The sequence below is a fragment of the Chanos chanos genome, chromosome 5, assembly GCF_902362185.1.
Source record: "Chanos chanos chromosome 5, fChaCha1.1, whole genome shotgun sequence".
Taxonomy (NCBI): Eukaryota; Metazoa; Chordata; class Actinopteri; order Gonorynchiformes; family Chanidae; genus Chanos; species Chanos chanos.
The window spans coordinates 32806666-32945814 of record NC_044499.1 but is presented as its reverse complement, the minus strand read 5'-3'; the positions used below and the strand labels follow the sequence as shown (position 1 = coordinate 32945814).

The 139149-nt window shown below is 39.4% G+C and overlaps 1 protein-coding gene across 1 annotated transcript; it reads left to right on the top strand.

Moving 5' to 3' along the window:
- Positions 1–20882: 20882 nt before the first annotated feature.
- tcerg1l (transcription elongation regulator 1 like) lies at positions 20883–82668 on the top strand. Its single transcript, XM_030775924.1, has 13 exons — positions 20883–21143; positions 24204–24350; positions 24751–24925; positions 36474–36650; positions 67907–68029; positions 70998–71080; positions 72273–72364; positions 78090–78241; positions 79151–79229; positions 80170–80308; positions 80564–80653; positions 80846–80964; positions 82512–82668. The coding sequence occupies exons 1-13, from the start codon at positions 20883–20885 to the stop codon at positions 82666–82668; spliced, it is 1794 nt and encodes a 597-aa protein (XP_030631784.1).
- The last annotated feature ends 56481 nt before the right edge of the window (positions 82669–139149 follow it).

Here is a 139149-nt window from a genome sequence, read left to right as displayed (position 1 = left end):
CAAATGCAAATGGAAATTGTCTGTCCTGCTGTGCACCTGGTAAAACGCAGGAATGTCTATGACATGAAGACATTTTTCTGTTTGTTTTTAAAGATACAAGACCTTGAAAAACACCGTGACTTGATGTCATCTTACTTTGCAAAGTATTTCAGAACATTCTTTTTTTTTTGAGTCAAAAATAACATGTGAACATGAGTTAGAGCAGTCATTCTTGTTTATGTTTGATTGCAGGTTGCCATTTTAGATGTTGTTTTCAGTATATATGATTCGGATTTTTGTTACTTACAGTAGCATGCAAAGGCATAACGTTAAAGATGCATGGTCAGTACTTAGTAACACCCCCTTTGGCGATTATCACAGCTTGTAAACGCTTTTTGTAGCCAGCTAAGAGTCTTTCTCTTCTTGTTTGGGCACCCATTCTTCCTTGCAAAAGGCTTCTAGTTCTGTGAGATTCTTAGGCCGTCTTGACTGCACTGCTCTTTTGAGCTCTATCCACAGATTATCAGTAACATTTCGGTTGGGGAACTGTGAGGGCCATGGCAAAACCTTCAGTCTGCGCATCTTCAGGTAGTCCATTGTGGATTTTGAGGTGTGTTTAGGATTATTATCCTGTTGCAGAAGCCATCCTCTTTTCATCTTCAGCTTTTTACAGACAGTGGGATGTGTGCTCATAGAATTTGCTGGTATTTAATTGAATCCATTCTTCCCTCTACCAGTGAAATGTTCCCCGTGCCACTGGCTGCAACACAAGCCCAAAGCGTGATCGATCCATCCCCGCGCTGAACAGTTGGAGAGGTGTTCTTTTCATAAAATACTGCACTATCCTTTTCTCCAAACATACCTTTGCACATAACGGCCAAAAAGTTTGATTTCACCTTCATCAGTCCACAGGGCTTGTTTCCAAAATGCATCAGGCTTGTTTAGATGTTCCTTTGCGAACTTCTGAAGCTGAATTTGGTGGTGAGGGCGCAGGAAGTTTTCTTCTGATGACTCTTCCATGAAGGTCATATTTGTGCAGATGTCACTACACAGTAGAACTGTGCACCACCACACCAGAGTCTGCTAAATCTTCCTGAGGGTCTTTTGCATTCAGATAGGGGTTTTCAGGTGGTTTCAGATAGGGGTTTTCAGGGGGTTTCAGATGGGGGTGCTCCTTTCCTTTTTTCACTCTAAAAATGTTCTCTTCTTCTATTCTATGTATGTTCTCTTCATCTATACTTAACTATTCACAGTCACAGAAATTTTGACCAGGAGTGCCCAAACCAGCTGTTCCCATCTCTCACGTCTTTTTATGACTGCAGGAGTTTGGGAAGGCAGTCTGTTAACTTTTTATAAATTCTGTTCAGCCCTGTTTTCCTAATAATAATAATAATAATAATAATAATAATAATATAAAATTGATATATTGAGTCACTGTTAGTTACATTTGATACAACTACACAGTTCTTACACTTGCTAGGATATCATCACAAACGAGTCATAAATACTACACTTGCATATTAATAAGGGCAGCAAACTGATATTTTGTTTGTTTGAATCTTTTGTAAATATTTATATGCTCTGGACATAACATAACATAACATAGCATACAACAGCAGCATAGCAGCTAACATTCTGAGAGTTCACCATTTTGTGACTTAAAACAATAAAGCTCTGCTAAATTCAGTAGCTTTAGGTTTTCTCCTCAGCTAAGGAGGTTCTTTTTTTTCTCAACGCCCTCAAGAGACAGCAAGATGCTTGTGGTTGATGGACAATATCTTTGAATCTTTCATATCTTTTACAGACAAAGAGACATCAGGAAACATCTCTCTCACATCCTCAGTAAGGAGCAGTACCAGAGGGGCACTAAGTATTTGACTAATGTGAAATTTAATGAGAGATGACACAAAGAAAAAAAAGAGCTTTAATAAGGGAAAAAAAAACTCCACTTCACATTTCTGCAATCTTCCTGCTGTCCAGTTTGTCATTAATTAACTATATATGTCTTTTTATATGTTGGTGATGACAATCCAACACACGCTCTGCCACCCACAGACTAATCAACCTATCCACGTGTCCACCCACACAACAAACTTCGGCAAAACCTCGCATGTATGCGAACTTCTCCCAAAAGTGTATAAATTACAGAAAAGTTAGCTATCAATGAAATGAAAGGTATTGAATGCTGACTTTTCAGTGTCCCTGTCCATTTTCTCTGTGAGTACCTCTTTCTGCCACTCCAGCAGAGGTTCCAGGTCAACAAAGATCCTTGACAATTGTAGCTGATTGCTTTCATTTAGAGAATGTGTCCTTACTGTGGAAAAAGTACAATTCATCCATATACAGTCACTGCTAGTCCATCAATTCATCCACAATCCCTGAATCAATGAGAGATGTGAATATGGTATACATAAATAACATTGATAAAAAGGAGGAAGATCTGTGATATGTGCTATTGGTAGCTGGTATGATCTAAAAGGTCAGTCTGTAAATATAGCCTTACTGCTGAGTATAATTACACTTTACAGTACTGATGGGGACATATTTCACGCGCGATTGTCTCCTGGCTCCTCATTAATCAAGCGTCACTTGCAGATTGTTTCTAACAGAGAGTTTCAGACGCCGGTGTAAAATAGGCCAGCCATCGTTCCTTTTGGGATACTTTTGCATCAAAGCACTTTAAAATTCCTCAGCTGAATTCACCATCAGATTCAAACCAATCATTTTGACTGATAGAGCTCTGAACTGAAGGTGAATGTTGCTAATAATGTGTGTGTCCAGAGACGCTCTTTACAGGGATGAGCTGACATTACAGCAGGAAGCCAGCGTAGCACTGACGAAGAAGATGTGGAAACATTTCAGACTCTGTTTCTTGTTTGTTTTGCATTAAATGCATTTCTAAAATAGCCTAGTCTTATTGTGGTGTTTCAGACTTTAAGTGTGGATGGATGAGTGTGTTCAGAGTAACATCTATATTAATATATTTCTGCATGTGGGTGTGCTAAATCGTTAATATGTAGCACAAATATTTACTGTCTGTGTACAAAATGTTCTCCTGAGAGTTTTATTATCATTAGAGTGATATACAATGATACGATCTTTGATCTCAAATGGAGAACTAGATTACATCAGCTTTCTTCTGTAACAGTGGAAGGCACACCAGATGACCTAAAACAAAAAAAAAAAAACAAAGAGAGAGAGAGAGAGAGAGAGAGAGGGAGAGAGAGAGAGACTGAATTGTTGCTTCTTGCTAGGCTTTTGGTACTTGCTAGGCTTTCAGTAAAATACAGTTAATTGTTTAAGAAGACTCATAAAATGTAATTACGTTTTGATCAATCGTAGCTTTTCTGACACAAGATGACCCTGGACTGTGTTTGCTCTGCTCAGTTTCAAATCTGAAATGATGGCTGCTTGGATGCACATCAAAAGATAATGTCAAAACTGTCAGCTTATTGGCTTCTGCAACTGGTACAGCCAAAAATGCTTTCTTACCCAAGACCAGGGCCTTCAGCGGCAGGAGAGTAAACAGGTTGATTGTATTTGCGGATTACGTTTTAATCTTATACCTAATCCGGTGTGTCAGCATGACTTCCAAGACAATCTGCTTCATAAAATTTGCTCTTGCTTTGCTCACTCTGAACAAACACTAATGAAAACACAACTCTGTGATACACACACACACACACATAAACACACACACACACGCACGCACACAGAGAGAGAGAGAGAGAGAGAGAGAGAGAGAGAGAGAGAGAGAGAGATATTAGAATTTGCCCAATTTAGAATAAATTAGACTTCTACAATCTTTCCTTTGAATTCAGTGAAGAATTCAAAGAACATTTTCAGTTGTTTTCCATTGATACATAATGTTACAATAAGTAAACTTTTTACTTTCCTATGTTCACACAAAATTATTTCTGTATGTGTTTTCCAGATTGTCCAAAACTGGATGACCAACTATGTAAATGATATACATAGCTGTTTAAGCACTGGTGAAAAAAAAAAGTTTGTGAATAATAATAATAATAATAATAATAATAATAATAATAATAATAATAATAATAATAATACAAGTTTATTTTGAGCTCGGTATCACTATTTGTAGTCTTAAAGAGCTTTACATGTCCATAACAAAATTAAATCAAAATTATATTATCCATAAGTTAGAGAAAATAGATAAGCCTTTAGTTTGGTTTTACAGTTATGAAGAGAATTTGCCTCACTAATTTCTGTAGGTAGACTATTCCAGAGGAAGGGATAGATGTCACAGTTTAAATCAACTTAAATCAATCAATGATTTATAACATAGTGTTAGATATTATCTTGAAAATATTTAACACTATGTTATTAGACAAGAGTCAAACCATTGTCTCCGTCCTCGCAGTCACTCCATCAGCATTCAGCATGACTGGACTGTTGATCACCGGTCTTCACTCTCAGTATCATCAGTTCCATTTGTTTTCTGTTAGTTACCTCATTAGTCTCTGTGTATATAGACCCCTTGTGTTTTCCTTGTTTAGTTTGTGAAGTCTAAATCTACTAATTCCTTTAGTATCTAAGCCATCCTTCATGTTCAGTTTGTGTTCAGAACCTTTGTGGACTTCTTCACATTTGTCTTTGTTTTTGCAGTCACCTTTGTTGTTTGTTAATAAAACCCTCGCGCATGAATCCTGTCTCCCGGAGAAGAAGCAACAGAAATGGCTTTTGTTCATTGTGTTATGCTATTTGAATATAGCTTTAAAACAGTACTCTTAAAAAATGATTTCTCCCTTATGACAATACCACAGGAGACCCATCTTCAATGCTTTACGGTCAGAGTTTTGTCTTTGAAACAACGAGAGAAGTCAAACCACAAACCCATGCTGCCCCAATTTTTCACACTTTGTTGAAGTTGACTAATGACAACAGAAAGTCAGGAAAAAAAAAAAAAAAACCTTGCCACAGTCTGTCTCCTCTTCCTGTCTGGCTGAAGTCATGCCAGAGCCAGCGGGCCCTAGCAGTCAAAAGGCGAGAATTAGATCAGGGTGGCCTTATCGTTAGCAGCCAGAGTCCTGGACTTGGAGATGAAGGATATGTGGTTACTTGGTGAGACCATCCTTGGATGTCGTTACTTAGAGATTTGTGGAGGGGGGTGGGTAGGTGGGGGTGGGGGGTGTAGTCAGACTTGTGGCTGTCACTTCAGCAGCTTTAGAAAGTAGAAGAGATAGGAGTGAGACGGCAATGTGCATTAGCAGTGTGAGTTAGACTGCAGAGCTCAGCATAGCCTTCGGTCACTTCAGTGGTCATAGTTTGACAAAGAAAAAAAAAACAAGAGAGAAAAAAAGTAAGCAAAAATTCCAACTTCAGACATAACACATACACTGTTTAAAGGGCAAATAACCAATAGAGTAAATTGCTTATAGAATGAATAGTATTAGAGCTACCTGCCTTACTCTAGCATGGCCTCAGTAAGGTTATAGAGTTAGCCTCAACTAAGTATATGCGCTCTATCTCTCTTTCTGTCTCTCTCTCTCTCTCTCTCTCTCTCTCTCTGATTGCTTGTTTTTTCTCTCTGGGTAGTTCCTGACGTCCTAACAGGGGCAGTTGCTTGAGGGCCAGGCCTGCTGACCAGCATGATCTAAACATTATCCCCTAGGGAGAAGGGCACCTGGCTCGGGAGACGAACTCCATTACCACATTAACTTTTTACACATGAAGACATTCTCACCATAGAGAAACACTTCACCTATCCATACCTGCTGCTGTCATTTAGAATTTGTATCCAAATTCAATCCAAACACGACATTTTAAAAGCATATGTTGAGAGACTGGGAAAGATCACGTTTGCAAAATGACAGGACATTGTAAATGGGTGCTGAAATATTTTTCTTAAAAATAAAATGAAAGGTGATTATTTGCATGTAAATGTGAATGAGTGTACTGTTGAATTACTCAACATGTTATATAGGCTATGCATTGTTGTTCCACTGTGTCTTTCTGACTCACTCCTGCTGAAGGTGAAAATAAATGTCAGTGCCCTAAATGGGCTGAGTAAGTTGGATAACAGAGACCTCTTGGTCGAGGATGGTGCTATTTTTGTGCACAAAAATGTTATCAGTGACACAACGAGTGACAAGCCGAGCATGGCACTACTCTGCATTCAGACATCATGGACTTAAATATTCAACCCCCCCCCCCCCCCGGAAATATATATTTCAGTCACTGAAATTGATCTAGAAATTCTTATGAGATGTAGTGACACAAAAATCGATACATCCTCTGAGTGCGAGCTGCCTTTCCAGTCAGCAGATTGGCTCATAACACACAACATCTTGGCGTTCGCTTTTGATGTGTTTTCTGTTCTTTCATAGTAGCTTTATCAGAATCTTAAGTTGGTGGAACCAGCAGGATTCACTTAACCCAGTGAATGATTCGGGGGGGAAAAGCTCACCAAAGGCTATTTACACTTTAAACTGAGCAGTGTACTTTATCTATAGAGAATTTCAAACGTTTTTACCAAAAAAAAAAAAAAAAAAAAAAAAAACCTGCCAGTTGCATATCAGAAAATTGCCCCAGATTCTTTAGTTTTCAATTGAATCCCGTACCAAGGGGTGCTGGGGGAGAAGCCTGCTGAACCAACTGTTTTTTTCTCCCACCAGATCTCATCTAAATTTAACATTATAACAGATCAAGATATGAAAGACAAGATTCGCTAAAGATGACAGATGCTGACTTTGGAATTGTCAAGATAAAAGAAAGATGATTTTCTGAATGATTCCACATAAGTTTAAAGTAGAAAGGAAAAATGAAAGTGCTGTGAAACAGGCCGTAAGTCTTTACAACAGAATCATTCAGCTGAGCCAGGGGGGTGGAGTGGAAAGGCTATAACATAAAAGAAGCACTTATTTGCATAGCACAGACATGCACCAGATCCTTTTTGTAAGTATGGGTACAATACAATGTTTAATTATATCTTACCCAGATTGCCTGAGCATTTGTCACCAAAACCACAGCTAAAGCAACCACTAAAAATGAAACACATTTAGCAACAAGACATAGGGGTTAACAAAATAATGTGAAAATAACATCATAGAGTATATGAATCCTTATGGTCTGTTGAGGTATTGTGGTGCCATTCGCCCTCAGAGCTGCCTCAGCATTGTAATGCTTGTTTTTTGGGGGGATATTGGACAGTCCTTCAAGGAGGAATGATCTCATTTCTTTAAGAAATGAATGGGAAATCCTCTTCACATTTTATCTTCCACAACTTTCCAAAACAATTGAATGATGTTTCGACCTGGTGTATGGCAAGGCCATAGAAACTCTTTTACTCAATCGTGGTGTTCAGGTAACCACTCTAAAATACATTTAACAATATACATGTTATGCTGCAATCCTGGAATATGGAAACATCTCGAAAAACACAGCGTTTGCAGCACGGAGTGCTCCTGCTCACCTTGAGTGATTTTGTATTCCATGGCTGTTCCTCTACCGTACCGTACCCATAATCGGACCCCGTAGTTCCCTCGAGAGAAGTGCCTTTGCCAGAACAGACTCACCATTACATTTCATTGGGAGCAGGCAGGATGGATTGAAGGATTCCTTTGGCTTTTTCTAAAGATATAAACCCATGCAAATGCATCAAGAGGAGCAGAGCAAAGGAATTCCAAGTTTTGTAGCTTGTTACACTGAATTATGTATTATTAGATATCTGGTTTGCGGTAATCCCAAATGGCAACCTCATTTTGTACGTTTGTTTCGTGAGGTTTGAGACACACAGATTTTCAGACTGGGCAGTGGATGTATAGAGTCACTTCAGTGGTGAGTTTTGAGGCTGTTCCTTTTGTTCTGTCTGTCCACGCCTGTCACTGGGCTGTGATTTGTTACCACTGTTTCTCTTTTTTGACAGTTTTTTTCCGCCCTTTGTTTGGCATATGCTGTCATGATTTTTGACACTGCTCCGCTCGATACATTAAACAATTTTGCTGTTTCTATGACTGACAGGCTGGTGAAATGTTGAGTGCTTTCAAAAGAAGTTAGTCCTTTAGAGATGTGGTTATGTAACGTCACTTTCAAATTTGGTCATTAGCATCAAAATTGACATAAAATACACGCAGAGTCCTTTTAAACTGCGATTTAGTTAGTCTTTTTTTTTCTTTAGCTTCCAATATTTTGACAACCCTTTGTATGTGTGCAGAGAGTTGCTCAATGAAAAAGTTTAAATACATGGTACAAAGCAAATTATGCCATTAAAACACTATCATGTAATATATGAAATATATATACCCACATGCACAGGTCACAACAAAATGCTGCTGTAAATACTATCAGACTGGAGGTTGACATGCAACCTTGAGTGGATGGAATCTTTTACTATGGATCACTTGTTTTGCATTAATTATGAAAATGGAGGGAAAAGATTTCATCATTGTAAACACAGCTGTACTCACATTAGCTGAACTGAGAGCTGCAGAAAATTGTATTCACTAATGTAAACCACTTGGTCAAAAGCTTTTTCTTTTAATATTAATTTTTTTTTTCATTATTATTTATTTATTTTTTGCAGTGCTGTTGAAAAACACAGACAGACTGGACAATCATAAATCAAGTACAGCGGGGGTCCATGCATAGAGTGAGTTACAGAAACTGCAAAAATAAGGAGCGTGTGTGTGTTTGTGTGTGTGTGTGTGTGTGTGTGTGTGTGTGAGAGAGAGAGAGAGAGAGAGAGAGAGAGACAAGAAAGGTTAAAAAGACAAAACATTACCAGAAAGCTTCATTTCCATCACACTGGGCACAAACACATTTTTAACACATAACCAAAAATTAAGCAACATCATCAAACATTTCCCATAATGCAATATGAATTCCAACAAGGTTCCTTGGGATCAGCATTAGATTAGCTGAGTTCTTATCAAAATGTCCACCTTTTCACCAAATCCAAAAAGTCAATTTGGTCTGTCCAAAATGAAAATTCAGCAAAATAACACTGTTTTTCTCCAGACTTGTGCCTCAAAAATGAATAAATCATGAGATTCCCCAAGGCAGTCACGCTATTGTACTGCAACATAAAACAAATGTTGTAATCTGAAGTATTGGACAAAGGAAATGAAAAAGTGTTTGTGCTGGCGAACACACTAAACAAACTTAACTTACTTTAGGATCCAGGTGTTCTTTGAGTCTGTTTGTAGCCACTACAATAAGTGAAGGTCACCTGTCTTTTCAACAGAAAGACAGAGACAAAAAAGAAAAAAAAGGAGACAGAGAAAAGAAAAGAACAACAAAAAAAAAAAACCTCAGTGAGTCCATTGTGCAATGTATGTATGAGCATGTACGTGTACATACTTCTTCATACAGGACATTTTTTCCTCCTCTTTGTCTGCCCGTGTTTAAACCAGTCACAGTTCTTAGCTCTTGTATAATCCCATGTATGTGAAATTATGTGTTATTTGAGTAGTTTTGTTGTCGTATTTTCACATGTGCTGTGAGAGTCATTTTTCTAGGAGCATATGTCGGCAACTGAAAGAGAATGTTTTCGCTTAACTGGTTTTCCAGTTGATATTTGTCAGTGTTTTCTTGGAGAGTTTTGTCATATAGGTCTATTGTCTTTGCTGTTTCCCAAAGTAGTTACTTGACAGTTGTATTTTGTGAGAAAGCAAAGATAAATGACCTCCTACTTCACCAAAAACATCACTTTTTCAGTCCTTTAGTTTTAAGGCTTTTGAATTGGTGTTACTCTGGAAAAAAAGTTCCTAAGCTGTAATGTCTACGTCATCAAACTTTGTTTGTTTTGGTCAGGTGTGAGAGAGTAAAACGACTTTTAAGCAGACTGAGATAGATAGATAGATAGATAGATAGATAGATAGATAGATAGATAGATAGATAGATAGATAGATAGATAGATAGATAGATAGATAGAAAGATGGAGAGAGGGAGAGAGAGAGAGAGAGAGAGAGAGAGAGAGAGAGAGAGAGAGACCTGACTGTTATCACCAGCCTTCAGCAGCATGATGCTAAATGAACTTCTTCCTCTTATGAAGAACACTTTCAATCAAAGGCCCAATTACATGCCTTTTTGGCTGATTTCACTTATCATGTGGCATCCAGTTGAAATATTCCAGAAAAATCCCAGCCCAGTAAAAGCTTGCCGAATCGGCTAATGTTCCGTCAATATTTGGGGAGGAACTGTGCGCAGCATAATTGCTCTGTGGTAATGAATCTCTTTAGGTGCGTTTAAGTCATCTGTAAACAAACACCGGAGATGATTAAACTGTGTTTGTGCCATATTGTCCACTGTTTCAATTTGTTTTTATATGGACAGGTTCAAAGAATATTATTTTTGGTCCTATCATCTGTTGTCTCATACATTTCAGAGATTCTTAATTAATCCCTCATACTAAAGCGCAATGTTATCCATCATAGCACTGGCAAATATGAAAAAAGCAGTATATCCTTTTCCAATGCTGTGTTCTGTATACCAATATATCATGAACCAATATTTATTTATTTATCAGCCCGTTTGATTATTTGTTTATTATAATTACAATAGCAAGCCACAGTGTGTTTTGAAAGAGCAGTTTGCCTGCATACTTAGAGTTTTACAGTGGCAAGCTATTTTCTCAGATATTTTTGATATTGTATATGAAAAATCTGTAGGTTTTTTTTTCTTAATCACTATGACACTAATAATGACTTATTTAACACACACACACACACACTTATATACAGTATATATATATATATATATATATGTGTGTATGTATGTATGTATGTATGTATGTATGTATGTGTGTGTGTGTGTATGTGTATATATATATATATATATATATATATATATATATATATATATGTATGTATGTATGTATGTATGTATGTATGTATGTGTATATATATATATATTCTTGCATTTACTCTGTATTCTGGTTTAATACTAGACTCAGCGGTGGGCACTTATGCAACAGACAGCTCCTTAATGGCTGCATGCTTGGTTTGTTTTCTGTCTGTTGTGAAAGTTGCTTTGGACAAAAGAGTCCGCAAAGTGAATGAATGTAAATGTAACATGTCGCTGGTTAAAAGTTGTGCTAGCATCCTTTGTCAAGCATGCAGCATTCCAAAATCTAGTGCAATTAAACATAGAGCTACTGTTTTAGTGCAGCAAGTGACTCATGAGATGAGGAGGGTCACGTGGTTTAGCATAGTCAGTGTTTGACAACAGCCAGGGAAACCATACCGAGGCACTTTGAGATCTCTGTCTGGAAGTCCAGATGGATTGTGCCACCCACAGTTCCCCTGCTGCTCCACTGATGGGCCCACTGCGTGACACGGGAAAGCCTGGGGCTATGTCCAGTCTCTAAAGCAGCAGGAGCGCGGAAGCAGTTAAACCAGCCCCGCTGATATATGGCTTACAGAAAACCTACTGAACATTCGGTATTGCACAAAAACTCAACACTGCATTCTGTTGTACCGTCAGAGTCAGAAGTTTCGCTCGGTGTGAAATCATAAAATGGAAACATCTTAAAACGGAATTTGAAATCAATTCTAGAAAAAAAAAAGAAAAGAAAAGAAAAGAAAAAGAGAAAGTGTCCCCTGTGACTCGTTCTCTTTTCACAGTTTTCAATGTCGTTTAATGGCATGAATGGTTAGGCAGGAGTAAGATGATTCCCTCTGGCAATTATTAAGTTATTATGCCTCTCATATCACCAGATCAAATTTACAACTACTGAGAAACCCAGTCCAGTAAACAGTACCTGAGAGAGAAGGGAGATCATACTGGAAATGAAACTGAGGAAAGAGACTACACAATGTACTTAGAATGATGCATTTCAGGTACGTAAAGATAGTGCAGTATTCCATTTGCATAGAATGCACTCTGCAAAGCTTTACAGCACACACACACACACACACACACACGCACACGCACACGCACACGCACACGCACACGCACACACACACACACTCACACATACACACACACACACACACACACACACACACACACACACACACACATGCATATACTCACACACACACACACTCACTCACAAAAAGTGATTCAATTTCATTGTAAGTAGTCAGGGCCACACAGCGCTGCCACCTCGCCGCTAGAAAGTCCCGGGTTTGATTCCCGGCTGGAGTCCTTTCTGTGTGGAGTTCGCATGTTCTCCCTGTGTATGTGTGGGTTTCTGTCCAGTTTCCTCCCACTGTCCAAAGACATGAAGGTCAGGCAAATTGGAGACACTAAATTGCCCTAGATGTGTGAGTGTGTTTGTCTGTGTGTCTGTTCTGCAATGGACTGGTGATCTGTCCAGGGTATTTCCCTGTCTTTCACCCAATGAACTGGGATAGGCTCCAGCACCCGTGACCCTAATAAGGATAAGCAGCTTTGAAAATGAATGAATGAATGTAATTAGTCAAGTACTCTTCCTTTGTCCTTTCAGCCATCAGGGGTACAGATGGCTAAGTGTGGAGGTTTATATCAAATAACATCTTATGTAAATTCATCTTGTCTCTTTTCACGTTGATTCTGACCTAATTTCTAGCCAACCTCTTTCTGTGAGGATTTGAATAGACTTCAACCCATTATTGATTGGACTAAAGTGCTTGAGAACATTACCTGAGAGAACCAGACAGAGCAGCTGATGCCTGACAACACCAAGAGAGGGCTCAGATTCTCTGAAAAGCACAAAGCAAAGCCAAAAAGCAATAGATATTAACTTGATAATCCACAGTACAGGCCTCTGAGGCCATGTGATCTTTTCAGATTACGTCACACTGCTGTAATAAAATCAAAATAACAAATATACAGGATTATTATTATTATTAGTAGTAGTAGTAGTTGTAGTAGTAGTAGTAGTAGTAGTATTACAATACCAAGATTAATTGTAGTTGCATAATGATGATGACAGTGATGATGATGATGTATTGAGTGCTGATATCGTTACATCCATGCTATTTAGACAAAACTCATCTCTGTTGTGTCTTTTCATAGAGGCGAGGCAACAGTTCATTTCATTATTTAACTGGAGTGATTGAAATGATGTTGGAGGAGACTGTGGACCGCAGGCTCTGAGAATGGTCCTTATTGATCACTATCACCATGTTCTTTCTCATCCCTGACTCAGCTGATTAAACATCATCTGAACAAGATGCAAATAGACTCTCGTGTCTCTCTCTCACCTCTGCACTGCAGAAAGAGAGAGAGAAAAAAAACAATATGTGAGTGATTCAAAATCATCAGTGTTTTGCCTAAAAGAAGATGGGGCAGCGGAACGAGGTAGAATTGGATTGTATTATTTTAGAAGCATTTTTATGGCACTGAAATTGAATTTGCTTCCCATAAGTGGTTTCCAAACACAAGATGCAGGCAGTCATCAAGAGAATATATTGCTGTTATTATCTTCTGAAACAGGCACAGCTAATGGAAACGTGGAGTCGTTGCATTGGTTTGGAGGAGGAGGCGTATCAGAGCACACACAGCAGGGCCAATTATCTAATTACACATTCAAGCTTTCTTTCACTGACATGCAAGCAGCTTCAATCAGTTTCTATCCACAGTCTCCCCTGTCTTTACCATGATGCGGTCAAGTTTTCCAGAACAAGACAGGGTAAATTACAAATAACAGCAGTCTGGGGTTGATAATCAGAGTTGCTAAATAAAAAGGATAAACATGACTGAGAGAAATTCCAAGATTTAAAAAAACAAAAATAAAAACAAACAAAAAAAAAACTTTTTCTAACTGGCTGCTTATGCTTCCAAACAGGGTATTATTACATTATGTTTCTTCACTCCTGTGGTAACCATACATGCAGCACCACATGCATAACATTAAAGTGGTGGATCATACCATCATGTGCGGGCTATACCATTGAAACCCCTTAGAGGGTGTGTAGGTACTATACGTATTGAATTGTTATCTGATCACAGAGAGGCAACATTATCAGGCATTTTCTTGTATTCATTGTCATAACTGGTTCATTCATCCCTATAAGAGCAAATACACTTATTAACTTGTTTTCAGAAATCGTTGTGAATTTTTATGCTGATTGTGCTAAACTTTTACTTTATTTTCACTTATTAGAACATAAACTATGGATTCAAAATGATATTTCCACTCTATTATGTGCACTAAAGCTGGTTCTAACACCATTGTACAGTGGCATGTGTATGAGAGGGTTTTGCAGTCTGTTCTTAAGAGCAATGCGTTTCAGAGATTTCCCTCTCAGATAGGTAGTAGATTAATGAGACATGTGTCTTCTGATATTGAGCTTGACAGACCCTAAGCGACAGGTGAACTACTGATTATATCTGCGACTTTGTGACATTTAAGTGAGCTGGACCCACTGCCAATCCGATAAGAGACAGAAAGGAAGAGAGGAGAGTGTGTGTGTGTGTGTGTGTGTGTGTGTGAGAGAGAGAGAGAGAGAGAGAGAGAGAGAGAGAACTAATGTGACAGAGTCGACAGGGCTGCATGGGTAATTGCCACAGAAATGGTCTAAGTGGCTGCGGTTATGGTACAGCACACTAATACCATGTCAAGTGAGGGGAGACCAAGGCATATGCCACATTATGAGAAGTAATAATGATCTCCTTATTTGTTCAAGACTGAAATGCCAGTTAAAATAACTATGCTTGTGACACTAAAACTGAGCAGTCTGACCTGAAGGGCTTACAAGAGCTTAAGTGTCTGGGTAATATATACTGACACTGCGGTAATACCTGAAATTTGAAAATGATTAAATTGAATGTAAATACACTTCTTACAGCAGGTTTGTTTGTAAACTATGCTGGTTAGTAATGAATTCTGCTCTGTGTGCTATGTTGAATGTAATAATGTGTTACTGTTTTTGTAAAAAGTCTTATATAAATGATCTTGGCCTGTACACAGCAGGCAGAGTGTGTGTGTGTGTGTGTGTGTGTGTGTGTGTGTGTGTGTGTGTGTGTGTGTATGTGTGAGTGTGTGTGTGTGTGTGTGTGTGTGTGTGTGTGTGAGTGTGTGTGTGAGTGTGTGTGTGTGTGTGTGTGTGTGTGTATGTATGTATGTGTGTGTGTATGATGGTGTTGTGCCCTTCATTTGCCCTGCGACACCCCAGTTTCACTCTTTTTAACTTATGACTCCTCTAATGAAAGCCAATCATTTCCTCCTTACTTTCATCTGGGGAGAAAATAAGAGCTGATCTGTTTTAATAGGTGTAATTAGCAAAAAAAAAACATCCAATTTTTTAGAAGAGTAGAAAGACCAATTTGGAATTTGGAACATTGGATGATAAAAAAAAAATAGATATGTAGACAGATAGATAGATAGATAGATAGATAGATAGATAGATAGATAGATAGATAGATAGATACATACATACATACCAGTAATGTACTATTGTAGCTTAACTCACCTGAATCAAACTGTGTTGTGTTTGCTTTGAGGACAAAAGCATCACAAGTTCCTGCCACAGTTTTCTGGTGAGCCTGTGGATCTCACACTGAGCCTAAATGCTTGAGTGTAGTAGGGAGGATATCATCACTGTAGAGGGCCTCCAACAGTTAGTAAATTCACAGTGAGGTTTTGTTACAAATGTGTGCCTGGGCCTGCTGTGTGAGTGTGGAAACTAAATCCAGGTTCTAACTACTGTTGCAAGTAATCCCTGTTTATTAGATTAGTTTTATGGTGACTTTGCAGGGAGTCTAATGTGCTTTGTGCTGTAGTTTATATGTCTGAATCTCCAACTATCAGAGCATTCTCATACTAACCCTGGAAAGTGTGCTGTGTGCAGTAGTGTGTATGAAGTAGTTGATTGGTCTTGGTGTTTTGGGAATATTCCACTTTGATCTTTCTCTCTCTCTCTCTCTCTCTCTCTCTCTCTCTCTCTCTCTCTCTCTCTCTCTCTCTCTTCTTTGTTTTAGTGGCTGTATTTCAAGCGTGTTTATTGTAGTCTATCAACCATAAAGACTGTGTTCAGTGAATGAGTTCTCTGCTCTCTCTTTTTCCCTCTCTCTCTGCGTTACTGGTGGTGGACATAACTTAGAGATTGTTTGTGGTTGGCCAGACCAGTTCATGCTTTTTAGAGCTGGTACATCTTTTCTTTTCTTTTTGTTTACTTTTAGATTTGTGGAAACTCCTCCACACTCATACTCTAATCATGTATCTATGTCCAAACTGAATGTCCCCATGCTGTGTTATGTCATGTCTACCTGTGTTTTGTCTAGGTAAACACAGCATGGGCTTTTGAATGTAATGGTCTGCTATTGTATAGAGCGGTCCAAGGACCACCTTGTGTTCTCTGTGTTCTCTCTGGTAACAACAGGGTATGTACACAAACGTTCTCTGAGAAAAAGTCAAGTGTTCAATTTGAGAGTCTTTTTCCTGCAAAGCATGATTCAGTTACAATGTGCACATGGCTAGTGATCTCATAGTGTGAATTGTTTTTCTCGTATAATGTTTCACTGACCTTCCATCACACACACACACACACACACACACACACACACACACACACACACACACACACACGCATGCACACGCATATGCACATGCACATGCACACACAGATATTCATTAACAACTCTGGCACAGGGTTTTACCAAACTGATTTGATTAAGAATGTTGTGATCTGAATTTTGTTCCTCAAAAATAAACAAATTTGTTATGCTCATAAGCCTATTTCGTTAATGTGTTAAATACATTCACTCTGCAGGGGAACTTGACCTTGGACCATACCACTGGGGATCTCCTCTCCTTATGTTTGGCTGAGGCACATTACAAAGGCTAATTGTAGTTGTCAAGCACAAGACACAACCTAAGTTATAGAAAAGCAAACTGCCAGAGACACTCCCCAAACACAACAGTACTGCAAATTTGAGCAGGTCACCTCAGGGCATGTTTAACGACTGCAGAGTGTTTCTGTTGCAAAAATTAAAAAAGGCCAGAGACAGTGCTACAGTGCTTTCTCCTACACCTATGATTTTTCTTCACGGCCGCAGTCACTGTGTCAGCAATGAACATGTGATAATGTGAGTTTTAGCAGAGGATAAACAAAACGGATAGTTAACAATGCAACAACAATGTGTATGGACAAAATACGATAACAAAGGCTTAAACACAGGGTGAGGGATTATCTTCCAAGTTTTGTATTATAAGAATGGTGACACTGTGACTGAATGACAGCATAATGACTTCAGAGAACCTGTGAATTTGTGGTGATGACTTCAATGTCATTTTTTAATACCACAGAGAACTGAGGAGACACTCTACACTGGATATACTTAAGTAGAGAGGAGAGGGGTATTCCATGACTGACAGCTGGGATAAAGAAAATAAATGCAAAAAAAATTAGGTGAATGATTTTTTTTCCAGGTCTTTCTGACAGAAAACAGCGGACGGGCTGTCAGTAGGAGACAGGATAAGCCAAACAGTGCCTCCCTAAAGGAGAATCATGAGGACTACCGTCTGCATGCCATACTTAACTGCTGCTCAGCCACCTGCACTCAGCTCACAACTAGACCAGAGAAATGTATGCCTTCTACAGAAATGCTTTGTTTATTAATGCATTTATATTAAACACTGGAATTGTGCTATAATATTTTCTGTTTTTGTTTTTTTTTTTGTTTTTTTTTACTTTTCAGTTAAAAGTGTTTGTTGAGACAGGCAATAACCCTTGTAAATAAAATCTACAAACAACTGTGCAAGATGTTAAACTGATAAACAAAAAGAAAAAGAACAACATGATGATTTATAACAATCCACTAGCAAACTCTCATTTGCGGCTTTTGACTTCATCTTTAACCATACTAATAAATGAACCAATATTTGTGACTTGGTATTCGGTTCTAATTGCATTGCCAAAGGCGGGCGTTAAATGGCTTGAAAGGTCCTTGTGTAAGTCCAGTGGTAACTGTTCTTATTCTACCCAGAGATCAATCTTAAAATCATCACCTACTGTCCAGTCTACACACTTTTAATCTCACAAAAGGCACACAGATATTATAAATGATGGCATTTGTCTCTTAAAACCAAACATATTCTACTCAGGAGTAGTTATGCACTTTTCTAACAGGAATGGTTGTCCAGTGACCTTGTCGTTATAGTAACTATGGTACTGAATAAGCTACTATTGCTGTCCATGTCCATGAAGAGGTGTTTAGGGAGTCCACTGTGTTTTGGACACCCTCCTGAACCATTACATTCTGTGTTTTGGACACCCTCCTGAACCATTACATTCTTCATATTTTCTTCTAGAGCAGTAAGCGTTGGAGATGTTAGTTCACATTTCACATTAATTTATATCTTATGAAGAAGTATGATATGTTCTTTAATTATCTCTGCTTGCTGCTTTTTCCAATCCAGTACTGCAAGCATTTGCCTCAAAATGACCTCCTTGTGCTCCTCAGGCAGTTTCTGCTTGACCGTTGTGCAGAAACATCGTGCATTTTAATCACCGATGAGGAGAAATACATTCAGGTTCATATTTTCACAGTCAGGAACTCTCCCATTTAGAAATGTAGAGGAGCATCGTATAATACCGCTCACAGAACCAAGGCCTATTTACTGAAACATAACTGTGCAAAAGCTCTGATTTTAAGGTACCAATCATGAGAGAGAGGCTGGATTGGTATTCTGTAGAAAGCTTCAGGTGTTTCATTTCACTCTAGCCAATTTGGGCAATACTCTCTAATTATAGTTACAGATCCATTTTTAAGAAGATGTGTAAGCACAACAGAATGTCTGGGGGAATGCAACCAAATAGTTCATCTGCATTTGTAACAAAGGGAAATGGTACCGGTGGAGTGGACACATACCATTCCCATCTGACAATACCTTTATTATCTGCTTATGCTTGTCAACCCATCACAGACTTTCTAGCAAAGAAATGTGGAACTTTTCTGAAGTGTCCTAGTTAGACACTGATTTGGCATACTTCCTAATATTATAACTCTATTATTTATGGGTCCCCATGACTTTCAAGAAGATTCTGTCAGTGTGAAGCGGAAACCTTACATAAAGTAGAAAATTAATTGAAAAGTTTAAATCACCCAAAGTACACCCAGGCATGCTAAAAAATACATAAATAAGCTTATGCATCTCAGTGCAAATATTTTCAGTAATGCAGTAGTGGCTGTGTGTGACAGTGTAATTGGGGTCATCTTACATTTAAACCAGCAAGATGTAGTTCACTCATAGAAGTTTTTTATGCTTTGTGCTTTCAGGGTTTCACAAAACAGTTATATTTGTATTCTCCAGAGGCTTATGGCATGTTCAAGAAACTTTGGAGAGCCTCGTTGGCGTGTATGACAGTTCAAACGTACCCCCTGGCGGTAAAGCAAGTCAGGCGCGCGCATACAAATAATAACTTCCAGTCTAGCGAGATGCGGGGCACACCTTACAGGTATCAGCAAAATTCACGTGGACAGGCGAGTGGGACATAAATAATAGGAAATCAAAGTTATCTTAACATACTCCACACGCCTCTAATCGAGAGAGAGAGAGAGAGAGAGAGAGAGAGAGAGAGAGAGAGAGAGAGAGAGAGAGAGGCGTCACTGAAACTATCCGATGACATGACGATTCTCCTTGAAGGAACCCCTTTCCCCTGCTCAAATCCATGAAATCTGTACGTGGGTGCATTGGGAACCAACCCCTTTGCGCGCGGAGATAGGCTAGTCACACAGTGAGTTATTACTCAGAATAGCAACGTCCTGGTCCGGGGTAGGACCGAGAACGTTGCGCACACTTTGATGTCAATGGAAAACCCTTCTTAATAAACTTAAAAAAAAAACTATGGCGTCGAGCGTTGTTTTGGAGTAAATACTCCTAAACTGGAAGAAGAGGGGATGGTATAGGCTACAAGCGATGTTTGTGAAATCTGCGTGTTCTGCCCAGCCGTTTTACAGGAGTGTCGTTCGCTAGAAGGACGGATGCTGACACTGGCTTGAAGATAATCTGTATGGCAGCGAACACGTTTGCGAGATCCCCATAGCACGTTTTAACAACCTTTGGTCTTAAAAAAGGAAGTCATCGGTTTTTTGACTATGCATATGGAAAGTGTAAGCCATCTGTCTGTCGCTGGAAGCGCTGCGAAGTCTTAGCTTTTCATACACTTCACTGTTTTTACAGCATATTTTTGTACAATACAGTACGTGTTGGACATTCTTTTAAGACACAGAGGAAAATTTATACGAGGATAATGAACAATTAATGATGAGTTTGTAACACAGAATATTTACAAAGTCTTTTTAAAGGTGAGTGTCATAAAATAGCCTACATATTTCCTCTTACACTTTTTGCGTAAAGTTTTTGCAGCACTCATATAAAAATATGGGTGTATTCACAGAGGGTATTTCACATTTCATTATAACTTCTATCCATCTGTTAAATTTGATCACTAGCTTGTCTAGTAGCAGCACTGTGTTTTGACAGCATGCGTATGCTGCAGAATGAGCAAGGAGCGTTATTTATTAATATTTAACTGAGGCAAATATGATTTGGGTGTGTTTTAACACGAACTCTTAAAGCGTAACAAGGATTCTAATTACTTTATACTATATTTGGACGTTATACAAACATATCCCTCGACTGAATTATTCCTAGCGTTTGAATGGCACAGTAAGAAGCCCATTGTTTCGTATATCACGCCTGATACGTGGTTTCGCACAGTATATCAGACGTGATGTTGATGGATGCGTGTGAATGTGAAATTATTCAGTCGCAATGCTAGTTGCGTCTCCTCTTCAGTATATGGGTAACATCAGAGACATAGATTTTGTTTCAGTAGTGAACACTACTAAGGTCTTGTGTTTATTACTTTCGTTCTTGTCTTTTTCATAATGGTGCGCGCGGTACGGGTAACTGTTTGACTGCACGTCTCATGCTTTTCAACTTGTTTGCTGATATCCCCACTAAGGGTACCTCCCACAGACACAGTCGGGTGTAAGATGTAAGAGGAATGCTCCCTGTTCAGCGTGTAAAGGGTCAGCCGCAGTTGTGGCAAATGAGCGGGGAGCCACCTCCGTGGGTGTGGATGATCCCAGCCTCCTCCGGGCTCTGCCGGGTGGGCTCCCCAGCGCCTCCTCCTCTCCTCATCTCCTCACGACCACCTCCCCTGCTTCAAGCTGTCTCGAGCTGGCAACTGTCCTGCGATCCCTTTCTGCCGTTGATGCGCGCGGCAGAACCCGCAATCAATCAGTTTCCCGTGCCAAATGTGCAGGTACCTACAAACTGTACTAATCAAATGTTGCTGTAAGCCATATGCTCAAAAGTTTATAGCAGTTCTAGAATCAATTTATTAATCATTATGCAAGGAGGGGAAAGTTCCACAGAATGTGGTGATAGAATAAAGGAGTATACACTCTCGGAAGGGCTCTGGTCTAGAGCATGCAAATGTTCCCTTATTCAGGAAAGTATGCATGCTACAAAACCTATCTATCTATCTATCTATCTATCTATCTATCTATCTATCTATCTATCTATCTATCTATCTATCTATCTATCTGTCTGTCTGTTTGTCTGTATCAGAGTCTGTGTAAAGCTCATACCTTCACAATTTTGTCTTTCATTACTTTCATTGACTCGTGGCAACTTAGGGCATTTCAGTCCCTGACCCCAGGAGAATAAACAGGCGCTGTAGCACATAATTGTTTCTGTTGTTTTTGTCAGATATAACATATTGCTCATAACCTTGAAGTTGAAGAATTGATTTAGAGGGTCTGTGGAAATACCAGACTCAGTGTTTTCTCTGTGTAATTTGTGATGCTCATTTACGTCCACTAGGTGTGCTCTACTCAGCAGGAATCAACACGCATTCCCACAGCACACCTAAATGCTGCATGACATTTAATCTGAGTCCAGAGAAGAAGGGGCTTAATCACGACAGTTCATCCGCATTGGCAATGATGTAGACCTTGACTCTTCAGATCATTAGACATCACTCGGAGTGCTTGGGTATGATTGGGGATTAGAGAATGAGAGAGAATTAGAGGACAGAGCATATTGTTTAAGGGAAGATATCTGCATTGTAAAGTGCTCTCAGAAGCTGTGCTTTAGATTGACTGGAGAGGTTTAAAGGGGATGACTCAGCTGTTCTGATTGGGCCATGAAGTGAAGCCTTTGTCAGAGAGAGAGAGAGAGAGAGTTTGTGTGTTTCAGGCTGGAACTGGAGCAAGGCTTCTGGGGAGTCCTGCTGATCCTGTAAGCGTAAATTCTTTAAGTATTTGTGGAGAACAGTACAGGAAGACTGTGCTGAAAATAACACAGAGCTCTACGGAATGCACTGAGTCGATGCATTTCTTATGTTTTGAAATGATTTAAAATTATTTATTAGCAAAGAGACTGTTCTTTGACTGAAGGTTTTTTCTTTTAGTTGTCTATAGCTGTATTACTGTAATGAGCCAGTATCTCTCTCTCCTGCAACAAGTAGTTAAGCAGTCAGTCCCCAAATGAACGAAGAAAGTGTTATCTTTATTGACTGACTTACAGGCACAGATTGGCCACAAAACCTCAGACAAATATGAAAGCAAAAAGATCATGACCGTAAAAAAAAAAAAAAAATTCAATTACTTAATCTTCAGTAAGTTGATATTAATCTACCAATGCTAGGACAGAGACTACTCCATTTTGTTCTGCCCAACAGTAAAGCTTAAAATGATATGTGAACTTCCTGTCAGTGTGGTACAATGTGGATGTTTATAGTTTGCATGTACAGGCAGTGCAACCTGCAAATAAACAAACAAAATTACAGTAACAGAAAGCAGAACAGGTCTCTGAGAGCACAGCGACTTGTGTCATGTCACCAGTTGTAGTTATGTTGTGAGTAGGAATGGTACAGGACCTCTTTAACATTCTTTAAAATGCAGTATTTAGAAGTCTACTGAAAGCAGACATGAGTCCAGGCCTTGTTTATTAGTCGGTAATCATCTCATCATCTGAGTTAGCTAAACAGCTAAACTCTGGGTGATGTGAAGAACCATAGGGTTCAGCAGGAGAAAAGAATAACAGTACCACAGCTTCATCTGCATGAACCAGCATCTTCACTAGAACCAGAACCAGAGACTGCACAGTGTGTGTGTGTGTGTGTGTGTATGCACACACGCATAACTATATAGAACTATCGAAGTACTTTACTGTCAGTGAAACTGTGCAGTATTTGACCCTCTTGATTAAACTGGCATTGTGCAGTTAAACTGAGGTCTGAATAGAGAAATCAAACATCAAACATCTTCATAAACAATAAGCAGGGCAAAAGAATCATGTAAGGTTTATGAAAAATCACACGTGGTTTCATTTAGCGGAGATTATATAGAGATCCCTACAAGTAGACAGTGACTGGGGAATGGGCACTCTCTCTCTCTCTCTCTCTCTCTCTCTCTCTCTCTCGGACTGTGTACTTGTACACAGTAAAAAGCGAATGAAATGTATTTCCATGAATAGCATCAATCTTATTCATGTACAAGAACATAATTTTCTGATTTCTCTGACATTGCGTCACATATGGTAATTATCTGTTTATCTCATATTTTATCCCCTGGCTCATCAGCCCTGAGTTTTCTGCAAGCGATTCTTTGAAATATCATTTAAAAGAAGATTAAAACAAACAAACAATAAATGTGAGGAGTAATACTGCAAAATGATTAACCTGATTTTTATTTTTTATATTATTATTATCAAGAGACATCTAATCATGCTAGGCAGGATCTGATTAATAGAAAACCAAAAAAAACCCCAAAAATGATTCATGACCTGATTATAGCTATTCTAAGAAAGGCTTTGAAGTGATTGGCGGTGTGATATTATTAATGCAATGATAAAATGATTAGTGTTTAGATTACAATTATGTTAGGATAGGGAAAGATTATAGTTTATCTGACTGTTTCCTTCCTAAATTAAACCACCAAAAAAAAACCAAACAAACATAAAAATACCGAGAGATACAATAATCCTGGTGAGTAAACATAGTAGTACTAAAGTGTTTAGTGATTCACGGGTTGTCTCATGAAAGAAATCATCTTATCCGTTTACAATATCATCCTATATTGTCAAACGTGTTGTTAATCTTCTGTTACCTGATCAGTACTACAGAAAAGAATGCAATTCTATGGGACTCCAGGACCACAACTGAAAATACTCTTCTGCCATTGTTTCTTTCTCTCTTGTGTCTGATAATTGTCTCCCCTCAAACAGAAAATACAGAGCCATACGGTTGTTTGGAGTCTGATTTCTTTTTGAAGCTGCTGAATATGTGTAATGACTTTGTCACACGAATGCCTTTCAGTGGGACCTACCCTCCAGACCCCACGTGTTGGGATTTCAGCCCTCTACCAGTGTGGAGCTGGTCCCAGTATTTCCTCAAGTGTACCGCACTGTGCTGCCTCCACATTTTGGCAAAGGATGGGTGGAGAAACGAGTCCCCGACTACAAGGTACAGCCTCCGCGTTACACTCTGAGTATTCCCATCTGAGCAAGACGTTTTAGAGAAACACTCCCCCTGGAAATATAACACAAGTTCAGCCTCAGGTCTGTAGGCTGTTTAGTTAGCTGTAAAATAGATGAATGTAAATGGATATGTTATTAAGCAACGAACACATTTCATAACACTGAAATCTAAGGGTTACAAAACTCGTCTGTTATGCGCATTCATGTAAGATCAGTGATATAATGGAATTTCATTCCCAAGATTTAAGAAAAAAATAACTAAAACAAACACGGAAATCAAGAAGACAAAAAAGACTTAACCCCCTCCGTAATGAAGCATTTCAGTGTGCCTCCCACTTGGTGTTTGTGAATCTTTTACGGAGGAAGTGTGTGTTTCCGATTTATAGGTTTACCTAAACAACACTCTGGAGACCTCCTGGTTTGCTCCTGAGGACATAGGACTGTTCCAGAGGCAAGACAAACCTCTACTGATGACAAATCAAATGGCAATGAGCATATCTAGGCCAGCTACTGCCTCCAGAAATATGCACACTCTACTGGTGTCACCCAGGCGCATCTCAGGTTAGTGTTTGTGTGTGTATGCGTGTGTATGCGTGTGTGTGTGTGTTCAAATTTATTACCCTCCTCTGCCTATTTTACCAGCCTGGCTGCTCCTGCCCCTCCATTTATCAGGTGTTCCATTCCCTCTTGAATTCTCTCCAAGGCTCTTTAATAAGTTCCTCTCCCCTCCCTCGACTTTAATCCCCCTTCTTTCTCAGTGGATGAAAAGATAACATACACTGTCAACCCACATTTTCATGCCTGTCGTAAAAACCATAAGGGGCTGCCATGCCGTCTGTGTGTCTGCGTGTGGGAGTTAATGTATTTTGTTCAGAGCTTTTGAAATCAGATTTACATTGGACCAATTCTCAGGCATCATTTTATATTTGAAATAAAAAGTGGAGTATATAACTACTGGAGTATAGCAACATATTGTAAGCTTAGACCTTGTTTTTCATTTCTTGCTAGACATTTCCTTGGTAATTTCAGAAGTTTTGTGCTTTTGAAATAACTGGAGCTACAGCAAGGTGACACTCTGGTCACTGTAAAAAGAGTATCACTGTGCAATTGTTCCTTTGGGAATTTTTTTTTTTTGAAGACTGTGAAAAAACCAAGCTTAAGTCAAACAGAGTACATAAGAGGCACTGTTGAAATTTAATTCCATACGGAGATTTGGGGAGCGTGTCTCTCCCGGATTGGTTTGTTTTGCTGTTTGAGATGTGAATGTTTGGCAGAGTGTATGACACTCAGCAGACAGTGATTCATGGTTTTACAGATATAGGCATGTGATGAGTGAAGACATGTCTATGGAAAATTGAAAAGTTCAAATCCTCTGCGACTGTCTTTTGTTTCCCTATTGTTAAGGGGCCAATCATAGTATAATTCCTTAGTAAGATAGATGTGGGCAAAGAAAAGAGAGAGAGAGAGGGAGAAAGAGGGAGAATTAAACACAGACACACACACACACACATACACGCATATATATATATATATATATATATATATATATATATATATAAGGGTATTTATAAGGTCAAGGACAGATTGTGGATGTGCTGTGTTTAGAGTTACAACTTTGAGGCTCTTATGTCTATAGACTCTGAATAAAGAGCAGCTGAGATGTAATACCAACCCTCAAACACGATGAAAATGCTAGTATTACAAAAAAAAAAGCTTCTGCCTAATCTATTGTCTGCATCCATTGTTGTTTGTTAAGATCATTTCATTTATTTTTTTTTTTACTCTTACCTTTCATAGTTTCTGGTTATGTGGTCATGCCCTGAGGGTTATTCCATTTAGTTGGGGATTGAGCTGAATGAGTTTATATCAGTAATTTTATTGTTATATCCCATTTTCCCCTCTATGTGGGCAACTTTCCATTACCCTCCAGTGCTCTGATTTCAGTCTAATTGAAGGGATGGGAAATATACTGGCTGCATACGCCACTGTGGTTAACTGTGATTCTTTGAAACGGTGCATTTGTATTTAGGGGAAAAAAAAAAAGTGTAATTTTTCAACTTTCTTCATCTCTAAGTACTTTTAATTTCGGTGGTTCCACAGCGTGAAAAGAGGGCTTCCAGCCAGGCTCCTGTTCTGATGCTGTTCTGTCAGAGAACATTAGCGCAACGCTGAAAGAGTTCTCTCTCTGAGCACTTAGTCCTGACAGCCCAGGGTCTCCTGGTTATTGCTTCACACAAAGCCTGGCATGTCTTGCAGTTTGTGTCGTAATTAAACAATCAATTACCTGTCTGTGTGATTGAGTAGTTGTCTGCTGGTGGCCTGTGCTGTGTTTGGATTTTAGAGGCTTAAAGAACCCCATCCCCATATCCCTTCACTTTAATTAAATGACCACCATGTGTCCTTCTGCCCAACCGGAATTTTCCATCGCTGGATTCAGTGTTCATCAGAGTTAATGTGGCTTTATTGTGAGAGAGGCTGAAATAGCAGTTTAATACATCTTGACACATCTTTTGTCTGTCTGGCCATTATCATCAAGTTATAGCAAGATTTTGTTTTGGTTTAATAAACATGTCTGATTCTTCTCATTGTATTCCATCAGCAGATATATAAGCATGCACTTTTGATTTCATACTCTGGCAGACACACTGTGTGTGTGTGTGTGTGTGTGTGTTTGTACATATGTGTGTGTGTGTGTGTGTGTACATATGTGTGTGTGTGGTTTTCCTCCTAAGGTGTATTGTTTCGAATGGATGGGTCCAGGTAAACAGAGCTCAAGCTGTGTGAAGGAGAAACTTTATCCTCCAAACAAAATCATCCCAAAGGGTGATCCATTTGTCTCAGTGTGTGTGTGTGTGTGTGTGTGTGTGCGTGTGTGTGCGCGCGCGCACATGTGCGTGTGCGTGTGTGTACGTGTGAAACACGCATGCCATGCATTTTTTAACACAGAGCACACGTATACAAGGCAGAGGCTCTCACCAGTCAAACTGAATCACAGAAATGACTCCATCTGGAAACCTGACTGTGATCCTAATGGGTGATAATATTCATGTCAAAAGCAGAGAATGCACTTAGTGTAGTTGCTGTTGCTAGTAACCCATTTATCTGTCATGTATGTTCCCCTACCAATCTATATATATAATCATACCATGGTTCTCCAGTGGAAATGCAATGAGACGAATATCTGTATTTGGATAGAGATTTATTATTGATGTCATTATGCATTTTCATGACTATAAGGTCATGTAGAAGAGTAACGCTGGGTCTTTCAATATTTCATAACACGGAGACATTCTTCCAGCTAGTTGGTTCGCATAGAAAATGCATGCATACTGGTGAAAGGTATCACCAGGAGCTCACAGTTTCATACCAAATGGAAGAAAAAGTGGCTCAGCTGAACTCACTCTTTTAAGTCATTTGTATCCCATATTCAGATTTAAACACAAAGCTGATTTATATCAATAGCATCAGCTGAAGACAGCTGATTGGTTGATTTTGGTCAATGGCCTGTATTCAAAAAGTCAAATTTCCCATAGAAAGTATTGCTTTCTGCTCAGCATCTAATTTATTGTCATTTTGTGCCCATTTTGCTTATTCTCATTTTGTTTACTCTCATTTTGATTCTACTCTGTTTAACTTTTTTTTTTTTTTTGAGTGACGGCTAAAGCACGTTATACCATCCACCCTCACTTTCTTAATGCCTTCTCTATCTAATTCAAAGTAATTGAAACTCGCTTTTGCCTGTGAAGTTGCTTTCTTTTAATCCAAGTCAATCATACAGTAGAAGCACTGTCTGTGATTGCTTCCTGGGGCAAGAAATTGCTATAGTAAGTGCAGGTGAGCAGATATGGACAGCAAGTGCAGGTGAAGAGATACGGGCAGAATCCATTACAATTTCAAAACCGTAACAATTGCTCTCCTCAGCATGGTTCGCACTTGTTCAAATCAAGGAGGTCAGCAACAGTTTAAGAATTTCTGCTCCCAAAGGCAATGTACCTACTCAGGGACTTGTTGGAAGATTAAATTCTTGTTAAGTGTTTAATTGTACAGTGCACGAGAATAGCATATGTTCCTTGAGGTGTCATTTCTCTCTCTCCCTGTCTCTCTCTCTCTCTCCCTCTCTCTCTCTCTCTCTCTCTCTCTCTCTCTCTCTCTCTCTTTCTCTCTCTCTTTTTTCACTGTTCTAAGTGAAGTCTGTTTTTTTCTCAAGCTTCAGTGTGCTCAGCTGCTAACTTAGTAAATTTAAGAAGATGAGTTTTGCTTCAGTGAGTCTAAATTTAGAGACTGGTTATCACCTTGAGCAGGTGTTCTCCTCCAGGAAGGTTTTTCACATTTACATGGCTCTCAAACACCTCATGTGAATATGTTGTTAAAACACTTAGGCTTTTGAAAAGCACATCACATGCCATGAGTCCTTTATGCCCTAACACTGCATAAACTTCTCAAGGGCAGGGTGCTGAACATGTTTTCTGTGTCTGAACTGTTCAGTCATAAACTCTTATTGTCTGTGAACATTCTCACATTCTCTGTGGAACAGACAATGAAGTATAAAAAGAAGAATGGGTACTAAGCCTTGTTGTAGTCTAAAATGCCCATGAAATGTCCAACTAGACTATGTATAATTCGCTTTCTGAGTCATGGATGGAAATAGTTCTAGTCATAGCCTACTCTAGATTTAAATGATTTCCAGGTCAAAGATTAGTGTTACTCCAGGAGTAAAAGAGGGTTTACATGTAACGTCCCAGGGGGCAGGTTTAATGCTGTTTTTTCGAAGGAGAAATGGATTATATGGAATAGCTATGTCAATGAAGACCAACAAGCACCATCAGCCAGGAAAGTACTCATTGACAGAAGTGACCCAGACGTGATTTTGATGAATTAGTTTTCGAGATTGTTTTCAAAAGTGTAGAGTAAATGCAATGGAGATTATTTCACTTTTAGCGCCAACGCTTTCATCTTCGACCCAAAGGGGAATACTTACTTCACCTTGTCTCCAAGAGCTCATGACTTTAAGGTTTTGGCATGTTGTACTTTTCACCATGAAACTGGGGATTTGTGTATTGCCAGTGAACCAACAGTATGTGAAGTTGTTCATGATGCACAGGAGAACAGGAATTACAAGAGCTGGTTTTTCATTCGTTTCCAAGGTGTATGCACTCCACAGTTACAGTTAAAGTTTAAAGGTGCAATTCATAATTCCAGGTCTTCCCTAAACTCAGCTCTATATGCTCAGCTTGAAAGAGGAGAGCATGATGGAACTTCATTTATGACAGTAGGTATGCTCAGAAGAACTTTTTATTCACACCATACTTAGAACCTACAACAGCTGAGCAATGGTACCACACCCGGGCTGATATTGGCATCAGGGATCTGGTAGACCACATATATGGTGTTGGGAAGACTTGTTGTCAGTGCCCTCTGAAACACTGTTTTTGAACTGAAAAGATACTGTGCTGTCATCATTGTAAATGCTGCTCTTCACAACTATTTGAAGCAGCATGTATGTGCAGATACACCAATAAAAGAGAGCTTTCTAGATGTTCCCACGCCTGAAGCAAAGAACAACAGAGAATTTCTGGCATACCGTAATGCTTCTGCATAGCCTCATTTTTCTAAATGAAACTCAATGGCCAGCATCTCATGAATATGGAGTCTTTCATTGTGGTGGACCATAGCACAAGCACTTACTTCACAAGCTGTGGAACGAAACTATCTTGCAACTTTTCTGATCTGTCAAGGTTACTTTCACTTTGAAACAAGAACATTTAGTTCAGCATACAGCCAAATAAATACAGATGGGATGAGACAAGAAACTTTAGATGGTAACAGTGGAAAAGAGTTAGATAATACAGAAAAATAAATAGAAGTTTTACAGGAGAGAAAAACAAAAGCTAAGGAAAATATAGTCATATAACCAAGGTAGGTGTGCCTGATCTCTCATTTGAACTGTCTTGCTGGTCATCTCACATGTTCTCCAAAGGTTGTTGACTCTCCATTAGTCCTGTTAGTAAGTCATCTAGCTGGTGAGTGTCTTTATTCTTCTCCACCAGTTGTAAATTTGTTCCTCTAATTTTTGAGTTTTTCGAAGGCTTTTCTTCACGTTCTTACACAATACCTGCACTGAGTATTAAAAGTAATGTTAACCCAATGTTTTCAGAAAAGCATGAGGTAATAGTTTTATCTGAAGTTGCACTGCTCTTTTGGATGTTTGCTCACTGGCATAGAATTTATCGCAAATCAATGTCTAGGCTCATTTTGTTTTTGACTCCACTGCTGATGTATGCTCTTTATCGTCAGTGATGGTGTGCATTGAAACAGTTCACTTTGACAGAGTTTTCTCATGCTCAGTAAAGTTTTTGGGTTGTTGTCTTTTTTTTCCCACCCTTGTTTTGTCTGAATTTACGTCTCTATGGTTTTAATATGTAATCGTTTTACTGAATTCAGGACCCAGGAAACTGCCCTGATATGTAGGTTGATTCTGGGTAGGTTCTGGGTATTCAGATTAGCAGCAGGCAGAATAGGAAAAAAAACCCAAAACACTAACAACCAATCAACCAACCAACCACCTAATCAACCAACCTGCCAAAAAACCCCCTCCAGAACTAACCAACCAACTAACCAACTTACTTACATACTTACTAACTTCATAAATAAATAGTAAAATAATTAAGTTTAAGCACTGGACTGTTAATTCAACTTCTATCATCTGGACCTGTCCTTAACAGACAAGTTTGAATGCCCACACTGGAATTTGAGCAGCTAGACTTCCATTATGTTCCAGGCTAGCATACTGGACAGACACATTCCCTCCAGCAACTCATTTAAATTCCTGCTAATGAGAATATTTTCTACTCAACTGATTAACATAGATGACAACAACAGGTCATGGAGCACCCATGAGGCATGTTGCCTGTTGGCATTGTGGAGCGATGCCAGTGTCCAGGCAAAATGTGTGGAACAGTCCCTCTGAGGAGACAGATTTGAAAATAGAAAACAAGGACTATGGCTTCAGAGCTGGAGGAAAAGTTTATTTATAACAACTGAAGTGTATGAAGGTAACAGTTCTCTCCACAAAACAAACAAAACAAACAAACAAACAAACAAACAAACAAAAACCATTAGTGAATTTCCTGTGTAATTAAGGTGTTGTCCAAAAATGGCTGATGATACTTTGTAACCTGACTCGTGCGGTTTAAATTCAAGGTTATGGTGATTGCTCAGCATAAAACCGTAGCCTACGATACAGTTACACCTTAGTTTGTTTGTGGCCATGCATACCATTTAGCTGAGAGATTTCTAGTAATTTCTTTGTGTTGTTACCACATTTTACCTTGGTAGTGCAGGCCGCTGGTTTCGCACATATGCTATGCCCATAACATACATTCCTAAGGCAAGTTTCTGTATTACTGCCTGTCTGTCTATCACAGGCACAATACTCATTTGTTCTTTGTATTCCTCTGTTGTGGTGGGAAACCAAAGCTTATCAGGGAAGCTGATATTTACAGAGGCAATAAAACTAAGATATCCGTCCAGGGATTGTCTGTGTTCCCACATAAGACATTTTACAATCAATAAACAACAGTGAAAACTGAGCACAGGTCAGGGGTCAGCATGTCTCTCTGGTTTACATGAGTCACTTAGTCTGGAAAGCGACATTGATCAGATTTTAACACAAAGACAACACAGATCAAATTCCTTGGGGACAAACGCAGTACAATTGTTTAAGGAAAGGAGGTTTACTGTAAAACTAGGACCGATGTGTATAACAGGAACAACTTAGATTCTATAGAAATTAAAAAACTGATTCGTGTTTTTGTCTTTCAAGATGTGCAGACTGGGTTTTCCCTGCTTCACGTGGATATGATTCTGTATTTTCTCTTCCTACTCATCATCTTCTATAATTGTCTTGCGATTCTTTTCTTGTGCAACCTTACCAAAGTACACTGCATGCAAACAGCATAACTATGAGCTCACTGTATAATAGACAGCATCTTCTCTAAAAGCTCTTCTATGAATAGCAGTGTAATGTCATAAAGTATTCATGACCATAAACCGGATTTTTCTTTTTTTTTGGGGGGGGGGGGGGGGGGGGGGGGGGGGGGGGTGCTAGAATCTTCCTCATCCATCCAGTCCCTGCACTTCAAGGTTAGCAATAAATGAGCAAACAGCACCGTGAGCTTTGCAACGTTTTAGGAATTTCAACACGGAATGAACACAGCAAGATCCCCCCTTCTCCTCCAAAAAGTGAAAAAAACAAATAGATTAAATAAATAAATAAAATATATGATGAGCAAGTTGAATCAGGCATACCAGCATTTATGGGTTGATCTATGGTAGCCTGCACCAGAGACTGAAATTCTGCCTCTCTTGGGCCACTGCATTTCTAATAGGTGTTTGGAGGTCCTAAGGGGAATTTATAGTAGGTTCGGGGAGCTCTTGCAACCAAAAGCATTTATAATCAGCCTTCTAAATTGCCCTTTTATTATGCCGTTTGACTGCAGGTGTTTTTTGGTGAATTTGAGGTTATCTGGGGCTATTTGAAAATGAAAAGGAGCACATATTTTAACCCTCTATCTTGACACTCTGAAGAACTAACCCCGAAATCTCATTTTTCATGGCTGTGAATTTGAGCGGGGTCTTATTGATGGGGCCTAATGGAATGTGAAAAGTCACTCTGGCCTCCTTGTCAAGAGATTGCAGGCACTGGAGGATGGAGTTTAAAGTTGATTGGTCGATTTAGAGTGCAGTGGTGAGGTGTTTTGTGCGAGTGTAGTGTACCCTGTGTGCACCAGGATAACAGCGCCCAGAGAGACAAAATGATCTCTCACAGAATTGTTCATGTTCTCATTTTTTCACTAAAAAAAAATGGAAATATTCAAAATAGATACATTTCATTTTTGGTCAAAGTATTTTTTTTTTTAAATAATCACAAACTATCTGTGGTCTTATAGTCATGAAAGAAAGAAAGAAAGAAAGAAAGAAAGAAAGAAAGAAAGAAAGAAAGTTGATTGTTTCAGTTCTCAGGTCTGACAATAATCAGATACTTGAGAAAGTAGGGTATTTTCATTACATGCAGCACAATGGCATATTCAGCTTTCTAACATCACAAACATTCATAAATATTTCTGTTTACTTTGGCAGAGGTACAAGAAGTGTTTGTTGTGATCTCCCAAAAGTGTCTCACAGCATCTGAGGGAACACTTCCACACATATGCCAAGCGTTAGTTCAAACAGATTTCCAAATAGAAAAAAGAAATTGAGTTATAAACAATAAAATAAACTTATTAATGAATAAAATGAACTGAAAAAAGAGGAAACGCCAAGTATCTCAGCGTCTAATCATGTATGTCCGTTCATTGTAAATCATGGTACTTCCAGAACAAAACCTCATGTTTGGTCACTGGATTTCTCAGGAGGGGCCATGCGGATAGAAACAATTTGGAAGATTCTGGGTTTTGACAAGCCCCGAGCGGCTGGTCTAATCTTCTCTCGGTTTGTGACAGGACGTGTACCCTCGGGCCGGGCTTTTAGCTGGCACTCACTCACAGTCGTGTGGGAAAGCTCACTTTCACCACTGCCTGTCCTCATCTGTGACTCAGAGCAAACAATAGCCCTCAGCAATATTATCCTGCTTTAGTTTACAGTTTTTTTTTTTTTTAAATATCTTTTTTTTTTAATCCGTTGCCGTCTGAGTGGGACAGAAATGGAAAAATCAGCACAAACAGATCTCCCAAATGAGACTCTGAAATGAGCTGAAGTAGTCCTTTTTGTTATCTAATGTAAATAAAGGAAAAGAGTGAAAAACATTGTGTTCAGTCAGTTCTCTAGTGAAGTTTGCTGTGACAGAAAATGTTGCCAGTTGCGGACTGTGAGACGCTGCAATGAATGGTAATTAAAAAAAAAAAAAACAGTCACGCTTGCGATAACTTGCTGTTTCAGCACCACTGAAAAGATGGACAGCTCCTGACTGTTTGATGCTTTGCAGGCTGTGCATATATTTACAGTCTCTCCTCTGCCCCCTTCTCTTCAGCTCAGTTTATTCAAAACAAGAGCCCTCAGGGAAAGCAAAACTCCATAACTATGTCATACATGTGCCTACGTAAATATGACTTGAACGAAACAAACTGCAAATATTGCCTTTGGGTTTAAATGTAATTAATGAAGACATATTTGCTAAGGCTTGTACTGAAATAAGTTTTGGGGATGTTTTAAAAGCGCAGTACAGTAATTACCACCCTAGAGAGGATGTCCTCAGTGTTAAATCCATTTGAAACTGCTAGCGTTGGACTTTGTTTCCTTTTTTCTTTTTCTTTTCTCTACCTGTCAAATAATGTGCCACTAGGAAGATGAGAGAAATGGAGGGACTCGACAGTTTTTCTTCGCCAGTTACGTGTTTGAAGATTTACCTCAGTAGGTGCTCTGCTAGAAAGCATGTCTCTCTCTCTCCCTCTCTCTCCCTTACCCTCTCTTGCTTTCAGACAAAGCCCTGTTGGATGTTTAATTCAAGGTTTTCATTTCCAGAAGCGTCTGGGGGGCCTAGCTGAATAAGAAGTGGGGGTGTCACAGTGTTTGTGTGTTCCTCCTCGCGACCATCTCTTCATCTCTTTGTCTAGGTTTCTTTCTTTCTTTCTTTCTTTCTTTCATTTTTTTTAAACTCGATCCGGCTCAGGGTCAGAGACGTTTAATCTGAGTCGCTAGCCTTGTTTTTGTTGTCTCTGACAGATGATAGTTTTTGTTTTCTTTTGTTTTGGTTTTTTTTGGGGGGGTTTTATTGCCTGCTTGTGAAACATCTCCACAGATACTGTGGAGGAGATTCTGATGTGACACTGTATGAGATTTCCCCGGTGGCCTCATTTCAGACTCCTGTATGCTTGTGCATGTTAACTACAATCCTTCTGATCCTCCCACTCGGCTCCATTAGATAAAGTGCCATGCGTTTTAGCAGCGCTGGGTTAGGTTGAAGTGGCTGAGCCGTATGGTATTTGTTCCAAAAGTCTCTAAGACCTCTTCAGAACGCACTTCCCCAGCTCAGCAAAGCAAACGAGGAGGGCAGTTGTTCAGTGTGACGATTTGCATGTTTGATCTATTGAACCGCGCTTACAGTCACAGTGATTTCACTGGTTTATTTACATTTTGAAATGTCTCTCACAAACACTGTTTTCTGTCATTTACAGATGAAGCATACAGAGATGTTTTCTAACGTGTGTCTTTAGCCTAATTCTTAGACTCCATAATATGCACAGACCCAGTAACCTTTTGGAGTCATTATACATTTTAGTATTAACATTTGGAAAGGATTTCTAGTTTTTGGAGAGATTCCCACTGTTCACTTAAACACAGCATATAATCAGACTAAACCTGGATAAGCTGTAAATACGTTATCTTCCATTCACATCACAGCTAAATGATTTGACGGTATGCTAACGGGGACGTTCTTAAACAGCTGGGATATGTCCCTGGGAGTGTGTCTTGCATTTTGACACTCTTACTGCCACACATCTTTGCTTTAAAGTTTGATCTCTCCTCCACATAGTACGAGTAGCTGACAGGATCCAGAATCATTCCAATTTAATAAACCAGACCGAGCACTGCAGCAGTGCCGGCAAGTTAAAAAAGAAAAGACGAGATCTTATGAAAGCCTCCAGTTTAACCAGTGAACAAAGGAAAGCCTACGCAGCTTCCACCAGTGAAGGAAGAAGGGGAAAAAAAATCATCTGCACACTCATAGCTCAGTAGTGAAGTGAAAAGAAAGAGCGGTTTCATAAGAACTTTCTAACTCTACTCAGCCAACCTTGTCAGTTTGTCCTACATTGATTACTTCAGTCTGTAGAGCTGAAAGACAACTTTTTCATCTGTTACAGTTCATAGCCTGTGTGATATTCACCTTGTAACAGGATGAAGCGTCAGTCTATCATGTCATTAAGCTGATGGAGTCAGTGTAGCATCAGCACGTCTTGCTGGGTCTATCAGACCTGTCTGTTGCTTAAGAGACCTCTCAAGATGTTTGCATGTGGCAGAGAGAAGAAGCTCTTTCTGGTTAAAAAGGATAGCTGAAAGGTTTGAAACTAGTTATGCAGATGTTTTCTATCCTTTTTTTTTCTCTTTTTGACAGGATATCCACTGGCCATCAAACGAGTGGGCAGCAACAAAAGGATGGCTTTGGCCGCAGCTGCCATGATGGCGATGGAGTCGGACGTGAGCCAAGGCCCTTCCTCTTCCTCCGCCCACCCAATCCACCTGCTGTCGCTCTTGCCAATCAACTTGCCCTACCTGAGCACACCTAACCTAGGTAAGCATTCATTTCTTGCTTGTTGCCGTGGAGAAGAATGGACAGTGAAATATTGAATGAAACATTATGATGTATGATGTTTTTGTGAAAACGACCAAATCAGTTCCGTCTTTCCTGCAGACAAAAAAAAACCCTAGTTCCATTCCTTACTCACATTCCTTATCCTATGTAAAAAATAACTGTAATCTGTGAGCTCCTAGCTGAGATGAATGGGCCCCCTGCCACACACAGTCTCCTCTGACCCACTTGAAACAGTTTGGTACTTTAAATAGCAACGTTCTTCCACAAAGCTGCAGATGTTCTAATTGGTGGATTGTAATTGCAAATTCCTTTGGTTATGTAAATATCACATTAAACAGCTAATGTTTGTTTTGGGCTTGTCAGAAACTCTCCGAAACAGGCTGTGCAATATTCTTGCTCCCTTTCAACGTTGCACCCTAGGAAAAAAAAAAAAAAAGAAAAAAGAAAAAAAAGTAAAGTTTTTTTTTTTTTTTTTTCACAAGACCTGAACTTTGGGAGAGTCAGAGCCAAAGAATGGACCCAGAGTGTCAGGTATGGGTGCATTCAGTAAGAAACAGAACAGAAGCCTCATGGTTATTGATTCTCTCTTCCCCTGGCAATTAAATGTTGCTGGTTGAGCAGTCATCTTCTGCTGATCTTGCTTGAGTGTGCATGGCCTGCCCCAGCTGACGACCCCTCCCCTCCCAACCCCAGAGTGAGGGATAAGGGTAGGGAATTTCACTCTGCAGAAGAGGACAACTTTAATTCGGGGGTCACGGCGTAATGACTGAATTCAGGATGCTTGGTGCCTGCCAGTTCATTTGCAAGGATACACCTCCCAACTGCATCTCTCTCTCTCACTCTCACTCTCTCTTGTTCTCTCCTCTTGGCTTTCCTCATGCATATTGATTGGCTTGAGTTTCTCCCACCTGCTGGTTTTCAAGGAACACATGTTATAGTTTTTTAATGCAAGGTGAAAAATGTAATGTGTGTGTGTGTGTGTGTGTGTGCTTGCAGAGATCTTTGCGGTAACACCTCCCGCGGCTGTCTGGTGTGTTTGTCTGTAGGGATGTTGATTTCCTTTGCGTTGCTTGGTTAAGAATAGGCAGTCATTGAAACGGGCTTGATGTCTTTTGTCAAGCGGTTCTGCTCTGACCTCAAAGGGTAAAATAAAAGAACCAGTGGGTCACTGCACAAAACAGTTTTAATCTTGCTTTCCCCTTCACAAGTTCCTTGTTTTGTTTTCTGAGAACTTCATTTTTGGAACGATACTCCTGCCATGCTCCAGTGGCTGTATGTGTACATCGTTTGATGCTGTAATTTATGCTTGTTGTAGGCAGAGAGCTAATGTAGTTTTTCATGCGTACGTTACATCAAACAGCTTGGAAAGGCTTAGATGGGAGCTGCATTACAGCTCTTGGTAGTGCACTTGGTATAAAATGCACACGCACACACATACACGCATGTGCACGCGCGCACACACACACACACACACACACACGCACGCACACAAATGCACACTTACACAATCCCTTTAATAATAGCTTTAAAAGGCTTATCTGAATAATGAGCTAGCCCATTGACCAGCATTTGAATTTTTAAAGAGTCCAGACACTTATAGAAGAATTGTCTTGCTGATGTCATTTCCACATAATTAAATAAAAACTGGTACATTACTAGCTAAGCAATTCAGAGTCTTTTTCCATCACAAAAATTCTGTTTTCTTTGCAATTCTCTTTGATTTATTCCCACTTTCATGTATGAAACAGTGCTTTCCCTGGCATGGAATTTCACCAGACACAGTACCTCAGAAATTCAGAGTGGTAAAATCTTCATGATTCCGAGGTTTTGTCATAAAATCTGTAAACAAGCTTTCCCATGACTGGAACATCACTGAATGTCAGATAAACTTTTCACGTCTGAATCTGCTTCAAGTCCATGCCTATGTTTCAGCCACTGTACAAAACCTTCTAAAGGTGATGTCTGACAGGTTGGCCTTATTTTCTGGAATTTTCTGACAGTGTTGTCAGATGATCAAATGACTGCCACTTCCATTTCAGAAATGCCAGCTAAGTTAAAAGCCATCCTGTTCGTCCCAGTAAATAATTATAGAGGTATAAAAATTTGATGGACAATGTAGATAACATCTCATTTAACTATTTGTATATGATTTACTACTCATGTAAATTTCAAGTATGCTCAGTTCAATTAAGTCATTTCTCAGGCACTAAAACATATGAATAAATTGAATACTGCAGCGTTCCATGTTTCACTGGTAGAAAAGAGTTTTCAGGTGGCCCCAAAAGGTAACAGAACTACAGGAGGTCTGGATTGGTCAGTTGTAAGGGATACCGGGTGCTTAAAGGACATGGTGTTCCTAAGAGACCCATGTAGATTTGAATCTTTATGAAGTACACACAGCATCTGTAAGACACTCATGTTCCATTTATGAAAGCTTTATGAGATTTGGTCTAATTAGGGCCCGAGCACCGAAGGTGCAAAACCCTATTGTTTTCCTAAGGGTTATTATTATTATTATTATTATTATTGTTATTATTATTTTATTATTTTATTTATTTATTTATATTCTTCAAGGCTTGGCCATTTTTGAGGTGGTTTCCAGGGGCGAAAACTCATGAAATTCGGTACACACATCAGTGCTTGTGACAGTTATTCAGAGACGGAGGCTTGGCTCCGGGTGTGGCCTGGGGAGTCCATAGCGCCCCCATATGGCATTGAGTCTTGTACCTGGCATGTAGTTTCACCTACATGCACCAAATTTTGTAGGTACGTGGGTCTCCCCAAGATGAACAAATTTGCAATTACATTGTCTTAGCTATTCCCAACAGAAAGTGAGTTATTTTGGATTTTGTGCATTTTGACACATGTTACATTTTGACATACTCCTCCTAGACGGTTCATTGGAATCATGTCAGATTTGCTATGTATGATGTCAAGATGTTGCAGATTTTAAATTGCCAAGGGATTTTTGATATCTTGCCAGGTGTTGAAATGGTGAAATGGTGAATTTATATGTCTTGCCATGCATGGCTTGATATGGCTCAAACTTCACACGGTATTGGCTATGATGGCTATGATGACATCCGCATGCCCAGGGTGACACCCTGGTATAGCGCCACCATCTGGCAACAGAAAGAGTGTTTTTTCGGTCATCTTGGCTATCCAGTTCATTGGATTCATTTCAGATTTAGTGTACATGAAGTCACGGGTGTCCTGATTTTATACTGTGAAAAGATTTTTGATATGTTGAGCAGTGTAGCTATGGGTAAAGGATGAATTTGGGCACCCCGAGCAGATTTTTTGAGTTATTTCAGCAGTCTGATGAGTGACAAGATGTTTGACCTGTTTAACCAATCAAATGAATGAGTAGTAGCATGGGGGTTGGTCTACGGGTGCCTACGTCATGATGTGCCCGTTGCGATTCATTCAAACAAGTGTCATCGCCATGCTTGTTTATGTGTTTAGGGCACGTTAGCCATATTGCTAATTCACTGATGTCACGAGGCATTTTGCATGCGTAGTAAAAAACGAACTATTTTAATTTTGGTGTTGTGTTACTTTGGTGTTGAAATCAAGGATAATGGCAGACGAGCTATCCCGGTATGTAAATTTTGGATGAGTCGTAGGCAAACTCAGGCTCGACTCGTGGTATTGCGAACTCACCCGTGTCGGGAGGCATTTCGCATGTTTAGTAACAAACGAGCTCTGAATGGCCGTGAAGCAGACAGCATATTTTGTTACCCTGGTTAATTGTGGTGTTGTGTTAATTTGGTGATTGTCAGGGTTGATAGCTGACGAGCTATCTTGATACGAAAATATTGGACATGGCGCAGGGAAATTTCGCTCCAAGTCATGGAAAACATCGGGTACTTAATGAAACAGCTGAGGCTGTAACATTAGCTTACTATGGTATCTAAGAACAAACTACGCCTATGCTGTCAGCTAGCTTATGTTAAAGGCTGTTTTATACTTCCGCGTAGAGCCGACGCGGTTGTGAGCATTTATACTTCTCTGAAGTGTGTCTGCGTTGCTCTGTAATTACATCGCCAAAACGCTAGTTTGCAGTGGGATTTCCATGCCACCGTGTTGACTTTCTTCATGCATTACAAACGATTGTGAGAATAATGTTAAATAAAGCCACGTCCTCAGGCTGTTGTGATATGGATTGCTAAATTAGCCTCTATTCCAGTACATGACGATTTTAAGCAGTAGGAGTACGACGAGTCTGTTTACACTATGTACCCTATGCTTATGGCTGTCACTTTTATTTTTCAGAAGGCAAGTCACTGCGTTTACTAAGTATACGAAATGCCTGCCGACTTCAGTGAATTAGCAACACCGCTAATGTGTTCTAAACATACAAACAAACATAGCGGCGACCCTTGACCTCTAGAACAACCCCAATGCTACAACTCATTCATTTGATCCTGTCACTCGTCAGATTGGTGAAACAACCCGAAAGTCGTTCAGAGGTGCCCAAATTCATCCTTTACCCATGCCCACACTGTTCAACATATCAAAAATCCCATCACAGTATAAAATCAGGACACCCGTGACTTCATATACAACAAATCGGAAATGAATCTGATGAACCGTTCAGGAGCACCATCCGTGATGAAGCTGAGATCCGTGAAAAAATTCTGCATCATGCATGGAAATATAGAAAATTTGTGAGATGTGTATTTACACAGCACACAAAAAGGCTTGAGGTACTATTGCAGGTTACATGACCAGGTGTTGTGTAAAGATGTGTTAGTGTATGCAGTTATTGGACATAATGACATTTGTGTGTCAAAAGGTTCTCCTTTTTTGTCGTATTTAGAATCATGACACACGTGAACATTAATTTAACAATAAAATTTGTGTTTGTTTGCCAATACCTCAGCAAGACGGTTGGTCATGTTTTTGGTCATGTTGGTCGTGAATCGCCAGAGGTGCGAGGGCCTGTCATCGCCGCTTGCGGCTTTATGGATTATTGATTTCGTACAAAGATTCATTACACTGAAACAGTTTAATTAATTAAATGAATGATATCTTAATACAAGGATGTGCTTTATCACATCTATTTTTTTTCTGCATTGAATGCTTTAAAGTCAGAGTGGGGGTGGTGTGTGTGTGTACACATCTGCATCTCTTAGTAGTGGAAGCTTCAAGGATTTAAAATTTGGCATCCTAAGAGCATGCAATGGAGACAGCAGTTGCTAAGGTTATAAGAGGTCATCTCACTCACTCATTATCTAAGTGGCTTATCCTAATTAGTGTTGCGGGATTGCTGGAGCCTATCCCAGCACTCATAGGGTGAAAGGCAGCACTCTGGACAGGTCGTCAGTCCGTCGCAGGGCAGACACACACACACATTCATTCATGGTGTCTCCAATTCGCCTAACCTGCATGTCTTTGGACTGTGGGAGGAAACCCATGAAGACACAGGGAGAACATGCAAACTCCACACAGAAAGGATTCTCGCCGCCCGGCCGGGAACCCGAGACCTTCTTGCTGTGAGGCAACAACACTACCCACTGCACCACAGTGCTGCCCTAAAGAGGTCATGATTTGTGTAAAATAGTCTATTGGCTACAGAGATATTAATTTTGAATTCATTTAGCCTCGCAAAAATTAAACCCAAAACTTAAAGGAAGACAAGGAATCCATTTATGAAACATAGATTCACCGGCTGACGTGACATAAATATTAAAGTGAAGGAACATTTAGGTTTCTCTGGATTGAGGACTCCAGTCATGTTAATAAAGTCTTCCTAATTTTTCCAATCAGTGGCTTATTGCTGCTCAGGCGTAGGTCTGCAGAGGTGAGCGCACCCCATTTGAAGTTGTCATTCCATACGACTAATGCTAATCCCTCTCTTCCGCACCTCATCTGTCTTTTAGGGAGATTTCGGTCTATGGGTTCTTCGCACCTGTGACTTTTACATCAAACCAGTTTTGTCGTCATGTACCACACTCAAGCTTTCAGCTTCTGGAACCAATTTATCTAAGAAACTCCCCGATGCTCTTCCTTGGGAAAAAGGTCAACACAATTGGCGATGCACTGGTACCTGAGAGAAAAGAAATGATTGGCTGTGAGACATTTTGCCAGACTGCATAGTCACCCATGTCATTATTCTGAGCTAGACAGTTTTCAGCTGAGAATCCACCACAGAGACTCTTCATAGACCACAAAACCCTTCTGATGTGGTTTGTGTCTAATCTAGGGAGGATCCATTTCTGCAGAAATGGCTTAGCAGTGACATAAGTAGGGCAGCCCCATTAAGTATTTGACAGGGAGATTGTTCCTTAACAGTTGCAATGTTAGCAGCATAGAGGTAGAGGATACCGAGCAGTCCGAGCAGTCGTCTGTATGTTGTTTCTCTCCGAACAAAATTAATATTGGAACAGCATGATGTTTACCTTGATAAACAGATACCATAGTTCACAAAATGTTAGCTCTTTTGTTTAGCATTGCTAATATCCATAATCTTTTAGCTGTATGCCGGTAACCCATTGAAAACTCATAAAATCGTTGTTGCCAATGGCTGAGTAGTGCGTCAATGAGAACACAATTCACTATACTGAGGCAGGGTTAGCCACACATGCTAGTCTCCCCATTGCACTTCAGTGACTCAACATTTCTTCTTCTTCTTCTTCTTCTTTTTTATTAAACCTGATATAGTCTTTGTTTTTCATTTGGTAGAAACCTAGCTTTCACTTAAAACCACATGAGAAGAACAGAGGGGTACATCATGCATTGTATAATGGACTGGTGACAAAAGTCATTAGTGTGTCCTACTCTTGGGCAGCATTATGTAAAATGGAAAATGCGCAGTCACTGGAAAATTTTGACCATATTGTGGATATATTTATCTATTTTAATGTTGTTAATGTGTTTAATTTTTAAATATATGTAGCTTTTGAAAGTCTGTGAGGTTGTGTTGTACTTTCAGGGATAATAGACAACCATTCCACAGTCTCTTTGATACCCTTGAAAAAGCCCAATTAGATTGTCATTAAGAAGTCAGTGAAGCAAGAGGTGTGAGTTTTGGAAAAAAACAAAAAAAAAACAAAAAGAAAAAAAGAGCAGCCTGAACTCATCATTGAACGCACATTGAACACAACTTGAACACATCACTCTTTATTACTACAACTATGTGCAACCCATCACGGGGGGAGGGTGATAAGACATTCAAATAATGAGAGGGTCATCATGTTTATTAGACTAGTGAAGCTGAAGTGTACCTTAGCTGGTATTAATATCTGCACAGAGAAGAGTTGACAAGGCACTGGAATCCAGAACAGAGCCTTTGCTGAGCCACTGTAAAGCTTAAGGACTTTTCTTTTCTTTATCTACTTTTTTAGTCTTTTTTTGGTGGTATGATGACAAAAGTCATTTCAAATATTTCTTCAGTTTGTCTGCTGAGATATTCTACAGTCTGTGGGAATTCCAGTGAATAGTTTGAGTCAATATTCAACAGGTACTTGTACACTTGGAGCTCTTTCTGACAGGCTCTTCAAACTTGCCCTTGTGGAAAACCAATCTGGATCTGGAGTGAATTTCATCTGGTCCCATACACTCCCCACATCTTTAGATGTAGGCGACTCATCCTTTTGGATCACCGGGTGTTCAGGCAGCCATCTCTGTATTCTCAGTGCATACTCAGCATGCTGGTACCGACCCAGCATGCCAGCTGAGGCTTGTGTTGGCCTGAAACGGGGCCTGTAGATGAAACGCTGGCCTTCTTAGTGTTCCCTCTTTCTTAGTCACTCTCTTTTTTTTCCTCTCCATCTCATTCAGCATTAATATTCCCTTTCAAAATGTTTAATCAGCGCAGGAAATTAAAAAGAACCTGCTTAAAAAAAAACAAAACAAAAAAAAAAACTTGAGAACTTGAGATCTCCTGATGATTCTCTTGTGTACTGTTACAATAGACAGTAGTCTAAGTCTTATTGGCAGTGTTAGCATCCCCCATCTAGTGGTCTGTTTGTGGAGTCTTTTCAGTGAAGAGAGAGTCCACGTACCCTGAATGTTAGTTCCGACCAACCTTTGTACTAGTACAATCTAAAGAAAACGGTTTTATATATGTTACGGCTTTTTTAGGTGTGAACTATTCAAATTAGAATGGCTTAGTCTCTTGAAATTTATCATGTCACTCAGGGACTTAATGTATGATGGAATGTCATCCCGTGGTACGTTCTATGGATGGCTACTCCTGACTAATGAAGAACTGTAAGAGTTATTACTGCTGTAATATGCAACAATGGATCTTTGTGTCAGTGTGGACTGCACGATGATACATGGGCTACTGACACAGCTGTGTACATCATTTGATTCAAATATGATATCATTAAATATGTGTGCAGTATGAGTAAACACCCGTATGCTCTGATGGATGGACGCTAACGTGTTTTATCATGTATCATAAATACGCAATATGTTAAACTGATAGCTGCATGGTTTTTCCCTAGAGATGTTATAACACTGCCTTTTCATTCATCCAACTGTGGCGTTATTATCAGTTTGTGTCAGTGAGTTAAAAACTATAAGACAGAATGATGAGAGTGGTTTGGTTCTTGTTGATCCTAGAACACTCCGTGGCAGTTTTAACCTTCAGTTTTTCTTTTTTATTCACTCTCTCACTGTCTGAGGAGTTTGCTAGGAATAGAAACACTTATTCTGTGAGTGTGTGTGTGTTTTCTGACCTCCAGTCTCAGGTTTTCCATTTTTATTTGATTTGAATTGCTGACAATTTTTAACAAGCTCTTTTGCAGATGGAAACGGGAGGTCTCACACTTTATACATTATTCACAGTGGAGTCAACTACAAAGTACTCATTGGCAACAGACCTCCCAATGAAATCTATATTTTTGCCAGTTCCACTGTAAAGTTTTTGTCTCTTTTCTTACAAAGGATTTACATCCCTAATAAAAGGAAGCTGTGATTTTTTTTTTTTTTTTTTTCTGTGTCACCTCTGTTCCGTTTTTGTGTGAATTCTGCCACAACACTCCTGCTGAGGTCTTCTTGTAAGTTATTTAGTGGATTAGCTTTTTAGATAAGCTGCTATTGTGCAGCTACTCAGATACACGTCCCCTCTGTAATCTGTTGTGAGTTCAGAGATTGGGTTTGTGTTGTGTCTTGTCAGATCCAGCGCAGTGCATTTCTGTAGATGAACTTAGACTCACCCCTGTCCAAAGGCTTAAGAAAAGATGTCCCGATTTGTATCACCTCAGTGTTGTTTTCCCCATAGTTGTTCAGGCGTGTGACAGGTCTGGGCCTCATTCAAAACTTACTATCTTTAATGGTTTTGGCAAGGGTTTCATGGTTTTATTCCCACTGCAGGAACTGTTCTGTTTGCCATGTGGTTTTCTTGCATGCTGAGGAAACAAAGGAAGGAAGATTTGGTTTTGGTGATGAACAGTTGACCTCAGTGGCACAGGCTAAAGAAAGCAGCTAATCAGTTTTTAAAAATGATAGACTCTGATTGGTAGACTGGCTTCTTCGCCACCAAGTCCTTCCTCTGTTAGAGAAGCATGTTCACTTAGATTGGTGTTTTGCTTTATCTTTGTTGTGGTTTATGACACCCGGTCATTAGCTTTGTCATATTTGTGATTATGTGTATTAAAGATAAAACAGAGGATGTATATCACAAAACCTTGTGGTAGTTCAGTACACATAACCTCCATGGAATGTCAGTAGCCTTTTGGCATATCTTATATGTGGTGTCGGGTGTGTGGAGAGGTGGTCCTAGCTTTTTCACTGTGCTGCTGGTGTCCTTAAAGCTGGAGCGTTGTTTGTGTGGGCGATATAATCCGTATGATACTCCACTGCAGCTTCTTTCCCTTTCCCCAGATGTCTGCTCTCTGACTCTGTGAGCAGATTCCATCGATCTGATTAAAGTTATTATTACACTGCATCAGTGTTGGCTCTCTGATGAGCGATGAGATTGGGGATGGGAGTGGGTTTCGGAGAGCTTTGGGAAGATGCCCGTATCTGTGCATAACAAACAACCCCCTCCCTTCCTTTCCTCTCCTTCTGCTTTTAACTCAAACATGCATGTAATGGCCATTACAAGAATTCTGTTTTTTTCCCCTCTCATTTTTCTTCTTTCTCCTATTATTAAATCCTATTTCTTTTGACTTGTAGGCTCTCCCAGAGCGAGTTACAAAAATACACAAGCATCTCAGTATCCAATCAAATGTGAGGTTATTGGAAGAGTAATTTGGGGCAGTGGGAACAGAAGAGATTCCGACAGGCACACAGACATTCACACTTTGAAAAGCTGCTATAGATGCTTTATCTGCTGCAGTTTGATGGTGAGATACCTCTTTGCATCTCCGCTATGGTGTTTCATTATTTCTCAAATCAAATCTCACAGCTGGACTTATACATGAAAGACAACAGAGTTAATGAATTTAAAATGAAATGAATAATGCCGTTTTCTTTGTAGCATTGATAAGGAATTGTACAGGGAAACATTATCCAGGTTGCTAGGCAAATCAGTATCATGATTGAAGTTGTAGTTCTATCACAGTACAAATAAAAATGTAGATCTCTGTGCAGTATGTGGGTATATAAACATAGGTTTTTAAAGATGCATCCAATGGCTCTTTGAACCAGAGAGCAGTTACTCCAATTGTTGAGCTGAGTCCAATTTTCACCAAAGTAAGTAAAGTTGATAATTCTAATGAGAAGAAAATGGGCAGTAGTGCTGCAAAGAATTTGTTTGAGGGATAATTTAAGTCAAAATCAGGACTGTCTTGTAGGAATATGTGCTAGCTGTTCGACAGTTTGGACTTATGGACTCAACTTATTTTGCTGACTGAGAAATACTGCTTTGTTTTGATCACAAAATTTCCTGTGATTTGCTAGGTTGTGCCTCAGAAAATATATTATTTAATCAACTCTGATTATTTGATTTTTTTTTTTTTTCAACTCAAGACACTCAGTATAAATTTGTGAGCTGTGAGATGTTCAAATCAGGGCTTAATGAGCAGATTCTGTTTGCTGTCCTATATATATATATATATATATATATATAAATATGTGTGTTCTGTGAAACTGTTAATATTACAGTTAATTGTTACATGCACAGTTTCTGGCTACAGAGTGAAACCAAGAAGAATATCCTCTGTAATTGCTAGCAACAGTATTAAAGCATTTTTGCATATCTGTTCATCACCTTAGTCTTTGTTCAGTGAGAGGGTTCTGTAATTAGCTGTGGATTCATGACTCTGTTGTTTGTGTGTTCTGGGACTTTCTGCATGAATGAATGACACTGTCTCTGGTGTGTAATCTTTTGAAAAGAAGGCATTCATTTTACTAATGACTGAACGATCCAGTGGGAAACTGACACTCCTTTGTATCTCAAGAGTCAGAAATTGAGTTTAGACACAATCTTGTCACAAGTATAACTGTACAGTTGGATTGTATGGTCATGTTAGTGTAGAAAATACAATCTGTTGAGAATTCAAATGTATAAGTAGTAGGTCCAGGTATTTTACTTACACTAAAACATCCTTTGTCTATATTTGTTTAAAACTTAAAGATAACTGTCTATATTCCTGTTGAAAGATACCTGCTTTGTACCTCAGAGGAAAACACCAGAGCATGCCCAAGGCAGCTTTAGAAAAGCCACCTTCAGAGCCAAACAACTGTGCACTGGACTGCAGCGTTCTTTTCCTCCAGCCTAAATGGAGAAATGTCACTAACCATCATGTGCATCTTCATGGTTTTGTCCCTGGCTAGGCCCTCCCCAAACCCATACCTGCGGAGAAACTCAGTAAGCCCTATGCTCCCAAAACCTCGGCAGGAGGCTAGACAGAAAAGCCAGGCAAAGCCAAGAGGAGACGGCCGAAGGTTAACAATGGTGTGGTTTACTTTTGGCTCGACTTCCTGTCAGCCATTCATCGAGAGGTAATTGACTGTGAATTATTTAAAGGTCGGTTTAAAACCAGGACTGAAATGGATCATCGGGGGATATAACCCCTAGAGTTGTGGATTGTTGTACGTCTAAAAATTTACTGTGGTTTGTGACTCTTAGACAGGCTGAGCTGATTTGATTTGGGAGCTGTAATTTAGGGAAATCGCTCAGGATTTGAGAGAGCTTTAGCATTAGTATGTGGTATTGCATCATTAAATCAAAGCAGTGAGATTTAGGGGAATAGGCTGACCTGGTGCTGTGTCTGACAGCCACGGATGTTGCGTAGGAATGGGAATAAAACGGCCGTTGTATGGTGAGAATTTCCACAAGATAAACTCAGATTAAACTCATCGCCCTCAGCTGAAAGCTAGACAATCTGCCCGACTAAGCCCTGGCGTGTCAGACTATTGGATCATCACTTATTCTACATGCACTCCCTCTGTTTTATATTTCAGTAACTCACTCTGATCCTTGTACATATAATCTATCATTTATAAGGCATTTTAATGCGTTTATAAAAGACTGACTTCCTGTAGTTACTGACTGTTCAAAGTGGCTAATAAACAGCCAGAAACGGTACAATGCATTTTTAGAGGAATATAGGACTAACTGAGTACGATTAGTGACTGCAGATTTCTCTTGAAAAACATTTAAAACATAAGAAATATTATTTATCTATAAATATTTTTTGAGCTTTTAAATATATGTTTTAAAATTCAACCTTTTGAGGTGTAAGATATCTTTTTGATGCGTGGTAGCTATGTCATAGACTCTTGGTTCACGGCTCAAATGACGTAGCAGGGAAGAGGGAAAAAGTGTTTACACCATTGTTTGCAAACCCAAACCAGAGGCAGAGCTGTTTATGCTGTATCAGGAGAAGTGTGTCGTTGCATTTGGGATCCATAATTCATTTTATATGATGCGTTTTCCCCATTGCTCTCGAAGTCTTTCTCACTCAATAAGTTTTGCAGCGCATCAACCAAAAAAAAAAAAAAACAACTCTGTTCCTCAAAGTTCATATCAGCCCCCCCTAGACCCCTCCTCTAAATTATTCACCATACCTTTAAAATGTTTTCCAATGCACTTGACTGCAGCCGCTCTTATAATAGTGTTTCTCTCTCTCTCTCTCTCTCTCTCTCTCTCTCTTCTCTCTCTCTCTCACTCTTTTTCCTTTTTTTTTGTACATGAATGAAGCACCTACTACATCACGCCATGGTGAAAGCTAGTTGTGTTTGATTTCTGATAAATTTTTAATCACAAATAACCAAGGAAGTTTATCATCAGACTGGATGTCACTTAGTGGCAGACTGCATGAATCTGATGCTGCACACTTCTATTAAAAGGCTCATTGATCACTAGTCAAGGGCGATCATGGTGGAGGCATACAGAGCCGGAATGGAGAACTGAAGAAAACAAAGCTTACGCAGGCATGTGCTCTTTACTGTGTCGGCTTATGGCCTGTGTTATCTTTCCCTAACAGGAATGCGGCTAAATTGACCCAAGATGTCGCACTTCATGCGGTCTAATAGAGTGACCCAGCTGAATAGAGATTAGGAAATGATAGCATGGCATAGCACTTTTCTCGAGGGGTCTAAAGAGGAGCTCTTCAGTATGTGTAAATATGAAAGAGGGAGTCAGGTAGATGAGACAATAGGCTTATTTATTTTATTTGTATTTGTGTGTCTAAGTCGCTCTGCAGTTTTACTGGAGTGGATGAGCTGGAGTGAAGTGCTCTCAAACAAATCCTCTCTTCTTCTGTCCTGTTCTCTTTCACTCTCCCGTATTGAAATAGAAAGCCATGATTCTGCAGACTGCTTACATTCTCTCTCTCTCTCTCTCTCTCTCTCTCTCTCTCTCTCTCTCTCTCTCTCTCTCTCTCTCTCTCTCTCTCTCTCTCTCTCTCTCTTATACTCAATGGTGGGGCAGATTTCCTTCTGTCTTTAAGTAATAGTCTTTCTGGCAGGTAATTTGGGTTGAAGAAGTCATTCATCTATATCTCAGGTCTTTCTCCTGGCTGTCATTCAGTGGCGGTCTTTAGATAAGCTGATGATTGGTGCTGACGGGCAGTCCCACACTCCCCCACATAGGTTTATTCAGAGAGATTTCAGATAAACCGTTCCTCTCTCTCTCTCTCTCTCTGTGCAATAGAGGAGGACTCCTGTGGTTGGCTTTTTGAAGTCTTACGCAAGAATGGCACTTTGCTTTGAGCCGATCAGCTTTGCAGCTCAGGACGTGTGCCAAGAACACGTCAAATCCCACACAGAAAAAAACAGAGAAGGTTTTTGAGGTGAAAGACTGAAATACTCTGTCATTTAGTGTTGAACATAAGATTCTAGAAGATTCTATAATTTACACTCCAGCAATGTCATTATGATACTCTCTGATAAAAATCTCTTAAAAACCTGTTCACCAGTGAGTTTGGTCCTTCAGTACATTGTTTAGGAGATGGAGAGATAGACCCGAGGAATTCTCTTCAGTCGAGTACTCGCCACTTCAGTGGGGCTTCTATCTGAAAAAAAAAAAAAAAAACGTTATTGTTACAAAACACATATGTCTCCTATGAGAAGAAAAAATAGGCCATTCTGCATTGAGCCCACTGGATGTACGGCTATATGACTTTATCAGGGCACTTTCATCAAAGCCATCCAAAGATCTTTTCAAATGTAAATTTAAATGGATCTTCATACCACCCCTATCAGCCTCTCACAAAGGCTTACATAAAACATGTGACAGCAGAAAAAATATATTTCCTTTTAAAGATCTTCTGTACTGCTCTTTTGTAAGCTTTCACATATGAAGACGCCTTTGGCTACTCCAGGAGGACATGACCTGGCATCATTAGTCAGTTCTTTATACACAATGTGCTCTTCTCCTATCAGACGCCACTTCTGCAGAGGAAAGTAATGGACGTATTGGCATTCTTACTGTCTTCTCTCTCTCCAGTGCCTCTCCCCATAGATCACTTCTATATTGCCACCCCACCCCCACCACCCCATGAGAGCCACGGCAGAAAGTTGTTAGTCTTTAATTATTAACGAGCTCTTATTCCGCTCTCGCCTCGACACAGCTCTCCGCACGGACACTCTGAAGCCCTGAGAACTCTCTGGACGTCGCGTTTCCTGTTCTCTCTTTCTCTCTTCTTTCTTGCCCCGGCCCATCAAGGTGGCCTTGTTCACACTAAGGTCATTTTCATTTCAACTCCTTAAAAGAAAAAAAAAAAAAGCCATGTAATAAAATGTGGAGCAGTTCTGTTTGACTTTGACATAGTCCTGTAGGAAAGCCTGCTTTATCACAGTGAAGGGGGCTAACAAACCACAGTAGGTTCATGTAAGACTTCCTTTGACATTAAAGCTAGGAATGCTTAATCAATGCTTCCTTGATATCATAATTAATCATGTCATTAAGCACCGGTACACTATGTCTCTTTCTCGAGGGGTCCCGTTACATCTTGCCCATTTCAGCTGATACATGTACCAATGACTTAATTCAGTTTATTGCGTCCATGTGAGGGGGGTGAGGAGGCACGAACAATATAGAACTGCATGAAATGTTGTGGTATTTGTCCCTGCCCCAAGCTTTCACTCTTACTCATACTACAGCCTCTATCAGTGCTTTTGTTTTGCGTGTTTGCCTCTCTAAAACAGTTTCTACTCAGTAGCTATAATGTGTTGTATGTGTGAATGACTTACGTCACAGCTGGAGGGGAAAACTGTCCGATTTAATTTTTAGTTTAAAATTTAGATACAGGGGCAGCACGGTGGCACAGTGGGTACTGCTACCGCCTCACAGCGAGAAGGTCCTGGGTTTGATTTCTGGCCGGGCGGCTAAGGTCCTTTCTGTGTGGTTTCCTCCCACAGTCCAAAGACATCTAAGTCAGGAGAATTGGAGATACTAGATTGCCCCTAGATGTGAATGTGTTTGTCTGTATGTCTGTCCTGTGACGGACTGGCGACCTGTCCGTGGTGTTTCCCTGCCTTTCGCCCAATGAGTGCTGGAATAAGCTCCAGCACCCCCCACGACCCTAATTAGGATAAGCGGCTTAGAGAATGAATGAATGACTGTAGTTATGACAGTCGTTACAGATAAAGAGTTCAGTAGATGCTTTTTGTGTGTGTGTGGTTCCAGCCACTGTGAATGGTTTGACTTTTGTAAGTAACTTCTGAAGGTTTTGAAGATTCCTTGAGAAGATTTGTACATATTTGAACAGTGCTGTTCAAAAAATGGAAGAATATAGAGCTGCACTGAAAACCTGCAAAGTAAATGTGAAAAAAAGAAACGAATTCCTTAAAATCCTGTTTAGAGGTATTTTGATAGAGAGAATTTGTCCAGATCACACACACACACACACACACACACACACACACACACACACACACACACACACACACACACACTCACACACACACACACACACACACACACACACACACAGCTCTTCACCTTTTGTTAAGAGGCTAATGATAAACTTTGGCTGCCATTAAATGGATAACGAACAGCAAAATTTGCAATGATTGTGTTTATTCAACCGTACTCACACCCCAGAAAATATCATGTTTGGAAGGGTTTATTTATTTATTGAGAAACAATGTTAAGAAAAATAAGCAGTCAGATAATCAAAGATTCCTCTACTGCTTCTTCTTCTTCTTCTTCTTCTCCTTCCTCCTTTCTCTTTTTTTAAGTTTCTGAGCTCAGTTTCCTCTTAGTTCACAGTGATTAAATTTTATATCATATATGCAGTGAATCCAGATATTCACAAACCAAAATGGGATTTTATCCTTAATGTTGTCCTTTGAAAGCAGCTCCGAGATTGTTCTCTTCTATTTGGCCTGCAGTGATAAAATTATGTTAATTTGATTTAGTTCATTTATGATCTGTTGTGACCAATACAATATTTCATAGCAGAAAATATTATCCTGCTTGACATAATTGCATTCTTTCTCCAGATGAAATCCATCTGTAGGCACTATATGACTGGCTTTCATTTATTTATTTATTTTGCTTTACGTTTTATCACTAGTCAAAGATTGGACTTGGCAGGTTTGGGTAATGCAGAATCAAATCCTTATTACTCTATGATTATGATTAGGACATAAGAGTTAATTTCTTTGACTGCGTTTCTGCAAGACAGCACAAGAGAGATTAGGAAAGAGTTGTGTTATGCTGGTACGACTAGTGCAGGCACCCTACTGTTACTGTGGGAATGAAGGTTTTCATACTCCTCTGTGCTAGTGCTGTGGCTAGCCAGTGCATTCAGCACTCACAGAGCTTGGTTTGTCATTGTTCTCTGAGCCGCCTGAAAAACACTTTTGTTGTCATTCTCTTCTCTGTTTGTGCCTTTGTGCATTTTAAGTGGAATGAAATTATTTGGTGGGGTGTACTGCTTTCAGTTTGCATCTCTCCAGTTTGTAATTGTGTGTGTGTGTGTGTGTGTGTTCATGCATGCAACTCTCTGTTCATGCATATTGTTTCCATGACTGTGTCCGGAGGTTGCAATTTTAATGGTGATTAACATCACTAAGGTTTGAGAGATAAATTTTACAGTGTGGTATTGGCCTCTGACACGGTCACTGATGTTAATAGCCTTGCAGTGAATGGCTTGTTAAATTTTTTACTCTGGCTGATAGTCAGAAAGCAGCATTAGCCTGTCAGTCTGATGTAAAGTGTTTCAGCAGCCAATGAGTCACCCTATGTCCTGACATGTCACAAGTCTTCACAGCTTACTGTACATCTAATGGATCATTCTTTCACCATTACCACATGGATACAACATTGTGTCTCACTGAGAAGTGATGGTCTTACCACACACATGCACACGCACACACACACACAGGCACACACGCACACGCACACACACACACACACATATATATACGTGTGTGTGTGTATATACACACACACACATACACATACATACACACACACATATATTACATATATATATATATATATATATATGTATATATATATGTGTGTGTGTGTGTGTGTCTCTCTGTCTGTCTGTCTGTGTATGGATGAACATGTGTATTGACAGACACATATATAAACACACAGGTGCCAGAGAGCAATTTGTAACTAGGTAAAAGCTGGATATATTAGATTCCAAGTGTGACAAAAATAGACACTTAAGTGTTTACATAAGACACCATTTTGTAATATCACAGTTGTGTAGAGAGGTTGTTATTTCTCAAAGGCAGTTAGCATAGCTGAAAAGAAGTTAAAAGAAAAAAAATCGTCCACACCAGTAGAATTTAAATGACTGTGCTCCGAGCCACTTCAGTGTAATTCAGTGTCTTTGTTCAAATTAAAGCAAAGGTATCAAACTTATAAGCACTGTGTTTTTAACAAGGCACTGGAAGCAAATTACTCATTAATGCTCCTTGTCTGAAGAACAATAGTTATTCCACACAGCCATAAACAATCTGTCTTCTCCCCACGAGAGCTGTATGTGGGGAACAATGCTAATATTTGAAAAATTATATGTTTCAAGTAAGTGAAACAACTTACAGTTAGTTCTCCAAAAATGCCGCCATGGAAATAATGCACTGGCATCATTGCTTAGAAACTGAACTCATGGTAGAGTATAGATAGCTGACCAAACATGCACTTGGAATAAAATAGACATATTATTGGTTGTCTAACCTTTTCAGTCCTCTTTGTTCATTCCTCTTTGCTTAAGTTCAGTTCAGTGAAGCAACCCATTGTTCTGGTGTGTGCTTTAAGCAGCTGCCATAAAGGGTGACTAACAGATGCAAATATTTAATCACGTGACCTCTCACTCCAAACCTTTCTGTTCTTCTGTATTGATTGGGACTCATTGTAGAAATGCTAATCAACGTGACCCAGATCGGGGTGCCTGAAAAGATCCTGACTGTTTGTGTTTAATTAACAGTAACAGGAAAAGCCTCTTAGACGTCCTTCAAGGACCTTCCATTTTATTTTAATTTTAACAGAGGATGTCAACACACTGAGATCACAGGAGGAACCTCATACTTGAAGCCTTAATTAACCTCGTATGAAGTCAAGAAACTTACCTCTTTTGCCATTGAACACAATTTTTCTGAGAGCAGGAGTCAAAAATAACCCTGTTTGTGCGAGGATAATTTGAGATATTACAAAATGACTGTAACTCGAAACTTGTGAAATATGAGCAATTTATACTTCATCTCAGAGTCTTGGCTCACTGCTGAGAAAAATAAAAGCAGTGATTCAGTTGAGAAAGTTTATAGTGCTGTGTTTCACTCTGTGATCAATCCAAGTTAATTACTCAGAAATATGTGTTTTAGACAGAGATGAAATATGGGGCATATGTATCATTTAGATACTAATTATAATTGACTTTGCACCAGAATATGCTACTAAAAAAGAAAACAAACAAACAAAAAAAAACCCCAACTTGCTGAATGCCCCAATTTTTCCTGACTGTCATTTGGACATCATAAATTCACCCCAGTTCCACAAAAGAGGAAGAAGCAGTGATGGAAAGTGGAAACTGTGACGCAAATTTAATGAATGATTGCCTTGGCGCGGCAACACAGATGAGATGTTTTCCTTTTAGCCGGTGGGTGTTGCCGGGGATTACATCATAAAAGTGGCCCTATCACACAAGCTCTCCTTTGCCATTTACTTATTCATTCATCTCCAGGAATAAAAAAAAAAAATGACAGCAGCAACAGAATCTTCAAACTCTCCGTCTGCCTCAGTTCAGCACCACTGAATGGAGGTAAGCTGAATATGAGTCAGCGTTACTGATAGTGTAGTCAGTGCAGACTTCAAACTACAAAGTGATATTTGTCTGTCGCTTCCTTTGATATTGGATGGTAGAGAGATTCATCCTTCTTCTTTTAGTGATCCAATCCAGTGGCCCAGGAGACTTTTGTCTTTGACTTTTTTTCTACTGGGTCACTGGATTGGATTGCTAAAAATGTAAAGGAGCTTTAATTGATATTACATTATGATAAGAACACAGTAGGAATTGACATTTTAAACAAACTTATTCACATTTTCTACACATGCCAGCAGGAGCTGAAGCATAATGGAAATATTTTGAAAGTATTTGGTCACTGAATTGATTTGAATATGTATTTGATGGTTGGCTTAGACCCAAGGACTCTTCAGATTTTTTCAAAGGAACGTTCACAAAATTTCAGTCAAGAACCTGATTTACTAATTCTGTCTTAATGTATGTTTCCTCCCTTCCCTCTCTTCTGTACTCTCATTACTTGTGGGAAGTGTGTTTATACCCTACCTTTTAACTGACCTTTTAAAAGCAGTGATGTTCACCAGTGGAAAACCCACTGACATTAAGTGTAATTGACTTCCTCCCGACCTTTCTAATCTCTGTTGGACTAGCGTTCTGTTTTCCAGAAGGATTATGACGCCTTTTAAAGTCTCTCTATCTCATCTTTTAAATCATATTCATAACAAACCCGCGCATAGCCTACCACAGCATAGCAAGACATTATACATAGCCAACCAGCGTTATTAGAGAGATGACCTCCGTCAGCACTCAGATACAGCAGTTCACATGTGACACCATTTTTTTTTTTCAATTAACTTTCTTTTTCAGTTCATTGTGAGTTTGGAGGTTTGTGTTTGTCTGACAGTTGAAATATATCAACCTCAAAGCAGACTGTCTTCAGAGAGCCAGATTAAATCATTCATGAATTTTGATTAGTGGAACAACTTCTGATCTGTCAGTGAGTGTATCCCGACCACGCTTAAGAATTCTCTCTTCAAATCTTACATCTGTGTAATTATGTGGTATCGAGAATTGTTATTACAGTGAAATAGCACAGCGCTAACTCCAGAGATGCCCCTTAAGACATACCGTGTACACATATACTGTATCAGGAACACAGAGGTTCAAGATGAGAGAAGTCTGAAAATTTTAACCTCTTAAGTTCATATTTCACACCTTAAAAGTTTGTACATTCCCCAAAACACTTACTCATTAATTATATTTACATTCATTAACTGAAGTGATGCCTTACCTAGTGAACCATAATTTTCTTTGTTAATTATTAAAATCATTAGTACACTCACCCTTATCATTACATACAGTATAGCGCATTAACTTAATTAAAATGAGTTATTTTCTACTTTATTTTCTGTGCAATATTTTCATATTAATTTCTTATAAAAGAAAGTGTTATTGGAACATTTCATTTAATGTCAGTGTGGATACCATGTTTTAAAGCTAACATGAACTTCTTTCTCTAAATTAACAAACGTGCTATTAACAGTTTGTAATCAGGCATTATGTTTAATGGCTATTTTGAATCAATGCAGAAAAATAAAGTACACAAGCAATGCTATTCCTATAAGCAGAAATCTACAACTCACAGGATCAAAATCCATTGTATACCAGCAAAGACCTACTTGCTATTGTAGTAAAACTATGCCTGTGATTTTCTGCTTGTGTTCTCAGCTTTACAGGAGTTCTACAAGACCAGCAAAGCTTTACTGAAGCCAGTCAGTGGTATTGCATTGCATTAGTGAACCTGTCTACATGTTGACAAGAGACTACCTTCATGGTATATACTGACTGCACACTACACTAGCCCAGCTCCAGACCTCCAATTGTGTAACATCTTAGCGACCCATTTCTTTGGCTTGTTCCCATTACACATTCTGCTGCTGTCACCAGTCCGCGTGTCCCTGTTTACTCCTTAATTAATGTCAGCCAGCAGTGGCCCTATGTTTGGCAGCTCTTTAGAGGGATCAGGTAGAGGGGATTAATGCGGACAGACATGGCAACCCTGCAGTCAGAGGTCTGATAGGACTCCCCAAAACGCTCTGCTCAGGCGTGACTGCCCCTCAGGAAGCAAAGCATGGCAACACAGTCTGGATTCACAAGGCATAACTCTGCGGCAGCTGCTCAAAGCGCTTGCTTGTGTGTGAGTGTGAGAGAGAGAGAGAGTGAGTGTGTGGGTGTATGTGTGTGTATAAGGGAGAGGATGTATGTGTGTCTGTCTATATGTGTGTGAGTGAAAAAGAATGTGCTCGCAGTTTAATGATTGTTTATTTTTTAGGTGTGGGGGAAGGGAGGTGGAACACAATCAGAATGAATTGAAATTACACTGGAAAGAAAGAGAATGAGTGAGTGAGTTAGTGAGTGAGAGAGAGAGAGGGGGAGGGGCATTAGTATTGATCACTTTCTGCATCTTAAAATTGCTCTAAGTGCCAGAATGTCGTTGGTCAGGACATGTGAAATTGTCTTGTCTCTTTTGTGGTGACAACCATATCGTAAAACCTGCAATTCATATCTGAGGTTTTGAGAAGACCATCAACCTCTGACAGCATAAGAGAGGCAGATTTTGGTCCCATAGCAAATGTTTACGACCAACAATTTCACCAACATCTTTTATGTGACAGTGACACATACAGAATGGGGTCACATCAATATAATCACACTCTGCCTTCCAAAGCATCCACGACTGGACAGGGAACTTGTGTCCTGTTTACCCCCGAAAGAAACAAAAACACAAGCAGCAGTCAGTTCAGAAACACAGACATACTCTATCTGTTGCTATAGGTATCAAAGCTTGAAGAAGAATTAACATTTAATTTAAGCAATAATGTGTGTTCATTGTTGAGAAAGCCTGCCAAGTCCATAAACGACAGAGTAAAACTGCGGTTTAAGTGTTTGAGATCAGAGACAGCCAAGCGGTGCACTGTGCCACCCTGTAAGAGCCCTACTCGATAATTACACCTTGGAATTAAATAAAGAATTGGTCCATTCATCTTTCTCAAAAATCTCTTGCCTCTAAGCCCCTTTGGTTAGTGTTTTTTTTTTTTTTTTTTTTTTTTTTATCAGGGGAGCTCTTTCTGTTTTCGCACACACAAAAAAAGCATTCTCCCTTCATTAAAAAAAGAAAGAAAAAAAAAAAAAAGCAAGTTTCTGGAGACCAACGCCTGTCTGAGACGCTAAAAGACTGAGGGTTTTTTTTTTTTTTTTTTTGTGCCACAGATGCACTGCACGTCTCCGCCTCACTGATTCTGTGCGTTCCTCATCATTTGATGTGCCTGGGGACTCAGCTAGGTCACACTTTATTCCTTTGTTTCTTTGATGCTCAAAGTTTTGGCAGCCTGAAGTTTGATATGGAAAGTGGAGGGTGCAGTGCTGAGAGATGGTGGGGTCGTTAAAGCATACACCCGTGCCGTGCGGCGCACACAGACACACGCGCACATGCACACACACACACACACACACACACACACACACACACACAGACACACCTATAATCATGTGCGATAAAGCAGACTGCTCTGCCATTTTGAAGTCTCATTTGTATTAAGTTAGCAGAAGAGGAAGTCAGCACTACAGCACAGAAAAAAAAGAGACTGTGAGTGTCTGAAATGTGATTAATATCTAGATAAAAGTACATGAAAATCAAAGCAGAAACACCGTCTAAAAAATGCTAGAAAACACAAATTAATGCAAAATAAGAGTGCAGCTGTTGACGATCTCTGATCATTATTTTAGTGAGTTCTAATATTTCTACTGTAATACGTGGACTTTTTCTCTCTACAGCTGATTAAAATCCAACAGGTAGTCAGAGCAGCTTTGGCACAGCCCTAAGGCTCTCTGGGAAAATATGGGCCACAGAATTTTGTAAATGTACAAACTGAAAGACCTGTTGGAGATCTCTGTGGTGTAACTGTGAAGTCTGGGAGGGGCAAATGCTTTGGGAGTATTTCTCTCAATTCTCATAGATTAAACAGACTAAATTAAATATACTTAAAAAACCCGAACCTAATTACTGTCACACTATAGTAAAATATAGGCAGAAATTCTCTTTAGTGACCCTGGCTTCGATCCCTGGGCGGGGTCCTTTCTGTGTGGTATTTGCATGTTCTCTCTGTGTCCGTGTGGGTTTCCTTCTGGAGCTCTGGTTTCCTCCCATAGTCCAAAGAATTGGAGACGCTGCGAATTGGAGATACTAAGTTGCCCCTAGGTGTGAATGTGTGCGTGAATGTGTTTGTCTGTGTGTCTGCTCTGCGATGGACTGGCAACCTGTCCAGGGTGTTTCCCCCTGCCTTTCGTCCAATGAGCGCTGGGATAGGCTCTAGCACCCTGCAACCCTAATAAGGATAAGTGGCTTGGAGAATGAATGAATGAAAAGTTTTTGTGGATGTATAGTTTATACTGGAATTCACATGGCTGATTCTTTATTATTTGGACTGAAAGCTTTTTTTCTGCTTCACAAGAAACGCACATTTACGAGTTTCATTGTACTGTACTGGAAACAAATATAAATTAAAATAAATTAATAATAAATTATTCCTCTGCCTGGTTGTAGTGGTAGAGAAAAAGTGGTATTAACTGTGGGCGCTATGGAGGAACAAAAGCTAAATGCAGACCTCTCTCTCCTGCTGGGACTTAATTGATTTAGATTGAAATCATGGTAGAGAACCTGTTTCCTGATTGATTACCTTTTAATTGCAAACCTTGCTACTGGCTATTCCTACAATATTTTCTTTCTTCAAGGAAATCTGTTTAATAAAGCATTCAATAATTTCATTATTTCAAAAAAAAAAAAAAGTCTAGTTTCCATGACAAAGAAAAGAGCAGTGTAGAATTTGTGGACCAAAACCATTTTACAGTAGCCTGCACTGTTGCGAAGGAATCAATTTAGATTATAATCGTTAATATTTGGGAAAAGGTCTGGATAGCTTTAATTCATGTCTCTTTGGTGCAGTGGGACAGCTGGTACTCTTGCTTAATGTATTCAGTGGGCATTAATTCAGGGGCACATTAATTTGGCACTACAGCAGCAGACTTGTAGATGTGAGCAGTCGTACAGTAGTAGTAATACAGAACCTTTTACACTCAATGGAGCCAACAATCAAAAACCCACACCCAACTTTCTGTTGGTCAAGAGTGTACAAAGTGAGTACGACTCTTGACAAACGATCAGTTTCCTCCTTAACCTAATGACTTTTTCCTTTGAAGGATAAGAGACTCCATCTGTCATATTTAAGATGCGGGTATGTAAACTCAGAAATCAAAGACATGAAAGTATTACAATGAATTCCTGTGATCCCCTAGGAAACAGACTTACTGTCGTATGCAGAATGCATACATCTGTCAGAGGTTAACATGAATTTGTGACCGTGATGGCAAAGAGGGCCTGACACTTAGCTTGCATTACCATCAGGACAGGGGACGTTTAGAGAGCCTGGGAAGTATTGGGCTTCAGATCCAATCTGGCCTTGCATTTCCATAAGACCAATATCAGCTTTGTTTATTACGCAGCTAATCAGTGACAATATGTCCATTTCATTTTTAAATAAACAGTTTAGCTCGCACACATCAGCAATTAGTGTCTACAAGCAGAGAAAATTAATCTCTGTTACCATGGATCTCTCACTCTCAGAACATGTGCGATGGCCTAGAGACACCTGTCGCTTGGTGACATCTTTACTTTTTCATCAGTTTAGATAGCTGAAAATTAAAAAAAAATAAAATAAAGAATGTGCTTCAAAAAGAAGAAAAAAAAAGAAGAACAGAAAAAAGTAAACACTGCATTTCATGGAAAAAATCCCAGCTTTTATAGATTCTGTGTTTTCTATTAAACTTTCATCATAGCTGTAGCTCTTGTCAGTTTTGTTCACTGAGTTGATGTCTGATTGATTAGTTACGTTGTTTGGACAATTTCTCAAATTGATGTGAAAGACAAGCTGATGACTAATTTCCTCTCCAAGATTTGTTTTTAAGATAACATCAATGATGTTGTTAAACTTACGTTAGGAAATTAAGGCAAAGTTCCTCTGGTCTTGTAGAAGAAAAAAAAAAAATCCAACTTATGACACATTTCTCAGAAAAAAAAAAAAAAGTCTTCAAATTATATTAACCAGATGCCACCAGATGCATCAGGATAGCAACACATAGCACTACATTGCACTGTTGTGGAATTCTTTGCAAAGTCAAAATTAAACATTTTCACAGGATAAACTACAGTATCTTTGCTTTGGATAGAGATGGCAGAATGTCAACACCTCGGCTTCAAAAAATATTTGAAGATAAAAAATGCAATATGTCTGAGTGGAATCATCGCAGTAAAAAAAGAACACACTCTTTTATTATAAGAACACACTCTTTTAACAAAAGAGCACACTCTTTTTTTGTATTGCTTTCAGTGTTTGCCTTCAGAAGTTTCATGCTTCTCCCAAGGTAAAATCTTAAAGGTTACATTTTTGTCATCTGCCATCTCGTGCCCTGCGTGGTATCCACGGGAAGGCCAGTCCCATGCGCTAACTCCGCCTTATCTGAAGTCTTTATAACAATACGTTACAAATAATGGTCACTTGTCTCTCTTCACAAAGTTATGGCAGACAACAAAAGCGTTTTCAACCTTCCTCTGAATAATATCTGTCACTCTGAGGTCCCTCTGCTGTTAGTTTTGACACCCATCCAACTTAAGGGAGTAGTGGCTATAAAACGGGCATGGCCGGGGAGCCTCTGAAAGGACATTTGTCCTTTTCCCTGTCCTCCATACCCATCAGCACTCAGTGAAATGTCTCTCTCTCTCTCTCTCTCTCTCTCTCTCTCTGTGTGTGTGTGTGTTTGTGTGTCTTTAATTGATTGGTGGACAATGTTGACCTCTCCTTAACCTGCCATGTTACATGCACCAAAAGCACTTGTCATTGATACATTTGTCACTTAGGGCAAAGCAGTGTGAGTGAAACTACTGTCTCATGCACTCTCACTCAAACACGGTCACATTTTTTACCTTCTTTTAATCATTTTCTGCATGGCAGCTACAGATGTGAATTAGCTTGAAAGCTAAGTCTAGTGTCCTTAAAGAGCTGCTTGTTGTCTCTGTTCGAAAACGTCCAAGTGTACATAAATAATTAAGGGATTCTTCTTGTAAACATGAGTGATGTTTTATCCTAATGCTAATGATGTAGCAACGTATTTTAAATGAGCAGGGGAATGAGAGGGAAGTGAAACGCAGTTTGTTGCAGTAGCTTCTCATTCAGCTCTTGGGGAAGGGGGTGTTGTATTATTTAGAGTACATTAGCAGATGCTCCTGTGGCTGACAAATCCCTGGAGTCAACTCAACTCTTCATAGTGGACAGATTCAGTACAACTTTTTTTTGTTGAAGGTTAATGATGAAACAAATCTGAAAGCCAAACCACAGCACTTGTTGTTTCCAAAGGAAAACTTGCAGCAGCTAAACAGCAGGAGTCAGAATGTGTTTATATTTATGTGAGAGGAGATGAGTTTTAATGAGTCAGGCTCCCCGACACCTTTTACTTCCCAAGATTACTGCCAATGGATTGAAAGCGTGCTGCTCTGTGTTTTTGTGTTTGGGTGTGTGTTAATATATCTCTTTGTTTGTGTGAGTGTGTGTGTGTGTGTGTATGCACGTGTTTGGTTGTCTGCGTGTGTGTGTGTGTGTATGTGTTTAGGATACTGACTATGGGTGTGTGGCCATATTTTTTTGTAAATGTGTGTGTATTAGAGAAAGAGAGAGAGAGAGAGAGAGTGGTGTGTGTGTGTGTGTGTGTGTGTGTGTGTCTGTGCGCATGTGTGTGCGGCACGTGTGTGTGTGCGTGTGTGTGTGTCAGATTGAGTGTGAATGTGAGTGTGTCGGCACATTTCTTTGTAAGCGGGTGAGTGTGTGAGTGAGCGTGTGAGTGTGTGTGTGGTGGGCTGAAGTGTGTAAAGGTGATTGTGGGGTAAGCAGCTGGTTCATCAGTCATTCTCCCTCTGACCTCATCACTGAAAATATCCTGAAACCATCATGTCTTAAAGAGATGCTCACTCCGGGAACCCCCCCGCCCCCAAAAAAAAACACAACAACAACCAAAAAAAAACCCAGCAAAGATAGCAGAAGTTCAGCTACAAATCATAGCCCTCATCTGACGAGATGCTTTTAGTGCCTCATTCATGTCGTGCCTGCTGCACTTCTCTGATAATACTGTCAATCCATGTGTCAGTCCCCGAGGCCGTGCGTGTGTGTGTGTGTGTGTGTGTGTGTGTGTGTGTGTGTGTGTGTGTGTGCCTGTATGTTTGTATGTTAGATATACATTGCTATAGCAGCATAAACACGAACGACTAAAGTTGTTAAGTGTTGGCAGCAGATAGAAGCTTTAGAGGGAGGCGGAGATGTTTTGCTGTTTTAAAGGTAATATATTTGGCTGTTCATAAACACTGTGTGTTAATGAAGGAATTAGACAGCTAGAATCTGACATGAAGTAGTTGTTGGTGAGATTAGACTACAGCAATAAAGGCCAAAACCCACTGAACGCAGACTGGCAGGGCGGGTCAGTGTTTTTTTTTTGTTTGTTTGGTTTTTTTTTCTCTCTTTTTTTTTCAGAATTTCAATCATATGTACATGTACAGACCTCGGACCTAGAGAAAGTGGTTAGGCGGTCTCCTCTCACCGCTTTGATGCATGTCTAAGTTAGAACTTTATTCTATTTTCATGTTTGCCTACCAGTCATTTTATTCTGTTTTTCACGCTTGCCTCTAGTGGTCAACAACTCACTTTCATTTAAAATCTAGTCAGCTGGCTAGGCTGTGATTTTTGCAAACAAGGAAGGGGAACAGATGTTCTGCATGTTATCACTAAACCCCAGCCTGGACATCTAATTATGTGGACTACATTAACTGTCAATGTAAAAAATAATATAAACTGTCAATGTAAAAAAAAAAAAAAAAAAAAAAAAACAAGGGTAGAAAAAAATAGAGATGCCCAGGAAACATTCACCCATATGGAAGTTGTCAGTTCTCTTAGAGCATTAATTTACTATTCAATTTTTTGCTCAGATGATTCTTCTGGACACCTACCTCATCTGACTGCCCATACTCCCCTCCACACACACACACACCACCACCACCCGTCAGAATTTATTAGGTCTTAGCCTGTAAATTTAGAATGATATCCATTTGAATGGTGACAGACGAATGGGAATAATGATCTGAATATTGTGAAGTTAAGGTGGTGGGGTCTAGGATATTGTACTTTTTTTTTTGATAATTCATCTTCAACAGTTTTACAGCAAGTGGTACTTGACTAAAAAAAGCTCATAAGGCAGTTATATCAGCTGTGTTAAGGGAAAGAGTGGGAGAGATCAGTTATTTTGTAGATCCTCAGTATCTAAGTATAAATATGTAAGCACTATTTGTGTTGGAGAGAAGATGAACAGGCCCCTTGTGAAACTCACAGCTTATTTTATATCACCCTCCAAAATAAATATCACACCATGTCAACTTGAATGACAGTTCAGAGCCATCTTGCTCTCTCTCTCACTCTCTTTCTCTCACTCTCTTGCTCTCTCATCCCTCTCTCTGTGTTTGTTCTGTGGTGTGAACGGCTTATTCCTTGCCTCCGTGCTTTTCACACAACCCATTCTGTGTGAGTGTGAGAGCAAGCTACTCTCCAGTGATTGCTGCTCTCTCCAGGCCTCTACACCTCTAATCAGCTCTGTCTTTGGGCTGTGACTGTGTGAGAGAGAGCCTGTCAGCTCTATCACCTCTCCCCTTCACACCATCGCTTACTAATAATAGATTCATTTATCCAGATGTTGCACTGCTGTTGTACAATAAGGTTTATCAGATATCTAATCTATTAACAACTTGGTAACAATAAGTTAGATTAGTGCCAATGTGGTAGTCCTGCCTTTAAATCAGGTTATTCAGATACTACATCCATTCATAGAACACAATGTGCTTGGAACCGTTATAGCACTAACGCTATAAAGTGTTGCTAAGGGAAAGATGCTTGTGACATTTTTTTAAAATGCTCTTAGGGAGTGTTTAACCATTCGTACCGTGTTCCCAATGATATATAGTGGCTTTTAACTTTTGGATAAACATGGTGGTCCTATATAACTGGTTACCTTGGTAATGCAGGATGATAAATGGTTAGGTAAGAAGAACTTTTTCTTTGTGTTTATCGTTAATTTCTGTTTCCCTGCTTCTGGCCTTTACATGGACATTGTGTAGTGCAGTAGGTGGCCTCCTTAATTCAAATGGTTGTTTTGTGGCTCTTTTGTCATGTGTAAGTTTTTGAAACATTAAGACCACCAAACTAAAGACTGAAATACTAGAGCAGTTGAGTATGTGTTTCAATGAAGTCATGCACTGTTTATGAACATAAAAAGCCATGCTCGAGAGTTTTTGATGGAAATTGTTTGAAAAATGTCACTCTTGTTCTCAGCCAACAAGACTAATTTGATCAGAAAATCCACGCGGATTGAAACCGAGACAAGGAAAATAGGTTCTCTGGTTCTTTTCCTGATTGTTTGTTTGTTTTTGTTTTTGTTTTTTTGAACCTTAAATTTATCTTTAAAACCTGTTGTTGGCAATACATTACAAATACCCATCTGAGCTCTTTTTCTCAGAAGCCAAAGTTAGCAGACATATTCCAGCAGACAGGCAGCCAGACTCACAGAACCTGAGAAATATCCAGCCTTGAGCTAATGTCAGACATAATTAACCTTGCCAAACAAGTCTGGGCTATCAGAGACAAGTGAGACAAGCTGAGAAAAAATAAAAAAACATCCAGTTGATGAAAATGAGCTCTAACCATTGTCAACATAAACCAGGCTAAATTTGGGCCGAGGGACTCTTTCATCTATTCACTGATAATATGGTTCTCACGGTCAGACACTCTTAAGTTCTTCTTGTTTAAAGCCAATAATTAGAATGTAAACATTTAAAGGAGTCCAAAACATTTGCCTTGATGCTTCAAGCACGTCTTGTCTCATTATTGACCACTGGGAAAGTCATATTGGTCATGAAAATGTACAGCATCATGCATTGTTTTGTTGTTTTTAAGTCAGCTTTTAAGCTCTCAGTTTCTGACTATTACAATGATGAAAGCATTAATGTTGGGACAAGATTTTGTCCAGGAGCAAAACTTCAAACAGAACATCCATCTAACAGGTAGTAGCCTCCTCATCTATCATAAATCAAATTCATTCATTTTCTGTATTTTTATTTATTTGTTTTTCTTCTCAAAAAACTTCAAAGTATTACAATATCAGTTAAATCAGTTTAACTCTGGAATTAGCATGGATCTGTCGGCTAAAGGAACCAATGTTTTTATAGTTTGGTCATGTAGCTATAGCTCCATGAACCTGAATGCTAATTCCTAAAGACTAATGATGAAAGTGCTAACCTGTTCTGGTTTCCTTTCACTATGTCCTGTGGAAATCTCTCTCTCTCTCTCTCTCTCTCTCTCTCTCTCTCTCTCTCTCTCTTCTTCTCCTATCTATCTGTCGCTCTCTGCTTGTGTTTGATATGTTGAGTTTCTTTCATGCTGACACACTGACTGATCTTATGTTCTGTGTTGTGTGTTTGACGTGCAGGGGCCCGTTCTGCTTGGGAAGGTCTTCTAGAGCCAGTCGTTCCAGCACGCGGCAGGGTAACCACCCTCTCCACCCCGAGCGTGACCCTCATCACAAGCGACTGGAAAGATCAAACGCCAGCAGGTAAGTTTGGCCAATGAAAGATCTAAGAGTGCAAACTGTACTTTCTGCCAGTGATACTTTTTTTTATTTTTACTCAGTATAGTTACTCATTTACTGTTTCACAGACAGATTAAGTGCAGATGAATCACTACATATGCTAAGCAGACAACAACAGAAAAAAGCTTTAGGCTAACCAATCAATTCATTATCTGCGATAAACTATACACCACAATCTGTATGCTAGTCAAAGAAATGAAACATGAATTTGTGCTTAGATGCCCCAGTCAAGAGCTTTGTATGATATACACAATCTACACCTAATTGTCTAAATTCACATTGGCATTAACATAAAAAGCTATTTTTTTATTACTTGACCTTGATCCCAATGATACATATATGCACAGTTGTATAGTGCCTTTCCGCAAAAGCCTAGTCTAGTATTTTGTTGATTTTTCAAAGTTTAATGAGATACGGAGAGAGTCGTGCTCTGACACTGTTCATTACAATCCTTTTCTGTTTGGCTAATGATGCATTTGCAGGCTAGATAACTACGTTACTTGCTCATAATGACTCAGTCTTATTAAACATTATGTTTGCATTGACTCCACTGACTAATCACGGCTTCCGTTAATAAAAACAAAACTGAACCCATAAGAGTTGGACCGACTTAGGGCAGTACTGGCAAAGGAACGGAACACTGGGGGACTGACTGTGACTGGCGGTAAAATGCGGGCATTTACTTGTGTTTCTAGCATGTTCTGTCAGATCCCTCTAGAAACAGTATGCTTAAGTGTATCCGTGCATTGGTTTTCTCTGCCTGTCTGATTAGTGTAGTAAATGTTGGCAGTCCGTGCCCCATAGGCACTGCTTGAAGAGATGCTCACAGAGGAATTCATATATCCTCATTCAACTAGTCGCCTCCGGGCATGTTATACAGCTGGCACTAACTGACCAACCAAAGCTTATGGATAGCAAACACCCTCCCTCCCTACTCCCCCCCCACCCTCCACAGATATCTCTGGCTCCCAGAGATGTCACGGTTAGCATCGTACTTATGTTTAATCTATATCCTCTAATAGTACTTTGGAAGTCCTCAAGTTAGTATTGTAAATGTGTCCTTACTGTACAGTACACCTTTGAACCACATGTGGTTTAAAGCACAGTAATTTCATTAACATGCTCTGGCCCCTAAATAGACAGCTTGTTTTTCCTGCCATGTGTTCTGTACATTTAAAGCAGCTCCAAGTGTTTCTGTCATTCTCCATCATTCTTATCCTATAGACTGACTGAGAAAAACCTCTTCTGACTGAACACAATACATTGGCTATTACGTGGGCCTTTTTACACACCCACCATGGAAAACCTTTGAAGAGATGAATACTATCTATCAAACACAATGCCATAAGTATATATGTGTATTTGTGTGTGTGTGTGTGTGTTCATGGAAAAAGGAAGATTATGATGAAATACAATGTGAACTTGTCATAGGGAAATGCAACTGGGACCAGCTGCAGAATGCTCGTGAATGGCTGGGATTATGAGCGCTGCTGTACTATCATACATTATGGTTATTTTGCCTCTGCATTTTTTTTTAAAATGTAAGAATAAAAAAAAATCATGAAACCTTTCAGCACAACACCCGGAGCATCTCGCACATATTTAAAGCCATCATATTAAAGCCCTTTGAAAATGCCTCCTAGGGGCTGAATGTTTGCTTTATGTTGATTGACTTACTTCACAGTATAGCACAGAACCTGGTTTCATTGTGTATGTGGACAGATGAGAATGAACAAAGTCCACAGTAAATGCCAACTGATCATGAGGAGCCAAATGTTTTCAGAAATTCTGCTGCAGCAATGAATCACCTGTTCATTCATTCATTCATTCATTCATTCATTCATTCATTCATTCATTCATTCATATATTCATATGTCTCTCATTACACAATGCATAGGAGCCATCACATATTTAAATTTGGAGAGCTATTGCACTGCTTACTACATTGTTTTAATTCCTGATGTGTACCCTCTGCACTTCAGTCCCACAGAGATCATTCTCAAAACACTGACACACACCTGGGATTTTAAACCTGAAAGAATGACTTCTGCTTTTGTTCTCTTTGGTTACCACTTAAGAAGTTGTAATAAGAGCTTTCTCTCTCTCTCTCTCTCTCTCTCTTTCTGCCTGCCTGTCTTCCTTTTTTTATTAGATTAGATGCAGGACAAAAGACGAGAGTTTTTTATATGTTTTATTCAATCCCTTTTCAAACATGTCACAGCCTATTTTGTACCTAGCCATTGGAATGATTCAGAAATGCTGTCATGTCTTGCTCAGTTTTTCACTCTGTGCAATGAAACTGAATGTCCATGTCATGTATGAAGGTTTTCAGCTATTATTAGATGTCAAAATGTGCCCCTGTTCCATTGATTTGACTGACATCCACTTGGTGGTTGTTGCAATTGATTTGTCCGTTTTTCAATGTCATGTAAGCCTGTATACAGTTTCTCCTGCAAGCATTTCCATTAGCGGCTGGTAAACAATAATATTGTGAATTCTGGAGATATATTGATTTTCCAGATGCACTGAGTCAATATTCATCCAGCAATCAAGCATAAATAAATAAAAATAATTTGCCATACCTCATACATTAATAATAGACAAAGATGTAGATGAAGATGAAGATAATGTCCATTTTAGCACCAGGCTCCTGTCCCCTGTCTATAATAGAGATTTGATTGGATGGCTAAGTGGATGGTGAAGAGCTTAATTTAGCCTGAGATTAACCCACTTGACAACACTCGAATGATACTGTCAGTCATTCTGTTGAAAGTTCTAGTCAACACACAGCTGCTTTTTCTGGTGATTAAACATTATCATCCAATCACCTCCCGCTTCATGACTGCAGGGGAAGAGGCGATGAGTTTTAAAAGGAATTTCAAACTACTCTAAGACTAAACTTGAAGTGCATGTTTTATTCTGTTCACTACAGATAAAAAATTAGACATGAAGAAGCCTTCTTGCAGTGGAGCTTTGGTGCTACGTTCAGAACCAAATCCTGAAGAAAAAAATGAGGTTTGTAATCACAATTCAGCTAATTTTATTAACTCTGTCCAGCGATCATATTAACATAATCAGTGATATCAGTGTAATTAGCGTGTCATTCTCAGAACTATATTTCAATTCAAATGGACTCAGCATTTTGCTGGCTACATGAGAGGAGAAAAGGTTGATTTTATTGGGTCTAATTATGAAGTAACTGTTTGGTTCGGGAGCAGTGTCGATTTAGATAGCTGTTTCAGGGAAACCCCTTCATCCACATCAATTACTTTGGTGTTTTCCCCCATAAGTCATTTATCAGGCCAGAATAAGCAGATGAAGTATGCTGCATCTTTGCCCTTGAGACTTCGTGTAGAGAATCAGTGCCCTGCGTTGGTTGGTCATGCATTTCCTAGATAATTGGTTGATATCTGCAAGTGCACAGTTGTACAAGTCTAAGCCATTTATCATGCAATGATCTCTTTTTCCTCAGACTCTGTTGTTAGCTTAAAGCCGCTGTGAAGGTGAACTTAATTGAACTTGGTGTTTGTCAGATAGATTGGGGTGTATGATAAGAGTGGAGGTAGAGCATTCATTTCAGAAACCTAAGCCGAATTATCATGCAGAACAGCAGAGAGTACCATGCACGGTGCTAAAAACTCATCTAATAATAAGATAATATGTTTTTTTGTGTGTGTCTGTGTGTCGCCCAGTCATGCTATCTAGTTTGAACAGGATTTGTAATATGCTGGGTATTGGATTTGCTAGAGACTGATGCCTACAAATCAACTTTTTAAAATGAGATTTTGCTGCGGTTTTCTGAGAGGCGGATGGACGTTATAAATATGCTCATAGTGCACAAACCCAATTGGTATTCAGGAGTCAGAATGAGGATACACGAGAGTCAATATGAGATAAGTTGGCCTCCCCTAAACATCATCAATAATTTTAACCCTCAGCTTGATGCAGAGTTAAGAGGGAATGTTTATATGGTAACACCACTCCAAAAAAAAAAAAAAAAAAAAGATATGCATTTTAATGCACTGTCATGTTGAATTGCACATCTGACTTAATAAAACACACAAACAAATAGAGACTGTTTATCAACACTGTACCTTGTACATGTCTAAAGATATTACCAACAGCGCACAAGCTACTGTAATATTTCAAAATGACTGTTTTATGGAGTTGATAAAATGTGTATTGCCTGTGTTGTATCGTGCTGTAGGAGGAACCATTCAAGATCGGCATGGAGGGATCAGAGGGCACTCCCAAAGACAAACGACCAGTTGCCTCCACTCCTGTGCCTGGGTCACCATGGTAAACACTTACATATGCCCATCATTTTATTTGGAGCCAAAATCCATTCTCCATTCTTTTTTTACAGTTGCGCAGGGATTGATATTTAAGTACATAGATGTCACTCACTATATGTAAGGTTGGAATGAAAAGCTGGTTTGTCCTTGGTTAAAACTTATTTCAGCAATGTAAATTTTATATGTACACGCACGTATATATACACACACACACACACACACACACACACATATATGTAGTTTAGACCCTTGAGAATTGGCTCCAGCAGCTGTACTCTACTTTTTACAGCCCCTACATGATCAGATATGGAAAGTGATTGATGCTTGCTGTAGAGTCTCACTCTTTGAGCAAAGAACGAAGCTTACAGAGATGAAGTGCAGCACAATTCCAGGGCAAAACAAATCCAATGTCATCCAGACAAAACCTTGTGTGGCAACAATTGCTGTGTTATGCAAGCTGGCTATATTCACTGGCAATGCAGGGTGAACTGTTTTCCGACAGATGTGTTTTCTATTGCACTTGGTGTAATGGTTTATTGGTGGCAGCTTGTGTTGACTCAGAGATCTGAGTTGACTTGAAAAGATCTGCATTAAACATAGCCTTTATGTTTTTCACTCAGCAGAACATGTATCTGAAAAAGAGAGAGAAAGATGCTGTCTTTAACAAGACTATACACAGCACTTATACTGCGCTAGCCTGAAGCAATCTTCACCGTGTAACATGCTTGGTTGCTGAACCAACCTTTCGGGTTATTGTTTTATGAAGTATTCTTTCAGATACTTGGCAAATTGAATTTCCCTACAAACATCCATTTCAGAAACAAACAGGCCATCTGAGTGGTGTGTGCTATAAGTTTGTGTTGTGAATTACGGTATTTGAGGAATATGAAGTCTTTATTAAAACACTTCTAATACACTGCTTGGCTGCGGAGGCTTTTGAGCGGCTGTTAGGATCTAGGTGATGTGTGGGAAGTCAAAAAGAAATGTCGAATTTTTTTTGTCACAGCATCGTGGAGAAGTCATATCGCATTATTTCCTCGTGAATTAGTGAACGCTCCTCAGTGACTGCACTTTAACTTTCATGTCAAGAGGAAAATAGTTGTGCTTGTTGAACAGTTTTTGGTTGATGAGGAAATGTATTGTACAGGAAACTGTTCTTACAGTGTCCGCTAATGATGCAGAAAAAAACAGTATGTGTAATGGGAAACAGTCATTGAGTGTTGAAAAATGAAAAAAAAAGGCCTTGCTACAAGCAATCGTAATGGCTCTCTCTTGAAAATAAGAAGAAATAACTATACATCTGGAACCTGGTCTATGGCACCAGAGCAAATTGACTCACTATATAAGACATTGTGTAGGAAAAGTGGAAAAGCTGACAACTTGATTGTGCAGTCCAACACAGTGACACATTCACATTCAGTGTGTACTGTTTTTTTTTTCCCTCCAGAAAACATGAGACTACAAAATGAAATAAAAGAAAACAGAGCTACTTTTACTTGTTCACAATTTATAACGTAGGAAATAAAACAGTTCTTGCAAAGGAGAGTTTACCTGAAAAGTATGAGAAAAATCAAGTTGTCTTTTCTCTGAGTGACCTAAACTCTTTTCACTTCAGTAAGTTTAGAGCAGATGGAATCTAAAACGCCCTGGGCAGGCAGCCTATAACCGTACCTTCTACAGAGACGGTTTTCAGGCATGGACTTGTCGTCGTGCTCCTGCTTAGCTGTGGAGTCCAAACTGAACATAGCAATACAATCCCTTTTACAAACCCTGCCATTTCTGTCACAGACTGTGTACCATGACACAGCATTAAAATATGATCCATTAATTTTGTATAGCATTCAAGACTACATGAGGTGGTTAATTTTTTTTTTTAGCTTTTAACATTGACTTTTGCACATTATAATTCTGATCATAAGTTACAAAACCACTAGTGAGTGTAACACTCAGGCTCATTTTTGCCTGTTCTTTTACCTTGCTTAATACTTAGCCTTTAAACTTTTTAAAACAGATAAAAACTGATACTCTGTGCTTTCACATCCATATACAAATGACACTAAGTGCACCAGCTGAATAAACGTATTTTACGCATTTTACAATATGCTAAAATAGACTATGGCGGCCAAGATGGTGGGCCAGGGGCCAGCCACAGTACGAGCTCTGGCAATACACCGATTGTTTTTGTTTGCTCTTCTGTTTTTGCTGTTTGTCCAGTCAGTCCTTTGTGTGAATACATATGACTGAAATACATCACTGGAAATTGGGAGAATTACTTACGGTTTATACCTGTACAACCACCCCCTACCTGAAGAGATACGAACAAACACCACCTTACCTGGACGGGGGCAATGGAATTCCACCTGGACTAACTCCCAACAGGAGTCTGTATTCCACCTACGCAGGTAGTGGAGATCAGCGACAGGGTCATTAATCAGCTAGCGTGACATATTTCCAACCTGGAACAAGACCACCCCGACTGAAACATCATGGTGTTAGGAGATTTCAACTGGCTTGACTTATCTAAAGAACTCTGTAATTACAAACAACAAATTGACTGCCCCATGAGAGAGAATCAGATCTTGGACCACCGCTACAAGACAGGCTGTCTGAAATGGCATACTACATCTTGTATACTTGTATACTGATCCTGACGGAAAAGTAGTAAGTAGTATGCAGTACAAGAAAGATAAAAATTTTGCAGTACATGACGGTTACCCGGATGATGTACTACTCTGGTGAAAATTTCCAGTGTACTGCCAGAGCTCATTTCGTCAGGTACTGCATCCCATGATGCAACGCAGTGATTTCCAACTGCCAAAAATTTCAAAAAACATGGCAGACAGCGACAGTTGCAGCTCCAGCTTCATCTCAAGCTGCAGCTCTGAATAAAAATGTATCGGTTGCATATTTTGGTGTAATAAGTCTTCATATGCTTTCTTATAGGGATACTTCTGACAGATGTTTGTTGTAGTCATGTTTTATTTGTTTGTAACAGAACAAATAGCCCAACCGATAGCGAACGTGTAGTACACTACATGAAAGTTCTCATATTTGCATACTGTACTGTATTCTAGGGTGGGGAATAGTGTGCAGTACACAGTGTATACTGGGCCAGTATGCAGTGTGCAGTATGCAGTATTGCATTTCAGACACAGCCACAGTAACATCCACCTATCGTGCGTACACAAAAGCGCCCCTGGGAACATCCAAACACGCAATAATATACCTGGTTCCTACCTACAGACAAAAGGTACAGTCTCTCATACCCCAAACTAGAACTGTTAAAAATGAAAAAAGTGATGCAACTAAAGCACTAATATGCTGCTTTGAATGCACCGGCTAGAGCATTTTTAGTGAGTCATGTGAAACCCTGGACAAATACACAGACACAGTGACATCATACATAGACTTTTGCGAGAACATATGCATACCTTTTAAATCTGTGATATCATATGGCAACAATAACCCTTGGTTCTCATGTGATCTAATTGAATTGCAAAGAAGAGAAAACACTGCATTCAAAAGTGGGGATATAGAAAAATACAAGGCAGCAAAATATGAACTCAGATCTGCAGTAAGGAAAGCAAAAACATTTTATGCCAAAAAAGTGGAGGACAAATTTGTTACAAATAACCTCAAGGCAATATGGAAAACTCTTCAAGAGCTGACCAATTACAAAAAAAGTCACCAACCCCCACTGATGCAGACCCCGAACTACCAGACAGGTTGAATGCTTTTTTTGCCTAGTTTGAAAAGCCTACTACAAACACATGGCCATTCCCAACCTCTCACCTTCCACCACCATTCACGATTGAAACAAATGAGAAGGGTGTTTCGTAAGGTGGGCAAAAACAAAGCAGCAGGCCCAGACCATCTAACCCCAGCCTTACTAAGCCCCTGCTCAGACCAACTGGCCCCAGTCTTCGCGTACATCTATATACATTAACAACAAGAAAAGGCAATGAAATAAAGAAATTTCAGTATATTCAAAATCACTCAGCCAAGAAAAGGTCCCAACTCCCTTCAGAAACTCCACCATCATCCCCATTCCCAAAACAGCAAAAATATCTGACCTCAATGACTAGACTGTGGCCCTGACATCAGTGGCTATGAAGGCATTTGAGTGCCCCTGATGACCCACTGCAATTTGCATATCATCCAAACCGGTCCACAGACGACGCGGTCAACCTGGCACTGCACTTCACCCGCCAACTTCTGGAGTCCAAATATACCTATGAAATAATTCTGTTAATTGATTTCAGTTCTGATTTTGATACTATCACCCTCTCAAGCTGTTCAGGAAACTCTAGGACATGAACATTAACACCTTACTGCGCCTCTGGATCCTGGATTTTTTGAAGGACAGGAGCCAAGTTGTCAGACTCAACAACATCACTTCCCACCCCCTCACCACCAGCACGGAGGTGCTACAGGGATGCGTTCTGTCCCTGTTGCTCTTCTCCCTCTTCACTAGTGACTTTAAATCAACATCAAACTCCATCAGGACTCTGAAATATGCGGTTGACACCACAATCGTAGGACTGATCTCTAAAGACAATGACAACGCCTACAGGCTGGAGGTTGAGAAGTCAGTCAACTGGTGCAGGGAAAATGACCTGGTCCTGAACAAAAAAAAGACTACTGAAATGATCATCGTCTTCAGAACAAAATAATCAATAAAAGCCCCTATCCTCAACAGCAGCCAATCAATTACAATAACCGACTCCTTCAAGTTCCTTAGCACACACATCAGCAATAACCTGAAATGGGACCTCAACACCAACCATCTAATGTAAAAAGCCCAACAGAGACTCTACTTCCTGAGACAACTCAAAGAACACAGAGTCAGGCAGAGCCGACTGGTCCAATTTTACACAGCCATAATCCAGAGCATCTGGTCACTTTCGATTACTGTCTGGTATGGAAACACATCTAAGCGCACAATAAAGAAATGGACAGAATTTTCACCAGATCATAGGCTGCAAACTCCCCACACTGGACTCCCCACGCTGGACTAATCACACAACTCACCATCTCACCAGCAATCAAGATTACGGATGACTCTCTCCACCCAGCTCACCATCTTTTTTAGTGTCTCCCCTCTGGCAGAAGGTATAGCTCACTAGGAGGCAGGACAGAACGCCTTAACTGGAGCTTCTTCCCCCAAGCCATACAGTTGTTAAACACACAAAAGTCAGACTAATTATATGATATGTGGAGTTGTATGTTTTGTCTTTTTGCACTTATGTCCTTATGTTTGCACTTAACTTATACACTTATATGATGTCCTTATTTTTGCACTGGTGTTGTATGTGGTGTATTGTTACAGCCATTCCATCAATACTGAGATTAATTCCAGCAACCTAGCTGTGTAGTAAGAAAAAAAACTTTGAACTTTGAACTGTAACACATTGCTTCAGCAATACAAGTTACACTGTAAACAGGGCCATAACCCAACCAGCTGAGTGTTGTAAACGCTTCAGTGGGTGTTACAATTTCAGGTTTACTTTAAGTTAAAGTTAGGGTTAGAGTTGCTTTAAACTGACCAGTGGTGTTTGTGGGGGTGGTACCCACATAGCTTGGGTTATCGGGCTTGTTTATATTCCTGACATAAGTGAAAGCTGGTCATCCAACTTATGATTTTTAGCATTTTTAGTAATTACTAATGTCATTTACTGAACTCTTTGGATTCTTGTAAAGACTGACAGACTCTATCTGTAATTTCACAGGTGTGTGGTGTGGACAGGAGATGACAGGGTCTTTTTCTTCAATCCCACAATGCAGCTGTCTGTCTGGGAGAAACCAGTTGATTTAAAAGACCGTGGCGATCTCAACAGGATCATTGAAGATCCACCGCATAAACGTAAAAAGGATTCATTAAGTGAGTTAACGATGCTTCCATAGGAAATGATTAATGATGATGACCCTCTCGGATGCTTATGAGTTCCCATTTTTTATGCAATATTTTATCCATATTTTAGTTTATCAGCTAAAGTTGCAACTAGCCTATGTATTTATGTCATCTACTCCATTCTGCAAACTATTTCTCCCTGTTCAAGTTTTAATCGGATGAAAGGGGTCTAGGGATTTAATCCTTCAATTACCTTTTTTTTTTTTTTTTTAAAGAATCTCTAAATCAGTGAATGTATATGCCAAAAAACAATAACAGCAACAACAGCCGAAGATGCCATCAGGCTGTGAGCAGGTGTTCTCAGGCCTTAGCTAATAAGGACTTAGCCCTTGCCACTGCTTCTGCAAATATTGAATCAGTTGAGGCTCTCGTGTGGATGTCATTATATGCTTGACTACACTTCCCTGAAGGTTGCCCATCTCTATTGATTTAGCCTTATTGCAAGCAGAGGGAGATTAGGTATTGACGATTCTAACTATTTGAACTTCAGACAAAGCAGTATGGGTGAATTAGCTTCCTGTCTAAATATATAATAACCGGACATTAAGACGGATATGATCTGAGTTGCACTAAGTTATTGTAACTGCTTTGCTCAACCAGTGGTCTTATCTTAAAAAAATCTGTAAAATTTTTTGAGTAAAAGCACAAACCAAATTTGTTGAGTGATCAGATCCTTATATTCAGAATTATACATTATCCCTGATATCCTTTGTGCTAAATTGTGAAGTTCAGTTCCTTGATGATGAATGGCTGGTGTTTTTGTTTTGTTAAAGGAGAACGTTTGACAGAAAAGAGATTTGTAGATCTATAAGAAACACACTGAAATAAGTTTAATCACTGGTTCTGCACTGATCTGATGCTTGTCTATCTGTCCGGCAGAAGATGGTTTAAATTCACCCATGGCTGATGATGATGACGATGATGAAGATGAGCACAGTTCAAAAACTAAGCGGAACAAGTGAGTGGGTTGAGCCTGCATGACAGTTCATGAGAAAAAAGAAATGCTTGACTGATTGTCCTGGGGACCAAGCTGATCTTGTTTTTAGCGATAACTGTATGTTTTGGTAGATGACACGCGGATCACTCAGCCCAGTAACAGTACCACTCCGGGCTATCATTGGGTTTGGATTGGTACCATTTGCATTCTCAGCTTAGTGCTCATCATTTAACAAGAGAAACAGGCAAGAGTTTCTACGAAGACTCAGACTGTTAAACCTCCTAATCATTCTGGGGAAAATGACCCAACTATCAGTCCTCAGCAATAACACTTTAAAGACAAACATGAAATGGTACTGAAGTATTACACCTGTCCTAATGTCATAGTCCTGACTGATTTGTTTTATTATTATTCTTATTTTTATTTTCTTGAATTTCGTGGGTGACATTTAGTGTTAAAAACTTTGTCAATAACATTGTATTTGAATTTGACATAACATTCATCATGGAGTATCAAATGCAGTCAAATGCAGTCATTTGATTTTTAACTACTGAGGTTAGATGACATGACAAACTAAGATTTAAGCCGAAACACTGTTGATGGAATAACCTCACTGTGGCTAAAATGTCACAACTTTGGGTTATGTCACACTAAGATGTCAAATAAAATATCACTCTAGAACATTCACTACAAGTCAAAATGTCTTCTGAACTGTCCATGCACTTTAGTATTGAAACTAACAGCCATTTACCTCATCCCAAATGTGGCCAAATACCAGGTCATCTCCTATGGTTCAGTGGTCATTTGCTTGTCACTTTGAGCTATGTGGAGCTTTCTTTTTTATTAAATGGGTGTATTATTCTGTGCAACCTAAACATTACCATACTAAAGAGTATCACATTGTACTAGTGCAGGGTAATGTTATGAGATGTTTTTTTTTTTTTCATTTTGTTCTTCTCAGACTGGAGGATTCTGCTGAATGTGCTGTATCATCTGAAGACAAGGATAAAGAGAAGAGTGTAGAACCATCTCCTCACAGGATGGTCCTGCCTTTGGAACTGCGGATCGCACACTTCAGGTCCATGCTGCTGGAGAGAGGGGTAAAACCATCAGTATCAATGACACAACCAATAGCCAAACAAACCTGTCCGATTGGAATCCTAACCAGAACTTCATTCAGTTTGGATCATTCAGAAAAAAAAGTACTTTCAACCAACAAAAATAGCAAACCAAAAAAAACCCCAAAAAACTGTCAAATAGGAAATGTCTTCTAATACAATTGAGCCTCACTGGAGGCTTTTACAAAGCATGAAAATCTGTGATGTGATAACCACATTTTTTTCTCTCTGATCCAGGTGTCAGCATTCTCTACCTGGGAAAAGGAATTGCACAAAATTGTATTTGATCCACGCTACCTTTTACTGAGCTCTGAGGAGCGTAAGCAGGTACCGTGAGGCAGGGACTGGCGGTTTTCATCTCGTTGCTGATAACAGTCATTCACCCACCCACAGACAGTTTCTTACTCAAATTTTTTTAGTTTTTTTTTTTTCTTTTTAGTTCACTTTGAACTTCATATTGTCAACATCTTTCTCAGGACCATAAAACACTTGACCTCTCTCTTTTTTTTTTGCCTGCAGATTTTTGATCAATTTGTTAAAGCCAGAATGAAAGAGGAATACAAAGAAAACAAGAGCAAGCTGCAGCAAGCGAAAGAAGAATTCAGAAAACTTCTTGAAGAGTCCAAAATTACATCCAGGTAAAAATTACCGGGGTTATGGGGAGCCAATTAAATCTTTACTCTCACTATGGAAGAATGGAACACATAGGTCAAGAATGAAGACACTTTTGACTCTATACTCAAGGCCTGAATATTTCATTAATTCATTTGTTTAGTGAATAATTGATAGAGGAGGAAGAGGTTGAGTTTTTTTTTTACTCACTTTGTTTGATGCTGACCTTGTCTACTCTTGATGGTCTCTCACAGGAGACCACCGAAACTTCAGATGAAAGTATGGTTGCCGCGGTTTGGATTAAGCTCTCTTTTTGAAGTTTTTTAAGAGTGAATGAAATGGGACTACACTTTAACAATACAGTTTTTTAATGTTGAGTAAGAGGACAGCACACTAGCATCTTAAGTGTGGCACAAAAAGATGATGGCAAGTCGATTCCCAAAGCTTTTCTCAAAAGAAAGTCTATGTTCTTAAAGATAGTGCTAAAGCTGAATGACTGAATGAATAATCAAATTATTATTGGGGAAACATACACACACACATACACACACACACACATACACCTGCTCTGAAGACTGAACATCCTTGTTTTTTAAAACAAACTGTCATAAAGTTGTCAACACTGCATCTCAACATGAGTATCATTTAAGGATGTGAGAGGAGAGGACAGAATGGTATATACTGTATCCCACCCTCCATCTCTGTGAAAACTGAGTCTGAAATTTAAGTCCTTTTCATAGTTTTTTAGTTCTTGCAGAACATCCAGGTGCCAAAGCGCTACTTGTTCCTGGAAAGTTTCCTGGAAGTTTTTCATCAGTGATATTTGCTCATGATAAAGTGGTGTTATTTTCATGTTTGGCTTTTCTCTTTGCAGTATACAAACTTGATATTTATTAATATGATATGATATTATTAATACATTGTCATGTCATTTTTGATCATCTTCATAGAGGTAGGAGTTAGTTGGATCAGAGAGCTAATTTTATGTAAATATACACAAATACACACACACACACACACACACATGCACATGATTGGTTGGCTAATATCATGAAGAAAGCAAGTTAGAACCAGCCAGCTGAGTCTGTTTTGTATGTTGGTATATCTGGCTTGTTAGACAGAATTTGTGGGGGGAAAAAAACAAACCAAACCAAGGGAAAAAAACCCACCTTTTTACCTCTGTGGGACTTCTGAGAGATTGCGATCTCCTCGAGTATCTGGACTCTGTGAGGTGCCCTCGACTTCTGGGAGTGGTGAGATGTTTGGCCTGTTTTGTGCCAAAAGAGAGCACCTTTTATCCTCCCATGAGTCACAGCTGCGAACAAAAAGAATATTGTGCTGTCTCTCTCTCTCTCGCTCTCTCTCTCTCTCTCTCTCTCTCTCTCTCTGTGTATCACCTTAAAGAGGGCAAACATAAAAATAACATCAACTGACCATAAACCTCTCCGGACAAAAATGACATTCAAATTGCCAAAGAAACATTTTTAAATTTCATTTTCTTGCAGAGTAGACTGTTAATGAGAGTGATTTTTGAACATCTGTGGTGACTGTAAACAACCTTTTTTTCCTGAAGGTCAACGTTTAAAGAATTTTCCGAGAAGTACGGCAGAGATCAACGATTTAAACAGGTGCCGAAGAGGAAGGATCAGGAGATGCTCTTCAATCAGTTCATCAGCTCGCTGAAAAAACGTGATAAGGAGAACAGAGTGAGGCTGAGGAAGATGAGATGAAGGTGGATGTAAAAGAAACTTCAGAATATACTGTGAACAGTTCACCACACTGCTTGTCTTTGCCAGAAATTACTACAATATGGCATTCTGTCACTATTCTTAGAGAACTGGACGAAGGTGAAACCGAGCTATGGTTATGATCTTAGTTTGTTGTGAGCAGAATATATTCAGAAATTGAGCTACGTCTTATTTTGGCTCTTCAGAGTGAGGGGTGATTTTTTTTTTCAGAGACTGACTGTGTTTCATATTGAAGCTCTATTTTGAAAATTCAGTGTTTCAGATGTTTGACCAACATGAATTCAAAATGTCTTTCAGTAAATATATAGTGGTATTGTATGAGGCAGCAGCTCTGTGAATTCATGTACAAAGTGATTTAAAAAATGTAATTATGGGTTTTTTTGCCCCCTTTTTTGTGTCCTGGCCCCGTAATTCCATGGAAAGGGAAATAATGACAGAACAAATAAATATGTTTGAGTATTACAAGGAGCTGTTCTTGTCAGAATCTGTGAGAATGACACGCTAACGTTCTGTTTTGATGGATTTTTTTTTTTCAAATGTTCAGATGTTTTCAAATGTTGTGGTTTAAAATGTTACAATATAGTGAAAAAAAAAAACAAACAAACAAAACGAACAAAAGAAAATAGTTAGGCTCCCCTGAAGAGAGAGAAATTATTAGAGAAATTGCCATAAATGTAAAAAAAAAGAAAAAAAATCATAAGTAGTGCATATCATGTATTGACGTCGTGAAGATTTTGAACAAGGACTGTTGTGTTGTTTTTAAACATGTTGACCTGATCAGTCATATAGAACTTTTTTGTCATTTAATTTATTTTCTAATAAAACCTTTTTCTTTTTTTTTTAGGTTGTTTGATTAATTTATTACGTCGAATTATACTGTTACAATGTAACAGCTGTACCTGTGTTTATTTTGTTGGCTCGCCACCCCATTTGACTTTTTTCGCCATCTCATTTGAAACTGTGAAACGGTCTGACATCTGGTATTTCTTTTATTCACTTTTGTCCTCGTTTATTTCCAAATAAAATCACTATGTTGTGTAAATCATGGAGGAAAGAGAGGAGCTTGTTTTATTGAAAATTAAAGTCAAATTAGTTTGAATGGCACATCAGCCACAACAAAATGAAGTAGATGAGAAAAGCTTGCCTTAGCAGAATGTGAACACTGACAAATGCATCAGAATTGGACCTTTGGCTGAGGGAATAAAATGAGCTTGCTGTATGCAGGGCTTTGATCATTTTAGGCAAACATACAAATGCAGTTTTGTGCTTTTTTCTTCTTCTTCTTCCTCTTTTTTTTTATTTGCACAATTTAATGAGAAGTGGCAGCCAATCTCCATGACAACCTTAGAGAATTGAGCAGGAAAAGAGCATAGCGTTAGCGTGAGGTTGCATAAGTTCTTGTAAGTGGCATTTATACTAGACTGAACTCATACAGCATGGCTTTTAGGATAAGACGTGGATTCGGCTCATTCATTTTCAAGGACAAACATAGACCAAGATGCTCTCATTGGCCTTTGGGTTCATTCAGTTCTCTGACTCATGAGGAGACAGAAAACATATGGCCTTCAGTGTCAATCGATCAGTCTTGGTCCGATCCCCTGTAACACTATCTGCCATGAAGCAAAGTCGGCAAAGTCATTAACGTAACGTATGACCGTAATTAAGCACCTTATCTCCACTCTTCTCTTATCATACAAACTGCAGGCAACATCACAACACTTTAAAAAGGACACGCACACACAGACAGAAGACGAGAAATGTACACATACAATGTCATTTGTGTTAGACAAGTTCATATATTTGATTCTACTGGTCATGAGAAAATCTCAAAGGGAGGCTAAATGAAAGGAGTAATCTGAGGTAAAAGGTGATTTTCTCGGTCTGACTCCTCCGAAGAATGAAGACCTGCTGAAGATGGAGATGATGAGTTTAATTATGTTCCTCACATAGCAACATATTTTGAGACTTGTACATATGAGCAGTGTTATAAAAGGGACCAGGCGAGGTTATGAACTGTGGTAGCACCAGATGGAGGTCTCCAAGTTTATGGAGTGTGTGTTTTTTTAACAGTTATTTTTATAGCTGTGTATCACATTATGTTTAAGAGAAATTGTACTGGCACATTGCTTTTGTACTGTTGGCATTGGGTTTAGTGTTTGGCTAAGCAGTACATATATCTTTTAAAACACTGTCGTAAAAAATGGCTTTGGTCATTGTCTAAAAATAACTTTTAATGTAAAATAGCCTACAAATGAAAGCAGTGGCCAGTGTCAGAGGGTCACTAGGGTGTGGTTGAGGCTCACCAGGGTCATTAGAGACTAAAATATGTTTTGGATGTCAACTGGTCAGAAAATGTTAACTTGTCAGAATAGCACATCTCAGGTCAATAGAGGACAAGTGTTGTCTTGTTTACATTTACCCACTGAGGAAAAGGCTTTGACAAATTATCCACAAAACAACTAAACAGGAGATAAGAAAATTATGGAAAACAGCCCAGATTTCCCCTTGCAAGATGTGTTGAGAATGAATGTCTCTAAGTCGCTTGTCACATTAAGCATACTGAATTTTCAACCTCTCATCCTTTTATAGTGAATGCAAATCTAGCCAGCAACAGAATATTTATAGGAAGAGTAATACCAAACCTGAGTCTCCTATACATTCCATAAACTTTGTTTCAATATTGCAATCCCTAAACACAGACTTGTTAGAGAGCTATAGAAGCACTGACATGATAGACTCACTCACCTTAAAATCTCAACAGTGAGTAACGATTGCATCACATATCAGCCTCAATATCCTCACATATATAATATTTCATTGTGTCTGTCTGTCCATGGGGTTTGAAGTGAGTGTGTGTCTGTGTGGGGGGGTTGGTTTGTAATGTTTATATGGTGGGTCAATGGCTGGAAGAAAAGTAAAGACTCAATAACAGTTACCCTCTCCAAACACTTTAATCATTTGGTTGACGTAGAATCTACTGTTACAAGACCAGTTCATAACACAGAAAAACAACAGTTATTGGATTCCTTTTTTATGGTTTCTGCCCCAAATAACACAGCCCCTGGGCATTACAGCCTGGTGCCACCCTGGTTCAGATGCAGTTGTGCGGAAGTTTCTAGTGCCAATAAAGTCATGAGGGGAAAAGTAAAAGTACAACCTCATGCAACACAACACAATCAAAAGGCAGAAAAGGTGAAATTCTTCACAATCCCACTGGCAGGAAAGCTCAAGAGCCATTTCAACCTCGGTGACATGACTGTACACCACATGTGAATTCAGAATTCAAGTTCTCATGCATCTTCTTTTACTTTAGTGAGTGTAAACCATGTATTGGCAATTCAAGCAACTGTACAATATTCCATCGCAGGTTATTACTGGAGCTTGAATTTGTAATATGGGAAGCAAAGAAAAAAATATATAGTGTATATAATAAAACAAATGAGTAAAACAACAAATAAGGTAAGTATTGTACCAAAGTTCGAGGACAAATTTTAGTGCAATCTCTCAGTTTATTTACCCAGGGAAGTTGTATTCTTGGAAACTTTGACACTGATACTGTATAGTACTGGAATATGCCCCACCTAACAAAAAATATATCAGAAAACATTAAACTCTTTTTTGACCAAAAAGGCAATTTGACACACATTTCAGGTCAAGATAATTTTCCAATTATTTCACCAAATGAACACATTGTGTCTTCTAAACAGCACACAGGAAAGTAACAAAGAGCTTCAAAATTTGTTGAGTTTCTTTTTTTTTTTTCTTCACATTAATCAAAGTTTTAAGGTGGAACTAAAACGAATTGCATTTATGAAACGCATTGTGCTGGGAGAGTCCTTGGAGAGTGTGGCTGGTGCCAGCTCACACAGCTTGACACACAGTCATTCCTCCGACAGGCAGATTGGCTTATCGTAATGGAACAACAAATTAAAAATACCATTAGACCCATTATAATTTGCATAGTAATTACGTTTTCACTTCTGCACATAGTACAGACATTACTTAGCCATTGCTAAAGTACAGTACATTCGGGTGCTTTGAAGCCATGCCATGGATTAGCCACATTGTTCTCTATATTAGCCTGAGTTATGGAGACCATTTCTGAAAAGCAAGCACTTTTACCTCGTCTTCCTGCCTGGAGTTGATACGATAAAACAAAACTGCATTGGTATTCTGGCATAGATGTAATGCTTCTTTCTAAAGTTTTTTTTTACAATTTCTTCAATTTTAGGAACTACAATTGTATCTATGCCAAACCAACATTGCCAATGTTCCATAATGTTAAAATCCACTATCAACTCATACTATATCAGCACAGTTTTGTGATTATGAATAGGCTTTTCAAATGTAGTTAATTGCAATTATTACTTATTCAGTGTTTGTATGTCCATGTGTGCGTCCATGTGTGCACGTGTATGTGTACCAGTAATGGTTGTACCACGCCTGTAGCTACACAGAGAGATGGATGGTGTCCATTCAGTAGTAAAAAAAAGTCAACAGGGCTTCTCCATCACTGCCACATCTCTCAAACCTGGTTATAAATAAATGCAGGGGCTTGAGTCTCTGTGCAGTAGACTCACAGATTTGTGGGAAGTAAAGTCTATTATGTCTGCAAGCATGGCTCTTCTCAGCGCATAGACCTTACGCCAGAGTCCCATAAACGCATCCATTATTGATCCTCTGGGTGACTCATACTATACTGCCCATTCCAACAGCAGAAAGGAACACTGTACAGCTTTAAGGAGCTATGTCCTCACATAGCCTGATGCTAATGTAGGACAATATATATGAGCTGACCGAAATATAAAAAATAGTTCTCTGCAGTTCACTGTGGGGAGCGGGAGCTCTTCTCAAAATGCCATGATGTGTGTACATCACAATAATGTGAGTGTTTGAGATACAGAGAGAGAGAGAGTGGCAGGAAAAAGTTGGGTTGTTGGTTTAGTGGATGAACCCACATTTTGTCCAAAACATGTCACATAATTGAAAGATATCACCTTCTGATCAACACTTGAAATGTAATATGTGAAATACAATGTGCTCCATTATTTAAAGTCGATAAAACTAATGAACCTAATATAATAAAATATAAAAACTACACACGGACAAAAAATATTTCTTTGCTACGTCTTTGATTTATTGATGTTTAATTATTCATATGTTGTCTTTTTTTTTTTAAAACTTACTTACAGTCACAGGAAGAGATCTGAACTGGCAAAGTGCTGACCACCTTATCTGTTGTGTTCATACCATCTTCTATTCTTGCACTGAATGAACACTTCAGCCACTTCCATATGGACTGCAACTCTCTCCAGAGTACATTTTCAAAACATGAATTTTGCCTTGTCATGCATTGCTCCTTGCTGGAAAAAAAACAAACGAACTCAAAAACAGGAACAGCAGAGAATGAGTCATACATACAATGGTTTTAAGGAAAGAAATTTGAGTCAAGGGGGAAATTAAAGATGGTTTCATCTGAAGGAGCAAGATACAACTGGTTTTATTGAAGTCTTTTTCTCTGAAAAGCACCAAACAACGAACACAGGTCCTCTTTGAGAAAAAGAGAGGATGGACAAAACTGAAAAAGAGAGCTAAGATGGACAGGCAGGGCTTGCAGCATGAGAAGTGTGAGTGGAACACATTGAAATCAATATTCATCAGGATGCACAAATGGAAAGAGCTACACTGTCAGGAAACAAGAATTAAAGACATGAAAACTGTCACTGCGTGCCATGTTTGGAAACACTAACAGCTTTCTTCTACCTGTTTTGCGTCTTAAAACCACATTTTTTTTTTTTTTTTTTTTAGATTCTCTGTCTTTCATTGACCTACTTAAACAGTAATTAATACCTTTTGATTCTATAGAGGATGCTCTTGCAGACAGGGATTAGGTGCGGTCCAAGACTGAATAATTGCTTTCTGAAAGGAGATTCTCAAAATCCTAGTCTGGGAAAGCAGCACTATGGGTACATATTACTGAGCTTAATTCAATTATTTTACCCCAAAATAAACCACCAATTACGCCCGTTTGTCATACCGGAAACAAAATAACTGCAGAGTTTTCCTGTCTCTCCATTAATGCAGAACATGATGTATTTTTGACATTTTGGTTGTTGATATAAAAGTTCATTCCTTAATGAAGTGCAAATACTCAATATAGTTTGAGAAGATATCAGATCTTATGTTTTAGACCACTCTAAGATGAGATGAAGTTAGGTTGTTTTAGCTGTTTTATAATTTATTGCGGAAATGACTTCTATACTATATACGCTATAGGCCTAAACAATCTACATTTCTATGTGCTTACTATGGCTTTAGTATTTGGGGTGTCCATTTCCCTGTAGCTTAGCTAAGAGATCATTCATCAAATTGAGACGCGTTGCCTCGGCAACATCCATATAAGACAGCAATGATGCTATGTGATCAAAGTCAGATTTAGCTTGGTTTGGTTTGCCTCCAGTTCTCTTATTTGATTTGGGAAAAGCAAGCTGTTCAACATGTCCTCATTCTCATATGTTCCTTACCCACACATAAAACAGAATGCACACCTGTAACGTTCCAGTCTCTGGCTATAGCAAACACGTAATGCTTGACCTTTTATCATAGGCTGCTACCATTCAGGAAACTTTTACTCTCTTCCAAATTAAGTGGGAAAATGCTCAGCAATTATGGCACAACATGGAGAAGAAGGCTAATAGTCTAATTAACACTTTATCAAATGGGTATACCCCTTGTGAATTGAATATAGTTAAGAAGAGGTTCTGTAAAATTACTTGTTTCCCTTAGGAAGTACTTTAATTGCACTAATCACCACGATGCTTTCGGAACAAGAAATCATGGTGTGATACTGAAAGAGTTAAGGTACGCTGTTCTAAGCTCTTATATTAAGCGAATAATTAGGTGTAACAGTTCACCCTGTTCAAGGTTCAGCTAGTTGCCTAACTCTTGGTTTTTGCGCCATGACTCGGTTTTTATCACGGTTTAATACATAAAAAAATAAAACCAACTCAGAATTGAGGTGTTTCTTTCTTTTTGATTTAAACATATACAAATTATTACAAAAGGGAACAAATTTAACACAAACAGCAACAAAGCTCTTCAAGGCGAGAGTGTGATACAACTACTCTTTTTATTTTTATGTTCTTTTTAAAAAAAAAAAAAAACTGAGAACCTACAGAGTTGCCTATGTCTGAGTTAAAGTTTTCTTTCTTACGCTTTCATAAGTTTGGTTTTAATACCTTCAAAGATGTGCGGACATGTAGGGGTTGTCAGGCCCATATACCATATTACCCATAATTCCCTGCTTGACCGCATGGGTAATCTGTATCCATCTTCTCAGATTTCACTGTAACGGTATTGGATACAGCAATGGAGCCAGATACCATGTACAGTGATGACGCAATTTTCGCCATAAAACCGCGGAAAATTCCAAACTCGCTCTCTTTCCAGCTCCGCAATTCTGCAACTACCTAGCAGCGGCTCGCTCTAGCAGCAGCTCGCTAGCAGCGGGTGTCTCTTTTCTCTGCCGAAGAAAAGGACAAAGTAACAATGAAGTGAGATATTTGTACAGCTAAAGTTTACTGTACTTTCTCTCGCGCAGTTGCAACTTTAACTTCTACCGGGTAGTTATACTGTAATGCACATAGTATTCGACGGAAGAAAAGGCGACCGGATCCCTTTTTATTTCTTTAAACGTCGACGAACTAAATCAAGAACCCTTAAAGATCATCGGACGAGTAACGGAGCCCCGAAGATCTTCAAGTGACAAGGAAAGGAACTTCTCCCTGGACCTGCGAATCGCACTGCTCATCAGGCCACCAAAGACGCACCTTCGGTCGCCACGCAATGAGCTATTCAAAGTAAGGCTGGCATCTGGGCACACTTTAGTATTAAGATTATATGCGGTTAACGTGAAGAAAGTGTTATCATTTGAATTCTTTTATGATTTTAATGTACACACTGTATTTCATGTACGCTGCGGTTTTTAGCCGTTTATTATTTTCTTATGAAAGATAGATCTGGCATGCGTTCTCTCTCTCTCTAACTCCCTTTGTCTGATTGCACACCTCCAACATTGGGATTACTACATCCTCATACCGCGCATACCTCTTGCCTGTGCACATGCGCACAGCCTCTTTCCCTCGTTCCTCCTCCTCTTTTCTGTGCGCCTGCGCGCAGCCTCTCTCCAAAGATCTCCTCCCTCTCTCTTCAGTGCACAGCTGGGCACACGCCCACATACACGCACGCGCTCTCTCTCTCTCTCTCTCTCTCTCACACACACACACACACACACTCACTCATCTCTGGTCTAACACTCATTCAGTCCTACACTGAATACCTGTACATAGACTCATCACCATTTTGTTACCATTTACCCTTTGATCATTCTATTTGCTGCTGATTATTGATTGTACCATATCAGTATTAGTTTGCCAGGTAGTATTGATTATGTTAATAAATAGTATCATTGAAATAAACTGTTGTCCTGTCTGTTTCTGCCACAGTATTCACTGAATGCCAACCTCTGCCATCAAAGTACTCCCAATTACCTTCATCAACCTGGTTGTTCATGAGTGTTATGGACTTAGTAGTGTAATTGTAGTACATTAGTACTGCAATACTCTCTAAGACTGTAGCACAGTGTTACAGCTAGCTTATCCCATTAATCTTAGTGTTTAATTAACAAAGTATTGAACACCCAAATTAATGGTTAATAAATTTTATGAGACTGATTTATTAATCCTATCACACCTACATCTTTTGGTGTCCCTGTGTTAGGACTGCAATTGTACCTACAGACACATACAAAATCTTCATATAACACTCGCCAAATCGTTGAGATTTTGTCAACAACAAGATTTCTGCTGTCGTAAATAGCGGAACATTATTTACAACAGTACTGTCACAACGGCGATTTCACTAAGGCAGGACGGTCCTAAATTTTGGGACTGTCACTCAAGCATGCCGTGCCATGCACATGCCATTTCATTCAAAAAAAGAGCCGTAAGACGAGCAGGAAATGATGACTGACTGCCCTGACCTTTTTACATCAGTGTGTGGCTACTTCCAAACAAGAAAAACTGTTGCCATGTAGAGAAGCCTGGAGATTAGATCTACTTTACTCGTTTATGAGGATTCGTGGGCTATTAAATTTATCTTATATTATTACACTGAGTACGGGCACCATGTTCTTTCCTGTTATTAACTGTTTACTACGTCGACACTGTTATTAAAGTTAACAAGAAACATGCTTCAAATCATAATTATTATTCTTAAGGTTCAAAGACACACTGTGAAATGTTCTCCTGTTCTAACAACGTGTGTTCCCTGTGATTTGAATCATGTTTGGAACAAAAAAAAAGTCTAAGGAGGACAACAGGCAAGACCTTGAGAATCCAAACAAAGTCAGATAAGTCTTTCTTTTTTTGAAACTGAGCTTGTTACTAGTTAGTGTACTGTTACAGGAAATTTGCTGTACCGTAAATGATGCTGGTAGTAGGATAGTGCTTGCTGTATGGAGCATTTTAAGAACCACTGCCCATGAAATATTCAGTTAAGCATCCAGAGATGCTGTTCATTAGGTTTTTTTTTTTTTTTTACATGTGTTCTTGCAGATGTGCCAGAGGCTTAAATTGGCTCAGAAACTAACCCTGCTGATCTGTTGGTATTTCTCCTGAATGGGTCCCTCTGCATAACTCAGCAGTCAACTCAAATGAGTTTTTACTCTTCAAACCATTATGGTGTAGTAACACTCCTCTATTTGATTAACAAAAAGAAGAAGAAGAAGAAAAAAAAACACATCATGATGCAAAGCCATGAAAATAGATCAGGAAGCACACATGGTTTTAATACTGTACATTCTTCAAACAGACTAAATTTGAGTGAATTTTCATGCATAATGAATTCTTTACATACGTTTGCAGTTGGTGTGTTTGCTTACAGAATGGTAAAATCATGCAACAGCATTGCTCTAAATGCTAAGCGCATCCTGAGTCCCTTACAACGTATACTCTCTGCTGCAGTATAGAGTCCAGAGAGAAATACGGTGGGAACTTATTATACTACAGGCAGACTGAATGTAAATGTGCTAGTTAAGCATTTCAAGCAGAAGATTGCCCGTGTAAGTGTTTAAAACATCCAAACAAGCTGGCTCTGAGAGAGTTACTTTCATTGACCCAAAGTTGTGCCTCTCCACAGTTCACCTCAGACTCTCTGTCATGTGTCTGCTGTTTCCTTTTACACAGTCCGGATAAGGGAAGCCCATCTCATATGGATTTTAGATTATATTACAAGAGAAGCCCAAATTTTAAACAGATCAAACTGTTTTATTCATCAGTGGAATTTCTAAGTACCGCATTCCAATGACCAACATGCCCAAACCCTAAGATTAAAAAGAGTTTTAACAACTTTTTTAGAAACATTAACAAATGTGACCCAGAGAAATGTTGTGTGTGTCTGCCCTCAGATCCTGTGCTCAGTGCATGAGAAGTTCATTTTCCTGGTATTGGATTTTTAATGGTTTTCCTTCTCTCTGTTGTATAGACCAGAGGGAAATGAAAAGGTCACCTGTGCTGTTCTATTTTATCAACAGAGAGAGAGAGCGTTTCACTCTGTTAGCTCCATTCAGCAACACACACAGAAGATGCACAATGTTCCAAGTCTGTTTTTATCATGGATGATGTCATCATTAGTCAAGCAAGCTCTTCCATCAGTCACTGGGAGTGGTGCTTCAATCAAGCATAGTTCCAGAGGAGGAAGGAAGCCAGAGAAGCTTACATTTTATATACAAACAGTGTTTAAAGGACAACTTCACTCAGGTACTATTGTTGTATATTCCCTTTTTACCATGAATTGTCTGCTATGCTTACCAGCGCAGATTAGTGACTACTGAAGAAGATGAAGTCCACATGGCTCTCACTCCAGCCCGCTCAATGCTAATTAGTAGACAATCAGCACCAGAATCAATATTCCACTGAATAACAAAACATTTCAGCCAGACTTTTATTATAGCAGCTGCCATGGCATTTGATTTAACGTGATCCTGAATATGACACTTCTCTAGGGTGATCCAAGCAATCATCTCTTTTTCAGATATGCAAGCAGAGGTGATGGAGAAACGCAATGTGGCACTAAGTTGGTTACGTTCACTGCACACTGCAAAATAGGGCATTTTTATTTGTGAGTTATCAGGAATAAAGGTCCTACTATACATCAGCCACACGACTCAATACAAAGACAGCCAGGCTGTTCCATTTCTTTAGACACTGATGGCTTAGCAGCTGCAGAAATCAGCGATGCAGTGGGCTATAATGAAGATTTACCTGTACTCACACACACACACGCACACACACACACACACACACACACACACACACACACACACAAACAGCCTCTGGCACTTTCTCTCGGTACTGGGTTTCTGTAGGAGAGTTGCTTTCTAAATCTCAGACTAACCCTAGTGTGCCAAGAATAATCCCAAACACTTTAGAGTACATTGCTTAAGCTGTTGCACTAGCTGTTGACAATGTCAGTGTGTCACAGCAGCACTGAATTATTTTTGTTGCATAATCCTTCTCAGCTGAGTCGCTCTTAATTGGATTAAGTTATCTTTTTACCGTGTCAAACATGATTACATTTAAAGAGGGAATGGCATGGAAATAAGAGATTTCATTTGTTGACTGGTAAAAAAAAGGCAGGTGCAATGTCTCTGTATGTAGCAGTGCATTGTTGACTTTGTGTTTAGCAGTACATTGTTGACTTGCAAGGAGTGCAGTCACATTGAGAAGAGGAGAACAAATTCTAGGGCATCACCAAGTACAGAACTTTTGCATGAAATGTGCTGAAATTTGTCGGTGACTTTTAGGGATGTAATGAGCAGAAAAGTACAGATAAACAAAGAACATGTGACACTATAAAGTACATTGTAGTTTTGCGGCTGATTTTGTTATTTAATCTTTATAAAGTATTTTGCAACATTTCCCACACAGCAATACTTGCGCATCTTGTTTATTGATTGTTATAGCAAGTTAAAATGAGGTTTCGAACCGATACGGAATGTATCTTGTGTTTCCTTCGTAGCCGCTGAAAGAGAGGTAATTAATGTGTTAGTGTTTGATTAAAACATATAATGCTGACTGGCACGGAATATTTGCAGATGTATTACGCCTCACTGGCTGAGATAAGTGGAAGAAACGATATGTCACAAGTGACTTTTTCACATGAATTTTTCAATTTAAGCTGCAATCACTGTGGGCAATACATTCAATGTGGCCCTAATGGAGTTTGTTAATGAGAGTAAATGCCTGCCTATAGCCTGATACAAAAACAATGATGCAGAGATGTGGAATTCCCTCCTTACGGCTCCTACATTATTGCAACTATTGATTCTAAATTGTAATTAAAACCATCTCTTGTTGCTGACTCTTGCTCATTACCTAAATGACAGATCAAAACTCCATCTGTGCCACTAAGCATAATGCATAAAGCAGAAAGCACAGTGGATTGATGATGTCCAATCTGAGTATAAGTTCTCTTGTTTAAAAATCAGCATTAAAAAGAGAAAACAGTATATTGAAGTTGTGTTACACTGCACAAAGATAAATGAAAGACTCCAAAGCTAATGTACCTTAAAATGAAGACGCTTCACACAGCTCACTGGTTTTATTATTCTAGTTGATGTTGCCTTGGCAAATGGGTGATGTGCCTTCATGAGATATTCTTGGGCTAGCATGGAGTTGTCGCTTAATTAATCAGATGACTATTTTCACACAAAAGGGTAGGCAAGCCAGGTTTATACTGATAACAGGATTAGAATTGGTTAACATGAGAACTGTACAAACTAATGAAACAACAGAGAAAAATTCAGTCCTACTTTATTTTCTGTTTTATTGCCCGGACACAAATCGCTATTGCTACATCTTTTTAACAAACTTAATCTGAACAGGTAACAGTTTCTGTGATCCACTCAGCAGAATAGACTGTGTCTGTGTACGTGGGTGGAACAAAGATTCTGAATTCCACACTCATCAGTGAATTAAACTGAAATAAATCATATTCTTATGTGACTTTAAATGTAATTATTCTGTAATGAATGCTTCATTAATGATAATTACACTGTAATACACTCTTAGTAAGCATTGCACTAAACCTAGCCCAGGCAATGAAATCATTCCATTCAGTCCTGAGCAGTTTGCAAGCAGTTACAATGACATACTGTTATATGTCATTATTACGTATGTAACAAAATTCTGTTAATGAAAATAAAAATGAAAATCCAATGAAAAATGAATGAAATTAATGTAAACTAATGAAAAATCTATTACTTAGGAACTGTTGACATAAAATGCAGGTATTACAGGTAACAATTTTTAACTGACAAATATAAGACCTGTAATTTTGTTTGATACTACCCTGCATAACTGTAGAAAATGAGAGAGGGAAAGAGAAAAAGGGAGAGGATTGAAGAAAAAAAAAAAAAACTGGTATATTTGGCAGACAACCTCTCCAGAGCTCTATACTCAGTAAAGACCCCTGCTTGATTCATAGCAGTGTGTACCCGAGACCTCGACAATGCCATAAAGCAAGTGCATGTATTCCCTGTCATGTGAAGAATAGGTTATGTATTCATGGGCCTGTCTGTCCGGACAGTCCACTGACACATATCAGTCAGTCATCTGTGTGAGTCTTTCATATCTAGTGTGTGCTTTAGCCCAGACTGCTTATCTAGGCCAAGGCAGTGTCTAAACACAGCTCTAAGAAACACTTTCATTTCCACGTCAGATGATGAGGGAGTGAATATGCAGTGAGCATAGCAACTTCAGATATTACAATTTCACCTACAGTCAAAATTTAATGCTCCATTGAAGTTTTCAGAGTATTTCAAAACCGTGTTTTGTCACATTTAAATAGGGCCAAGGTTTTAAAGAACAGCCATGTAATTATACTCTGCAATTAATGATATTTTGGCAAGTTTTACTAACAAACCTTGATTGTCTGAGCCACATGAAGTTGCAGGAATGCCCCAGCAGCCGTTTTTGGTGTCTAAACATAACTCTCACAGCTTTCACAGGTTTCCAATTTAGAGGTCTTTTTTTATTATTATTATTATTCGTCCACACACAAATTGATGTAGATAAGTAAAATCCCAGCATCACATGTTTTTGCCACTCATGAAAGAAAGAAAGAAAGAAAGAAAGAAATTGCTTATTTTTAGACAGCAAAAAAAACCATCCTCCAGTCTACATGGGCATAGAGGCACAGCTTGGCCAACGTCCATTACGGACAATATGGAGGGGTTGGAAATGGCTTCCTAGCTCGTGCAACATTTACGAAATCCCTAAACAGGGCTCAAATTCACCTCTCTCATTCCTCAGTAACTCGTTTGCAGTAGTCCCATCTCCATAGCAGGGGATGTGCCACTTTTAATGACTAATTAATCAAATCTTGGCTCTTTTACAGCTACCAAGGCAAACTAATCCACAACCCTTTGGGAGCTCCTGAGCTGCGCTCATCTCAGACTAAAGCTTAATCAATCCTTAACAGGTGATTCACACAAGGACAAAACTGACCACGTTTGTCCATCTCAAGGGACATATTACCAACCAAAACAAAGTGCTGTCATAATTTATTCATGATCCAGAATGTAACGGAAGATGCGCACTGCAGCTGCATGGCTGTTTACCTTCAGGCATTGTTTTCTTTGTTTTTACCTCCATCATAAAAGCTTGTGGGACTACAAGAAAAGAAAAACTCTGCAAAAACATATTCAAGCTTTGTACCAAGAGTCTCATCAGACCATAAGGTTCGCCATCTTCAAATGAGCTAAATGATTCCACTTAACATGGTCATGAACCCCAGTAAAATATTCATCGCTCCCCGATGTGAAATCCTGTCTTGGCACTGCTTGACTTTTATAAATATAGACTAGCTTGGTAAGCTTGCCAAAAATAAACTTTCTTCCCTGTTACATAAGCTCTTGCATGTCCTTCAATTATATTGTATACTGTATGAAACTAAGATAGCTGATATCTAGCACAACAGGAGGAGAAGCTGTCACAGGTTGACTGCACTGGCTTGTGAGGGCTAGAAAGTCAGTTTCCCCGTGTTATCTTTCGTTATACTGCACAACTGACAAAATTCATAATTAATGTGTGAATACAATGAACTGCTTGGGTCACATTTTCTGACATAACTGGGAGGGACATATTGATATTGCTTTTTAAATTTGTTCCTTAGACTTTCATGATAATTTCAGTAGAACTACATCAAGGGAGAGAACAACACAAAATAAATTTCTGTGACAATTTCTCAGAATCATAAACACATTTCTTATTAGAGTTACAGAGCTTTCCTGTTGTAGCCTATCCATGCTAGCTTCCATTTTTTGCACCGATGTAAAAATGTCTGTGTTATGCACTTCAGGGCAGCAAAATCTTAATATGAAATGTGAAATGATTGTGAAAATTACATGTCTGGCCACAGGAAGTTACTGTCTGTAAAAACGCTTTTAAGATATGCTTTTACTGGAATAACCTTTCAAAATCAGTGACTGCAAAAGAAGTTTTGGCTGTCTTTTTTCTCCATGGCACACACTCTCAGATCAGAGTTGTGTTAGTTAATCACTGTTTTTTCTGAAGAAAAAAAAAAATCTTGCCAACCTTGTTAAACAGAAACTGCACAAATGTGGAAATTAAAGCCTATTTTGAGCTGTGAACACAGCTGAGTGACAGGAGACAGTAAATTATATACTTTTGAGAATTCATGTTGACTTGAGATTCCATCTCTGAGTTTGCAATGTTTTGGAGGAAATTGATTTTCTCAACTGTAGACTCCCGCAATTTCCCCCGCAGAGCCTACAGGTTTTCATACATATTTGTGCATGGTTCTGACTGCAAGTAATCAATTTGGACCTAATTCTTACAGTAAATAAAGCCTTTGTTTGTTAGGTTTGTCCATTCCTTTTAAAAGAAAATGTAGACATGAAATTTCATGGATCAGTGATCTTCATGATGTTGGACATGACTATTCAAAAATTAAATTAAAAAAGGGAAATGGCTTTTGTGCACGTGAAATTTGTATGCAAAGATAAGTTTTGGAGAGGGTGAAAATACTGATAAATGCTTGTGTCTATACATTCATTCATTCATTTTCCAAGCCACTTATCCTAGTCACCAGTCCATCGCGGGGCAGACACACAGACAAACACATTCACACCTATGGGCAATTTTTTAGTATCTCCAATTCGCCTGACTTACATGACTTTGGACTGTGGGCGGAAATCCACGCAGACACGGGGAAACCACATGTCTGTAAACACCACACAGAAGAACCCTGGCTGCCTGGCTGGGAATCAAACCTAGGACCTTCTTGTTGTGAGGCGACAGCGCTGGCCACAGCACCACTGTGCTGCCCACCTGCTTTTATATAGACATGTGAAATTCACACAACAAAAAATGATGGACAGTGAAGGTGTCAGAGAAAAAGCAAGCAAGAATATTTATAATTCACAATGCTGCTGACTAACAGTCCACCAAAAAAGCCATTTTATGGCACGTAGCTCGCAGAAATATTAAGTGGGATGAGAGGAAATTGTAAGGGATGGTCACAATATTCTGAGTGAGAGCGCACTGACACCTGAAGATTGATGGTGTTTGCAAGACAAGAGATGTTTCTCTTCTACACCAAATTGCTACATTCATGTCAAAAGCCCAGCTAAAAACACATTTCCTCTCTGTCTGTCATGTTCACTGATAATAATTGCAAAGTAACACATTATGGGGAACAAACACACACCATCTGGATATGCCTTGCAACAAAGATTGGTTTTGGCTCCAGACTCATAAAAAAATAAGATCAAAATGTATGATTCACCAATGCAAGTGATGTAAAATCAACCCCAAACAGCATTTCTGATGAAATATCATTTGCAATGATGACAGCACCACATATGTCAATGAAGATAAAACTCATTCAATATGGAGACTTAGAGAAAATCAAACTAGAAACAAATGCACATATATAGGTGATGAGATATGTATTTAAACAAAGCCAAAGAGGAGCAAAGAATAATTATGTCAACTGTCTATGGAGTAATTCTTTTGTATGAGTGAGATGCAATGTGGTGAGAGAGCCATGCAAAACAATTGATGACATCACTGAGGACTCAGTAGAATCGTATTCAGCCACCACTCTGCCATTTAATCAAAATGTTGAGCTGCAAGCTGTCTCAACATTCAGTTCTCTTCCCGCTCCCCAACCTTGACTGGAACGCTGACCCACAGTTTTAGCTTTTTTTTTTTTTTTTAATTTTCTCACTTTGTCAGTAATTGTTGTCATTTGCTTGGTCTATGGTAATGAACGTTTATTGGGTTCAAGGACACAGTGAGAGGTTCAAAACAGCTGTTTCAGTAGAGTTTAATAAATTATACCACATATTAAAACGAAAAAAAAAATATATATATATATATAAACTTTTCTCTCCATATTTATATTAACATTCAACAGCTGTCTGGGAAAGAGGCTATATCGTATTAAAAAGTGTAACGAGTGTGAAAATATGAGAGCTAGATGCTTGCTGCAAGGCTCAGACCGAACAGTACAGAAATAATGAAGTTCTTTTCAGCTTGACTGCTTCCGGGAATGCTTGGCAGATTTCAATATGCAGCCCTGTGGGAGGAATATGGAAATGGATCCGAAGTGGAACCATCTTGGAAGGGATGCAGAATTCAAATCAGGCTACACTGATTTATTCTACACACAATAATGTGCTAGAATATGCTTTCCAAAAAAGTGTGTTTGTGCGTGTGAGAGAGAGAGAGAGAGAGAGAGAAACTCTTTTAAGAGTTTAATTTTAAACAAGCAAAAGCAAATGGTGTACCATTAACTGTTTTTGGCTCTAAATGACAATATATAAAAACACAATGCTCTACACTGAACTGTCATAGCACTCAAACAGCTTTTGAAAAGACGTAATGAAAGAGAAACACAGCTCTTAATTATTAGCTTAACTAGTTGTGCAGAAAAACAGCTCTGACTACTGCTGTGTGCTGTGTCCTTCAGATGGTGCCTCCGTTCTCTATCACCTCTTCACATTTCCGCTGGGGAGATGTTCCAGATCAAGCCGTCTTGACACTCAACACAACTCCTCATTTCATTCTCCAATGAGTTTTGTGTCATTTCGATAAGGTCCAGCACTTTTGATGGACAGAGACATCGAGAATGCCTTGAGGCATCGCGCCATCATATACCTGTCTGCGTCTGTCATCTGATGGGCAAGGATGGTTTCAGCTGACTAATTAATTCGATTTTAATAAGCAAGTTGCTCATAAACAAAGGTCTGTTGTAATGGGTTTAATTATTTTAATAGATCTAACAGGCAAATTCACTCAGCTGTACATGAACAAATAAAATTCAGACATCGTTTGGGAAGAGGACATCAGCAACATTGTAAGCGTGGCTTCACTGAGCTCTAACTGTATGTAATTCTAACAAACTCATTCAATTATCATCATGGCTCAAAAGAAGTCCCCAGTTATCTTCATTGTCCAGGAAAGAATAGGACCAGATGAGTCAGTCTTTGCAGTAATACTTAAGGGAAAAGCACTTTGCACAGGCTGGTTGGCTCAATCAATACAAGTGCCTGCTGAGAAAACACATTGTTTATAATAATGGTGTTACGGACAGGCTGTGTTTAATGTGACAGCCTACGGAAAGATTAAGGAAAGTTTTATTGGTCAAAGGTACAAAGCTAACAGGAAATGACACATCCCTCCCCCCATGACATCACAAATAATGGGTTTTGCTTTAGTGCCATATATTGATTTCTCTGTATCCAGTAAAATAGTTGCAGGGAATTAAAAAATTAAAATGCACAGTTTAGAATTGCATTCTACATCTATGGCCAGGGGTCAAGCAGAATACATTTGTCCGTGTTCTTCTTACTGTGCAACAGCAATGAGTGACAGTTCGAAGCCTCTGTAGCGGCAGGTAACTTTGTGCAAGGAGTTGCAATGATTCTCTTCCAAGTATGTTCTATTGCTTGACAGTGCTGCATGAGTTCAGAAATATATAGGGGTTTGTCAAAGGAAGGAAGAGATGTACAAGCCTGGAAGGCCGTGGGTAACTGTATGTTCCAAATTAGGGAGAAAAAGGGGGAAAAAAAGTGAACAAGTTCCATGCTTCTTTGTCTGCTCACTCTCTAACATAGAAATGAACCTGTATGCTTTGAAAAAACTCTAATTCTATAATCTTTGACTGGAAAATTATGTTCCTGGCATCCTTTTTGACACAAGTTGGATGCATGGCAAAAAGATGAAGATTCGAGCAAGAACACCATATCCATCACTGAACTTAAATTGTTGACCAGAAAAAATTTTGCTGGTGATCTATCTTGTCTAATCTTTATTTGACAAGAGAAACCCTCACATTTTAGGTGTTTCACATTCAGGTTGTACCAGCATTGATCTAATAACATTACTAACTCCATAACACATCAAACTAACGAGCCATAGTTTGCCCTCAGTAATAGGGCGGCAAATATTGTTGCCAACAGTCATAATTCACGGAGTGAACTAACAGGCTCAACATTCTGTTGTTCCTTTGTTGCAGAAACTCTATCTCTTCCTCCACCTTATGTGTTAAGCAAAATAATTCACATAAACACAGACACAGAGACACACACCACACATACATACTGTACATACAGACACACTCTCTCCAGTTTGACTGTTTTGGTTCAGTTCTCCTTTAGTTCTCCATTATCTCTTCCCTCAGCTTTCCATGATATTGATTGTTGATCATTGTGTGAAATTGCATTTTAATCATTTTCCTGTGTCAATAAGAGTTTTATTTATCTTTACCCAAACTCTCTGTCCTGATATTATGTAGATATTGAGTGAAACCATGTTGTTGCTGTCAGTAATAGGCTTACATTCACATTTATTTATTGAGCTGAAGTTTTTATCTGGAATAATGTAAAATTTTCCTATATGTCAGAGGTCAAACACCTCTGGAATCAGTTACAGGTTAAGAAAGTTGTGAATTCAGTGGACATCGGCAGTCAAACCAGTCGTGGTTTTGCACCCCTAAACAATTTATTATTTCCCTGAGGCTTGTTGGCGCACTATAAATGTCTTCATATATATATTTATAATTAGCTTTCAGTTAATTTACTGATGTTTCTTTGGGGAGACCTTTCCCTTTACCGTGAACATTACATATTCTGCCATAAACATAATTAAACCTATGGTCTGCTGTGACACACAAGCATCATATAAGAAATAGGGAGAGGAAAACTGAAACATGATTTATTTGCCGTAGGCCAGTCTTTGAGAAGTTATTATCTGTGGCAGAAACTCAAACTTCACTAATGTTATATTTACCAACCCTGCACACAAAAGATTTGACTCTCCCTTTCTGACCAGCTTCTGTACAACGCTATTTAAAATGAGCATTTTATAAGCACCTCTAAGAATATTCCAGAAGGAAGGCAGAAGGGGAAAAAGGGAGTGCTGAGCCCTGTGTTTGCATCCAAATCTGGCCTTTTGAGAACACTGGTTTAATGTTCTCTATATACACTGCATTATATGGAATAATCCCTCAAGGTCAAGATGCTACTTTCAAGGATTTGTAATTCACTTACTCCAAGGTGACCCCTTTGTATGATCACAACATTAAAACAGTAGTCAGCACTGCCTAATGTTAGTCAATGATCTGGCATGGTTCCACAGCAGATTCGATTCTCACCCCTCTCTCTCCTGCTGAATTCATATTGCATGTGTAACAACAGATTGAGACATCAGCTTGTTGCCTTGGGGACACACAGACTTCAATTCACTCTCCTCTGTCACTCCCAAAGACTGCAGAGCGAGGCTCTTGTTGGCTGCCAAATCGCGAGACTTTTCATCTGGCAGGAAGTCTTTGAGAACTGACTGTGGGAAGAGAACATTAGCTTGAACTGAAGTACGACCATTGAGATCTCATTCTGGCCAACAGAATGTTGGGGAGATTGAAATCATGTTTGGGAGCTTGGAAACACAACTTATGGAAATTATATTGAAAAAAAAATAAAACTCAAAGGGGAACTGAATTGCTCCTATCCCAGTAGATTTTAATACAGTTTAGAAAAGAACATGTGAGCCCATTATATCCAAGCTAGCAGAACTACATGTGGTATGTCAGCATGACTGTTGAATGACTGTTTGGTGTGCATGGATAGTGAACAAACCTGTTTGGAGATTGTCATTCATTTGGGCTGTGCTTTTAAAAAGATCATCTGGTGCCAAAGAAAGCCTTATAAAAAAGCCTTATAATTTGAATATTCATTTTCTCATGCTCTGCTGGTCAGGAGAGAGCTGCACTTTGGAAGCAGATGGTGGATGGGTTTTTAAGACCGTGAGGACAGTGAACACTTTCGTTCAAGCACCTCGTAGCACAGCCATCTGTCTTCAAAACCGCGCTCCCTCCACACAGCAAACTGGACAGAGCAGCAAAGTTTTCGTGCGTGCATGTCTCATTAATCTGAATTATCAAATTACAGATGATTTTCCACCACACATCATCTTTCATTTGAATATCTATTAATCTGAATATTGAAAGAATAGTCACATCATGTCCGTTGTTGAATGAATGCCTGAAAACGGTCAACTATCAAGTCAAGCCACTTGTCTAACTCCCAGATAAAATCTGTTTAGTACAAGTCCAGAGTCTTCACTACTGATGAATTCCCTCACAGGGTGTTTTCGGCCCCTGGTGAAGAAAACTTACCATTTTATGAGCAGTGTTGTCTTTGCTGTAGCAGATAAGTGTATATGTGTTTTCGCTGCCATAGACCTTAAGTCTTTGGGGTGCTAATGTCTCGACTCAAGGCAGTTGGAAAGAGTGACATCAAAATGTGTCCTCTTAAAGCTGTCAGGTGAAAAAGACCTGCCATGTGTGTAAACTCTCAGACAAAAAAAAAAGAAAAGGCATAAACAAATAAACAAAAAACAAACAAAAAAAACACAAAAAAACTCAAAAAAACCAAAAATGCCAGAAAGTAAAAACAGTTTACAGTCGGGCCTCCACATTCACGGGGGTTAGGGGCACAGTGGAGAACACAACAAGTGGAAGAACTGCAAATATCCCCAGGCCCCCCCAAACCTTAAGTCTTAACACTGTTGGCCATATTTAAAACACACAAAAAAGTAATAATAATAATAATAATAATAATAATAATAATAATAATAATAATAATAATAATAATAAGTTTATTTAGAGCCCAATATCACTATTTATAGTTTCAAAGGGCTTTACATGTCTATAACAAAGAAAACTAAAAAAAAGTTTAGTAAGTCACAGTGGGGTCGTTAGGTCCTATCATTTGGGGCTATAGCCCCAACACAAAGTTGGGGCTATAGATTAATAAGTAAAACAATAAACTGTGCTGCAACAGTTGTGAGAAACACAAGATACACTGAGACTTTTTACAAAATTTAACTTTTTATAATAAATTAGTGTATATATTTATGGTAGTAAATGATAAAATAGATTAATAATACATATAAAGCTTATGCATTTATGACTTACCAGGGGCGTTTCTAGCTATTGAAAAGATTAGGGGCTAAGTCCGGTGTAAAGAAATTTGGAGCTTTTCATCAGGCTGCACGCATCTTCCACGCATCTTCTTTGTGTGCACTGTGCAGCACTCGGTTACTCCCCCCTCCTTCAGACGCTGCAAGTCAAGTTCGACTCTGTTACACAGTCAGTCTGTTGTTTTGCTATAAACACCTTCTTTTATCAGGGCAAAACTATGCGGGGCTAAAATATTCGGGGCTATAGCCCCAAATGATAGGATCTAACGACGCCACTGTCACTTACTAAACTTTTTAGTTTTCTCTACGTTTTCTAGTCTACGCACATCATCTGCGATTTTCCGCAGTAGGCCGCAGAACTCCAAAAAAATTCCCATTTAATTATTGATGGCAAGCTCACGAATAATCAAATCCGTGAAAGTTAAACCCGTGAAAGTCGAGGTTGGACTGTATATTCCAAGATAGATAAATGATGAAGAAAATCCTCTGCGGTTAAAATAATACTGTCCAACACATTGCACACTTGAGTGCAAAGGCGTGTCTGAAACTAACATGTAGCACATCATACTTTTTCAACCTGTAAATGCAAACAGCAGTGGGAAGTAAATGAGGCAGAGAGAAACAGAAGCCATTTTGCTTGAGCAGGGCTTCTCTTTTGTCTGAGTCTCATCTGAGCTCTCTTGAGGACAGATCATTTTTCTACAGTGTTGATTAATGTTTGCAGTGTTGTATTCTCTTGCTCTGTCTAATGGCAGACAGCCCGCTCAGGCTGATTACATTGACAACAGAAACGACAAAAAAAAGAGGACTTCAGAGGATGGCTTGTAATTACCTGGCTGAGGAAATCCAGACAGTTGGCAAAGACATCTGACTTTCTCCACGTTACTTTTTTTTAAAATTATTTTTCATATGGAGCAGAAAGTGTGACTCAGAGCACATGTACAATGAGTCAGTCAGGGCATTTCATTACTGAAGAGAGCAGCAACATCTGTAGAGATGTGGAACCCAGATCCATGATTTGGATCTGAGTTTGACTTGAGTCACAATGCTAATGTGCTATGGTGTGTTTATCAGAACAGCAGGACACCAACATGCATATATTCGTTTACAGTTCTTTATTCTGATCACTGGGTCTACTGGTTGAGCCCAGTGGTCGGAAGGAGAAAGGCAGTTTCTTTATTTTTATAGGTAACAGAATCAATTTAATTACTTATTTATTTATCTATAACCCAAATAAAACACGGTAGTGGATTTATGCTAAAAACAAAAAACAACAAAACAAATCCCACAGTCATTTTCACCTTAATAACTCAACTGTAAATGGTTACTTTTCTTCACTTCTTATTATCAGACTCACTGTGCACAACTTGCTAAAGATGACCGGGCCGAAGAACACTTTCAGTCTTACTCGGTAACGATCTACACAGATTAACAGTACGACATTATGAACAACGACATAACAGAACCCAACGCATTTTTCTGAAACGGTTTAAAACAACACAGCTAAACACTATTAGAAGCAAACTCCTGGACCAGCGCAATCTCCATACATCTATAGGTGTTTTTCCCAAAGGATATGTGCTATCCGACTCTGAAACACAGGTTGCAAAAAAACTCTTCTTCCAAAGATGTGGCGCATAGGAAACACATCACAATTCGCGCCTCTAAGTTAAAGGGGCCGCACTTATTTCTTTGATGAGACACTACCTAAACGCGCTCGGTATGATCACTTGGCTACATTCTCCCCTGCATACGGTCGACGTCCTCGGTGACTTAACACCTCCTCCTAACTTCCTTGACAGCCTCTCTGGAGAATGCGGTGCTTCAGCGGGTGAAGGACCTGCAACCAAAATTCAGACCCATGGACACTGCATTAACCACCGATCTAGGCTCTCTGTAAGGATTAGCGTGGATACCAGCAGTCGCTCTCTGACTTCTAACAGCTGGGACGGGTGGAGTACCAGCTGATGCTGGTAGGCCAGTATCACCCCTACATTCAGGTCCCACCAACTCTGGCTCTGTACTGACCGAGTCTGAGCAACTCAGTTGTGAACTATCTTCAGCACCTTCCTGATCCAATGCCCTTTCTGATTCTCTAGTAGAAGCACTTTCCACTAACTCGACACCATTTGTGCGGTCATCAAAAGCTGCTGCCAATCTAGGATAGGTGATTCCCTCCACCAACACTGACTCTAGACCATCTGGATCAACCAACTGCTTAGAAACAGAGTCATCAGCAAATTGAATGGCTTCCGACTCAGGGCTCTGCAGGGTTTGCGTTTCCGGCCTCAAGTTAATACAGGGACGCACCTCCGTCCTATGAAACCTCTTTACAGGTCCACCTTCAACTGGCTCCACAGTGTGTGTTGTACCCACAACCTCCACCACTCTATAGACTGTAGGACTCCAGGAGTCCTGTATTTTGTTCCTACCTAGTGGTCTATGACGCAAATACACATGCTGGCCTATCTCAATAGGGGGACAATACACTGTCATTCAGCAGTGCAATTCTTTCAGCTGCCTTGCGTTCTGCATATTCTCTGGCCCTGTCATGTGCCTCTCTCAACCTCTCTTGGTGAACAGCCAACCAATCTTGCCTTCTCTCAGATACTGGCTCGTGACCAAGGAGTGCATCCACCGGAAGATGTGGATTTACACCAAACAGCAGGTAGTAGGGAGAATAACCTGTAACGGCATGTGGGGTGACATTGTAAGCATACACCAACTCCGGAAGGTGCTCCGGCCACCGCTTCTTCTTTGCTGGAGACAGTGTACGTAACAAATCATGCAATGTTCTATTGAAACGTTCACATTGGGCATTCCCTTGGGGCCTGTAAGGTGTGGTGCGTGTTTTCTTGACCCCATATAGCTTACACAACTCTGAAATCACCTCGCTCTCGAAGTTCCTTCCCTGGTCGGAATGCAATCTTTCCGGTACACCATACCTCATGAACCACTCTTTTAGAAGGACCTTCGCAGTGGTGTCTGCCTTTTGGTCCCTGGTAGGAAAAGCCTGTGTAAACTTTGTAAAAACATCAGTCACCACAAGCACATTCTCCCGCCCATCAGACGCAGGCTCAAGAACCGTAAAATCTACTGCCACCACCTCAAGTGGTCGAGAGGCGAGAAAGGACTTCATTGGAGCATGTATCCTCGGCTGAGGCATTTTAGTCAAGACACACCTCTCACACTTCTTGACCCACTGCTCCATTTCCTCATACATTCTGACCCAGAAACATCTCTGTCTCAACAGATTAAGTGTGCGTTCGACACCCTGATGGCCCATATTGTCATGGACACTTTCCAGCACTTGTTCCTTCAGAGAAGCATGTAAGAGCAACTGTTGACACTCACCATGTCTGGGGTCAGAAACTACACGATACAGCAGCCCATCCCTTTCTTGGACATGTTTCCAGTGTTTGAACAAGGACAACACGGGTTTAGGCAAACTACATCTCTCCCGGCCGCTGGGCAGTCTCTTCTGGTCCCAGAACCTTCTGAAGGCACTAAGTGTAGGGTCATTAGCCTGAAAGACTATGAGTTCGGTTTTAGTGTAACTACTCCTGCTCCTACAGCACGAATCTGTCTGACCTGACATCGCTCCAAACCTGCTGTAACCAGTCTTGGGTCAAGTGAAGTGCCTTTGTTTATGAGGCTGCAAATGGCTACACAGCCATCAAGTTCCACGTCTTCAGGGTTAGCAGGCTCCCCTGCAAATGGCTGTCTAGAGAGGGCGTCAGCTGCGACGTTACATCGCCCGGGGCGGTACTTTACATAAAAGTTAAAGACAGATAGCTGACCTATCCACCGCTGCTCGACAGCACCAAGTTTAGCAGTCTTCAGATGACAAAGAGGATTATTGTCTGTGAGAACCCCGAAACTTTTCGGCTATGGCCCATTTAAGCGCCAGTAGCTCAAGTTTCATGCTGCTGTAATTTTTGTCATTTCTCTCTGCATTACGCAGCCGTCTACTAGCATAGGCGATAACCCTCTTTCCACACTCCTGCTGTTTGTATAGGATTGCGCCTAGTCCCTCATTACTCGCATCAGTCTCAACAATGAAAGGCTGAGAAAAATCAGCATAGCCCAGAACAGGGGCAGAGGTGAGTTTCTCCTTCAGCAGTTCAAATGCTGATTGACACTCACTTGACCACAATGACTGAAATTCACGATTTGCCTTTGCAGGACTACCATCACGGAGACAAAGGTTCACAAGATCGTGAAGGGGACCAGCGATCCGTGAGAACCCCTCAATAAATCTCCTATAATAGCTACAAAAACCAAGGAATGAGCGCAGTTCCTTTACTGTACAAGGAACTTTCCAGTTCTTAACAGCCTCTACTTTCTTTGGATCCGTACCAATTCCTTGGGCAGAGACCTGATGACCCAGGAAACTGACCACCTCTTGTAAAAAGTGACACTTATCAAGTCTCACTTTCAAACCAGTCTCTTTCAGCCGTCTCAGAACCGTCTCGAGCCTCTGTAAATGGGCTGAAAAGGTCTGTGAGTATACCAGTATATCATCTAAGTAAACCAACATAATCTGGAACACTAGGTCACTCATAGTGGTCTGCATTAGACGCTGAAAGGTTGAAGGCCCATTGCAGAGCCCAAATGGTAGTCGGGAGTACTCATAAATACCAAAAGGAGTAGTAAAGGCAGTCTTGTGTCTGTCCCTTTCATGTACTGCTACCTGGTGATAACCTAAGGCCAAGTCAATAGTGGAAAACCACTTGGCTCCTTGAAGGGCGTCAAAGCTCTCATCTATTCTGGGAAGAGGGAAAGTGTCACGTTTTGTCTTGGCGTTAAGGCGCCTATAGTCCACACAAAGTCTTAGGCTACCATCAGTCTTCCTCACTAAAACGATTGGGGAAGCAAAAGCACTATAGCTTTCCTGAATCACACCTTTCCTTAGAAGTTTCGTGATGTGCTCCCTAACCTCCCTGTACTGTGCCGGAGGAAGGCGTCTATATGGCAGATTCACAGGAGCATCATCTACCAGGTGAATCTCATGCTTGACTTTGTCCGTATATCCCAAGTCATCCTCATCAAAAGCAAACACACCAGCGTAACGGGATAACAGGACATTCAACTGAGCTTGCTGTTCAGGTGTCCCACCTATGTGTAGCCTGCCCAAAATCTGCTTTGACCTATCCTCAGACAGCTGACAGTCTTTCTGGTCCACAGTGATTTGTTCAATGCTTGCCGAGATTCGTTGAAACTTAATCTCACAAGACTCACTGGCTTGTACACACTCAACCTGAGAAAGACTACCCAGTCTAGTTCAGGGTCTCAGCCAGACATCCTGTGTAGAGAAGTTCACCACCTGGACTGGGAACAGATGACTCTGAGATGACACAAGAGAGGGAATCACAATCACACCACCTGGTAAAGGCATATTACTGGGCTCTAACTGTATGCAGCGGGACTCAGTGGTCGAGACCCCTTTTAAACAATTAGCCATGACAGTAGCAACTGATGAAGCAGGTATGTGAACCATGTCCTTTCCAGCCACTCTAGCCACGGCTGGCCTCTCAACCTGGGTAGCACTTTGCATTTGCTGGAATGCTTCTCTCCAGTCTGACTGAAGTACACCCTCTAAGGTGGCATCAAACTTCGCATGCACCAACTGTTGGCATCTGCTAATGATATTCATACCAATGAGGCATTGTTGATTCATCGTACTTGGCGGCTCTTTCACTACCAGGAAACCACATTCAGGCAGAGTCATACCCATAGTTTCAACCTCCAGCTCAAGGTACCCGAGGTACGGAATATCTAGGCCATTTGCGGCAGTGATCTTGAGCCAACCCGTGGTAGAAAGCATATCGTCATCTGCACCTGACAGATGTTCCCTAAAGAAACTCTCAGTGATGGTACTGACTTGACTACCAGTATCAAGTAAGCAAGTAGCACTGACACCACTGATTTTAAGTTCTACGACAGGACATTTTCCTATTGCCCTCTTGAGCATTCTGCTGCGACCACTATCGGAGTTGGAGCCATCTGTCTGCCCTCGCATCGCCTGGCTCACAACGATCGAGGGTTTGAGTTTCCCTGAACCTCAGAGTGGTTCGAGGACTCATTAGCTTGGGCTTTACGTCTCTGGGCACAGTTCTTAGAAATATGACCCACACCGTTACACTTGAAGCAAATTGGCTGACCCTCATCTGTAAACCTAGGTTGCGTTCTAGGTTTGGTTGCCACTGTGCATCCTGGCTGGGTCTGGTGCAACGTAAGATCTTTAACGGCCTTAGTAAGCTCACTAATTGCCTTTCCCTGCTCGGCCACAACTTTGAGTACATCCTCTAAGGTGACACTGTGCTTCTCTGGTCTGGACATAGCAAAACACTGTGCCTCTCCTGTCTCTGACACAACATTCCTATTTTTAGCCGCAACTGATCCACTGGGCCTCGTATCCCCTACTGACCAAGTGATGGCTTCATCACGTACCTCAATAAGAGTGGAATGGGGCTTCTCTCTCACAAACTTACGCAGTTCCCTCCTAAGAGCGGCATCCCTAACCCCCTCTATGAACTGACCTCGAATGGCTACCTTCTCATTCGATATTGCGTCTGGTGACTGTTTCAAGATTGAACTCAGTATCTGGGACAATGCATGGGAGTAAGCTCGAAAGTCTTCACCTTCAGCCTGTCTACGACCATAGAATGAGTATAATAACTGGGCAGTACTGCGCTTTTCTCTGAAAGCCTCTCTCAAGTAATCAAAGAGGTCATTTGGATGCTTTGTTTCTTCCCCCATCCTCAATCTCACCTCTTCTAAGGCCGCACCCTTTAAAAGAGAAATAACAAAATCTAAATGGTCCTCTGGGGTTTGATCCCTAGCACGCAACACCCTTTCCACCTCTTCAATAAACTCATCCACAGTTCTCCCATCCTTACTTAACTCACCACTGAATGGATGAACATGGCGTTCTCTAGGTATGTACATAAATGACCTGGTAGTCCCCCCACTAAGACTGGCAAGAGCAGCCCTAGTCTCCTCTTGCTTTCTACTGAGTTCCTGAATTTGCTGCTGCATGGCATCTGTCACACTGTGATTCCCAACAGCTCCAGTTGTCTCTCCATCTGACTCAGACATTTTGTCTACTAGCTCAGTCCAAGAGTTTACAGTCTCTGAATTGTGAAGAACTCTGAAGGATATTCTGTGGTGACTGCACACAGCTCCTGGAATTTGATGATTCTGCTGGGCACGTGTGCCACTGGTCCTCCGTTGATGGCTCTACGATCCCTCCGAAGTCTGGACCACTGGCGTCTTAGTCTGGCTGGCACTCACACCTGCTCCGATTACAATCTGATACTGGACAGTTTCCCAGACCTGGATCCTTTTGGACATCTATCTTCACCACTACCATGTTTTATTAACCCCACCTGTACTCCTAACTATCAGAACCCCACTCCTGGTACCAAATTGTGCTATGGTGTGTTTATCAGAACAGCAGGACACCAACATGCATATATTCGTTTACAGTTCTTTATTCTGATTACTGGGTCTACTGGTTGAGCCCAGTGGTCGGAAGGAGAAAGGCAGTTTCTTTATTTTTATAGGTAACAGAATCAATTTAATTACTTATTTATTTATCTATAACCCAAATAAAACACGGTAGTGGATTTATGCTAAAAACAAAAAACAACAGTCATTTCCCACAATCCCACAGTCATTTTCACCTTAATAACTCAACTGTAAATGGTTACTTTTCTTCACTTCTTATTATCAGACTCACTGTGCACAACTTGCTAAAGATGACCGGGCCGAAGAACACTTTCAGTCTTACTCAGTAACGATCTACACAGATTAACAGTACGACATTATGAACAACGACATAACAGAACCCAACGCATTTTTCTGAAACGGTTTAAAACAACACAGCTAAACACTATTAGAAGCAAACTCATTAGACATACCCAAACTCCTGGACCAGCGCAATCTCCATACATCTATAGGTGTTTTTCCCAAAGGATATGTGCTATCCGACTCTGAAACACAGGTTGCAAAAAAACTCTTCTTCCAAAGATGTGGCGCGTAGGAAACACATCACAATTCGTGCCTCTAAGTTAAAGGGGCCGCACTTATTTCTTTGATGAGACACTACCTAAACGCGCTCGGTATGATCACTTGGCTACACTAAGAACAAAGCTTAGATTTGCTCAAAACACGTATGATTTCAATTTTTGGTACCCAGTTTCTCTGCTGCTCTGGTATTTCTGATGAAAATGTGTAGTGGTAAAACATTTGCTGTGCTTCAAAATCAAACCTGACCTTATGTCTCTATGCTAGTACCACACACATTCACACACACAAACACACACATACATACACACCTACTGTTAGCTACATTGGTGACAAAACCTGTAATATGGCAGAAGGGAAGACACTAGCTTATCCCAGTCTGTTTCAAATTATTAAATTTACACTGGAGATTAAATAAATTCAGAAAAACATTCAGAATATCAACACACAAATGTACCAATGTTTTCTCAGAGACAGCAGTATTATAACTTAAAAGCGATGCTCTTGAGAAACCAGATTTATTTTCAGCGTGACACAGCCAAAGCACTCACAGGATATTTGAAACACCAGAAAAATCTGCAGAAAATTCAGAGCAATACAAGCTCAGTAAAGTGGTACAGAGAGAATGCATTATTAGTGTGTATTAGTGCACCACTGTCGCGAGTGTCAGCCTGTTACAGCAGCTCCTAAGTTTTTTAACTTTCTTTGACTTTTTCACTGTTTTTTTCCCCTTCTTTTTCCGTTGCTCTAACATTACGCTTGAGAGTGCCTTTATCCCCTTCACATATATTTTTCCTGATCGCTAGTTTAATTAGCAAGTTATAGTTTCTAGTTTAGTTCTAGTTTGCGTACTTGTGTCTGTTCGTGTGCATGTCAGACCGGACGATGCCCACCTACACGAGAGAAGCAGCTGGCTGTGGGACTGAGGCCATACTGTCTGCCTCGGGAGTTCTCTCACGCCATTGTGGTCGTTGTATACATCCCACTGTCGGCAATGGCTGCGCGCTCAGATGACGTCATCAACTATACTGTTGCGGGATTACAAACACAATACTCCAGCACCTTCATGACAATCAACAGGGATTTCAACCATGTCTCCCTCTCCAAAATCCTTACTAATTTCACCCAGTATGCTGAATGCAAAACAAGGGTGAATAAAATCTTGCTGTATGCCAACTTGCTGTATGCCAACGTGAAGGAGGCATACAACTCCACTGCGCTCCCTCCCCTCGGCAGATCAGACCACAACCTGATACATCTTGTACCCCAGTACAAGCCTGTAGTCAGACGGCAGTTTGCCACCACCAGGGCTGTGAAGATGTGGTCTAGAGAAGCAGAGGAGACCCTGCAGGACTGTTTTCAGACCACAGACTGGAGGACCATGCAGAGGACATTGAGGGACTCTCTCAGTGCGTTACAGACTATATCTGTGAGGACAGCGTTGTACCCACCAAGAGGGTCTGCTGCTTTTCAAACAATAGACCATGGATTAACAAGGGCATTAAAGCCCTCCTCAATAAACTGGACTGGACATATAACACCAAGGCCCTCTACAGAAAAGGACAGAGCAGAATGTTCTGTCTTAGGAGGCTCAGGTCCTTCAACGTGTGCAGCAGACTACTGCAGATGTTCGACCAGTCTGTGGTAGCTAGTATACTATTCTTTGCTGTGGTGTGCTGGGGGAGGCGGCATAAAGACTGGGGAGACCAGCAGACTAAACAAGCTGGTGAGGAAGGCCAGCTCTGTTGTTGTTCTAAAACTGGACAGTCTGGAGACAGTGGTGGAGAGGAGGATGATGGATAAAATCAGGACCATCCTGGGCAACCCCTCTCATCCCCTCTACGATGAGCTGTGGTAGATGGGGAGCACCTTCAGCCACAGGCATATCTCCCCTGAGTGCAAGACGGAGCGATTCAGGCGCTCCTTTGTGCCGACTGCCATCAGGCTGTACAACAGTGCCTGACCCCTAGAAACCATCCCTCCATGACGGACTTATTTACCTCCACATACCCTGGACTAAAAACATACTCTAACCCACCCAGTCACCTCACTTTTAATCTATATATCTACCCTTGACACTAATATCTAACACTTGAACACTTAAATAGCGAACCTCCTGGTCATTTGTTTACTGCTCCTGCCTTTGCCTTTTGCACTACATGTACTCTTTGGACACTGTAAACAATCTGTTCCACTCTTTTGTTTATTGACAACCACCATAGCTCTTTGCACCTTTTGCACTACATGTACAGTTTGTGCTCTTTTGTTGTTGCTTGTGCTCAAAATATTGCTCACGACTATTTTTTATAGTATACTATATTATATTTATTGTATTGTATTTTTTATCTTATATTTTTTATCCATACTTCTTCACCTGTCTGTCCTCCTTTCTGCTGCTGTTAATACCCAAATTTCCCCACCTGGGGATTAATAAAGTGTTATCTTATCTTATCTTATCTTAATGCAACATTTCTTCAGTAACAGTTCAGACTCACTACATTCAATGGCGTACTGACCATGGCCCTGTGTGTGCTGAAGAAAATGCACACCTTCAGTTTGCTGGCTTACAAGCTATAAAAAAAAAAATGCTAACATTGATAACTTGCCATTCAATGAAAATTTAGACCCACAAAAAAAATAAGTGGAAAAAAAAAAGCTTAAACTTTTATTGGTGTAATTTGTAAATTTTAAGCCACATTTTAAAGAATTCAACACAAACTTGGCAAAAAAAAATCTTCTCCATGTTTACTTCTGACTTGACTCAAGGGTCAAAGGTGAAGCCTTCACTCTTGACCCTTGCTTGTGTGTCCCATGTCCAGTCTTTTGGTTTCATGCATGAAAATATAGATTTTATCATCTGAGCTGAAGGAGCTTCAGCAAGTCAAGAAAAGAATTGTGCATATAGAGTTGTAACTCTGTCAAAACTTCATACTTTGACAAAAGTAGATTTATCTAGGCATCGAGAAAAACCTGGGAACTTAAAACATCTTTACTGTGCTGCTTTCCAGAAATAGCACTGAGAGTTTGTGTGTGTCTGTGTGTGTATTTGTTTGTTTGTTTGTTTACCATGCAAGGTTTTGATCTACTGAGCACACATCTGCTTTTTTTGTGTACCTTTGCAGTTTGTATGTGCGTTTGTTTGTGTTTCCGACAATCAAGGATATTTCCCTAATGACTGGAATATGTTCCTGGCCCACCATTCAGAGCGCATGTAACTGATGTTTGTTTAGCATATCATTAATGATGAGAGGGAATTCTTATGGAATAAGATTGAAGCCATGTGCATACATTATCATTCTTAGACAATATTTATGTCTGAGAGACTCAGCAGGAGATGATTTAGTGTTTTGGAGAATAAACAATCTGAAAAGGTTAAATGAGTGAACATAACAGTTGCTAATCAGCTAATCACAAATGAACCAATTAACCAAAGTCATTTACTGCTCCATGAAACACTATCACACACCAAGTGGGTTTGAATTCAATTTAATGAGTCCTTTAGAACTATAATACTAAACATGACCTTAATTATGATGCTTACAGAAACCAAAGCTTAAATGGGTACACTGACCTTCATTTACTGTTGCCATGGAGATTTGGTGGATAATTTGTTGTCTGAAGAGCATGTTCAGGACAAACTGAAGAATTTACTGTATCTACTTAAGGGCTGCTCTAAGTTTCAAACAATTATGTAACTATTACTAGACAGACTGTTATGGCTCTTTCAGACACCGGAAGGATATGAGAATATTGTTAGACCTCAGTCAGTGTCATTTCTCTCCACCAATTTCAGATGACATCATGTCTCAGTCCAAATGGCTTCAATTATCAAAGCTTCAAGTCCCGTGCACTATGGCATCGCTCCTCAGACAGAAAGGTGTGAAATGTGTTTGTGTGTGTGTGTGTGTGTGTGTGTGTGTGTTTGGCATTTGATGATATCATACCATTTTGATGAATTTTGAGAACTGAGATCTGATGTTGTCCTAGAAAGATATACTCTGTACTTTATTGAACATCTGCTTTGGAAACAGTCTTTCCTGGATCCAGCTAGTGCAAAAAACGATATTCATGATATTCACACATTTACAGTGTGTGCACGGGCACACACGGACACCCATTTACAGTCATATTGTCTGCTTTTTTAAGTTTTAACTTTGAATGGAAAATTACAAAATGGTAATGAGACAGCAGGAACACCACATCTCCTGCAATTGCTTCTGTCAATCCTCACAATCCTTCTGGAAGATTCTCTCCAAGCTTCCCTGCTTAGTCGCCACACATGGAGAGGGCACAGCACTGGTTTCAAAAATCAAGCAGTACGGCAGTATAATTGGGTGAGACAGCTCTGCCAGCAAAAACAATATCAGAGGTTTTTACTAAAATCATGCTGAGTCATTGAAATGTTGCAGAAAGTCGATTCAGGACCAAACAAGGCCAGAGTTGCCTCTGAAAAATGACCCTCTGTATAGTGAGATGACCGACTCTTGCTTTAAGGACCAGAAAAGGAACATGGCTCTCAGCATTTTAGGACCACAGCTGCAGAATAAGTCATTGTCATATATATATATATGTGTGTGTGTGTGTGTGTGTGTGTGTGTGTGTGTGTATATATATGTGTATATATATATATATATATATATATATATACACACACACACACACACATACTAGCTATTCAACAAAAAAATGTAAAAAAGGTAAAAAAAAAAAAAAAAAGTGCATATGTGTATAAATTGTGCTAGTTTATAGTTTTGGTTTGGAAATGTAGCCCAGACAGACCTGTACTGCCACTCCAGAGATGAGGGCAGTCCGATTTTCAGTGTCCCTAAAAGGCCCAACTTTGCTTAGCCGTGCACAGGCTGTAGAAAGAGTTAAGGTCATCATTCTAAATCAAGCAGTACCCATCTACTGGCAGAGAGAAATGGTTTCCAATTTAAGTGTAAACAAATGCTCGACTTTTGCCTAGCTAACTAGCTTCCAGGGATGTGAATTCCTTGTCATGTTCTATTGCGACCATTACACAGGGACCTGAGACTCACTAATGCAGAGAAATCCTTGGTTTGTTCCTAATGTTTTTGCCTCAAGTGTTTCATGCTGAAATCTTATGCTGAAGGCTTCTTATCCTATGTAACTCGACTTGATTTATGGCCCTCACTATCTGCATTAGATTTCATTAAAAGCTTTGTTGTATTTTCTGAGGGAAGATAATTATTAAAACGTCATGATACTTGTATAAAAAAATAATGTATAGCCAACAGGAAAATTGCATTGGACAGTAAAGGAACAACTTTAATTATCTCAGCATTCACTCACAATGGTCTCATTCACAACAGCCTTAGTGCCATCTTGGAAAAATCAGATCAGGTACCATTGTTTAATGCATAATTAATTTCCAACATGGTGAACAGGTTGTTTTCGTAACGGATTATGATTAGAAATTTTAGGTTAGAATTTTGGTTAGAATTTTTTAATTGTTGGAGTAAAATACTCCTTATGCAGTATCAGTGGGCCAAAGAATTCAGTGTTTACATTCATCTTAAGTATTCAGATATGGTTGTTAACACTATGACAGTAATGACTTGAAAGACTACCCGTGTTCCTGCCCCCTTCTTCCAGACTTGTGGAATTACTCTGTGAGGTCACAAAGGGAGTAGAAGGGAATGGTCAGTAGCGAAAGTGCATGTGTAGTTTAACAAATCAAAAATACATTCAAACAGCCAAGAGGCAAGGACATGTAGATTTCACTTACATAGGAATCTACAAAGACAGCACTGCGAGTTTGGCCAATCACACATTTGTTTTCTCTACACGGTCAGTTTTGCTGAAGATCAAGGTCTGATTGGACAAAACACAAGCAAATTTGTGCCAGAGAATTTGTTATCCAAACCAATGTCTCCTTGGTTTTACGTCAAAGGTACTGTTACTTACTTGATGGCGAATGAGATAGTTCACCCACCATTTCTCCCAACAGGTCTCATGATGGAAGAGATAGCATACACTGCCTGTGTTAAGATGTCTCATCTTTTCTGACAAAGGTGCCACAGGAAAGAATTATAACAACCAGCTTTTTAGTCCCACACAACAAGAGCTATTCATACAATCAAATAAAGTCAGGTCTCCGTATCAGTTTCTTTTGCTGTTCCAGAGCACTTTCATTAACAAATAAATATGTACGGAGCAAAGAGAGCAATATCAGCCATCAAACAATATGAAGCAGTCTTATTAATCCACAATACAACACAGAGTACCTTTGAAGCAATAAAATATATTAGTGTGCATAGAAAGTGAAAAGGATAGAAAGACATTAGACAGTAGAGGAGGACACAGGGAAGGAGGAGTTCCATATCACATCGTTCCATACTGATATCTCATACTCATACCACACTAACATTACCTCAGGCGTACACATGAACCACGACAACCACGACACTCACTATAACACCAACTGCTGTGTCCAAGGGACTGTCTGGTGGAGGAATCTTGGGAGAATTGCAAACAGAAACATATTAAACAAATGTTTCCCACAATAATAGCGTGGTCAGGGATAATAACTTGTTTAAAGGTACAATAGTATCAGACAGTATCGACGCAGTTAGTGACTGAGAGCTGAATAGAAAGTAATTTGCACTGTGATCTGAAACATAATCCATGACTATCAAAGTGATTAACCCAGTGTATTACGCATAACCAAAATTAAAACTACATCCCAAATGACAGCCAGTTAGACCAGCTGTTGCTCATTCAGTAACCCTCAAATTGTTCATATTGCAATCACTGCAATGTTTGTGTCTTGGGAAGAGTGATTGCAATGGAAACAGTGCTTAGGAGCTCTCCAAATCCACTCATTCTGTTTTAATTCTTTAAAATTGGTTTGATTATTATAATTCATTTGCTGATTGCTTCATTTGCTGTATTTGTTTATGAGAATGTTTAGCCTTTTTTAAATATATGCTAATTGTAACCTCTGATCTGGAATTTGTTAATACCTCAGATGTTTTTGTCTGTTTGTTTTTTGTTTGTTTGTTTGTTTTCGTGATCAAACATTTTGGATTATCATTAGTAATACTCATTTTCGTGAGTAATACTCATTTTCCATAATGACCTAAGTGATATGTTATGTTAAAATATGACAGGTAAAAAGGTTATAGGTGAAAAGAAAAGCTATTTCCATCCAATGCAGGCTTGTCTAGATGGTTGATACTGTTCTCATTCGTTCTGATGGTTGAACTCTTACTATTGATTTTTACGCTGGGAATGTAAGCCTAAAACTATTATTACTCAGTCAGCCTGCAAAACGGGTGAATTGCTATTTATAATTTCAAAGTCCAAACAACAAAACCACTTAAAGGGTGAAAAAGTTAATTAAGAAGACTGAATCAGCAATTAAACAAAAGTCAAAATGGGCACACTTATTAACAAGTGTGAAGTTCAGCTTTAAGACTCCCTGCATTGCACAAGTCATGTGCCACATGGTACATGCAATAGTTTAAAACAGCAACAGCAACAACAACAACAACAAATAAGAAAATAAATAAAGGTATGTTAAACAATTTATTTGTTAGGCATCAGACGTTGACTGGTAAAGGATGACAGCATTTTATTTCAGTTTTAATTGAAGTATCAGTTTGGATTATCGCTGAGCGTTGAAATGTTGAATTACAAATTAAAACACAGTGTGATAGAGCACTCACTCTCTGTCAGTCAGTTTAAACTTTAATTTTACTCTTGTTTCACCGCAGATGGACAATTTGTTCTTGTGTGTATATTAGCATATCTTTTCCTCTGCAAGCCCTGGAGCAAATTTCATTTTGTCTACTCTGATTTGACCAGACTTCCAGATGAATAAGCCAACAGCCATAAAGCCCAAAGCAATATTGTTCCATCTGAGATGTAATAAACTCATCATTTTATTATAGAGTCTCACCCTTACCTAGGCTTACTGGTGAGATTATTAGAATCAAAATGGCATCGGTGTAGCTGACCATTCATCAAAACACAAATGAACAGTAACCATGGAAATGGGTGGTTATACACAACTAATCTCACTGATAACAGGAAAGTCTGTTGTTGACACCCCACTGTCAACTGAGCATCTGTACATAAACTAAAGAAACTCTGTATGTGTGTGTGTGTGTGTGTGTGTGTGTGTGTGTGTTTGTTTGCTCTTGTTTTGTAATGCTTCTGCGATCTGTTTAAATGTGTTGTTGAGCCATCATTATGTTGAGTCATCAACAAAATGAATGCATTGTTACTTGCGGCTAGATGCCTATAAAATTGAAATTTAAAGCCCAAATGTAAATTAAACACCTTACAAACAGTGCCTGTGTAGTAATGGACATTTAACGATGTTTCACAAAGAGTACACGTACATTCAAAATATATGCACAAATGATGCACTACAAGTCATGCTAGGAATATTATAACGCACATCTCTTAACTGAAACATGTACAAGTCTAATCAGATCAGATGCACCACTTTACTAAAATGTATTGTGTTAAAATTGTGTTTGGTGACTTGATGTGCTTGTGTCTGGCATACAAAAAAAAATGTGACATGATGAGAAAATATTAGCATTGCTGAATATTTGAACTCTGAGTGAGTCTCCACGATCTCTCCACCAAATGCTCTGTGAATTTGAGAATTTCCTCATTTTAGATTCACTGTGAATTCTCTGGGATGTTTCCTCACTTACAAGCTCTCTGCATCACAAGTTCATTTAGTGTGTAATTCCCGTATTTCGGTGGCTGGCCTTGTCCCAGTACCAATGTTGCCCAGCACCAATAACTCCTGTATTTAAGTCACTGGTCCTGTCCCAGTAGCAATCTTACCTTCATAGCGACAAACATTAAATGAATCTATAAGGGAAGTCATACAATCACAATAAATGATTCATCTGGTGATTATTTCATTTGCATAAACATATTCAGCCCTACTGAAATCTCAGAACCTGTGATAGAATGAGATGTAAGGAAAGGAATTATCTGAGACTATTAGAGCAGGGTCTAATCTTCCTAACGCTTCAAATACATTTTCACCCAGGTCTGACCTGCCAATGATGTGATGTTTAATCTGGGCTATATGAAAGAAGCTTATCAGGATACTGGAGTGAATGGACTTGTTTCTGCTCATGATTGCACCGTCTTTGTCATCCGCTGCTCGTTTGCCAGCCCTCCCTGTTTCACAGCGCATAACCGCGAACCCGGTAAGCTGTTGTTTTTCATCTTAAGAGAATAATTCCAAAATGGCATTTTTATAATTGTTTTAATTAAGGTTTAGTGCTGCGCTGCTGAATTGGCCAAAATTATACGATAATTCAAATCCAGCGGGAGCTTGACACGGCACTGTTAGAGCAGTGACAGAAAAGAGACTGTGGCACAGGTGTGCCTCTGTTCACACGCACATTACACTCATTAGACTGAAACGGAAATAGGCAACAAGGACTAGGAGCAAAGCTCGGGTGTCCGAATGTGATAAAAACCCTAAATTAAAAATTGGTCTCGGTCGCTCGCTCTACTGTACGGGTACAGTGAAGCACTCTCTGTAGGAACACGGCTTAGGGCTTGAAACCCTCATCCAATCAAAGCTGACTGCTAAACATGTTTTGCCCCGATTAAAAAAAAAGAGGTACTTCAAAAAAAAAAAAAAAAAATGTAATCATTATTTGTGAAGTAGATCAATTTGACTCCTAATTCTTTTGAATGTTAAGGAATAGACAATTTTCAGCTTTTTTTTTTTTTTTGCAACCAAACACCAAGTGTTTACTAGTGAAAGTGTGGAAATGTCTGTCTACCTGTCTGCTTCAATACCAGTACGTACCAGTATGATCAGTATGCACATAAGAACACACAAGTAGATATATATTTATATTTTCCGTTTATGCGTATTCCCCACACATTTCTGGTAAATCTCCCAGCGAGACATACACATACAATATTCATATAGCAGTAGTACACACTCTAGTGGGTTATTGATATTTTTGGGATTGAAGGCACTAGTCATAAACGTGCATGGTACGCTGGTCCCTTGGCATTTCCCATTTAAGTGGATTTATTCAGGGGAGTGTAAGAAGCATGCGGATCAATAAGTTAAGTCGGACTGCTTTTGATTTGGTGAAACGTTATTGCGGTATGCATCATACCCTTGGTAACATGGGTTATGCTCTAATGATAGATGAATAATGAAAAAAATAAAGAAAATAAAACTCGCTGTTTGTTTATTTACTCAGGAGACACCTTTTCTGAGATGCAGTAGACTGAAGTGTAAGTTTTAGTAGAAACTAGTCTAATGTAAATCTGAAGTCAGTAATTGTGTCTTTCTAAGCTGTCCCACACTAGACACTCCACTGGTAGCTTTCTCTACATGCATAATGTATTAAAGCATGTGGCTGCATAACATGGCTCCTGAAATGTAAATGTGAGCAATGTGGAGTCCCCCCCCCCCCCCCCCCCGACCCCAAGGAAAAAAAAAAAAAAAAGCGGTCACACGCAATCTTGCATTTGGATAAGCTTACATTCAGCATCAACTTTGTGCCGTGTTCCAGAATGTTTTATGCATTGCAGCATGTTATGGGTTGTTAGCTTTCATAACTGCAAGACCTGTGGCATAAAGTCCCACAGATATCGTTTTATCATAGCCATATTCTAAATGCATGCTTTGTCATTGCTGTTGGTATCGAGTTGTTTGTGACGAGAGTCCAAAATGAAAACAGGAAAGGTGGTCTAATGTACAGACCCCATAAGAACGACTCAGAGGAAATCCTGCCTTACTCCAAAGGCAGTCTGTGTACTTTGTTTGCTGTTACATTTGTTCAGCTACCATTTTTTCCCCCCGATGAGTTAAAATAAAATTTATGAACGCCCATTGCCCTGGCTTTGGAATGGTTAGGATAAACCACATCCATGTGAACACAGTAGTCCACGTTACACAGCTCTGTTCAGTGAAGTGGTTTTCAATCACCATCGACAGAGCATTCACTTTATAGACATAAACTACAGCAACACAGCAGTGTTGTGAATAATTTATTATTTATGCGTGTCTCTGTCCTTGGCTCTGGGCTATGAGAACCAGGTTTTAATAGAGATTTTTGTTTTGTTTTGTTTTGTTTTCAATTTGGTATCCGCTGCACTTATTCTCAGTCAGATAATGTCTCAGGTGAACTTCATTAGTGTATTAATAGCTCTGGGACAGGACTGATTCGTGTGCATGAGGGTGTTTTCTCTCACAGTCATCTTAGTGCAAAGGTAACTACTCCAGACAGGCAGAGATAGAAGGAAAGCAGAACTAGTTTCCTGATAGCAGAGAGCACTGGGTTTACTCAAACTCAATCCACAGCAAAATCCTCTGATTGAAAATCATGAAACCAAAACCGGAGATGGGTAACTCTCCCTCTGCAAACTACATACAAGCTTTTGCTTCAACAGTACTTAAAATAACTGATTCAGATATGCAACATCCTCATAAAAAAAAGAAAAAAAAAAGAAAAAAGTGAAAAACAGATTGTGATGAATGTAATTACAAGCCTGCTCACTGTTTTATTCATCTTTCAAGTTGGACATCCACTACAGTGTTTATTTTAGTTTATCACATGGATTAAAAATATATAATTGCAGGATTTAAACATGTAAAATCTGAAATTTGAATGGTTCTCTTTTAGCACCCAATGACTTAAAACACAACATAAACATGATGTAAAACACAAAAGGGTAGACTTCTTTGTCTAATGAAGTATGACAGATAATTTCCATCATAGAACAAAGTGAGCTGCAGCAATGGCAAAAGGGTGAGACCAGTGAATGTACAGAAGTCTTATGAAAATTGATAAAATAATAGGATTATTATTGATTCAGCTTTCACAGAGCCAGCCAAGCTGTCATTGCATGTTGAACACTGCTGAGAACCTCTGTGCTCTCCTCTCTCAACCTAAGAAGTTAGGACACTTGAAAACATTTAAACTAAACTATTTGCAGTGAAGACTTCAAGAGAAACTTCACAGACTGGGAAATGTTACTTGATTCTTTTTTTTTTTTTAATTTGAAAGGCAATCAGTTTTGTTTGAAACATTCTGTAAGCTCCAATTATTGGAGATTTACTAACTTTCTGTGTGTACAGAATGCAGGGAACTAAATTCTCAAGTTTTTTTCACGTCACTGCCATAGCAAGGTCAGCTTTCATGCCTCTCAAATGAGTGTCTTTTTGTGATTGATGTCTCTGAGAAGAAATGAATGTATTTTTATTATTAAGGCTTCTGAGATGGTTCAGGTTAGCCTTGAGACAGTAGCAGATGCATTTTCACGTGTTTCAGTCTAAGAGAATCTCTGAAATAAACTAAATTCAAGTTATATTTGAGTCCTTCAAGGTCCACTGTGAATACAATTGACTATATAGGTGCATGTTTAGGTGTATAACGTGTAATAAACATTCGGCTGGCGCTAGCAATGCCTTGACAGCAACAAATGTCCAGGTGACCGTCACAGTCCAAATGAATCACTTTTCTTTGCCATCCTTGCTTTGTATTAAGCCACAGCAAAATAACATAATCACACATAACTGCATGGTAACAATGCTCTTACCTCTGTCTGTGATAGCACTGTTACCAGATACTGTATATAAAAAATCACACACACACACACACACACACACACACACACACACAGCTAGAGCACACTTTCATACTCTGCAACACTCTATAGGGATAATAACACCATTTAAATAAGATCAAATGGAAAACAAATAAAAGAATAAATAAAATAAAACACAATACACATTTTATTTTTTGAAGGACATGATTCTAAGCGGCATAGAATCACGATATGACAGGTGAATCAATACTGTCTTCAAAGTGGAAGGAAAGAGTGAAACCATCAAATGCTTCAGGCGTTTACTTTCACTCAAGGCAAGACGAAGGTAATTGGTGACATTCTACAGCTCATCCCAATGAGGTGAAAACACTCCAGAAGCTGCCAGAAGCCGATACAGTAATTGGCCATTATGACAGACATAAGACGCAGCACTCATTGCGTCTAGTACAATGCCATACATATAAACAATAACAAGTGATTTGTTTTGCATTGAAGCACTCAAATCATTATCTCCAATAATAAAACCACAATAACTCTGGTAATGTTCCATGATGATGAGTAATTTTTCCTGGATCATTGCCTTTTTACTGTCACACTGATGCCAAAGAGTTTACAATATGCCAAAGTATATGTTTAAAGCACATTTAAGGTCTCATTTAAATGGCTTCGGGAGGGAAAAGGTGCTGTCCAAGCAGTAATCATTGTTACGGTGTTATATTGTTATTGTTACAGAACTGGATTGTTCTTTGAGAAACAGCAGTGAATGATCCAACAACTTGATTCAGTTCGTAGGTTTTACTGATATCAGCATTCTGCTCAGTGATGGTTAGTGGGATCAGAGCAAAGCTCACCAAATATTGTTTTGCACAGACAAACTTCAGCATGTAGTTCTTAGTTACTAATGAGCATGCATGCAAGTGAACCCAGCATGCATAAATTATTGTAAATGGAGAAGGGAAATCAGGAGCAGAGGAGATAGGCTATCTGCTCTGCAATAATCTGTATGGAAAATCACTGTTCTTGGGAGCTGCTGTGAAGTAAATCACTTGGGAGGGTGTTCTGATGTAAGTTATGCATGTGTAAGCATGTATTCTATCAGAATCTTAAAACAAATATAAATGTAAAGGAATAGCTTGGTCATGCCAAAGAGAATCAAATCTAATATAGTTTATAGGACTACTCCTGTGGTGTAAGGGCCTAAGATCTGAAGGGAAATACATTTTTTTTTTTTTACATCTTTAAGACTCTATATCTTAGATGTGTTATAATCAGATGCACTACAAGTGTCTTATCTCTTTAGTTCACTCACAGAGACAACGACAGTCTATGCCCCATTTCTATCCTCAGATGTATAACAGGGTAACCGTGGACTTCAGTTGCCCACAGCTCTCGGAGAATACATACGACCATGACCACCTGGCTGAATTCTTTACGAAATTGCCTGAGGTTATTCTTGCCACAAAGCTGTAATGAGATATTGTCACATCCATGGAGCCTTGAAAGACATATGTTCTTGTTTCTGTCCATAAAATTATATATGTATATATATATGCTTTTTCTCTCCATATTTATATTAACATTCAACAGTCTCATCCTGAATGTATATGTGTAAAATCAATAGCCCTTATGTTCGAGTATTATTAATTTTAACACATATTTGAAAAATGGTACTCTCTCTCTACATAGCCAATTGTCCGTGTACCTTGTTTCATAATTGATGTAGACATTTAGATCTTGCAGCTCCAGTCATAATGCCTATGAAATGGCAACACAGAGAGACTGACAATCAAACAAATTTTGGGAGTGAGATCCACAGGTCTGAGTCATTCTTAAATCATAATCTCTTTTTCTTCAGCAGAAATAGGCCACCCACAAACACAGCTTTATTAAAAATACAAGATTTTTTTTTTTTTTTTTCATTTATCAAAAAGAAAATTTCCTGCTTTACTAATTGATTGATTCAGTGCTATTTGTTTACTTATTGTTTTTCCATCTTCGAAACTACGTCAATACTAAACACACCTTGCAACAGATTACTTCCACTTCCGATTCCTCCTGAGCTCTGCTTTTAGGCGTATTAATTTCTATTGCATGAAAACAAAACAGATCTAAATTGGTACAATAATGTGGCTCATTGAAGTTAATGGAAAATCCTTGTCAGTGAACAGAAAAAAACAAATCAAGTCTTAGTGAAGCCATTAAGGCTGATGAGAACAGTGCCTCTGAGCAAACAGCATCTGTAGGTTGCTAAAGCTTCAGTATGGTTAGCTTTAGGAAAGTGTGGCTCTTCTCCCACTGTGGCACCACATGGTAGTCATTGACTGCAGGCTCTATCTTTGCCACATATCAGATGGTTTTAATTGAAGTGACAAATCAAACACAAATAGAGAAAAATGTGTGTGTGTGTGTGTGTGTGTGTGTGTGTGTGTGTGTGTGTGTGTGTGTGTGTGTGTGTGCGCGTGCGCGTGTGAGTACCTTAAGCGGTGAGATACCATTGCATAATTAGATCCAATAATAGAATGCTGATCCTGAATATTAACAAATGCTCATATTGAAACCCAGTCTCACACTGATTAATGAGTCTTTAGTCCATTAGTGAGAAACACTTCCTGCTTGCTTGGTGAGAGGCACCTGTGTCTGTTTCTGCAGCCAGAGAACATGGCTATTTCACAATGACAGACTGTAAAGATGCAACTGCCAAGCAGATGCCGGACAAAGGAGAGGAGAGGAGAGTAATCATGAGAGGGATCCAAAAGTCGAAATATTTTCTTAACAAACACAAAGCTATTTCACACTCACTGATATGAGTAGGTGCGAACAAATTGTGTCAAAACAATAATTTCACGGACAGTTTAAAGGCTGCTATAGGCACCCGAGGGAGAAGACTGAACATAACTTAACGGGTCTCTTCAGATAGCCCTATTAGTGAGCTCCCACATTGGGTCCAAATTCACCTGGGATTAGCCTTAGGTATCTCTACAGATATCAAACCACCGTTTAGCAATTGCTGCATTTCTGCTTAAGGAAGCATCTGAAAGGTTTTCAGTTCATTGCTTTGTGTTTCAGTTCATGCCTCCTGCTGTTTGTCCTTTTTGACAGATGATCCTCTGATATGGAATGTTCCAGACGTCTTCTTTTGAGAGACTCATCAGCTGAAACCAAATACACTCAAGCAGAGACAGGCTCTTGAAGTGAAGTGCTTCTGTGTACTTTTGAATGATCTCAATGAACTGAGAGTCTATCTAACCTCACAAAAATGATTATCCTAAAGGTTTTAGTCAAGCTCTTTTCATTCAGTCAGTCAAGCACAGGGGGGCTTATTTGCTGTTAGTGTCATAAACCAATTCAGCTCTTTATGAAGATCACTATTGAAGTTGTTATTGTGATAACTTACGTGACTGATCAGAAATCTGCACTTCATTAAATCCATCTGGTGTGTTTCTTTATACCAGTATCTTGGAAGATTTATAGGTAATAGGGGTTTTCTTCCTTTGTCTGATGCAGGTACTCAAGGTTTATCAGGGCAGGAAGCCAGCTGTGAGTGGCACTTCTGGGAAACATGAATGGCTTTGAGACCCATGCTCCCTGTTCTACCGTGTTCAATATCCACTCACCTCATTCTTTCCCTTTGAGTTCATTTTCCTCCCTTGCCAACAACCTTTTTCTCTCTCTCTCTCTCTCTCTCTCTCTCTCTCTTTCTCTCCCTTTCAGACCCTCATACTAAAATAACTCAATTTGTATTCGTGCTTATGTGGGCTATGTGAGATGAATCTTAGTTTCTCCACTCAGAGGGACCTTTCGAGGTTTTTCGTGGCCCGCGAATGGCTCTCTGGAGATTTCCCAGCACCAACTCAGCACCACCTCAGCACCAACTAAAGCAAATTATGATTCTCTTCCATCTGCCAGTCAGTCAGCCACTCGTTCAGCAGTCAGTAGGTGAACAGGCACTGGGTCTGCTTTTTGTGGCCTGCCAGGAACTCCAGCTGTGGATTTTTTCCCCCTACAGTGTTACTGTGTGCTGAGTCTTCTTTAATGCATATCAAGCGAGAGTGTTCCTGCTGTGAAAATAAGAAAGATGAGGAGGCTAATGCTTGGTCATTACAGACACCTAAATGGACAGCAAGGCCATAATGACACCATGGTTTCCATTAAGCTCCATGTGTACCACGGTCCTCACAGAGAAGACTTCCACTAAAGACTAAAGTCCAGTAATGTCATGTCCGGTGGCAATGCTGAAAACTGAAAACATGTTCTTGTAGTGGTAGTTGTAGTGGTAGTGGTAGTCTTGTAGTGTAGTTGGGGAGAAAAAATGTTGGTAGGCCTATACAGTACGTACACAGCGTTTTTGTCTGTGCATAACATTTTGAAAGTTCAGTGAATGCTTGACTGTACTTCAGTATTAATTCTAGGATAATAACTCGAATGTGTTCACAATTTAAAATAATTAGCCCATTCTTTGTAGCTTTATGTCAATTCAGGAGTAAGCTCTCTCAGTGTTTTCAGCAGTATCTTCTCAAATTTCAGGCATTATAAACTACCAAGCTAGCTGTTGGACAGTTGATTTATGTGGGCTGACCTTCATCTAGTGAAAAAACCACCACAGCAAGCATAAACTCTTGAGAGAACCTTATCTCTCTCTTTACATCACAACCATGTAATCTCTGTTCACATTTATCATACCACTCAGATAAAAACCATAGATAACTGAACCCCAGAAGATCAAATTATTTGGAGTAATTAATGCAATCACATGCGTGTCATTTTTAATAATCCACATCACGACCTCGTTTGTGCCCTGGGTGTAGCTTTTGGAGAAGTCAATTTCACTAGGGCTAGGCAGATGAGAAAACAGGAGTCCCTTTGGCACCGGGCTCATGTTTTATTCCAAATCACCTTGTTGCGAGATTGATGGCTCTTTGCTCTCATTGTAACCTAAATGATTAATGTGCTGAAAGTCTATTATTCTCAGTAGCTTATTTGCCCATTAGCGTGTGAAGATGATCAACTGATGCTAATGCCACAAGCCTCTTTCATTTAGAGCCCAATTTTTTCATCCCTTTTGTGAGAATGATGGAGTGATGTCTGGGTTTACATTAGTCACACAAATCCATTGTCTCGCAGGTTCAGTCTATAGTAAGACAAAAGATTTTTGGTTTAGGTACTAATCTAAACTTGGAAGAAATTGTAGTACAAATAGTTCAGCACTGGTGATGGAGCAAAGTTTAACCAAAGCTTGAGGACATGATCCAACGATTTCATGAAAAGCCTATGACCTCAGACAAGAGAAATCTGACAATATTTTCCCTCTACTATTTTTTAGATATGAAACTTTAAAACAATAATGACATTATTATGTGAAATCTGGGATAAAAATTGATATTAAGAGAGTCTGCAGTTGTAATGGCTGTTGAAATTCTTACTGATGCATTGCTGATTTATTCAAGGACAAATTACGAGGGCATTTTGTATTTAAATCACATGTTGCTATTCAGATGTTGATCACTACTGTCATATTTTGCGTTCGAATAAGGCTCTTGTAAGCTGTAATGCTGATCTGCCCTGTTATCTTACTCTGAAGATGTAGGTCATTTACATTGAGTTTATTTTTTGAGATGCATTCTCATTTTAAAAACAGCACAACAGCAATACAGATAATATTTTGTTGCTGTTGTTGTTGTTATCTCTGGGATGGTATGATGTTTACATTCAGTCTGCCAGAGGTGTCTTTGCATCAGAGTGTAGTGATCACAAATTATATCCCTCTATCCCAAAATCACTTGGTAACTGATCAAAATGCACACCCTAGAATGGTCCTGTCACCTTCAGTAAAACTAACTCTTGTTAATTCTATTTTGTGTTACATATTGGGTCATTCAGAAGAAAGAAATGATCCTTAAACATAAATTTTCATATAAAAAGAACAGCGCCCGTGGTATTTTTTTAAATCAATAATTGTTCACAACTCATTCTCATACTCATCACTATATGTTTTTTGTTTTGTTTTGTTTTGTTTTACTTTTCCAGAATATTTCAACAGACTTGATGTATGACACAATCAGATGTCCTTGTTTGGTCTCTGCTTAAATCTACTCAGCACCTTTACAGTGTCTTACAGTCTTCCCATTAGACATGCCAGTGACTGGTTCCTCGCCTGTCACAGCTTTTCCAGCTTAGTGCAAGCAACCTGTCACCTACAGGATTAGGATCAAACTCCTCCTATTTAACATGGAGGGCACGCAGGCCGCAGCTTCTGGCCTGCTGCCCAGACACCCTTCCCTGTCTCTTTTCCACCCACCTCCCTTAAGCACATGCTGTCCCCCTGGCTTGTTACTCTTGTATTGATTCTAGACATCCCCTCATAGCACTAGGTCTCAGACTTTGCCCAAGAGTCCCAAGACAGGAAACAAATCCCTGAGCATACCATACACCCGTAACTAAAGGTTTATTTGAATTGTAGGGTGGTGTTAAGGATTTCTTTGAAGAGGCTCTTGCCCTGCTACAGAGTTGATAAGTCACCTGAAAATCCTATGTTTACACTGTGGAATTTAAAAGTATGTCAATCACAAAAACATGCTGAATTCATATCCTGTCCTGGACACGTCAGTTATAGAGATTTCGACGAAATTGATGAAATTACTGCTCAGAAATTATTCAGTTATTCATAAGGACCGTTCTGGAAAAAAAAAAAAAAATCAGTCTGTCTGGCTGCTCAGAGTGTGGGAGATACTTAGATTAAAATCACAAACTTGTGTAAGATGTGATTGTTCTATCCACGAAGCTGACTAAAATCCTAAAATCAAACAACAGCTTTCATATGCAAATAGTATTTCACCCTGAACACATCTGAAATGGTGCGTAGAGTTCAATGTCAAAGAAAAAATTATACAAAGATGATCTTTTTATCTAACTAAAGAAAGCCAAAAAAGCTATCTAAGAAAGGTTTACAAGTACATAGTATGGGTACATATATACAAATCTTTTTGTTTTAGGCCTGTATATAAAAAAAAAAGAAGAGAGAGAGAAAAATAAAGCGATATGAAGGTACATGACATTTAACCACTTCTTTTGTTATTACATCACTGATAATTGTTAGTACATATTCTTGTTAATTAAGGACTAAGAAAGTCATGATAACCCCCCCCCCCCACCACCACCACCACCACCAAAAAAAACCAAACAAAAAAACTTAATTGATCATTATTACCCTATATACATCTGATCATCAAATTTTTGAAAGAGGATAAACTATAAAATATACTCTGTGGGATTTCAGCGCCATTGTTTATTAAGACTCTTATTATAATATTATTACTGCAAAATTACCCAGTCATATAATGTCAGTATATCTACAGGCATATTTTGACTGACTAATGAATACTTCAGTAGTGTGACAACCAGAATTCAATGCTTGATCAATAGACAGTTGTAATATAACACAAGTGGATTTTTCTCCTCCTTTAGATCAGTATTTTGATCGGTAAGTCGAGGTAAACATTTATTATCCGCCTTTGCGAACTTAAGCCTCAGCAAACTAGGCCCCTGGCAGTTCTGCTGTTATCAAACCAAATCCACAATGTATCATTTTCTCATATTTTTTTCTCTGCCCTCTTAAAAAGAGCGAACAGAGTAACTGTAGGGTGTATAAAGCCGGAGAACGGATGGGATGAAGACGCGTAAATCGGATAGAGGGAGCCACGGGAATAGCAATTATCTCGTTGTTCATCTGAGCTATTCTGTATGGCCAGAAACATCATTTCATGTGTCACCCAGAAAAGCAATGGATTTTTTTTTTTTTTTCCGACATCTGGCTCCGTGTTTTGGAGTGCTGCTGAGAGTTGCCTCAGTCGGCATTCAGAAGATGCATGATGGCCAGAGCCTCTGCGCTAAAGAAATGGACAACCCACAGAGGCCTGAGAGTACAGAATTTATAAAGACAGAGAGTGACTCACAGACCTGTGGTCAACCAGTGCTGTTGTAACAGCAGACAGTTGACCGATGCAGTGCTAGCACTCCTGCATGTTAATATGACCTAATCCTTTATCGCTCTCCACAGACATGGACATATGGGGAAAGTAGGTTATTTGAGGTCTCCAAAATAATTATTTTTTTCATTTTTTCTTTGTATTTGGCATGTGCCATTCCCTGACCTCTGATAAACACACCAGTCTAGGAGGGTGCAACCAGAAGCACTGTTTCTGTGTAAATTAGAACACATAAAGTTGTACTATAAAATCTCGCACCCCTACAATACATCAAAAATTCATTCATAATATTTGCCCATTGAATATGTCATTGGAGTAATCCTTAGAAACACCACATGACTCTACAAAGCGCCCCCCCCCCCCCCCCCCCCATCCTCTTTGGCCAACTTCTCACGACATCTGTACAGTCTTTTAGTCTTTTCCAGACAGGGGCTACTTGGCATGGCCTTGTATGATTTGTATTTATGAGGAACATTTTATAGACCACAACTGTGCCTTTTAAGCAGGCTAATTCCAATTTACCTTCATAAATGTTTCAGACATTCTTAATCTTAATCGTCAGGGACAAATGTGTGATATGATGTCATAAAAGTGCTTACTTGAGTTACGACGGAATCATTTAACTGCTCGCCTCATTGCCATCTGCCCCGGCAAAATGGCTTATAAGAGGGAAGAAATACTGCAAGTGCAGAAATAAAGAGAGAGAGAGGGAGAGAAAGAGTGAACACCTGGGGGTGGACAGGAAGGATGGGGGGAGGAGAAAGGAAAAGAGATGTTAAAAGGTAGATTTCATCATGCCAGCCGCCCTTGTGACAGTTTAACAAATGGATTTCAAATGAACACGCCACGGTTTGATTTATGCTGAACTAAATCACATTGCCTCCCTTAATCTAAACATAACAGATCTACACAGAGAAAGATATGTGCTCTTTTGAATACATACATTTCTCAGATGAACAAAAGAACAAGGTTTCACAAATAAATGCAAACAGTCAGGGTTTTCCCGCCACCGTAAAAATTTTTTTTAAAAAAATCACCTAATTTAACTTTATAGGGTGAGGTGCCCCTGAATGACCTGAATGCCTTTGTTTCATTTCCGTTGTGATAAAATGAATGAATAAATAAATAAATAAGTAATGTTCGTTGCTGCTGATATCACAGAGCGCGGTTCCAGGCCACGCAAAGTCACTCAGTCCTAAACTGATGTGGCTGCTGCAGACTGCGACAGCTCGATCTGGCAGCTCCAGTGGTGGCTCGATGTGAGGAATGGGAAGGTTTGTGGCAGGAGAGAGATTATGATTTTCTCACAGAGGCAACCGTGTGTCAGGTCTATTGATTGGACTGGCAGCGGGACTCAATGACCATATGATTATCATAAAGCATGTCAGCAACCCCACACGGGCAGAAGTGGGGCTTTGACGCCAGCCATCCCGTAATGACTCATTTCACATTGAGACGTCTGAATACCAGCAGTTTCCATCTGCTGCTTGCAAAAACAGCCTGAGTAAGATTCATTTTCTTTTTTTTTTCTTCTTCTTCGTCTTTTGAAGGGGGCATAAATGTGTGTTGGTGAGAGAGATTTTTTTTTTTTTTTGAGTAACTTTTTGACTTTTCACAACAAACTGTCGACCTGCAGCTTTGTTAGCGATTAAAAAGGTTATTATTACGCCCCTCAATTTACAGACCTTTGGAGAGATATTAACCTCCCAACCTGACCAAAATCCTGTGTAAACCATCAGGAAGACACAGCTGAAACTTAAAGCTGAATTTATTGACAGTACGTGCAGTATCAGAAAGAAACACTCCTGCTTTCTGGATTCAGAGGAGTGAGTGTGACTTTTACAGAGATTAGTCTTCATACTGTTTCATGGCTTGGACAAACACAGATGTTAATTATAAAAAACCTATCCAACATGATAATGAGTTTCTCTCAGCAGAATAGTTCTCTGACATTCATCCCAATTTCCATTCAACTGTCAAACCTGGTGGTGACCAGACACCATTCAATGCCATGTGGACAGTTTTGTAACAAGATTAGCCAGTGATACCAGTGTTTCAGCTTCAAGTCACAGTTAGAGAAACACAAAGCCTTTGTCAGAGCAAAACCCCTCTTGGGCACTGACAGTAAACTTACAAAAAGAGAGACGACTTGCCTTTAGGTGTGAGCTTGCTATGACACTTTTTTTCATAGAAATTAATTAAACACATTGAAACATGCAAAAACAAGGACTTGACGAGGGTTTTATTTATCGAAGCAAGCGTGTGCCCAATTTGATTTCTCTCTCTCTCTCTCTCTCTCTCTCTGTCTCTCACACACACACACACACATGCACGATTCAGAGAGATGATGGCTTCACCTCATTTGCATGTTGCAGAAGGGTCCTTCCGATGAGATGGATGACTTTCTCCATCATTTCTCAGCTCAGATAACTGTACACTTTGGGAAATTTCCTCCAGAAAATGACAAATTAATTGAATCCCCTTTTTTCCTGACGCCAGTTTGAATTAGGAGTCACAGTAGGAGTCACAGTGTAGCACGGTGATCAAACACAGCCTGGAATGGCCATTGAACTTGTGCTTTTGACTGGAAAACCCTCCAAAAAAAACCCCCCAAAAATATATTGAGGAAATTTTTCATCTTGACTACATAACATCCATGAGTTGCTCTGCCGTCCTAGGACTTAATAAATTTTAAGATCAATTACAGTATAGATATTTAAAAGAGAGGTTTATTCATAATGATATATGGATCCTCCTGACACCTACCACCATGTAAGTAAATTATCAGTACGAGTGTTTTGTTAATTACTCCAACAGAGCAACACTTACACATTTTCTTTGTTGTTAAACTTTGATGTTCAGTAAACACATCAATGCCTAAAAGCTTTATCAGCCAAGCACAAAGCGGTTTAATCAGGTAATCACTGATATTTCTTCCTGAGACTGCATCAGACTGATGTTTTTTTTTTCCAGTTTCACTCTGAGCGCTAGAAAAAAAAAAATTGAAAACTACATTTGCAACACAAGGGGAAAATCCCATGGTGCAGGTTAGAATGAAGCCCAACAACAACAAACATTTTCAAGAGATTAAGCTCAAGTTATTTTAGGCCTGCTCAGTTACAAGATTAATGGTAGGTGTGAGTTAGATGAACTGGTATTAAACTGGAAAAACAATCAGAGGCACCAAATAATTCAGTCCATTATGCCAACACACCTTTACATATTATGAATATTTAATGATTATATATAAATATTTTGGTTAGACCACTACTTGCCATTATACTCATTTTACTGAGATAATTACTGCATATTTTACAGTAATTTACTGGCAGCAGAGATGCAGCTAAATAGTAGCAAAATTTATAAATTTATAAATGAATTACAATACATTGCTGAATTTCTACAGTCTGGTATGCAAATTAGAGATTTTTATGCACATTATTATGCAAATGGTTATTTTACAATTTTCTCCTGTACTTGTAATCATTTTTTAATACTAGCACTTACAATTCTATAAATCTACAGCAGGTGGAGGTTCACACTACGTGTTCCAGATCTGTTGCCCATTAATGTGGCAGCCAATCAGCAGGAGCCACAACAGGGAGACAAGCCCCTGTCCTGTGTGAAAGCACTACTACTGGGAATTGAACCTTAGCTCTCTGTGGTGGTGCACTAGCATCTTCTACGCTCTACCACTCAGGCACCCTGCTGGCTACAGTCACTTTGATGTAGAAATTTTCTTTCGCGTCAAAAAAAAAGTTTCATGTATTATCCCAGAATACAATGCACGCTACAGTATTTTACCATAAACAAACCAGTCACTGCACAGTCTCCCACAATATCTTGTATTCCATGGTAAAAGTCTTTAACATAGCAAAACAGTCATGTACAGTTAAAAATTTGCTCTAGATCTGTAACAATGTAATGTTGCATCCTATAATACCATTACATCTATCTCATACAATGATTAAAAAAATAAATTAAGCTAATTGAATCCAAAATAAATGAATGAACTAATAAATTAAATAGTTAAATGTAACAAACCTATAGGTCTATGTAATCTCATAATAGGACTGTGCAAAACTGTCACCATAGTCAGATTCTCAGCACTTAGAAAAGCACAACTATAGTCTAAATTCAGACAAAATTTGAACACGTTAGGCAAATTACCCATCAGCTGTGTTACATTTGGGTGCTTAAGACTTGGCTAAAAGAGAAAATGAGGTATGCAGTCCTCTGGAACCACCACTCAGGTTGGGAAATATTCTCTTCAAGACACCTGTTCAGCATGCCAAAATGACATCACCTGGTACCAGTCTTAAATCAGTAAATACAAAGAAAAACATTGTACAGAGAAGCACTGAGGTGCACGTAAACTTTCACATTCATTGAAATAATAGAAAGAGGCCCTCTGATGAAGGAAAAGAAATAGCAGGGGGTGTATGTCTTTGAACCAGACATGAATGCCTCACAAAATGTGAATTAGAAATGGGATTTCTTCTCTAATACACTTCACCAAACTAGCTTACAATTACATCCATCTGGTTTCCACAGTGACAGGTCATCTTCCATTGGTGTGATATTTTGTAACCCTGTGATGATCATGTTTGAAATTCACACAGTATCCCTGCTATAAGTAGACAGTCATATAACTTACTAGTGTTATGGAGTCAGAGGAAACCACAAACCACACCCGTAGATAGCTGAGTAGCTTCTTAGGACAAGCCTGAGTGGGAGTCTCTATGGACCCCAGGACATTCACATTTCAGAGAATATGCCAAAGCCAGTCTTGCCATTTAAGTGAAACTTTTTTCTCTATTAAGTGAGAAAAGTAAAATTATTTCCAGCCCTACTCTGTTCTCAGTGCATCAACAGGACTGTCACTGCCTCAGCATCAGAGATCTTTTCTGACAAAACATTTTCAAGGTAACTAAGGTAAAAGCAACAACAACAACAACAAATCCTCTACTGTACTAAATTCTGTATAAAGTCCACATGGAGCCACACAATTTTGAGTCCTTCAGTCATTATGTAAATTTACTCGCACTGTTGGGAATATCTCTTAAACAAGACATTATGTAATCTTTTAAACAAGACTAGACATTATATCATCTTTTAAACAAAACTAGGAATGACAGGACAATAAGTTCTTGTCTACCAAGGACTACCTCTGAAAGCCTATTACTTGAGGTTTCTGTAGAGTTAGTCACTGTTATCTACATCCACATATATCCAGAAGTCTGGCCTGCAAAACAAAGACAAAATTCTGTTATTATTAATATTCCGTTAATGTTCTGATGGGT

What these genes read in the sequence shown, in the direction of transcription:
- tcerg1l (XM_030775924.1), top strand. Translation starts at nt 20,883, where the DNA reads ATGCTCCCTGTTCAGCGTGTAAAGGGTCAGCCGCAGTTGTGGCAAATG. An exon ending in TTCCCGTGCCAAATGTGCAG is followed by an intron (nt 21,144 to 24,203) that starts GTACCTACAAAC and finishes AATGCCTTTCAG; the next exon opens with TGGGACCTACCCTCCAGACC. An exon ending in AACGAGTCCCCGACTACAAG is followed by an intron (nt 24,351 to 24,750) that starts GTACAGCCTCCG and finishes TCCGATTTATAG; the next exon opens with GTTTACCTAAACAACACTCT.